The 139,904-nt window shown below is 42.8% G+C and overlaps 2 protein-coding genes and 1 long non-coding RNA gene across 7 annotated transcripts; all 3 read left to right on the forward strand.

The window, feature by feature from the left end:
* Positions 1–38,197: 38,197 nt before the first annotated feature.
* LOC129811350 (heme-binding protein 1-like) lies at positions 38,198–73,506 on the forward strand. The gene is made up of 5 exons (XM_055862583.1): positions 38,198–38,864; positions 54,867–54,961; positions 67,394–67,535; positions 69,131–69,314; positions 69,902–73,506. Exons 1-5 carry the CDS (start codon positions 38,615–38,617, stop codon positions 70,071–70,073), a joined length of 843 nt encoding a protein of 280 aa, XP_055718558.1. The 5' UTR covers positions 38,198–38,614; the 3' UTR covers positions 70,074–73,506.
* On the forward strand, positions 54,968–57,794 carry LOC129811353 (uncharacterized). The gene is made up of 2 exons (XR_008752868.1): positions 54,968–56,062; positions 56,446–57,794. It is a non-coding gene; the product is annotated as an uncharacterized LOC129811353 (long non-coding RNA).
* Positions 73,507–77,739: 4,233 nt separating the features above from the next.
* Positions 77,740–108,118, forward strand: LOC129811349 (doublecortin domain-containing protein 2B-like). 5 transcript variants are annotated; one of them, XR_008752867.1, is made up of 18 exons: positions 77,740–78,881; positions 80,021–80,130; positions 80,551–83,580; positions 85,822–85,876; positions 91,439–91,509; positions 91,592–91,723; positions 93,878–94,012; positions 95,620–95,659; positions 95,794–95,859; positions 95,984–96,152; positions 96,827–96,933; positions 97,729–97,800; positions 97,943–97,996; positions 98,489–98,599; positions 100,257–100,364; positions 100,550–100,690; positions 103,824–103,867; positions 104,094–108,114. XR_008752867.1 is itself a non-coding variant. In XM_055862581.1 (18 exons), the coding sequence occupies exons 4-17, from the start codon at positions 83,297–83,299 to the stop codon at positions 100,670–100,672; spliced, it is 1,527 nt and encodes a 508-aa protein (XP_055718556.1). In that variant the 5' UTR covers positions 77,741–78,881; positions 80,021–80,130; positions 80,551–80,906; positions 81,256–83,296; the 3' UTR covers positions 100,673–100,690; positions 101,287–103,349. The 5 variants fall into 5 exon arrangements, 4 of the variants coding, with proteins under 4 accessions (XP_055718557.1, XP_055718556.1, XP_055718554.1 ...); XM_055862581.1 differs by lacking the exons at positions 103,824–103,867; positions 104,094–108,114 and adding an exon at positions 101,287–103,349 and having other exon boundaries at positions 77,741–78,881; positions 80,551–80,906; positions 81,256–83,580; XM_055862582.1 differs by having other exon boundaries at positions 103,824–108,118.
* Positions 108,119–139,904: the final 31,786 nt, after the last annotated feature.

Consider the following 139,904-nt stretch of genomic DNA (forward strand, 5'->3'; position numbering starts at 1 on the left):
GTGGACAATTGGTTTCGGCACGCTGAGGAAACCTGGGAGGCAGCCCACGTCCACCTTCAGCGTGCCATAAGGCGCCAGAAAATTGGCGCAGACCGTCGCCGCAGTGAGGCCCCGGTGTTCTCACCAGGGGACAGGGTCTGGCTCTCGACCCGAAACCTGCCCCTCCGCCTGCTCTGCCGGAAGCTGGGTCCGCGGTTTGTGGGGCCGTTTAAAGTCCTGAGGAGAGTGAACGAGGTATGTTATAGGTTACAACTGCCCACTAATTACCGTATTAACCCCTCGTTCCATGTGTCTCTCCTCAGGCCGGTGGTGGCTGGCCCGCTCCAGGAGGCTGAAGTGCGTGAAGTTCCTCCGCCTCCTCTAGACATCGAGGGGGTCCCGGCGTACTCTGTTCGATCCATTTTGGATTCGAGACGTCGGGCGAGGGGCCTTCAGTACCTCGTGGACTGGGAGGGGTACGGGCCGGAGGAGAGATGCTGGGTTCCGGTGGAGGACGTTTTAGATCCTTCTATGTTAAAAGAATTCCACCGCCTCCATCCGGATCGCCCTGCACCTCGCCCTCCGGGTCGTCCCCGAGGTCGGTGTCGACGCGCTGCTGGAGCCGCGCGTCAGGGGGGGGTAATGTCACGACTTCTACCGAAGTCGTTGCCTCGGGCGGTGTGACACTATATAACATAAGTACATGACGTAATGACGCCATGTCAAATGTTGAGCTGTATGTGCAAAACAGCATTCCTAAACTAGTGTGTGTGGATTGAGCAGTCAACAAGACAAGCAGTCATTTGAAAGAATAACAACATTTTAACGAGACAACTCAAAGGCGAAACCCATTAAAGCCAAGATAATGGAATTCATTGCCCTTGACAATCAACGGTCCTCTGTCGTGGGTGATGTTGGCTTTCGCTGACTGGTTGAGCACCGGTACACACAATCAAGTGTGCTATTTTTCAGATGTTGCCCTACTGGAGTTGCACAGTAATAGCGTCACTGCTATTAGCTTCACGACATACATACTATGGAACGCCGTTTGGGTCTTTGCGTGTCAAAGAAAATACAGTAGCACTGTCAAAGCTGTACAAATAAGTATGCAATCAAGCAAACACCGGCCACGAACGATGTGTTTAGAATACCGTGTTGGTAATAAAGCATCATTTGTTCGACCGCAACTTCTGGGGTAGCTAGCTTTAGCTTGGTACCTAGCTAGCACCAATACAACCAGCCTGAAAACAATGACCAGTAGAAACTGCTGTCATTTTCATTATTCTTAGCAATGATTTAGGAATCCTTGTGAGTAAGTATTAGCTAGGTTGCCACTTGTTGTTCACCTATTGAAATTGAACTTCAGTTCATGAAAATAAATAGCTAGCCAGCTACTTAACCCTGTTGCCCAAAGCTAACGTTATAAGCAGCCAGCTAGTTTCATCTGGCTAGTGAGGCTCGACCGGACCGGGTTATGTGTTGTGAAACTAGCCACAATAAGGATTAGGCACAATAGTGGAATTTGCGGTTTGCCTTCAATATAAAAGTATGTCATTGACAGTGATGCAAATGAATACAAATAGTAGAATTATGCCATACTTGTATTTTGAAGGCTAACTGCAAAGTCCACTATTGTGGCTAATTCTGGCTAATCCTGTGGCTAACTTCACATAAATGGATCCGACCATTTATCAAATAAGAACTGTCTTATAATTTAGGGTTATTTTAGATGATGACACCTAGCTATGTAGCTAACTATAGCAACTGAAACAGATCGTTTAGCTATGTTTTTGGGGAAGAACATTGTTTCCATCCATGAGCTAGCTAGCTTTTTTTATGACCAGCAATGTAGATACGCGAGACAACTTTACCAGCATCATAGCATGTGTATTGATGAATCGTTGTGGCATATGAAATACGAGGGATAGTGTAATCAATGTGTAATAACTATGCAAAAAATGTATGAACGCGTTAAATTATTATGTGATGTGCAGTCATATTCAGGTCCTGATTGGTCAACAAGCTTATTTGACACATCAAATAGTGTTATTTTAAACAGTGTTCCATAGAAATCCTGGTTGAGAATGAAACGACTTAACAAATGAACAACGAAACAGCACAGCAAGTAAGTGAAAGAAATAGGTTTTGAATATATTTTACTGTTAATGGGGACATACGTAAATGCCAGCAAAATAACTTTTTGGTCAGTGTGGTGTGGTGTGGTGTGTATGTGTGTGTAACCTTTATTTAACTAGGCAAGTCAGTTAAGAACAAATTCTTATTTACGGCCTACCCTGGCCAAACCCGGATGATGCTGGGCTAATTGTGCGCCGCACTATGGGACTCCCAATCATGACCAGATGTGATACAGCCTGGATTTGAACCAGGGACTGTAGTGACGCCTCTTGCACTGAGATGTAGTCCCATAGACTGCTGTGTTTACTAGAATGCTTAAAAGGCCGCTAAAACTTCAAGTATTGGTTATCTGTATCGTTTTTTGGAAAAAATTAAATATTGGAAATAAGTATCAGCCAAAGATGTAATATCGGTGCATCACTAATGAGTATATCCTCCTAATTCCTGCTTACAAGCAAAAATTTAAGTAGGAAACACCAGTGACTCGATCAATAAAAAGTGCGTCAGATGAACCAGATGCTAAGCTACAGGACTGTTTTGCTAGCACAGACTGGAATACGTTCCGGGATTCCTCATAAAGCATTGAGGAATACGCCACATCAGTCATTAGCTTCATCAAAGTGTATCGATGATATCGTCCCTACAGTGACCATACGTACATACCCCAACCAGAAGCCATGGATTACAGGCAACATCCACACTGAGCTAAAGGCTAGAGCTGCCGCTTTCAAGGAGAGGGACTCCAACCCGGAAGCTTATAAGAAATCCCACTAGGCAAAGCATCAATACAGGACTAAGATCGAATCGCACTACACCGGCTCTGACACTCGTCGGATGTGGCAGGGCTTGCAAACCATTACACACTACAAAAGGGAAGCACAGCCGAGAGCTGCCCAGTGACACAAGCCTAGCAGACGAGCTAAACTACTTCTATGATCGCTTCGAGGCAAATAACACTGAAACATGCACGAGAGCACCAGCTGCTCCGGAAGACTGTGTGATCACGCTCTCGCAGCTGATGTGAGTAAGACTTTTAAACAGATCAACATGCAAAAGGCCGCAGGGCCAGACGGATTACAAGAACGTGTACTGCGAGCATGCGCTGACCAACTGGCAAATGTCTTCACTTACATTTTCAACCTCTTCCTGTCCGAGTCAGCCTCTTCCTGTCCGAATACCAACATGTTTCAAGCAGACCACCATAGTCCCTGTGCCCAAGAACACTACCGACCCGTAGCACTCACGTCTGTAGCCATGAATTGCTTTGAAAGGCTGGTCATGGCTCACATCAACACCATTATCCCAGGAAGCCTAGACCCACTCCAATTTGCATTCCGCCCTAACAGATCCACAGATGATGCAATCTCTATTGCCCTCCACACTGCCCTTTCCCACCTGGACAAAAGGAACACCTATGTGAGAATGCTATTCATTGACTAAAGCTCAGACCCTGGGACTAAGCACCTCCCTCTGCAACTGGATCCTGGACTTCCTGACGGGCTGCTCCCAGGTGGTAAGGGTAGGTAACAACACATCCGCCACGCTGATCTTCAATACAGAGGCCCCTCAGGGGTGCGTGCTCAGTACCCTCCTGTACTCCCTGTTCACTCATGACTGCCCAGCCAGGCATGACTCCAACACCATCATTAAGTTTGTCGATGACAACAGTGGTAGGCCTGATCAATGACAACAAATAGAAAGCCTATGGGGAGGTCAGAGTCCTGGCCATGTGGTGCCAGGACAACAACCTCTCCCTCAACTTGATCAAGACAAAGGAGATGTTTGTGGACTACAGGAAAAAGAGGACCGAGCACGCCCCCGTTCTCAACGACGGGGCTGTAGTGGAGCAGGTTGAGAGCTTCAAGTTCCTTGGTGTCCACATCACCAACAAACTAACATGGCCCAAGCAAACCAAGACAGCAGTGAAGAGGGCACAACAAAACCTATTCCCTCTCAGGAGACTGAAAATATTTGGCATGGGTCCTCAGATCCTCAAAAGGTTTTACAGCTGCACCATCGAGAGCATCCTGACTGGTTGCATCACTGCCTGGCATGGCAACTGCTCGGCGTCCAACCGCAAGGTACTACAGAGGGTAGTGCGTATGGCCAAGCTTCCTGCCATCCAAGACCTCTATACCAGGCGGTGTCAGATGAAGGCCCTAGAAATTGGCAAAGACTCCAGCCACCCTATTCATAGAGTGTTCTCTCTGCTCCCACACGGCAAGTGGTACTGGAGCGCCAAGTCTAGGTCCAAGAGGCTTCTAAGCAGCTGCTACCCACAAGCCATAAGATGCCTGAACTTCTAATCAAATGACTACCCAGACTATTTGCATTGCCCCACCCACCCCTTTACACCGCTGCTACTCTTTGTTGTTATCATCTACGCATAGTCACTTTAAGAACTCTACCGACATGTACATACTACCTCAAATACCTTGACTAACCGGTGCTCCTGCACATTGACTCTGTACCGGTACCCCCCTGTATATAGTCTCGCTATTGTTATTTTACAGCTGCTCTTGAAATACTTGCTACTTTTATTTCTTATTCTTTTCTTTTTTTTTACTGCATTGTTGGTTAGGGGCTAAGCATTTCACTGTAAGGTTGTATTCGGCGCATGTGACTAATAAAATTTGATTTGATTTGATTTGGCCCCTTAGTTCCAGTGAAGGGAAATCTTAACACTACATCATACAATGACATTCCAGACGATTCTGTGGGGGGGGGTGGGGGGGCGGGGGCAACTCCATATTAATGCCCAAGATTTTGGAATGAGATGCTCGACGAGCAGGTGTCCACATACTTTTGGTCATGTGATGTATACAGGGCCTTCGGAAAGTATTCAGACCGCTTGACTTTTCCCACATTTTGTTACGTTACCTATTCTAAAATGGATTAAAAGAAAAAAATCCTCAGCAATCTACACACAATAACCAATAATGTGAAAGCGAAAACAGGTTAAGAAATGTTTGCTAATTAATAAAACATTTAAAACAGAAATACCTTATTTAAACAAGTATTCAGATCCTTTGCTGTGAGACTCGAAATTGAGCTCAGGTGCATCCTGTTCCATTGATCATCATTGAGATGTTTCTGCAACTTGTTAGGAGTCCACCTGTGGTAAATTCAATTGATTGGACATGATTTCGAAAGGCACACACATGTCTATATAAGGTCCCACAGTTGACAGTGCATGTCAGAGCAAAAACCAAGCCATGAGGTCGAAGGAATTGTCCGTAGAGCTCCGAGACAGGATTGTGTCAAGGCACCGATCTGGGGAAGGGTACCAAAATATTTATGTAGCATTGAAGGTCCCCAAGAACACAGTGGCCTCCATCATTCTTAAATGGAAGAAGTTTGGAACCACCAAGACTCTTCCTAGAGCTGGCCGCCTGGCCAAACTGAGCAATCGGGGGAGAAGGGCCTTGGTCAGTGAGGTGACCAAGTACCTGATGGTCACTCTGACAGAGCTCTAGAGCTCCTCTGTGGAGATGGGAGAACCTTCCAGAAGGACAACCATCTCTGCAGCACTCCACCAATCAGACCTTTATGGTAGAGTGGCCAGATGGAAGCCGCTCCTCAGTAAAAGGTTCATGACAGCCCGCTTAGAGTTTGCCAAAAGGCACCTAAAGACCCTCAGACCATGAGAAGCAAGATTCTATGGTCTTATGAAACCAAGATTCAACTCGTTGGCCTGAAAAGATGCTTCAACAAAGTACTGAGTAAAGGGTCTGAGTACTTATGTAAATGCGATAATTCTGTTTTTCTCTACCTGTTTTTGCTTTTTTAAATCAAATGTAATACATTTTAGAATAAGGCTGTAACCTAACAAAATGTGGAAAAAGTTAAGGGGTCTGAATACTTTCCGAAAGCACTGTATATTAAAACCCCAGAGTACTGTATAAGTTCTCCAGTCAATCATTAGAACATCAGTAGAACATCAGCTCAATTGACTACTGTTTCTTAGTAAACGCTATTAGGTTTGCTGGAGAACATTTACATATGTGTATTATTTGAGGAAAATAGTGAAAGTTAACTTTTGAAACTGATGCAGAACTGTCAACTAAAGTTAAATGTAATTCGATTGTATATTGTTCGATAAACTGTTCATATTTTCTAAGAAAACAGTGACATGAGCTGGCTACAGACTACTACATGGATGGTTGGATGAATGAACCGATATGAGTAGCTAGATGGATGGGTAGATGGCTGAATGGATGAATTATTGAATCAATCAATGAATAGATTAGTAAAGGGATGTCAAAGGTGTGCGTATTGGGAGCGGAGTCAGGTGCAGGAGAGCAGGGAGTTGTGAACAGGCGCACACTTTATTGAGGCAGGAGAAACCAACAGACGGATGCCACTGCTTCAAAACCTCCAGCCAATAGGCAAAAGTGCAAAACGCGCAGTCACAATAATTATGTTCAAACAAAATAAACATACCTCGTGACAAAACACGGAATAAACTAACACCAGTCTAGCACGTCAAAATTGACATGTAACACAAAACAATTTCACACAAAGACATGAGGGGGAACAGAGAAATAAATACATGTAGTGTGATTGGGGAATGAAAACCGGTGTGCAGGGAACAAGACAAAACAAATGGATAAATGAAAAATGGAGCGGCAATGGCTAGAAAGCCGGTGACGTCGACCGCCGAACGCCGTCCGAACAAGGAGAGGAGCTGACTTCGGCGGAAGTCGTGACAATGGATGGGTAGATGGATGAATGGATGAGCCCCTTCTGGTGCCCCCTGGAACACAAGGGGGAAGCCACCGTCATACTTAGATGATGTGCCTCTCTCAGGTTCAGTCTGTCAACTGCTACAAAAACTTACAACACAGATACATGGAGAGTCAATACACGTCAAAAGAGAACTATCTAGGTCAAACCAAATATCGCTCTGCTCTAGACAAGATGCCCAAATACTTGAAGCACGGTGATAACAACACCCAGACTGTCAGGTTATCTACGAGTCTTTGTTGTCGTACAGTACATCTTCCAGAGACCAGTCTCTCTTGCCTTGGCCATGAGAATGGATAAGGGCCTCGCGGTGGCCCTCCAAGGAGTGGGACCTGCTTCCCCTCATGCCCCCGGAGCCCCGCACGTCGTTTTCCCGGTGGTCAAACTGGCCGCAGGTTACGTGGATCTTGTTCAGGGCGCGGCGCACCCGCACAGGCAGCATGCAGTGGCTGTGAGGGAACATGTGGAAGCTGTGGCTATCCCCCACGATGGACTTGTACACACTGTACTTGTTGCTCTGGCTCCTTATTGTAGGTCTGAGCAGAAAACAAAGATAGCCGACAAAAAGAGTTGGTGGTTGCAGAGACAACAAATGTAGAGAAAAATGTTTCATCAGGAAACCTATAGAAGTGATAGGTAACACAAAGTGCACTTGTCAATGTTTGGCCTTTCTTCGCATAACAAAATAAATTAATATAAACAGTGAGATCCATTAGTGCCTGGGAAAGAGCCAGACAGTGAACCCAGAGCATAAAGCCATGAGACACAACCAGTCTGGATCCGGTCTGAGGGGTTGTGGGGTCTGTCAAGTGGCAACAAAACTGCCAACTCTGGAATGCAGTGTACCTCATCAGTCTCCCAATCTCCTCCCATCTGTCTAAATATATATTCTCAAAATATTGTATATATATATATATAAGAAGGATAGTGGGATTCCACTGGCATGGTCCCAGATCTGTTTGTGCCGTCTTGCTAACTCCTACGCAATGTTAATTGTCATAAGAATGGCCATATTAGTTGGCCATACAGCACAGATGGGACCATTCCTATGATTCCAGACAGGAGTTGTTGCTCACCCTCTCCTCTCGTCGCTCTCGACTGTGTCTGTATGTGAAGTCAATCAGAAACATGGCTGTCCTTTGCTGTGCATGTCATGTGGTTATAATAGGTTTTGTGGGTTAGAGGACGGTGCTAGCAACATCAGCGTTGTCTCATTTGATTCCAGCAATAGGCCCACATCTACTGAATGTGAGTCACTGAATGGTGCTGAATGAACACAATTGTATTTTTATTTAAATTTTTTATTATAACCTACACACAGTAATATACACACTATGATTATGTACCGAACTGTGTTCCTCTTATACAGCACCAGCAGCTGTCATGAACTTCGAGTCCATGCGCAGTGCTACTGTACTCTGTGACATCACTGACATCATGGCAGTGCTACTGTACTCTGTGACATCATGGCAGTGCTACTGTACTCTGTGACATCACTGACATCATGGCAGTGCTACTGTACTCTGTGACATCACTGACATCATGGCAGTGCTACTGTACTCTGTGACATCATGGCAGTGCTACTGTACTCTGTGACATCATGGCAGTGCTACTGTACTCTGTGACATCACTGACATCATGGCAGTGCTACTGTACTCTGTGACATCATGGTAGTGCTACTGTACTCTGACATCACTGACATCATGGCAGTGCTATTGTACTCTGTGACATCACTGACATCATGGCAGTGCTACTGTACTCTGTGACATCACTGACATCATGGCAGTGCTACTGTACTCTGTGACATCATGGTAGTGCTACTGTACTCTGACATCACTGACATCATGGCAGTGCTACTGTACTCTGTGACATCACTGACATCATGGCAGTGCTACTGTACTCTGTGACATCATGGTAGTGCTACTGTACTCTGACATCACTAACATCATGGCATTGCTATTGTACTCTGTGACATCACTGACATTAGGGTAGTGCTACTGTACTCTGTGACATCACTGACATCATGGCAGTGCTACTGTCCTCTGTGACATCATGGCAGTGCTACTGTACTCTGTGACATCACTGACATCATGGCAGTGCTACTGTACTCTGTGACATCATGGTAGTGCTACTGTACTCTGACATCACTGACATCATGGCAGTGCTATTGTACTCTGTGACATCACTGACATTAGGGTAGTGCTACTGTACTCTGTGACATCACTGACATCATGGCAGTGCTACTGTCCTCTGTGACATCATGGCAGTGCTACTGTACTCTGTGACATCACAGACATCATGGCAGTGCATCCCAAGTGGCACCCTATTCACTGTTTAGTGCACTACTACCATAGGGCTCTGTTCAAATTAAATGCGTTATATAGGGAATAGGGTGCCATTTAGGACGCAAGCCCATGTCCTCAGTGCCTCGAAAGAGTTGGAGAGAACCAGAACAGCCCTCTGCATTAACTGCAGTACTCTGGACAAGCAGAAACCTCTAAATTATTCAGTACAAATGCATTTTATAGGCGGTCTGTAGATGATTGATTCTCATGAGCAGCTAACCAACAAAAAAACAGGGTGCCAAGTTACAATGGGAAAACCGACCAGCTGATTCTTCAAAGTAAGTTATATGTTCCTTTGAGTTAAAGGTAGGTGCTACATTTAGCCTAGGGCTTAGGCTAACATTTGACCCATTACATTTATTTGCTGGGGTTTTTGAAGAACATGGCTCATAAAATCACTAATTTATACTTGAATTGGCTCAGTACTGCCTTCTTACTGAATCATAATTACCTTATATTTTCCATGTCATACAGGCCTACCTACAGTATGGAATACCTAATATTATCCATATCATACAGGCCTACCTGGGTGTGTGTGGTGAGTATCTATATCCACCAGCATGCCAACCTTGAGCCTGTCTATCTCCCTTAGCAACAACCTACAGTAACTATGGGTAGCCCACAGCAACAGACAGCAACACAAGACAGTGCAGGCATATGGGGGAGCAGTCTGTTAGACCTAACATGGTCGATGTTGTAGCCATCTCCAGGACACAAAACAACACCTTAGCTTCGGTAAGAGCCGCTAAGCAGCCAAATCTTCAGATAACATTGAATGTTTGTGCCGCTTAGCTTTGCTCAATACAGGTATTAGGGAGGTGCTTTCCAGTATGTTCTATTTGAGTGTAAATCAAAGCTGTACCAATCAAATACGACCCTTTTTAATGACGTTATCCTGACGTTAACTTGAGCTTGTGTTATCCGTGTTGTCTCCTGGTGTAACAGTCGTCATTTTTTTTTATTGAAAAGAGGAGGGAAGTGAAGAGAGGGTCCGTGACAAAGTATTGGTGGGTCTGGGATTCAAACCCACGTAGTCACAAGCATAGGCCCCCTTAAAAAATTTATTTGTGGCTTTAAACGTCCCTCAACGTCCCTCCTGCAAACGTTTGCCAATAGTGGTGAATTTGTGGCAAACCTTTGGGAACAATAATATTTATTGCCACTAGTGGCAAACAGTTCACCAGAGGTTTTTGTCTGGCAAACAATTCTCTCAAGATTTTATTTGAATCTGTGGAAGACCTTTGGCAACAATACTTATTGCCACTAGTGGCAAACAGTTTACCAGAAGCCTTTCTGGTGAACACATGGATTCCAAGACCAGTAACCATTGTGACCGATCAAGAGGATTTAAAAAATCTGATGGAAAATGGAAACCAAACTATCTAGCTAGCTACCAACCAACAGCTAAGGTAGTAGAAACAATATGAGATGACTTGACATCAAAGTGCACTAAACAAAAATAAACACAACATGTAAAGCTGAAATAAAAGATCCCAGAAATGTTCCATATGCACAAAAAGCATATTTCTCTCAAATGTTGAGAGCATACTTGTTTAGATCCCTGTTAGTGAGCATTTCTCCTTTGCCAAGATAATCCATCCACCTGACAGGTGTGGCATATCAAGCTGATGATTAAACAGCATGATCATTACACAGATGCACCTTGTGCTGGGGACAATAGAAGGACACCGTAAAATGTGGAGTTTTGTCACACAACATAATGCCACAGATGTCTCAAGTTTTCAGTGAGCGTGCAATTGGCATGCTGTGACTGCAGGAATGTTCACCAAAGCGGTTGCCAGAGAATTGAATGTTAATTTCTCTCCATTAGCGGTCTCCAACGTAATTTTAGAAAATTTGGCAGTACGTCCAACCGGCCTCACAACCGCAGATCACGTGTAACCACTCCAGCCCAGGACCTCCACATCCGGCTTCTTCACCTGCTGGATCGTCTGAGACCTGCCACCCGGACATGAAACTGCGGGTTTGCACAACCTAAGGATTTCTGCACAAACTGTAAGAAACCGTTTCAGGGAAGCTCCTCTGCATGATCATCGTCCTCACCAGAGACTTGACCTGACTGCAGTTTGGCGTCGTAACCGACTTCAGTGGGCAAATGCTCACCTTCAATGGTTCAAGGGTGAATCCCAGGTTTCAACAGATGGCACATTGTGTCATGTGGGCGAGCGGTTTGCTGATGTCAACATTGTGAACAAAGTGCCCCATGTAGGGTTATGGTATGGGCTGGCATAAGTTACGGACAATGAACACATTTGCATTTTATTGATGGCAATTTGAATGCACAGAGAAACTGTGACAAGATCCTAATGCCCATTTTCGTGTCATTCTTCCGCCGCCATCACCTCATATTTCAGCATGATAATTCACGGCCCCATGTTGCAAGGATCTGCACACAATTCCTGAAAGCTAAAAATGTCCCAGTTGTCCCAAAAACATCCCATGGCGTTCATACTCACTAGATATCTGAATATGCAGGCTCTTCAGGTCTGTTGCATGTAGAATATCCACATCTCAGGAAATTGTTTGTGAGCTATTGATGTTTGATTGATTTTTTTGCACGTTAACACGAGAAGCTTATTACCTAAAATGGATCAATTGAAAGTGTGGGTTCACAGCTCCAATCCAGATGTGTTGATCATTACTGAGACGTGGTTAAGAAAGAGTGTTTTGAACACTGATGTTAATATTTCTTGTTAATACCTTTTTCTGCAAGACAGATCTTCCAAAGGTAGTGGAGCGGCAATCTTTACCAAGGAACATCTTCAGTGCTCTGTTGTCTCTCTCAAGTCTGTCCCCAAACAATTTGATTTGCTGGTTTTGAGCATTACATTTTTAAATAGCTCTTTGTTGACTGCTCTGGGTGTTATCGTCCTCCATCAGCACCGGCCTGTACCCTACCTGCCCTAAACTCTCTCCTGGCCCCTTACGCTAAGTCTGAATTTGTCCTGCTAGGTGACCTAACCTGGGACATGCTTAAACCACCTGACCAAGTCCTAAAGCAATGGGACTCCCTAAATCTTTCTCAGCTTATAACCAATCCCACAAGGCATGACTCCAAACACGCAGAAAAGGCAACTCTCCTTGATGTTATCCTCACAAATAATCCTGATAGGTCACTACAGAAAACACCAGACTACCTTAGTGATCACTGTTTTACAGCCTGTGTTCGTAATGGCAGCTCAGTTAAATGACCTGTCATGATTTGTCATAGACGCTTGCTAAAAAACTTTAATGAGCAAGCCTTCCTTCATGACCTGGCCTCTGTAAAACGGTATAGAATCAGCTTGATCCCCTCTGTCGAAGATGCTTGGACCTTCTTTTTTGATATTTTCAGTGGTATTGTTAACAAACAAATAAAGAAAATGACAAATAAAAACAGGTTCAGGCCTTGGTTCAACCATTATCTGGCAGAGTTAATCCACCTCAAGAATTCTATTTTGTGAAAGGCTCGGCACACGCAAACTCAGGCTGACTTGTTCTCGTTCAGGCAAATGAGAAATAAGTGCCCTCAGGCTAAAGAGCTCCTTAAACGTGACCCCAAACTAGGTTTAGATCCTTTCTTCTCTAAGGTTGCATCCCCTATCATCGGCAAGCCTATCTCCAACCTTTTTAACATGTCTATCCTCCCTGGGGAGGTTGCCATTGCTTGGAAGGCAGCCACGTGCGTACTTTATTTAAATGGGGAGATCAAATTTACCTCATTTGCACACACTGTATATAGACTTTTCTATTGTGTTATTGACTGTATGTTTGTTTATTCCATGTGTAACTCTGTGTTGTTGTTTGTGTCGCACTGCTTTGCTTTATCTTGGCCAGGCCGCAGTTGTAAATGAGAACATGTTCTCAACAGGCCTACCTGGTTAAATAAAGGTGAAATAAAAAATAAAAAAGCTGATCCTAACTGTTATAGGCCAATTTCTATTTTGCCCTGTTTAACAAAAGTGTTGGAAAAACTTGTCAATAATCAACTGACTGGCTTAATTGATGTCTATAGTCTTCTCTCTGGTATGTAATCTGGTTTCCACTCAGATTATAGATGTGTCACTGCAACTTCTTCGGGACTGGTGTCCCATCCACGGGACGGTTGAGGTAACGTAGGCGAATGCGATTAGCATGAGGTTGTAAGTAACAAGAACATTTCCCAGGACATAGACATATCTGATATTGGCAGAAAGCACTGTCCAATTTACAGTAGCTATTCCAGTGAAAGAATACCATGCTATTGAGAGTGCACAATTTTGAACATGAAAAGTTATTTATAAACAAATTAGGCACATTTGGGCAGTCATGATACAAAATTTTGGACCGAAATGCAATGGTTCATTGGATCAGTCTACAACTTTGCACATACACTGCTGCCATCTATTGACCAAAATCTAAATTGCATCTGGGCTGGAATAACACATTATGGCCTTTCTCTTGCATTTCAAAGATGGTACAAAAACAAATACAAAAAGAACGGTTGTTTTTTTCTTTGTATTATCTTTTACCAGATCTATTGTGTTACATTCTCCTACATTACTTTCACATTTCCACAAACTTCAAAGTGTTTCATTTCAAATGATACCAAGAATATGCTTATCCTTGCTTCAGGGCCTGAGCTACAAACAGCTTTAGATTTGGGGTATGTCATTTTAGATGAAAATTGAAAAAAAAGGGGCAGATCTTAAGAGGTCCTAAATTATGTCACCGTTGCCCTTGATTCTAAGCAATGTTGTGCTGCTATTTTTATTGACTTGGCCAAAGCTTTTGATACGGTAGACCATTCCATTCTTGTGGGCCAGCTAAGGAGTATTGGTGACTCTGAGGGGTCTTTGGCCTGGTTTGCTAACTACCTCTCTCAAAGAGTGCAGTGTATAAAGTCAGAACATCTGCTGTCTCAGTCACTGCCTGTCACCAAGGGAGTATCCCAAGGCTCGATCCTAGGCCCCACGCTCTTAATTTACATCAACACCATAGCTCAGGCAGTAGGAAGCTCTCTCATCCATTTATATGCAGATGATAGTCTCTCCCCACTGGCGTGATTACTACCTCTGAGGATTTAGAGCTTGAGTACTTGGGAGTATGGCTAGACGGTACACTGTCCTTCTCTCAGCACATATCCAAGCTACAGGCTAAGGTCAAATGTAGACTTGGTTTACTCTATCGTAATCGCCACCCCAGCTGCCAAACTAACCCTGATTCAGATGACCATCCTACCCATGCTAGTTTAGGGAGATGTAATTTATAGATCGGCAGGTAAGGGTGCTCTCGAGCAGCTAGATGTTCTTTTCCATTCGGCCATCAGATTTGCCACCAATGCTCCTTATAGGACACATCACTGCACTCTATACTCCTCTGTAAACTGGTCATCTCTGTATACCCGCCGTAAGACCCACTGGTTGATGCTTATTTATAAAACCCTCTTAGGCCTCACTCCCCCCTAGCTAAGATACCTACATCAGGCCTCATCCTCCACATACAACATCCGTTCTGCCAGCCACATTCTGTTAAAGGTCCTGTCGTGTCTTTGGCTTCATTAAAACTGAAGACTTATTTATCAAATAACTCTGTAATTATTATTACGCGATTAAACTGATTAATCATGTAACAGTAATTAACTAGGAAGTCGGGGCACCAAGGAAAATATTCAGATTACAAAGTTATAATTTTCCTAATATAACTTTCAGATATTTTAATATCTGCTTAATTAGTCTTTGAATTAATGAATTATTATTTACCTCACGTTAGTCTCATTCCAAACATCGTAAATTGTTGGTTATCTGCACGAACCCAGTCTTCACTATGAGTCATCCATACATCAATTGTCTTAAAATAATGTATTTACTAACTAAGTAATTCACAGAAATGCATAACACAAGCAAACAAAGTAGATGGTTACAAAGAAATGATAGCGGATGTGCCCTAGTGGGCTAAACCGGCATGGCGGCTTGTTAGACAAAAGGGGAGTGGGGGTCAGCTGAGAAGTCACTACAGAGTTGATAATTATAACAATTGAAATGCTAATTCTTTGCACATGAACGCTCACTCATTCGGGAACAATTGCAATCAATATATATATTTACGCTCAGTGTGTTGTCGGGATCGCTGTTGAAAAGTTTGTTTTTGTTGGAGAGCTTGTCTGCTCTCTCTCTTTCTGTCATGGTTAGAATGGATAATTCAGAGTGACATTCATTCATGTTGTTATAGAATAGATGTTTCGGCGGTTGTTGGTCTTCGCGTTCAATGATACTGAATTCCTAGCTGCAGACTATTAATTCATATCAGAGACTTGTTCTTATTATGTCGGTATCGATAGTCTAAGAGTTTAACCACGTGGCATGGTTAAAAGATTCAGCCATCTACTCAAACCTTAGGTTTATGGTCTCTACTCAAACCTTGGCCCTCTCGTGGTAAGCTGGTCTGCAACCTTTAGCCATCTCGTAATTGAGGTAAGCTCGGTCTCCTCTCAAACCTTTTTTTAATTTTTTTTTAAAATTTTACCGTTATTTTACCAGGTAAGTTGACTGAGAACACGTTCTCATTTGCAGCAACGACCTGGGGAATAGTTACAGGGGAGAGGAGGGGGATGAATGAGACAATTGTAAACTGGGGATTATTAGGTGACCATGATGGTTTGAGGGCCAGATTGGGAATTTAGCCAGGACACCGGGGTTAACACCCCTACTCTTACGATAAGTGCCATGGGATCTTTAATGACCTCAGAGAGTCAGGACACCCGTTTAACGTCCCATCCGAAAGACGGCACCCTATTCAGGACAGTGTCCCCAATCACTGCCCTGGGGCATTGGGATATTTTTTAGACCAGAGGAAAGAGTGCCTCCTACTGGCCCACCAACACCACTTCCAGCAGCATCTGGTCTCCCATCCAGGGACTGACCAGGACCAACCCTGCTTAGCTTCAGAAGCAAGCCAGCAGTGGTATGCAGGGTGGTATGCTGCTTGGCCCTCTCGTTATCGAGGTAAGCTGGTCTGGTGATAGAAAACCCGGGTGGGGGTTTTATTCGGAAGAGCAGAAAAGGGCCTGACGCAAGACCATAACTGTGCTCATGGCCGGTCCTCTGATTTAGTTAAACTCCAAAGGGAATTGGAGTTTCCTTCATTAAACAGTCCAAAATCACATTACACAATTTCACAAACAGTATCATCCTCACTCATTCATCTTATACAATTAGATGTAAGCATCATATCTAAGGCTATTGTATAAACAGCGTTATGGTAATGTGGCCGTATTGTCTCCCATGAGTTTCACAAAATTGTACCAAACGAACCAGTTTGTAGCTGGATTCTTCACCGAACTTTTATAAATGTTGTTCGGACCTCAAGTTCTGTGAGGTGGAAGAAATTCCTTTGCTCTCTCTAGGAAAACTCACTCTCTCTCTCTACACTGTGGCCATGAGGAGATAATCTACTCCAGGAATTTACGACCTCTCTGACCACAGCAGCCTGGTTGTAGGAGACAGAGAGAGGGGGATGGTGCTCACTGTACCCAAAGAGGGCAACGTCATGACAGTCCCCAAAGCACACACATTCCTGGGTCCCTCGTTTCTTCAGTTCGCTGCAGCTAGCAACTGGAACAAGCTGCAAAAAACACTCAAACTGTACAGTTTTATCTCCATCTCTTCATTCAAAGACTCAATCATGTACATTGTTACTGACACTTGTGGCTGCTTCGTGTGATGTATTGTTGTCTCTACCTTCTTGCCCTTTGTGCTGTTGTCTGTGCCCAATAATGTTTGTACCATGTTCTGTGCTGCTGCCATGATGTGTTGCTACCATGTTGTGTTGTCATGTGTTGCTGCCATGCTGTGTTGTTGTCTTAGGCCTCTCTTTATGTAGTGTTGTGGTGTCTCTCTTGTAGTGATGTGTGATTTGTCCTGTATTTTTATTTTTAATCCCAGCCCCCATCCCCGCAGGAGGCCTTTTGCATTTTTGGTAGGCCGTCATTGTAAATGAGAATTTGTTCTTAACTGACTTGCCTAGTTAAATAAAGGTTAAATAACAATAAAATAAAACATGTCACTCATTGAGAATGTTTGGGATGCTCTGGATCGACATGCATGACAGCGGGTTCCAGTTTCTCGCCAATATCCAGCAACTTCACACAGCCATTGAAGAGGAGTATGACAACATTCCACAGCCCAATCAACAGCCTGATCAACTATATGTGAAGGAGATGTGTCGCGCTGCATGAGACAAATGGTCGTCACACCAGACACGGACTATTTTTCTCATCCACGTCCCTACTTTGTTTTTAAGGTATATGTGACAAACAGAAGCATATTTGTATTCCCAGTTATGTGAAATCCATGAATTCATTTATTTATTTGAATTGACTGATTTCCTTATATGAACTGTAACAAAAATCTTTGAAATTGTTGCATGTTGCGTTTCTGTTTTTGTTCAGTGTAAAACCTTGACAGATGAATACCCTTTCCCTACCAGTGGTGTTGGAAGAGACTGTATTGGGAGGAGGAGGCATCAACACCCTGGAAAGATGTTGTGGTGACCTCACTCCTAACACTTTTTTTGGGAGTGAATCGTCTTGACAAGCTTGATAAGGTAAGTAAATGCATGTATTATTCATCCCATTCTTTGTAACCATTAGATCTTTCATTGATTTAGCTAGGTCATCCTGATCATGTGTTGTTCCTCCTATCTTTCTGGAAGCAATCAGTTACAAGGCAAAAAGACAGAATGAGGCCTTCGATTGAGGTCTTCAATCAAACTGAGGACAGAGAAATATGTGTACACCAGGCCAAGGCTTCTTGCATGCATGAATCTGAGATGTAATTTAGCAATAATTTATTTTGGAAAAAGAATGGGAATTGCCATATTAGGCATTACTCCATTTAATGTAGCTTTTATTCTACCCAAGACTTATACACCTGGGTCAGGAAGAAGAGACCACTAGTAGACAACTGTCTCAATGATGAAGTCCCCAGTCTAGACTGAATATCGTAATTAGTTGATTAGTTAGGAAAAGTTGGCCACACATTTAAAGTCCCCGTTTATGCTAGATATATTGTTTGTTTATATAGTATTTATACAAGGCCTTCAGAAAATATTCAGACCCCTTGACTTTTTCCACATTTTGTTACATTACAGCCCTATTCTAAAATGGATTAAATAAAAATATTTCCTCAGCAATCTACTCACAATACCCCATAAAGACAAAGCGAAAACAGATTCTTCGAAATTTCAGCAAGTTCAAAAAACAAAACAAAAATAGAAGTATTCAGACCCTTTACTATGAGACTCAAAATTGAGCTCGGGTGCATCCTGTGTCCATTGATCATTCTTTAGTTGTTTCTACAACTTGAATGGAGTCCACCTATGGTAGTTCAATTGATTGGACATGATTTGGAAAGGTACACACTTGTCTATATAAAGGTCAAACAGTTGACAGTGCATGACAGAGCAAAAACCAAGCCATGAGGTCGAAGGAATTGTCCGTAGAGCTCCAAGACAGGATTGTGTCGAGGCACAGATCTGGGGAAGGGTACCAACACATTTATGCAGTATTGAAGGTCCCCAAGAACACAGTGGCCTCCATCATTCTTAAATGGAAAAAGTTTAGAACCATCAAGATTCTTCCTAGAGCTGGCCGCCCGGCCAAATTGAGCAATCGGGGGAGAAAGGACTTGGTCAGGAAGGTGACCAAGAATCCGATGGTCACTCTGACAGAGCTCCAGAGCTCCTCTGTAGAGATGGGAGAACCTTCCAGATGGACAACATTCTCTGCAGCACTCCACCAATCAGGCCTTTATGGTAGAGTGGCCAGACAGAAGCCGCTCCTCAGTAAAAGGCACATGACAGCCCGCTTGGAGTTTGCCGAAAGGGATCTAAAGACTCTCAGACCATGAGAAACAAGATGCTCTGGTCTGATGAAACAAAGATTGAACTCTTTGGCCTGAATGCCAAGCATCACGTCTGGAGGAAACCTGGCACCATCCCTACGGTGAAGCATGGTGGTGGCAGCATCATGCTGTGGGGATGTTTTTCAGCCGCAGGGACAGGGAGCCTAGTCAGGATTGAGGGAAAGATGAATGGAGCAATGTTCAGAGAGATCCTTGATGAAAACCTGCTCCAGAGCACTCAGGACCTCAGACTGAGGTGAAGGTTCACCTTCCAACAGGAAGTTCTGAACTGGGTTTGATTTAGTTTTTGTTGTTTTAATTATTAAAATGTTGTTAATTATCTTTTACACTTCCATTGGTTGAAAGCTCATTGCTCAGTTATCACTTATCACTTGGTCCATGTAAATTCTGTAGTTGCCCCTTTAAACATCCTGAGGTCAACATCTCCATAGTGTTCACATTTCTCTCATGTAAATGTTGTAGGAAGATAAAAATATATAATAAACTATTTATTTGGGAAAAATTCAGTCTTTGCTCTTTTCTTCATTTGCATGCTGATGATTTTAAGGTTAATATTGTGGGACTCTGCATAATGTTTTCATTTTGAGATGGATCAGAACATTGTATTGGATTTATTTTGATCTGTTAAGTCATTGAATACGTTGTTTAGTAAATGTAATACATTTAGTATGATTAGTTCTCTGTGAGAAGCAAGTTATTTAAAGTTATATGTGATTTGATTTATGTATATACAACATTTCAATGTTAACCGGGTATCCAAAAACCTGATCTAATTTGCATATTCATATTGAGTTTGCAGCAAACAGTAGAATGTTTGCCACAAGTTTCCCAGAATTGTTTGCCAGAAGTACAGAAGTCGCCGTAAATTTACCGCAATAGTTTGTCACAAAACTAATTTGCATGTGAAAATATTACCTGCAAATTGGCCAAAGGTTTACCACAACTGTGGCAGTAGACCACCCCAGAACCATAGATGTTGTATTTTTACCTCCAGCTGCTCCTTCTGGGTGTATCCTGCCAAGGCCCATAAAGGTCATGAACTTGACCAGGGCAGATGGTGGTTCAACATGGCGGCAATCTCCTGCATGCTCTCGTGGAATGACAAAAATATCATCACATGCATGCTCACTTCCAGGGACCCAGAACCTGGACCAATCAAAGAAGAGCAAGAGAGAGGAGGTACTTCTTTTTTTTTTTTTTTTTTTTTTTCTTTTTTTTTGGGGGGGTGGATCAGCTTAATATTGCGGAAAGAATGTTGCTTCCAATGTAATTGTCTGCATCATTTCCAATCCCCCATATTTTTGGGGTAAATATATATATCCATTCACGTATGCATACATATACACATATATACATACACATACCTACATAGACATACATACTTTTTTAAAGAGTATACCTTTATTATTATTCCCCGCAAACCCTACCACAGATCCCCCAATTGGAGTAAACTGATAAACATTTCTGTTTTTACCTTCAATTTATACATCTTATACACATTTTACAGACACTGTCTACTTTATAATAGTTATCTCTTGTTTGTTCTTAGTCCTTCCTCTATTTCTGTTGTCCATCCAGTTTGATTTCCACTTGTAACTGTGCTATTTCACAATAGCTCCACACCTATACACATTTCACAGATCCCGTATGCCCTACATTGTTTATCTTGTTATTAGTCCCACCCTTCAGCTCCACTCAACCTTTCCCATCTATCTTCCAACATCATCCATTTCGGATTTTTATTTGCCATATATTTTTCAACTGTGCTGTGATGCTTCACAAAAGATTTGAATCTTCCTATTCTCATAGCTTCCACGGATTGTAAATTAAAAATAAACATTTTTGCTAAAATAATTATTATATTATTGATTGATTGACTATGGCTTTTCAAATCCCCCAGTATTGCTATCTGTAGCGTTAGTTCTACGCAAATGTTGCAATTCTTCAACCATTCCTGGACCTGTGACCAAAAACGAGCTACATGCGGACAATACCAAAATAAATGGTCTAATGACTCTGCCTCCTCACAGCAGAATCTACAGAGCTGGGAAGATTGTATCCCCCATATATATAACATTCTATTAGTTGCAAGAATTTTGTACAATAATTTAAATTGAAAAATTCGAAGTTTTGAATCCGGCGTTGTTTTGCTGTGCCATATAAATTGCAAAATAGTTGGGAAGAGATTGTCGATGGGTACATCGAAAATCTCTTCCCAACTATTTTGCAATTTATATGGCACAGCTGTAAGTTTTTTGGTCCTTAAATGAAATTGGTATATGTTTTTATTTATCACACTTTTCTTTAACCATTTATGTTCTTTAATATAAGGCCGACATACAAGTTCCTTACTTTTATCCCCTTCCACCTGCCTCTTCCATTTTTGTGGTAATGCCGCAATTAATTGGTTGTAATTTTGGGTAGAGCAGACATTTCCATATGTCTGTGTTAGCTGCATGTGTGACATTACTCCACCAGTCCTATTTATGATATCATTCACAAAAATTATACCTTTTTTAAACATTTCTTCGATAAATACAGTTTTTTTATCAATTACTATATTTGAATTTAACCACAAGATTTGTTGTACTATTTGTTCCGTCCTTTCAGGTGGATTAAACTGAAATTGCAACCAACTTTCTAAGGCTTGTTTAAAAAATAAAGATATTTTGGAAATTATTTCCTTTTCAAGCAACCGAAAGTGAGCAGGTGTAATCTGAATAAAGGGAAAAAGGCCCTTCTTGAACATAGGATGAGACATTCGTACCAATCTACTAGAGAACCAGTTTGGATTTAAGTATAACTTTTGTATGACTGATGCCTTTAGTGAGAGGTCTAATGCTTTAATATTTAATAATTTCTGCCCTCCGAATTCATATTCGTTATATAAATAGGCCCTTTTAATTTTATCTGGCTTGCCGTTCCAAATAAAATTGAATATTTTTTGTTCATATAATTTAAAAAGCAGGTCACTAGGTGTAGGCAAAACCATAAGCAAATAGGTAAACTGTGATATGATTAAAGAGTTAATCAGGGTGATTTTCCCACAAATAGACAGGTATTTTCCTTTCCATGGTAGCAAGATCTTATCTATTTTTGCTAACTTTCTATAAAAATTTATTGGAGTGAGATCATTTCTTTCTTTTGGGATTTGTATACCGAGTATGTCCACATCACCGTCAGACCATTTAATTGGTAAACTACATGGCAATGTAAAATGTGTATTTTTTAGTGATCCAATACGTAATATGGTACATTTATCATAATTTGGTTTTAATCCAGAGAGGATAGCAAATGTATCTAGATCCTCTAAGAGGCCGTGGAGAGTTTCTAGTTGTGGTTTTAAAAGAAAACATGAATCATCAGCGTACAATGACACCTTAGTTTTTAGGCCCTGGATTTCTAATCCCTTAATATTAATGTTTGATCTAATTTTAACAGCTAACATTTCGATGGCAATAATAAATAGATATGCCGATAGTGGACAACCTTGTGTTACTCCTCTAGATAGTTTAAAACTTTCTGAGATGTAGCCATTATTTATTATTTTACACCTAGGGTTACTATACATAATTTTTACTCATTTTATAAGAGATTCCCCAAAATTGAAATATTCTAGGCATTTATATATAAACTCCAGTCGTACTTTATCAAAAGCCTTTTCAAAATCAGCTATGAAAACCAGGCCTGGTGTCCCCGATATTTCATAGTGTTCCATTGTTTCCAGTACTTGCCTTATATTATCTCCAATGTATCGTCCATGTAAAAAAACCTGTCTGATTAGGATGAATAATATCTGACAAAACTTTTTTTATTCTATGCGCCAAGCATTTTGCTAGGATTTTTGCATCACAACACTGAAGTGTAAGAGGTCTCCAATTTTTTAAATGGACTGGATCTTTATATATACCACTTGGGTCCTGTTTCAGTAATAATGATATCACACCTTCTTGTTGCGTGTCTGATAATCTATCATTTATATAGGAGTGGTTAAAACAAGCTAATAATGGTCCTTTGAGTATATCAAAAAAATGTTTGTATACTTCCACTGGTATGCCATCCAGTCCTGGAGTTTTCCCATCCTTAAAGGCCCCAATTGCATCAAGTAGTTCCTCCTCTGTAATTAGGCCTTCACATGAGTCTTTCTGTACAGATGTTAATTTTACAATATTTTTAGGGAAAAAATCCATACAATTAGTTTCAGTTAGTGGAGATGGAGGAGCCTGAAACGAAAATATATTCTTAAAGTATTTTACTTCCTCTTTCAAAATATCATTTGGTGAATCATGCGTGACTCCATCATTTGTAACAAGTTTTAATACGTTTTTTTTGGTAGCATTTCTATATTGACGATTGAAAAAGAATTTGGTGCATTTTTCCCCATATTCCATCCAGTTCGCTTTATTTTTGTAATGTATTACACTGGATCTTTCTTGAATAAGTTCCTCCATTTCTTTTTGTTTTTCCTCTAACTTATTCTGTGCCTCTATGGTACCGTTTTTATTGTTGTCTAACTGTACTGTTAGTCCTTCAATTTCCTTTGTTAACATGGACTCTTTTGATCGAAATTGCTTTTGTTTTATAGATGAGTACTGAATTGCATGGCCTCTAAAGGCACATTTAAAAGTGTCCCATACAATATGGGGATCTGCTGTACCTATGTTATGTCTAAAAAAGTCAGTTATAAATTCTTCTGTCCTAGTTCTAAACAATTTATCATCTAGTAGGCTTTGATTAAATTTCCAATATCCTCGCCCACGTGGAAATTCTGTAAGAGTAATATATATGCCAATTATGTGATGGTCCGACCGCATTCTGTCCCCTATCAAACACTTTTTAACTTTTGGTGCCAGAGAGAATGATATAAGAAAGTCAAGGCGACTAGCTTGATTAAGCCTCCGCCATGTATATCTCACTAGGTCAGGGTATTTAAGTCTCCATATATCCACTAATTCCAATACATCCATGACATTCCTGATTTCCTTAAGTGCCTGAGGGTGATAGTTTGTAGTGTGATTTCCTTTCCGGTCCATAGAGGTATTTAAGACCGTATTAAAATCTCCCACTATAATAATAGAGTCTAGTGTTGCTTGTAGAGTTGATACATTCTTATATATATTGTCAAAGAAGCTTGGATCATCATTATTCGGACCGTATAGGTTGATAAGCCATATATGTTTATTGTCCAATAACATATTTAAAATAATCCATCTACCTTGAGGATCTGTTTGGACAAGTTGCACATTTGGATCAAAGTTATTATTAATTAAAACCATCACCCCTTTTGAATTTCTTTGCCCATGGGAGAAATATATTTTGCCCCCCCAGTTCTTTTTCCACAAAACTTCATCTAAAACTGTCGAATGGGTTTCCTGTAAACAGTAGATATTATAATCCTTCTCTTTTAGCCAGGTAAATACTGATCGTCTTTTCTTATTATCTGCTAAGCCATTACAATTGTAACTGGCTATACTTATTTCACCACTTACCATAATGAGACACACCTTTCAATTATTTTTATCAAAATATATGTTTGTAAACGTCCTATTAAAAAGTAACATAATGATTGAGTGTCTATATAGTTGTACCATGACATTTGCATCTCCACTAAGCAAACCTCCAATTGGTCCCCACTATTCCACCCGCCAAAAGCCCCTATCTCGAGTTGGGTTGTCATCCCAATGCCCGGCAGACCACCCCCGACCCCCCGCATCGCACAGCCCCGGACCGACTGGGATCCATCCTTAGAAAAGTGCACACAGCACCATCCACCGAACCGAAGCAGATCCATTGCCAAATGCATTTCCATCGCCCTCACCTCGATTTTTATTACATATTGCTGTGAATCATCCTCTATAGTCCCTAACATCTTTTACTTCTTCCTTCGCAACAGTTGTGGGATACACACATACACCCACACACATTCAGCCCTTACCCCCACACAACCATAAGCTCACCCTCTCAACAATTGCACCATCCCAGAGCCCAACTCAAGATGGGTCATGATTTACAAATGTACTTGCAGTTGCAGCTGCATGAGAAGGCCTGCAAGACTGCGCAAAAAATGAGCATAAATGTAGAGATTTATTTACCATTGTCACATCCTAGATGATGGAGGTCAAATGTACACCCTCTTCCTGAAACACCCACAATACGGTCATCCATTTTGACCATGTTCCCAAGCATCTCCATGCAGTCCGATTGGTTTCGTGCCACCAGGGCCACAATAATATACCCCCTCTCTGAATGTCCGAGTGTGACCCCCTCCCCATGGGTTACTGCAGCTAGTGTTGCCAGCACTGCCACTGCCTGGGTGGGGGCACCCCACCGGAATCCCCACCGGCTAGGTACAAGGTCGTCAAGGTTCTCATTAGCAGCTTTGAGAATTTCCTTGTTTATTATGCTCTCCTTTTAGGGGGCTTTGGCTTTGCAGGACCAACCCTGCCAAGCAGGCTCAGAATCTTGAGGGGGCAGCGCTGCTCATGGTCCCTGTCCTCATTTTGGCTGCATACAGACCGTTTACAGCATGCACATAAAACAGTTAGGGACTTCTCCTTAGTATCTGGGCCATTCATGTGGGTGTCTAGGGTATAGGGCCATGGACCGTACCATTAAAATAGGATAATAAATAATTAGATATAATTTATTTTAAAAATGTAGTTCCCCATGATAGGACAATAAATAAATAAGACGTATAATTCATTATAAAAGTATATCCATCATTTGAACAACATTGAAAGCCCTCTCATACCCGGCCCACAGCAATACACTGGCTCTGGGATATGCAACTATCCTTACTCACTCACTCAACTTTCCAAACATAACAAATAAAAATAAACACACACCACACCATCCACACATACTGTGCCTTCTGTTTACTTAGTTTTTATCTTCACTATGTAGAAATAGTGCTTGTGTTCAATTAGTTATATGTGAAGATTTATAGAAAAGCTATATTTTGTATTGTATTGTTACAATCAGTAACCGGGCTTGAATTGTGTTTATTTTCCTCATCTATGAGAACTTTGTAATTTTTAAAATAACCATGGAGTAATCTTTGTGTCTCTGAACAACTGGTTATCAATATATAGTTTATCCACGACGAGAGCTACTCGTTTCGCTTTTAATCTATTTTCTTTGAAAATTGGATACAGAACTTTGCGCCGTTCTGCAATTTCTTTCGGAAACTGATCATTCATGCCAATTTTGGTCCCAGCAAGTCTTTTACCCAGGCTTTTAACCATTATTTTATCTTTAAATGAAGCAAATTTGGCAACGATTGGGCGTTCGTACCTCTGCCCTCTCTGTCCGAGGTGGTGTACACGTTCAAGTTGGATCTTATCGATAACTTCGCGTGGAATCTGAAGCGCTGCAAAAAGGAACTCTCTAACTACAGATTCAGGAACCTCTCCTTCTTTCTCTTGGATACCTGTAAGTACCAAATTCTCTCTCATGGATCTAGTTTGTGTGTCCAGTAAGCATTCTTTCAGAACGTTGTTCTCCTTTTTAAATTCATTCATTTCGGTTTCAATCTTATTGACCGTCACTTTTAGCGCGTGTGTTTCCTTCTCCAATGTCGCAGCTTTTTCATCACTCATCTCTAGGCTTGCCTTCAAGTCTTTTATATCTTTACTAACTAATTCAAGTATACCCAGTTTGTCATTTATTGATTGAGAGAGGAGGTACTTACAACTAATGAAAAAAGGCAACAAGCAGCACTCACTTCATATAGTTGCAATTAAGTCAGTTTTCACTTTTGGCAACATGTCCTACTAAAAAAGACACTGCATACGTTTCTGTTTGCGCCTTCCTTGGTACATGTGTGTACTTACAACCAATCAACTGCTTAAATTAAATGCATACACCCTACTCAAACAAATATGGAAAAACAAGATCTGGAGCAAGCTGTGGCTTCAACTGTGCCATTCGCTGTTGCTGTTGTCCTCGGCTTTAGTTAAATATCTTAAAAGGATGATTCATGGCTAAAGGACCTAGGACCTTAGCTGCTACTAATAAGAAAGTGAATTACTGGTGCCAGAGCTCTCAGACCACATTTTAAAATGTCCTAGCACCTCCTCCTCCAGCTTCTGTAGTTTGGAGTGGCTGTAGATGAAGGGCTCCCCTGGGCCTGGAAGCAAAGGGCAATCAGGTCAATACAGGCCAATCAGGGCCCAAGACACCCTTCATAATAAGCAGCATTCACAATTAGGAGAAGCGTCTGAAGATTTATGTTACTGCAGTTGAACAGGTAGTTTGGAAATGACTTGTTACAACGGTAATTACCGTAGGTATCTTTGAGATTCATTGACACAAGCATCACTTTGCACTATTTGGTACGAGGTAGTTACCAATCGTGGGAAATTCTTTGAGGTACCCTCTTCGTTTTCCTGGAGCGTTTTTTTGTGAGAATCCTACAGAATACGCTTTGCTATCTCAAGACCTGAAAATAACCGTTTAAGGGTGCGATTAGCAAGACACACATTCTACATGACGTTAGCGAGCTAACTTGTTTACAATGGGCAAAGAAGTTCCACTCGACTCGCGCTGCCGCAGCACAATACCTGGTACTCTTGTCCTGGATCTTCGACCCACCACTCACATAGGTCCAGGATTGGTTTCAGCCAGGGTTTGTTTGTGTTTCACACATGCTTTATAGCGCGGATAAGGGTACCAAACGCTCCTGGATCCGGATAATAAGGATATGTGAAAGCGCTCTTATTACATAATAACATGTAAATACCAGGAAGGTACCAGCCTTAACCGGTCTGTAAAATAAGGTGTTACTATGTGGCTTCAAAGACACGGGGCTGTAGTATTGGAACTGTCTCCTACCCGTGGGCTTCATAAACATGGCCTCCATCGTCAGCTCGTTCCATTTGAGTTAATAGAGACTGGACAATTACCTGAGCAGCATGCTAGCTAGCACTTATAGAGTGTGTGTGTGTGTGTGTGTGTGTGTGTGTGTGTGTGTGTGTGTGTGTGTGTGTGTGTGTGTGTGTGTGTGTGTGTGTGTGTGTGTGTGTGTGTGTGTGTGTGTGTGTGTGTGTGTGTGTAGGAAGGTGCCTCCTGCCTTTGGTGCCCTGGAGGAAGAGGAAGTGAAGGCCCACCTGAAGCAGCAGCTTGTAGTCATGGTACAGGCTGGTACACAGGAAAATGTCCTGTGCTGAGACCCCTGTCAACACCAAGGATCACCAAGACGTGCTCCTTGACATAATTTGACAGCATGACACAACATTATATAATTTGACATTATATTTCCATGCAACGTAGTAATGTGTTGATTGATCACAGATAAAAATGAATAGTGGTTTTCCTGAGGACATTTCTGCTCCGAAAAAGAGCATTAATTGACTAAAGTACAAAATGGTCACATAGATATGAAATATATAGTGTAACAAGGCATACTTTTCGATCTGTGTGTGCTGGCAGTGTGTATGTGCGTGTACGTGCATGCGTGGTGGCAGTGTGTGTGTGTGTGTGTACATGCATGCGTGGTGGCAGTGTGTGTATGTGTATGTGTGTGTGTGTGTGTGTGTGTGTGTGTGTGTGTGTGTGTGTGTATGTGCATGTGTGGTGCCAGTGCGTGCGTGTCTGTGTGTGTCTGTGTATATATGTGTGTCTGTGTGTATATATGTGTGTGTCTGTGTATATATGTGTGTCTGTGTATATATGTGTGTCTGTGTGTATATATGTGTGTCTGTGTGTATATGTGTGTCTGTGTGTATATGTGTGTCTGTGTGTATATATGTGTGTCTGTGTGTATATGTGTGTCTGTGTGTATATGTGTGTCTGTGTGTATATATGTGTGTCTGTGTGTATATGTGTGTCTGTGTGTATATATGTGTGTCTGTGTGTATATGTGTGTCTGTGTGTATATATGTGTGTCTGTGTGTATATATGTGTGTCTGTGTGTATATATGTGTGTCTGTGTATATATGTGTGTCTGTGTGTATATGTGTGTCTGTGTGTATATGTGTGTCTGTGTGTATATATGTGTGTCTGTGTGTATATGTGCATGTGTGTGTCTGTGTGTGTCTGTGTGTATATGCACTGTGACTTGGGGGCAGAGGGTTGTTACTGAACTGTTCTCGGGCCAGGATGACCTGGTACTTGATGAGGGAGCACAGGTCATGTTGAGACATGGCCCAGTTCTGGATCAGACGACACGTGAACCGCTCCAGCACCTGGAACAACAATGGCCGACAAACAACAGGCCAACCCAGACAGGATAAGTGGAGCACTCTTCTATTTTCAGTTCCTCATTTCAGAGCGAGGCGGAAGACTAAATTCGAGTGGCCACAATATTCATATACAGTGAGCTCCAAAAGTATTGGGACAGCGACACATGTGTTGTTGTTTTGTCTCTGTACTCGGGCACTTTGGATTTGAAATGATACAACGACTGAGGTTAAAGTGCAGACTATGGGGAATAATCACTGAATTATGCTTTTGTTTTGAGAGGCATCTTAAGTGTCAGAATCCTGAAGAAACTCATGGGTTGTACAGAGCTGTCTTCTGCTATAGACAATAGGAGAGGGTTCAATGAGAGAACAGCTAATCTCAGTGAATTTTTACTCGGCAAAAACATACTAGCTGGAATCATATAGATGTCCTCGCAATTATGTGTCAGGGTGTTATTAGTGTCAGCCAATCACATCCTACCACTCATAAGGCACTACGGCTAGGGGGAGGGGCTCCCGATATCAGTGATGAAGACATGGATGTCTTATGGTATGGGTATGCAAAATAGGTAAACTTTGAGTACATCTAGACCTATCTCCTGAATGTGTTGGTATTCAGGTCGAAAAAGTAATTTTCTGACCACTTCTACCAATGGCAAACATGGATGTAAGGATTTGTTTAAATCAAAAGGGGTGCAATCAGAAAGTCATGGAATTCATATAGAATGACCCAAAAGAGACTAGACCCACTTGTTCTTCCCAAATCCCAAAAGCAAAAAACTATTCTAAAGTGGACTGGTTGGATTTAGCCAAGCTGAATTCTCTGTAATGTAACCTTAAATCAAACAATCATTTGGATGCTTATGAATTATTTATGTAAGAAATATCACAGGTGTCAGAATTCACATTCAAAAGGCTTAATAATTTGACTAGAATGACTATTTAATGAGATGTAGCAGGGGTGGTTGGGGTCCATTCGAATTGAAGGCATTCAAATTCAGGAAATGTACAACTTTGGAAATAAATATCTTCTACTTTTCAGTTGATGGAGAAGTCATTGAAAATAGATGCCCTTTTTTCAATTGCTGAATTGGAATGACAATTTACTTCCTGAATTGACCCCAACCTTGACAGGAACTAAATGGCACACTAATGTACGGATGAGGTCTTATTTCTGAGTGTGCCTAATTTAGCACTGGGCACTGTGGAGACGTGCGCCAGCTGCGACTGAAGCCTATTTGAATGCATCAAATAGGCTTTTCCACAAATCATTACATAAAAGGATTAGGGGGTCAAATCAACCCTCCTGTAACAAACTCTCCCCTCGACCTTTCCAACAGGGCCAGGGTTAGATTTAGGGGGTGGGTAAAATCGTCTACTAGGCCTAACCCCCCATGGCTCTCATCTCTGACTCACACGCTAGCTGTTAGCACACTACACTACTCTGTTGATGTCTGACTAATCGGTGACTAATACTGAAGGCTAGCCTGTGTCATCCTGTTTGTAGTCTATTTTATCATGTTTATAGGCTATTTTATCCTGTTTGTAGTCTGTGTTATCCTGTTTATAAGCTGTTTAATCCTGTTTGTTGTCTGTTTAATCCTGTTTATAGGCTATTTCATCCTGTTTGTAGTCTGTTTATAAGCTGTTTAATCCTGTTTGTTGTCTGTTTTATCCTGTTTAATCCTGTTTGTAGTCTGTTATATTCTGTTTACAGGCTGTTTAATCCTGTTTGAAGCCGGTTTTATCCTGTTAGTAGCCTGTTTCATCCTGTTTGTAGTCGGTTTTATCCTGTTTAATCCTGTTTGAAGCTGGTTTTATCCTGTTTAATCCTGTTTAATTTTGTTTGTAGTCTGTTTTATCCTGTTTATAGGCTGTTTAATCCTGTTTGAAGCCGGTTTTATCCTGTTTATAGGCTGTTTAATCCTGTTTGTTGTCTGTTTTATCCTGTTAGTAGCCTGTTTCATCCTGTTTGTTGTCTGTTTTATCCTGTTTACAGGCTGTTTGATCCTATTTGTTGTCTGTTTAATCCTGTTTAATTTTGTTTGAAGTCTGTTTTATCCTGTTTATAGGCTGTTTTATCCTGTTTAATCCTGTTTGTTGTCTGTTTCATCCTGTTTGTAGTCTGTTTTTTCCTGTTTGTAGTCTGTTTTATCCTGTTTGTAGTCTGTTTTATCCTGTTTGTAGTCTGTTTTATCCTGTTTGTAGCCGGTTTTATCCTGTTGGTAGACTGTTTAATCCTGTTTAATTTTGTTTGTTGTCTGTTTTATCCTGTTTATAGGCTGTTTTATCCTGTGACATCCTGTTTGTAGTCTGTTTAATCCTGTGACATCCTGTTTGTAGTCTGTTTTATCCTGTTTATAGGCTGTTTAATCCTGTTTGAAGTCGGTTTTATCCTGTTTATAGGCTGTTTAATCCTGTTTGAAGCGGGTTTTATCCTGTTTGTAGCCTGTCTTATCTGCATGGTTGGGAAGGGCCCATAATTAAGCATTTCACTGTTAGTCTACACCTGTTGTTTACAAAGCATGTGACAAATACATTTTTGTATTTGATCCATACCATCTGCCTTACTGGCAACATGCTAACATCAACATGTTAACAATGATGAAAAACTGACCTGGGGAAGATGAATCAAATGATGGGTTAAGAAAGTCCTTTATTGACAAAGATAGAGAGCCTAGTCACGTTAATATTATTTTATCTCTTCACAATACAAGATAGGGCCTATTGTTATGCAGGTAAAAAACATGTAATTAGTTCTTTGACATCGACTCTGGACACGGTCACATGTTCCTGCTTTGATAAGCCAATAGCTAGATGACGTGCAAGAGCCTTTTGTCTGTGCTCCTCCTTGAGATGCTACAAATAACTTGTGTCAAGACTACTCCAAGTGAAAAGTAACATCCGCATGCTGTTGCTCTTCCCTCCATTTGTATTGTGTATACAATATACATACAATATTTGTAGACAATAAAGTTTATAATATTGAGTTGCACTTGCACTCACTAAGTTGCCCCCCCCCCCCCCCCCTCCCCACAGATTTCAGCTGGTCAGTCCATGTCATGGAAGGAGCAGGTATTCTTAATGTTTTGTCCACTCAGTACAATGATACACAGTGGGGAAGGTCAAGAGACACATATCTCTTTATGTGAATCTGCCGGCGAAGGTGTTTTATAGGGCTGCGGCCACGTTGTCCAGCAACGGAACAATATAGATCGTCTGAATCTAAACCTGCTTCGTATTTAATCTGAGCATTTACTCCTCCCACGATGATGTCAGAACCAAACAGCCTATGTTTTTGTTTACATTTGTATTTTCTTCCAAACAGTCTGTGTTTATTTACAGCCAGCTTCGTCTCACCAGCTTCTCCACCAAAGTTTTGCACACAGCAGATGTCAGGACGGTTGGAGCAGAGTAACGGACACAACAAACACGACAGACAGGCAATGCATGTTTACATTCCAAAGTCCATACGCTCTTACTACTGCAATCTAAGAAGCACGCTAGTAACCTGAAGAAAGCAGTATGGTCAGGTCACTGAGGCCTGCTGCTCGGGCATACTAGATTACGTGTCTGAGGCTTCTAATGGCCTGAAAGACAGGTATATAATCTAATGCGCCTTGATTAAGTAGGACATGCTTTGAAAGGAAGGAGCTCGCTGTTCGCTATGACAACGTACTTAACAACAAGACCCAGCAGAATCTAATGTTGAAATAAATTGATGAACTGATCATTTTAAGACTGAAATTCGAAAAATAAGATTCTCCAAAAACCATATGGTGTCAGTTTCTCTTTCGTAGCTAATAAAAATGACATAAGCCTGCCTATGTGTTGGGAGAAAATAGCCTAAATCTAAAACTAGTCGCAATAGCACACGACTCGACAGCATCCCCTTAATGAGGCGTAGTGCTGGACAGACGCAGAGCCACCAAGCCAAATGTGCCAGTCTAATGACAAGTGAATAAAGGGCTAAGCAACAGGGTACGGTGAAATCAGACTACTACTGGGAATACAGGGGAAATGATTGGATGGGTTGTGGGTGGCTGGCTGGACGGAGCCTATATTAAAGCTGACGGGGGACTTGTTGTGTCTGTCAGTGTCCAGTTTTTAACTAAACAGCTGTAATACAATAATTGAGGAAAAATGGGTTTTCGGATCTGGGGGGATAGAAAATGGGAGGCGGGGGGGGAGAGGTTACAAGCAACCTTAGGTGAGTGGGTAAGGGTGGAAAATAAATAAAAACTTAAGTCACAAAAAAAAGACAGGAATAAAGAAAATAAGTTATTTCATGTGCCGTAAGACAACAATAGTGCAAGCTTTCTCATTGGTCCAGTACTGATACTGGACTTTTGGATGTGCATAGCCTAGCCTATCTATCCAACTCAGTGATTATTGACATGCTATGTACCACGAAGAACACAAGGAACATATTCCTGAGCGGTTAATGATTGGAAATCTAAAATAAGATGAATACCTTAAAACGTAAGAAGCTGAATGACTCACCCTGTCAAAGGAATCTGATTGTTTTCACACTTGCAGTTTGCACTCATACAAAGACAAGCAGTGGAGATTAGTAAATCATTCATTGATCTAGGGAAGCGTTGTGATACAAAAACAGCCATATAGAAAGGAGAAGAAATTAAGTCATTTATATTTGTCTGTCAGCTAGTATCATGTGGGTCTTGGATAAAGAGACACCTCATAAGGGGGATGCGTAGAGAAATAAATCACAACTAGATCTCCTTATTCCCTGCAACAATCACCTTCCCTTTTACTGAAACACATTGCAAATATATATAAGTTATCCTAATTATAGCCTATGTTATCCTTATAGCCTAACAAGCAGCTTTCCCATGAGTTCCATTTCAGATGACCACCGGTTAGCAGACGAAAGTCATGAGGTGCATGAACGGGAGGACGGTGAGCACTGCAACCCACAGCACCGAGGCTTACAGAGCAGGCTCAGTGAAGGAGCTCTTTACTCATTGGCTGAACAAGCATGGAGTTAGGTGACGTGGGAGCCAATCGAGTGGCCCGTGGCTTCTTCTTCATAGCTATTAATAATACAGGGGAGTCAGAGAGCCTACACACTCTGCCGGATGTCTACAATGGAGGCAGATGCACAGGATCTGTGCCATGGCCTGGGGTAAAGGAGATGATCCCCGACGGTGACATCATTGCAGATTCTGTGAAAAGCAGAAACGAGGTCAATGGGCTTCACTTGACAATAATAAATCAACTGTTTCAGGATAGCAGCCCTACTTGGGGCCAAGTTACCCCAGATGACCACTGACTAACCAGCTGGTTGACATACTGTAATTATTGTCTTTACGGAGAATCCCAAACAAAAGACAATTCAATGTCAATGTGTCTTTATATCTAGGATAAACAAACCGTTGCTTCATAAACAAAGATGGCATTTGAGGATTTTGGCCGATTTGACCGATTTCGAAACTACCACGAATCACAACAGGCAAATTGCTAGTGCTAAAACCAATGAGACGACCGTCACGTCTTGGCAACTGCAAGTCTGTTTTCAACCATAATGTTATCCCGCCTCTGTGTTGAAGCATTGGCCCAGTTCTCTCTCATGCTCTGTGCACTGGGCTGAAGGGTGGACTCCAGCAAGGTGGCCGGCATGGGCCCTATTGAGTGTTCTCTATGTGTCACACTACAGAGCAGATGATTATATAATCACGCCCTCCTCCGTACGTTCCCCTACGTGCCTAATGGGGTCTGCAGCGTGTTGGCAGGCAAAGCCGCGACGGGTGCTAACCCTGCATTTTTTTCTGTGCTCTCTCGCTCATGACAGTGGCACGAATGAGCGATAGCACACAACACCCAAACACTGTCCTCCATTACAGTGACGTTCTATCGCATGTCAGCATATTCTTCATCACTCTATAATAACTATATTGTTATTGTTATTTATCTTCTTGCTCTTTTGCACCCCAGTATCTCTACTTGCACATCATCATCTGCACATCTATCACTCCAGTGTTAATGCTAAATTGTAATTATTTCGCCTCTATGGCCTATTTATTGCCTTACCTTCCTACTCTTCTACATTTGCACACACTGTACATAGATTTTTTCTATTGTGTTATTGACTGTACGTTAGTTTATGTGTAACTCTGTGTTCTTGTTTTTGTCGCACTGCTTTGCTTTATCTTGGCCAGGTCGCAGTTGTAAATGAGTACTTGTTCTCAACTGGCCTACCTGGTTAAATAAAGGTGAAATAAAAAACATCTGTCAGAAGATGTGCAAGATAATTTGGAGTGAAACTCTGCCTTTTATCTATGTTGAAAGTATATAATAAAATTAAGAGTTAATTTTGAAACGGAAGTTATCCTTATATTACCATGAGAACATGGATAATTTAATGATATTATCCACTATTAACAGTAACAATCACCTGCAACAAAACAAGTAGGCCTACTCTTTTACGAATCAGGCCCTACTGGGTTGGAAAATCTGATATACACTATGGGCTGCACTTCTCCCAGATAGCGGAAACGAACACCAACCGGCTCTGATTTATGTGCAAAACATTTGTACCTCATTTACTGTCTACCGGATTTAAAACAATAGAAATTGTTATTGACAAAGGGAACGCAGGACGTTTGAATTCAAGCAAATATGTTCAGGTGAATTAACTTCCGCATTAATTAACTTTTATCCCATCTGCGAAATGTCCTTTCGTGGGATAGCCAGAGGCAAAGTAATTCATATTCACGAGTTACGTCCGTGATTGATCAGGCTTCTTGGTGATGATGTCAAACAGATGGGCTTTATACCTTTCCACAAACTTTCTGTTGCTTGAAATGAGCAAATTGTCCAAAATGTATAAAATATATGATATTAAATCTACGATAAACTAGCTAGATTCATTTCAGTAATTTAGCTAGCCTCCTTAATGTAGTTGTCAGTGAATAAATAAAACATTTGTGTCTGAAAACGAACTAGTTGCCAGATTGTTGCCCATGGTGTTATCATGTCTAACCAGTTGGCTATTGAAGCTCATGAGCTCCCGACTCTAGCTAGCTGTGTAGTTTGGCAACCACGATCAGCTAACTGTTAGCTAGCTAGTTGGCTACTGCCTGGCCAGTGTGAGCCAACGTGATACATTTCAGTCAGTAGCTATCCTTCTAAATGCGTTGATCACTGGATAAACTAGCTACGAGTTGAACATATTTAAGTGAAAACGAACTAGTAGTCAATGGAATCATATCTAACCAGCTGGCTCCTGAAGTCTATGTGACATGTCTAGTATGTGCCCATGAGCTCCCGAGCAGACGCCGTCTAGCAAACGTTAGTTTTATAAGAAAACGGTTGAGGTGACAAAACCATGTGTAGTTGGCTAACAAACCCCTCATCGGCGACAATGTTATTGGGGTGCGGGAATATTAGATAGCTATGTATTTAAATGTTAAGATAACTGTCATTGAAGTCAGTGGTTATACTGATTTTAAGGTTGTCACTAGTTACCACAGCCACAAGGTCAGGTTTTCACATCGGCGGGCATAACGTTATCGAGACAATTAAGGAATATCGACGTAACTTGTAACATTAGAAGCTAAATTCGGTTTTCATCAAAATAATTATTGCGATGTATGACATTATGTAATAAACTCGATTGACTGCTATGATTAAGCAGTAAGGCACGAGATGGTATGGTATATGGCCAATATACAACGGCTAAGGGCTGTTCTTAGTATGACGCAATGCAGAGTGCCTGGATGAAGCAGTTAGCTGTGGTATATTGGCCATATACCACAAACTCCTGGGGTGGGCCTTATTTGTATTAGAAACTGGGTACCAATGTAATTATAACAGTAAAAACTTTTTTTTTGTCATACCATTGGTATGCAGTTGGATATACTGCATACTGGCGGCAGGTAGCCTAGTGGTTAGAGCGTTGGACTAGTAACCCAATGGTTGCAAGATCGAATGTAAGCGTATGTGACCAATAAGATTTGATTTGTTCAGCGATTTCGAGATCCTCTGTCCAACTTTCATCACTCAAACTCTGTTGGATTTATCTATAGTCATTCACATGAGCAAATGGGAATTATTTTAAATGATAAACAAGGTTTGAGCACTGAATGCTGAAAGCTGTGGTCTTTTATTTTTTTTAACCTTTATTTAACTAGGCAAGTCAGTTAAAAACAAATACTTATTTACAATGACTGCCTAGGAACAGTGGGTTAACTGTCTTGTTCAGGGACAGAACAAAAGATTTGTACCTTGTCAGCTTGGGGATTTGATCTAACAACCTTTCAGTTACTAGTCCAACACTCTAACCACTAGGCTACCTGCTGTCATTTGCAATGACTCCAGTGATAGTCATTTCAACATATTTATTGTATAAAATGGTAACATACAATGGCATAGAAATTAATAGGCTACTCGATGGCCAACAGAGGAAAATGCATAATTCTCTACATTTAATGTCAGTTTCATTGAACACTTTTCCCCATAACAGAGGCACGCAAGTGAGTTCCACACCTTCGGTTTCAAATGTCCACTCGCGCGTAATGAGAAGTGAATTATCCTACCTACAACTGGTAAAAAGTTCACGGTGTGTGCTGCACTGTCTCCTCTCACTCATGTGAGTCAGCCAATAGTGGACTAACCTGCATGCTGCAGCGCTCGCTCAACACACACATAACCCTCCCCACCGCTTACCCACCGTGACCAATAAATACATTTTCACCCGCGGCATAGTTTTCAAAATAGGCAAATTGTAAGAAAATACGAAAATGGCAACCCTGTCCCAGGAATAGAAATTGTACCCCAATGTTTTGTTTTGGTAAACGCTAGTAGTGATATCACGCCCCCAATAAGGCTCAACCAATCATCCGACGGATAATAGTGACTTTCCCTCCGCTATCCTACGAAAGGAAAGTTCGCATCCCGTATTGCGGTGGGAGGAGTGGCCCGGTGTCCGTCATGTCTTATAAACATCAAGTTCATTACAGTCCATGGAACGCGTCGCGTATGGACATGCTAGGTATTTGTTTTGCAGTCTTCGACGAGTTAACAGTTATATAACAGGTTTGAAATGGTTTCTGTAAATATAATATAGTTTGCACAGTTGTATAAAGAAAAGAACATGGCTTAATGCGTCGGAATAAACGTCAAGATTAGAGCAGAAATGGCCTTAAAGTTTTCCTAATTCGAATTTTTACCCGAGTCAGAATTTACCGCAACGCTCCCTGAACTACCACCAGCAGCGGTCTTTATTTAGACACAACAGTAGTCCTACTGTACACGTTTGCTTTGGAGTACTTTTATATCTAGATAACTGTTCCAAGAGTGGAGAATGGAGACAGGTAATTGTCGTATGAATGGCGGTGGTGGACTCGACGGTATCGGTGGAGGCGGCGACGATTCCTCAAATGGTATGATCACGCTAGAGGACCTGGAATCTTTTTCGGAAGACCAGCTGTCAGATTCGGGCACTGGGAGTCTGGAAGAGGCGGGTGAGACGATCGAGGACGAAGAGCAACAAGACAGATTGCTGCGCTACTGGCAGGACGCCGCACGGGGACACCAAGTGGAAGTGCCTCGAGGTAATGCATTTGGTATTAAGCGCACACACTCACTGTACATTTCGAATTGAGAAAGTAATACGGGGTTTGAATGGGCAATTCGCTTGTGACTTTGTATGGACAGTATAAACAAAACGGTCCACACTGGTTGTGACAACAAAGTGCAATCTTGGCTACTTTGTTTTTTATTTTCCGTTTCATCGATTGTTCTATTTTTTTTGCGAAGGAGATCAGATCAGCCAACCAGGTCGAACTAGAACTATTCAGGTAGTCGGGGTCTTCAGGGTGCCAGACATTGTCATTCGCTCACACAAATAAAGTATACTTGTTTCACAAGTAGGCATCCTGTGACAATATTAAATCATTGTCGACACCACTGTTTTGACAGCCGTCAACATTGACCGACAAACGGTTACAGTGCATTGTAGGTAATTGCTGTACACCAGCCAAGAAACTGGATACATCGTATCACACAGAGCGCAAATATTAGACACTTTCACACAGAGCGCAAATATTAGACACTTTCACACAGAGCGCAAATATTAGACACTTTCACACCAGGAGCGCAAATATTAGACACTTTCACACCAGGAGCGCAAATATTAGACACTTTCACACCAGGAACGCAAATATTAGACACTTTCACACCAGGAACGCAAATATTAGACACTTTCACACCAGGAACGCAAATATTAGACACTTTCACACCAGGAACGCAAATATTAGACACTTTCACACCAGGAACGCAAATATTAGACACTTTCACACCAGGAACGCAAATATTAGACACTTTCACACAGAGCGCAAATATTAGACACTTTCACACAGAGCGCAAATATTAGACACTTTCACACAGAGCGCAAATATTAGACACTTTCACACAGAGCGCAAATATTAGACACTTTCACACCAGGAGCGCAAATATTAGACACTTTCACACCAGGAGCGCAAATATTAGACACTTTCACACCAGGAATGCAAATATTAGACACTTTCACACCAGGAACGCAAATATTAGACACTTTCACACCAGGAACGCAAATATTAGACACTTTCACACCAGGAACGCAAATATTAGACACTTTCACACCAGGAGCGCAAATATTAGACACTTTCACACCAGGAGCGCAAATATTAGACACTTTCACACCAGGAGCGCAAATATTAGACACTTTCACACCAGGAGCGCAAATATTAGACACTTTCACACCAGGAGCGCAAATATTGGACACTTTCACATCAAGAGTGCAAACATGCACGAGTGCAAACATGCAGTGACTCAGATACGGTACTATTGTAACTTGGTCACAATGTGTACTGCAATTGATTTAACAGAATGTACTTAATTTAATGGAAATCCTAGGCTGTGAATAATGGTCTTAGTGAGAATGTGGGGCTCCGTGTATTCGTAGCCTCCTAAGATACAAGTGCTGCTTGTAGCAGTAACATGACCTTGAGGTCACTTTTTGGGGTGACCCGACCAAATTCACGTAGAAATGTGAGTTAGATTAGTCATGTTCATTGAGACAGTCAAAGAAGCAGTATATCTGTTCTATGTGCACTATTCTATTCGATGCTTCCCGTTAAGTTTAGTTTTTGTGTCTTTTACTTTCGGTTTTGTACACCAGCTGAAAATACAATATTTTTGGTTATTGGAAACATTTCACAGTGGTTTAGATTGTACAATGACTGCTTGTTTTGTCACTTATGAAATTAGGTGAACTATTACAATTTTAGTAACTGGGAAATGGCAGAGCGATTTCTTCATATTGCACCTTTTAAAGCCCCGTTGAAACCTCTGTTTTATTTTTCTCCCTGTGGCTAGTAAAGGTAGCCTGGGTACCAGTCTGTTTAGCTAACATTCCACTCTGTCAAAAAAGAAAAGAAAAAAGAAAAGAAAAAGGAGTACAAAGACTGGATGCTAACACCTGGGAAATCGTGACTTGTCAAAATGATCAATGAGGAAAAATCTGCACATCGGAATCAAAGTTGTCATTCGCATCCCAGTCTGTTGACCGATGCCAGTTACGTTAGGTAGGGGCTCCCGAGTGGCGCAGCGATCTAAGGCTGTAACGGGTGACGCTCTCCTCATCCTCGGAAGAGGTGAGGAGAGAAGGATCTTCAGACCAAAACGCAGGCTTAGGGAAATAAGCCATCTTTATTATAAAATATGATGGCAACACGAAACGAAACAAACACTTGCAAAACTACAAAATAACAAAACGACGTTGACGCAACCTGAACATAAACTTACATAACTAAACATAAACTTACGTACAGGAAACAGACGACATCGAAACGAAACGAAACAAACAAACGCTACAGTCCTATGTGGTACGAACATACATACAGACACAGGAGACAATCACCCACAAACAAACAGTGAGAATGCCCTACCTAAATATGACTCTTAATTAGAGGCAAACGCAAACCACCTGCCTCTAATCAAGAGCCATACCAGGCAAACCGAAACCAACATAGAAACAGATAACATAGAATGCCCACCCAACCTCACGTCCTGACCAACTAACACACAAAAACTAACATAAATAGGTCAGGAACGTGACAGTACCCCCCCCCACAAGGTGCGAACTCCGGACGCACCAGCACAAAGTCTAGGGGAGGGTCTGGGTGGGCATCTAACCACGGTGGTGGCTCAGGCTCCGGGCGCGGTTCCCACCCCACCTTAATCCATCCTAGCCCCCTCCCTTCAAGAATGTCCACCCTCTTACTTCCCCCACAACATCCTCCTAATAACAAATCTAATAATGACAATACCGGGACAGAGAGATAAACCAAGACAGTGGGATAGATAAGACTATAGAGGTAGATAAAGATAGAGAGGGAGATCAGGATAGAGGGGCAACTCCGGACTGAAAGGCAGCTCCGGACAGAGAGACAGCTCTGGACTGATGGGCAGTTCTGGGTATCTAGCCTTTTCAGGCTGAAGGGCAGCTCATGGCTGACTGACGACTCTCGATGCTCATGGCTGGCTGACGGCTCTCGACGCTCATGGCAGGCTGACGGCTCTCGACGCTCATGGCAGGCTGACGGCTCTCGACGCTCATGGCAGGCTGACGGCTCTCGACGCTCATGGCAGGCTGACGGCTCTCGACGCTCATGGCAGGCTGACGGCTCTCGACGCTCATGGCGCTCTGACGGCTCTGGCTGCTCATGGCGCTCTGACGGCTCTGGCTGCTCATGGCGCTCTGACGGCTCTGGCTGCTCATGGCTCGCTGGCGGCTCTGGCAGATCCTGTCTGGTTGGCGGCTCTGGCAGATCCTGTCTGGTTGGCGGCTCTGGCAGATCCTGTCTGGTTGGCGGCTCTGGCAGATCCTGTCTGGTTGGCGGCTCTGGCAGATCCTGTCTGGCTGACGGCTCTAGCGGCTCCTGTCTGGCTGACGGCTCTAGCGGCTCCTGTCTGGCTGACGGCTTTGCAGGCTCATGGCAGACGGGCGGCTTTGCAGGCTCATGGCAGACGGGCGGCTTTGCAGGCTCCTGGCAGACGGATGGCTCAGACGGCGCTGGGGAGACGGATGGCTCAGATGGCGCTGGGGAGACGGATGGCTCAGATGGCGCTGGGGAGACGGATGGCTCAGATGGCGCTGGGGAGACGGATGGCTCAGATGGCGCTGGTGAGACGGATGGCTCTGGCCGGATATGGCGCACTGTAGACCTGGTGCGTGGTGCCGGAACTGGAGGCACCGTGCTAATGATAAGCACCTTCCTACTAGTGCGGGGAGCAGGGACAGGGCACACTGTATTCTCAAAGCCTACTCTATCCCTGATGCGTGGTACCGGCACTGGTGACACCGGGCTGAGGACAAGCACATCAGGATTAGTAGGGGGAGAAGATACAGTGGGTTCAGGGCTCTGGAGACGCACTGGTAGCTTAGTGCGTGGGGCCGGAACTGGAGGCACCGGGCTAGATACACGCACTACAGGGAGAGTGCGTGGAGGAGGAACAGGGCTCAGGATACGCACTGGTAGCCTAGTGCGTAGTGTATACACTGTAGGTACTAGGCTGGGGCGGGGAGGTGGTGCCGGAAATACCGGACCGTGGAGGCGTACTGGCTCTCTTGAGCATTGAGCCTGCCCGACCTTACCTGGTTGAATGCTCCCGGTTGCCCGACCAGTGCGGGGAGGTGGAATAACCCGCACCGGCCTATGTAGGCGAACCGGAGAAACCATGCGTAAGGCCGGTGCCATGTATGCCGGCCCGAGGAGACGCACTGGAGACCAGACGCGTTGAGCCGGCCTCATGACACCTGGCTCAATACCCAATCTAGCCCTACCAGTGCGGGGAGGTGGAATAACCCGCACCGGGCTATGCACTCGTACAGGAGACACCGTGCGCTCTACTGCGTAACACGGCGCCTGCCCGTACTCCCGCTCTCCACGGTAAGCCTGGGAAGTGGGCGCAGGTCTCCTACCTGCCCTTGGCCCACTATCTCCTAGCCCCCCCCCCAAGAAATTTTTGGGAATTACTTACGGGCTTTTTCGGCTTCCGTGCCAGACGCGTTCCCTCATAGCTCCGGTTCCTCTCCCAGGTAGCCTCTGCTCTCCTCCGTGCCTCCAGCTCAGCTTTGGGACGGCGATATTCTCCCTGCTGTGCCCATGGACCTCTCCCGTCCAATATTTCCTCCCAAGTCCAGAAATCCTTGTTGCCCTGTCGAGCTTTCCCTTGCCGCTTGGTCCTAATTTGTTGGTGGGTGATTCTGTAACGGGTGACGCTCTCCTCATCCTCGGAAGAGGTGAGGAGAGAAGGATCTTCAGACCAAAACGCAGGCTTAGGGAAATAAGCCATCTTTATTATAAAATATGATGGCAACACGAAACGAAACAAACACTTGCAAAACTACAAAATAACAAAACGACGTTGACGCAACCTGAACATAAACTTACATAACTAAACATAAACTTACGTACAGGAAACAGACGACAACGAAACGAAACAAACAAACGCTACAGTCCTATGTGGTACGAACATACATACAGACACAGGAGACAATCACCCACAAACAAACAGTGAGAATGCCCTACCTAAATATGACTCTTAATTAGAGGCAAACGCAAACCACCTGCCTCTAATCAAGAGCCATACCAGGCAAACCGAAACCAACATAGAAACAGATAACATAGAATGCCCACCCAACCTCACGTCCTGACCAACTAACACACAAAAACTAACATAAATAGGTCAGGAACGTGACAAAGGCACTGCATCTCATTGCTAGAGGCGTCACTACAGACCCTGGTTCGATCCTGTGCTGTATCACAATCGTCACATAGGGCGGCGAACAATTAGCCCAGCGTCCCCTGGGTTATGGAGGGTTTTTCCAGGGTAGGGAGTCATTCTAAAATGAGAATTTCTTCTTAACTGACTTGCCTAGATAAAAAAAAAAAAAAATGTCCACGAGAGATTAAACCAATTAAACTACAATGCAAGGGTACTTTTGGACCTGTTTCCCATTACATGAGGAGCCTTGGTTACTATAAATGAACAGTGGTTATTTTAGAATGTAAATCTTGGTGGGGCAAAAAATATAAAAGTGGGATGAATGCCAGAAAAGTTACTACACAACACTAAACAATACATGAATTGCTCTATAACGGTGACAAACGGTGCCCACAAACAGTTAGGGCCTACATAAAGCTGTCCCAATATCTTACCACTACTACACCTGGCTATCACCGGAGATTTGTCTGGCAGCGAAACAGTTCAATCAGCCTTATTTACTGCCTTTAAAAAAAACACAGCTGATATGGCTGACTTGCTTAAACAAATGTGGTTTCTGACAATTGAGATGTACAAACTATGGCATAAGGCGCCGACAAGTGGATAATTGGCAATCTGTAATTTTGATTAAGACATTAATGAGCGAGCCAGGATGGATGTAGTCAATATAACTATTTGTTCAGCTCTTTTGAAATGAACAGCGACAAAATTCAGAACATGGGCCGTTCTTAGTGTTTTTTTTACCTGTACACCAAGTCAGAACTGTAGGATAAATTACAGGGGGCATATAAGCAGACAATGAAAGCTCTTACAATATTCAATGATTACATTTCTCAAAAAGAGGTTAAAGGCTACATGTGCACCACAGAGTCAGAACAGTAACATGAGGTGAAAATAGACAAAACTATTAGGGTGAGGCACATGGGCTACTAACAGCTTACTACACAACATACACTTAGTATTACTTTCTTAGCTACAGTATGCATATCTCCCTGGCATGTTACATTATTTATGCAGCAGCATACAAGACATTTTTGGACTCACCTTGTTGTGATGTGCTCAGTTGAACAGGAAGGTGCTGCCGCGGTCCTTCGTGGGCAAATTTTGTCATTAAAGAAAGAGGCCGGATTTATAATTCTGATTTGGATGACCGTTCAAAATGTTTTTTTCTCAGTCTGAGCTCGTTTATTCCCGACTTCCCAGTTGCAATGCTTGCAGTTAGCCACCGTCACCGATTCCTTTCCAACTGGTTGTGTAATGTTTATGTATAATGGCCGATGAGCACCGATACGTTTTATCTATAATTTCTCTTCATATGACGAGGATTAAAAAGGATTTGCCAGTAGATTGTCGAATTGATTCATGATGATGACTCCTAGCTAAGATTTTGAAAGTAAAATCTTGATGTGATCTGTCCAATCAAAGCTACTGTACATATAATGTGATTTGATGTCATTTTATCTGTGGCCAATGACCTTGAGCCTTCTTGGAAGGGCACTACTAATGTAATTCTGTGGCAGGAGCCAAAGGGCTTGAATTTGATGTCTACCCTTACTACTTGGCCGTGACGTAGTGTCACCAGGAGTGACAGAACACTGAGCAACGCTCCTATTTTTTGCTGGCTTGCCCCACAAACACTGAGCTAGGCTGAAACATCTGCATTTTGGAGCTGCCTTACAAACATGGTATCTTTTGTTTTCTTGTGTATGTGGCTTTATTAACTCCATTATATATATTTTTTTACTTTGTTTGCAAACTGATATGTGACTTGTTTTAATGCCAAAATAACATGCAAAACAGGCAAGCCCCACCTGCCCTGAATAACTGTACGCCAATGTAAATGAATGAATGGATTATGGTACTTACAACTAGGGCCAGAATGATACTCGTTAGTATTGTTGCAAAATAACCAAACTCGCAGATTTCACTTCTTTAGGAAAACAGCCATAATGTTGGGAAAAAACAATTGTTGTCATCCAGAGTCACATGTATTTATTTTCCAAGCTGTGGCAGGAGCTCTATCACTTGACTGTACGTACAGCATGTATAGGTTATTTTCCCCCAGAGGTAGGGTAGGAAACAGTGAAGCTATTTACAGAGCCTGAAACATTGCTTTCAATATTTTTTTTCTTTAAGGAGGGAGTAAGTTCAACATTTCAATTGTTTATGCTTTCAGTTAGTGTTTGGAGTAGGGCTGTGGCAATACCAGTATCGAGAGAAAAAAAGAAAGAAAAAACTACCTCTGGGGAAAAATTATAATCTATACATTCCAGAATACAGGAATGGCTGAAAAATGACACATTCACAAACCCCAGGTTAAAATAAGACACTTATGTTTACAATTTTACCATGGCCTGAATGTAAAGCCCCTGCCCGAGGTTAACATGAGGCAACACTGAGTGACCCAATTAATCCTAAAGCTAGAATGCAGATTGCAGCGGACTAAATGTACGTACAGTCAAGTGATAGAGCTCCTGTTGCTCACAGTCAGGCTGGTTGAACTGTGACCAGATTTGCACCCAGATTGCCTCTGCCCGGTGCAGAGTGGAAACGGAGGCAAGTTGTACCTGACCTACTTCTAGGGCCTCTGGAATGCAGACTGGGTGTGCATCAGGCGGCCAGCCGCAGCAGAGGACTGAAAAAGGTACACCCAGACTGTGTTGTCTATGCAGCTGTCCCCAGAGTAAAGTCCCAACCTCTGAGCCTGACTAGTACTAATGGTGTTCAAGATAAACTGAACATAGTACTAATGGTGTTCAAGATAAACTGAACAAAAATATAAAACGCAACATGTAAAGTGTTGGTTCCATGTTTCATGAGCTGAAATAAAAGATCCCTACATTTTCCAAATGCACAAAAAGCTTATTTCTCTCAAATGTTGGCCAAAATAATCCATCCACCTGACAGGTGTTGCATATCAAAAAGCTGATTAAACAGCATGATCATTACACAGATGCACCTTGTGCTGGGGACAATAGGACTCTCTAAAATGTGCAGTTTTGTCACACAACACAATGCCATAGATGTCTGAAGTTGAGGCAGCATGCAATTGGCATGCTGACTGCAGGAATGTCCACCAGAGCTGTTGCCAGATAATTAATGTTAATTTCTCTACCTTAAGCCGCCTCCGTTGTTTTAGAGAATTTGGCAGTACGTCCAACCGGCCTCACAACCGCAGACCACTTATAACTGCACCAGCCCAGTACCTTGACATCCAGCATCTTCACCTGTGGGATCGTCTGAGGCCAGCCACCCAGACAGCTGATGAAACTGCAGGTTTGCAAAACTTAAAAATTTCTGCACAAACTGTCAGAAACCATCACTGGGAAGATCATCTGCGTGTTCGTCGTCCTCACTAGGGTCTTGACCTGACTGCAGTTCGGTGTCGTAACCGACTTCAGTGGGCAAATGCTCACCTTCGATGGCCACTGGAGAAGTGTGCTCTTCACGGATTAATCCTGGTTTCAACTGTACCTGGCAGACGGCGTATATGGCATTGTGTGGGTGAAGGGTTTGATGATCACAACTTTGACATCAGAGTGCCCAATTGTGGTGGTGGGATTTTGGTATGGGTAGGCATAAGCTACGGACAACTAACAATTAGCATTTTATCTATGGCAATTTCAATGCACAGAGATACCGTGATGAGATCCTGAGGCCCATTGTCGTGTCAATCATCTGCTTCATCACCTCATGTTTTAGCATGATAATGCACAGACCTATGTCACAAGGATCTGTACACAATTCCTGGAAGCTGAAAATGTCCCAACGAGTATCGCGATACTGGTTTTGTCCCGGCCCTAGTTCTAAGCACCATAATTAATTTATTTACAGTAACCCATGTAATGGGAAATTAATGTCACCCATTGAGCATGTTTGGAATGCTCTGGATTGAGTTCCCACCAATATTCAGTAACTTTACACAGCTATTGAAGAGGAGTGGGACAACAATTCACAGGCCACAATGAACAGTCAGATCAACTCTATGCGACGGAGATGTGTATGAGGCAAATGGTCACAACAGATACTGACAGGTTTCTGATCCACACCCCGTACCTGTTACTATTTTTTAAAGTATGTGACCAACAGATGCATGTCTGTATTCCCAGTGATGTGAAATTCATAGATTAGGGCCTCATTTATTTCAATTGACTGATTTCCTAATGAACTGTAACTCAGTGAAATATTTGAAATTGTTGCGTTTGTATTTTTGTTCAGTGTAGATATGAGGTTTTCACTGGAGTCCAGTATGTTCAGCAGGACACACTAGTAAAACATATGGTTGTTATTGGACAAATCCACAGACCCTCCCAAGTTGAGTTGAAGTAGGCTAGTGTCAGAGCCACAGGGTAGAAATGAATGCTATTTTGGTTGGTGTAGGCTGCTGAACATTGAGTGATGAGGACTGATAAATGATGTTCTAGGGTATGCTGCTTAATGAGTTCTGGGTAGACTGGGTCTGGGGCTCCTGCCTGTTCCCCCTCTCTTCTCAGACTAACTAATTGGAGACTTAGCATGGAGCCATCGTTGGGACATTCTGACTCAACGGATTAGCTATAGTTTAACCTGCTCTGTTTGAGGGAAAGCTTGGGCTAATAAATCCTGTTCTAAAACACTGTGTGGGTTAACCTCTTTGCTCAACCTCCCCCTCCCTTCTCGTGGGCTGTGAACCACATTCAAGGTTTAGTTAATTTAGTACCATCGCCTTGTGTCCGTTGTCACTACCGCCCTAGCGAAACACTGACAGCATTTTGATTTGCTCAACTTTATACCAACAAAGTGAAATATTAAGCTTATTGACCTTTCTGATTAAAGGTTAGGCTATATACTGTTATAGGCTATAGCCTAGCACTAGTATGTGATCAATCCCTCTTCATACATTTCCATGTATTTCCATGGTAAGAGTGACAATGACTTTTTCGCTTTAAAATATACACTACCGGCCAAAAGTTTTACAACACTTACTCATTCAAGGGTTTTTCTTTATTTTTACTATTTTCTACATTGTAGAAAAATAGTGAAGACATCAAAACTATGAAATAACATATATGGAATCATGTAGTAACCAAAAAAGTGTTAACCTCTCTAGGGGTGCTACCGTCCCACCTGGCCAACATCCAGTGAAATTGCAGAGCGCCAAATTCAAAAACAGAAATACTCATTATAAAAATTCATAAAACATACAAGTGTTATACATCGGTTTAAAGATGAACTTCTTGTTAATCCAACCACGGTGTCAGATTTCAAAAAGGCTTTACGGCAAAAACATACCATGCGATTATCTGAGAACAGCGCCCAGTAGACAAATCATTACAAACAGTTACCAGCCAAGTAGAGGAGTTACACAAGTCAGAAATAGTGATAAAATGAATCACTTACCTTTGATCTTCATATGGTTGCACTCACAAGACTCCCATTTACTCAATAAATGTTTGTTTTGTTTGATAAAGTCCCTCTTTATATCAAAAAACCTCTGTTTTGTTCAGTAATCCAGAGGCTCAAAGGCAGTCACAACAGACAGACGAAAAATCCGAAAAGTATCAGTAAAGTTCTTAGAAACATGTCAAATTATGTTTATAATCAATCCTCAGGTTGATTTTAGTCATAATCAATAACATTTCAACCGGACAAAAGCTTCGTCAATATAAAAGGAAAACAAGAAAGGCGTGCTCTCGGTCGTGCGCATGAAAACCTCTGGGACACTGCAGTGTCCACTCATTCAAAGTGGTCTTACTCCCTCATTTTTCAGAATACAAGCCTGAAACAATTTCTAAAGACTGTTGACATCTAGTGGAAGCCATAGGAAGTGCAATTTGAGTCCCAAGTTAATGGCATTCAATAGAAAACTACAAACATTCTTTTTTAAACACTTCCTGGATGGATTGTTCTCAGGTTTTCACCTGCCATATCAGTTCTGTTATACTCACAGTCATTATTTTAACAGTTTTGGAAACTTTTGAGTTTTCTATCCAAATCTACCAATTATATGCATATCCTAGCTTCTGGGCCTGAGTAGCAGGCAGTTAACTTTGGGCACGCTTTTCATCCTGAGGTAAAAATAGTGCCCCCTACCCTAGTGAGGGTAAACAAATCAAAATACACTGCTCAAAAAAATAAAGGGAACACTTAAACAACACAATGTAACTCCAAGTCAATCACACTTCTGTGAAATCAAACTGTCCACATAGGAAGCAACACTGATTGACAATAAATTTCACATGCTGTTGTGCAAATGGAATAGACAAAAGGTGGAAATTATAGGCAATTAGCAAGACACCACCAATAAAGGAGTGGTTCTGCAGGTGGTGACCACAGACCACTTCTCAGTTCCTATGCTTCCTGGTTGATGTTTTGGTCACTTTTGAATGCTGGTGATGCTTTCACTCTAGCGTGAGACGGAGTCTACAACCCACACAAGTGGCTCAGGTAGTGTAGCTCATCCAGGATGGCACATCAATGCGAGCTGTGGCAAGAAGGTTTGCTTTGTCTGCCAGCGTAGTGTCCAGAGCATGGAGGCGCTACCAGGAGACAGGCCTTTACATCATGAGACAGGGAGGAGGACGTAGGAGGGCTACAACCCAGCAGCAGGACCGCTACCTCCGCCTTTGTGCAAGGAGGAGCACTGCCAGAGCCCTGCAAAATGAACTCCCAGCAGACCACAAATGTGCATGTGTCTGCTCAAACGGTCAGAAACAGACTCTATGAGGGCCCGACGTCCACAGATGGGTGTTGTGCTTACAGCCCATATCCTAGCTTCTGCTTACAGCCCAACACCGTGCAGGACGTTTGGCATTTGCCAGAGAACACCAAGATTGGCAAATTCGCCACTGGCGCCCTGTGCTCTTCACAGATGAAAGCAGGTTCACACGCACATGTGACAGACGTGACAGAGTCTGGAGACGCCGTGGAGAACGTTCTGCTGCCTGCAATATCCTCCAGCATGACCGGTTTGGGTCAGTCATGGTATGGGGTGGCATTTCTTTGGGGGGCCGCACAGCCCTCCATGTAGCTCGCCAGAGGTAGCCTGACTTCCACTAGGTACCGAGATGAGATCCTCAGACCCCTTGTGAGACCATATGCTGGTGCGGTTGGCCCTGGGTTCCTCCTAATGTAAGACAATGCTAGACCTCATGTGACTGGAGTGTGTCAGCAGTTCCTGCAAGAGGAAGGCATTGATGCTATGGACTGGCCCGCCAGTTCCCCAGACCTGAATCCAATTGAGCACATCTGGGACATCATGTCTCGCTCTAGTCCAGGTCTGGGAGGAGATCCCTCAGGAGACCATCCGCCACCTCATCAGGAGCATGCCCAGGTGTTGTAGGGAGGTCATACAGGCACGTGGAGGCCACACACACTACTGAGCCTCATTTTGACTTGTTCTAAGGACATTACATCAAAGTTGGATCAGCCTGTAGTGTGGTTTTCCACTTTAATTTTGAGTGTTACTCCAAATCCAGACCTCCATGGGTTGATAAATTTGATTTCCATTGATCATTTTAGTGTGATTTTGTTGTCAGCACATTCAACTATGTAACGAAAAAAGTATTTAATAAGAATATTTCATTCATTCTGATCTAGGATGTGTTATTTTAGTGTTCCCTTTATTTTTTTGAGCAGTGTATATTTGAGGTTCTTCAAATAGCCACCATTTGCCTTGTTGAAAGCTTTGCTCTCTTGGCATTTTCTCAACCAGCTTCATGAGGAATGCTTTCCCAACAGTCTTGAAGGAGTTCCCACATATGCTGAGCACTTGTTGGGAGCTTTTCCTTCACTCTGCGGTCCGACTCATCCTAAACCATCTCAATTTGGTTGAGGTTGGGGGATTGTGGAGGCCAGTTCATCTGATGCAGCACTCCATCACTCTCCTTCTTGGTCAAATAGCCCTTACACAGCCTGGAGGTGTGTTGGGTCATTGTCCTGTTGAAAAACAAATGAGATGGCGTATCGCTGCAGAATGCTGGGGTAGCCATGCTGGTTAAGTGTCCCTTGAATTCTAAATAAATCCCAGACAGTGTCACCAGCAAAGCACCCCCACACCATAACACCACCTCCTCTGTACTTCGCAGTGGGAAAGACCAATGCAGAGATCATCCGTTCACCCAAATCACATCTCAAAGACACGGCGGGTTGGAACCAAAAATCTCAAATTTGGACTCCAGACCAAAGGACAATTTTCTACCAGTGTAATGTTCATTGGTGTCCTTTTAGTAGTGGTTTCTTTGCAGCAATATGACCATGAAGGCCTCTGAACAGTTGATGTTGAGATGTGTTTGTTACTTGAACTCTGAAGCATTTATTTGGCCTGAAATTTTGGAGGCTGGATGAACATATCCTCTGGTCTTCCATTCCTGTGGCTGTCCTCATGAAAGCCAGTTTCGTCATGGCGCTTGATGGTTTTTACAACTGCACTTGAAGAATTTTTCAAAGTTCTTAATTTTCCGTATTTACTGACCTTCATGTCTTAAGGTAATGATGGATTGTCAGTTCTCTTTGCTTATTTGATCTGTTCTTGCTATCATATGGACTTGGTATTTTACCAAAAAGGGCTATATTCTGTATACCACCCCTAACTTGTCACAACACAACTGATTTGCTCAAATGCATTAAGGAAAGAAATTTCACAAATTAACTTAAGGCACACCTGTTAATTGAAATGCATTCCAGGTGACTACCTCATGAAGCTGGTTGAGAGAATACCAAGAGTCTGCAAAGCTATCATCAAGGCAAAGAGTGGCTATTGGAAGAATCTCAAATGTAACATTTTGATTTGTTTAACACCTTTTTTTTTTTTTTTGCTTAGTACATGTTTCCATATGTGTTATTTCATGGTTGTCTTCACCATTATTCTACAATGTAGAACATAGTAAAAATAAAGAAATTCTTGAAAGAGTAGGTTTCCAAACTTTTGATCAAAAACCAATGATTGCAAAGTCAAACAAACCATACAAATCTATGCACAAGGACTACTTGTAACAATTTCCACTGAAAAGGTTACAAGACAACATTTACTTGAACCGTAACGGCAAAAAAACAAATTCTCTTACCGCAACTTTGTATCGGAGTCTGTCACTCTGGAATTGCCCTAATCTGATAGGGTGAATGATCCCTCTAAGTCCCTATTGTGCTGCTTTCAATTAGGCTGGTTACAATTCTTACAGTAAATAAAAAGCATTTTAAAATAGCCCTGATAGAATATTCATGTGTCGATGGCACCGTCAGCTCCGAGAGCCAATACAAGGGTGCATGTAGCAAACCTCAACTTCAGGCTCCATAAACAGACAAAAGTCAGCCATAATAAAAATGGGCCATCTAGATGTGGATTTCTCTAGAGCCATTGTTCCAGTTGCTATGTTGACATTCCGATCTGATCCCAAGAGCTTAGTACGACTCAGCAACTGGACAAACAATGCATAAACAAATACACAAAACAGCACTTGAATCATTTGTCCAGACATTTAGCAATGGCGCTAATCCCCAGATATATCTGGTATGCTATTCTTCTGTTTTGCAAGAATGTTCTGAATGCCCTAAGACATGTAAATAATCATCTCAGAATTTTAGTTCAACATTTAGTCTCTTACCCCCTCACGGGCTGGAGGTTTGACACCCTGTGGGCCGTATGTTCAACACCCCTGCCCTAGATTCAGGCTAGTGAGACTGTCAGATACTGATGGTAGTATAGTGCAGGAATACTCCAGTACTATTTGAGAAGGTCCGGTCACATAAATTTCCTAGGTGGCAAAGGTCCAGATGGATAATGTAATTTATCGGCCTAGTAACAAACCCCCCACCTTGCAACCCATGTTGCTGTTTTAAAGTAAATTTCCTGCAATTCTATGCATTGTTCTGTGTCTTATGTGTGTTTATATGATACCAGGGGTTGAAACTTGACAGAGTAAATAAGATTAAAAAAATAAATTCCAGGGTATTTTTAATAACTATTATTCATACATTCAAGATAGCTGTTTGGTATCAGTGTGGGTAATGCCTGCTGCAGCCAGACACGGACATGGTGTGACCGACTAAATAGCAGGGCCAGAGAACCGATACTTGTCCAGCCACGGTTGGTATTCAATGCCAAGGAAGGATAGCCTACATTCATTAGTAGTCCTGCTGAATGGGAGAGGTGGGCAGCTAGAGAACACAGCCCCTTGACGACAGATATAACGGGGAGGAAAGTCGATGGAATTTGTCGTTATTAATGTCGAAGAGGTGAAGTTGTTGCTTGCTGTGTTTACAGAGAAATAGTGCAGTAGAGTAATTTCATGGCATACTGTTGGCTGTGTGTGTCTACCTTGGGCAGCTTGGCATCCCTCCCCTCTACCAGAGTGACATTTATGAGCACTGACAAACTGGCACTGTTCCCTGGCTGACATGACAAAGCCTTTGTCACGCCATCACCAGGAGAAGCTGGCTAGTCATGAGTTATTGGAGAAGCTGTAACACTATGTATGGTCTTTAGATTGAACACTATCGTCTATAGACTGCAAGAGGAAACCGAGACGTCTTGTACTTCAGTCATGCCACAGGGGTCTACATTTGCCTTGACTCGTTTGACCTCTATTAGGCAGGTTGGCAGATAATACCAGTTTTTCTGAATCTATAGAGCCCAAGTCAGGAAATGTAAGAACATATTGTCTAGTTAGTAGGACTATAGCATTGTCAACAAGCATACAGCCCCTGACAAAACTTGTGAAGTTTCCAGACTGTCGACCCTACTTGAACCTCTTGATTTTAACTCAATAGAAATTAACCAAGTCTTTTTGTTTCTCTCACCAAAACAGATATGGCTGAGCCCATCCAGCAGATTACCAGCAACAACAACGGCCAACACGACCGGGAGCAGGTGCCCTTCACCCTCATCACGCGTAAGGAGAAGGCAAGTCTATGATTGACTCATTCACCAACGAACCAATGTGTACTCTGCTGGCCAAGCAACAAGACTACGTTTGGGCGGAATACCGTATACCGGGGTATTTTGAAATACCAACATAATGATTTTTAATATCTAGGATGTGCCAAGAAAATGCTCTGCATTTGGTTTACTAACTTGCTAGCTTGCAAGATAAAGCTTCTTGGTTACAGCAGAGACAGATCAATCCTCTCCTGTATCAAGATTCCTACTGTCTAATATTTGTTTTGTGCGTGCAGCAAACTGAGTAACCTTTTGAGAAAGTTGTCAAACTTTATGAGCTGGGTTGTCTGGCCTTGCAATTTGTTTGTTCGCTTGTGCTTGTTAGCATTTAGCTAGCATCTGCTATGAGAATTCCTTAGTACTTTCTTAGCATAATTGTTCGTTTTTAGATTGGAACAAAATGGCACCCCTTGTGTTATACCATATAAAACATTTGCATAGCACCCAACCCTTACTAAGACTCATTGTAAAATGTGTGGTCCTATTCGCTTAATTCACACACCACAACACGTCACTTCCGGCTGCACTAAAATGAGGCTAGAGTGGGAAACCGAGACCAGAAACCTAGGCAACGCAGTCAAACATGTCATACTGCTGCGTCCCTGGATGTAACTCCTACAAAGGAGGGAGTCAAGTTGAATGAACTTTTCACTGTTTCCCCAAAGACCCTGCACTACGACGCCAATGGGTGGTCAAAAATAAAATTGATGTCGGGACACATTTTGAAGGTAAGATTGTTCACGTTAACGTTGCTGCTTAGCTAGCTAGCCAGCTAGGCTAACACTGCCACCAGTTAGCTGAGAATGGCTAACGATGGCCAACTTAGTAGCTAGCTTTGTATCTTACCAACATAGCTAGTTCTGAAGCTTGACAACTACAGTGGATGAATATTTCCCTACACAGATAACTGATAACACTAAAGTGTGTTCAAAACACTTTGTGGACTAATTTTAAAATACAATAATGTGGGAAACTGATTCCAAGCGAGCAGGTTGTGCAGACTGTGTTAACCTGGACGTCCACTCCAAAGCCTGGTAGGAGGACCATCATCAGAACAGCTGCAGGGTAGGCCTATCTAGCGTATGTTTACCCCGAAACTAGGTAGACTCCTTAATCAACCGTAATGTATTTTTCTGTGTTGTCTGTCATCTTTTCTGTAATTTTCAATAGTTCATTGTCGATTTATGTAACCTAACCTTTATATATATATATATATATGAGGTATTTGGTTTAACCTGTCAATAGTTCCCAATTATAATCTTTCACAATGAATACTCAGTTTCTGCCCCATCTACTCTAACTTGCATGGCCTGTATGTAGAGTTTCTGTCAGTTTCACTAACAGAAAAGGAACTCCCAAGTATTAATTTGCATGGCCTGTATTTGGAATAGAAGCTGTAGAGCTGGTAGTATTCATTTTAAACGCATTTTCACATTTTCACCTTGCAGTTCTGGCGATGAGGTGGAGACAAGCGTACCCTGACCATCCGTTACGATCAGAATCCTCTGCCTGAGGCGGAGCCGCTTGAAGAGGCGCGCAAACGAGGCAAACCAGTTCCTCCTGCAACTCGTCTTGTGTGACAACAACAAAGTAATGTGTTACACTGGATTTAGGGTCTACCGTACTCTAAAAGCAGAAACAGATTAACACACACTTAAACTCGACTTTAGCGCTTAACCTTAATGGATCAGTGCTTCCTCTTTCTGTGCTGTGTTAAACTGGGCTTCCTTAAACTGGAGTTAGCTGTTTCAATGCATCACAGTCCACGGTCAGCAGGATATGTACTGAAATGCATGTGCAAAGGCCTAGCTCAGAAACACTAACTATACTGAACAAAAATATAATCGCAACATGCAACAATTTCATTGATTTTTACTGAGTTACAGTTCATATAAGGAAATCAGTCAATTAAGATAAAATCATTAGGCCCGAATCTATGAATTTCCAATGACATCTATGCAGCTGTTGGTCACATACCAAAAAAAATGGGCCTCAGGATCTCGTCACGGTATTTTTGTGCATTCAAATTGCCATCGATAAAATGCATTTGTGTTCGTTGTCTGTAGTTTATGCCTTCCCATGCCATAACCCTCGCCCACACAACGCCATACACGTGGTCTGCGGTTGTGAAGCCGGTTGGACATGCTGGCAAATTCTCTAAAACGCTTATGGTAGAGAAATTTCACATTCAATTCTCTGGCAACAGCTCTGGTGGACATTCCTGCAGTCAGCATGCCAATTGCACGCTCCCTCAACTTGACATCTGTGGCATTGTGTTGTGACAAAAATGCACATTTTAGAGTGGCCTTTTTATTCTCTACAGCACAATATGCACCTGTGTAAAGATCATGCTGTTTAGCTTGTTAGCAACCTGTAAACAGGTTCAAAATCAGACAAGGACATCACTAGACAGTCAGGGATTCTTCCTCTTCTGGAGGAGGGAGATGATGGCCAATAAACACTTCCTTATTAAGGACCTTCTGTCGTATTAAGGCATCTTTGTTAATTTCACCATTTTAGCCAAGGTGATAATCTAGCCCTGGATCATGACTCCCGATCCATTACATTACACATACATCATTGGATGACGGCGTCTTCTGTACAGGGGTGTTTTGTATATATTGTAATGGTAGGCTCCTTGAGAGTACGTCTTGGGCTAGGGATAATCTAGAAAATGTACATTTTATAAAATGTTTACATAAAATAATGTACTTTGTTTAGTTGTATAACCTATTCATTAACCCATACAAAAAAATCATACATGTTTGTACTCTAACAATAAACTATGATAAATTCATCCTGCGTAGCTGTTATTTTTACTTGCATATAGCTAGTATGAAATGCTGGGGGGAAAAATAAAATAATAAATCGCCCAACTCGCGCTTCATCTTTCCCCACTTGTCTGCATTTGAAAGTTTCTCTCCAGCTGATAGTTGTTGTTGCACATCACAAAAAAGTCACACAATTTGGTTCCTGTGGTAATTGTGATTCTGTTTCAAGGAGAAAGCACCATCTGCATTTGAAGTGAGGTATGGACAACCCTTGTAGCTGTTCTGATCTGGCCATTAAAAAAAAAAAGAAGACATGAGAAGGAGTCTCAGAGTCTGATAAGTCAATACAGAGTCCAAGAACAAGAATGATGCTTTTCCCCCACCGCCTATACACAAAGGTTGATGGGGATGAATGGCAACTTAATTTTGTCGTCTGAGAACTGATTACGCTCCATATGTTCCCCAAGGACTGGTTTAAAATCCTGGTCGCAGCGCCAGCGCATTTCTACTATTACTGTCAATGACAACCACATGTTTCTGTTGAGACGTGACACCAAGGCTGACTAGGTGTGTTTACAATATGATGAAAGCTGATATGTGACTGGGATTGCCATTTTATTTTGGATGGGGAAGAGGCAATCCCCTCAGCCAATTCAATAAGCCTCCTAGTCACTTGGGGAAAAAAAATCTAATTTCTCTAGATAGCCCTTCTTACATCAGCAGATGTCTCAAAGTGCTGTACAGAAGCCCAGCCTAAAACCCCAAACAGCAAGCAATGCAGGTGTAGAAGCACGGCGGCTAGGGAAAACTCCCTAGCAAGGCCAAAACCTAGGAAGAAACCAGGCTATGAGGGGTGGCCAGTCCTCTTCTGGCTGTGCCGGGTGGAGATTATAACAGAAAATGGACAAGATGTTCAAATGTTCATAAATGACCAGCATGGCCAAATAATAATAATCACAGTAGTTGTCGAGGGTGCAACAAGTCAGCACCTCAGGAGTAAATGTCAGTTGGCTTTTCATAGCCAATCATTAAGAGTATGTCTACCGCTCCTGCTGTCTCTAGAGAGTTGAAAACAGCAGGTCTGAGACACGTAGCACGTCCGGAAAACAGGTCAGGGTTCCATAGCCGCAGGCAGAACAGTTGAAACTGGAGCAGCAGCACAGACAGGTGGACTGGGGACAGCAAGGAGTCATCATGCCAGGTAGTCCTGAGGCATGGTCCTAGGGCTCAGGTCCTCCGAGAGAGAGAAAGAAAGAGAGAATTAGAGAGCATACTTAAATTCACACAGGACAAGACAGGAGAAGTACTCCAGATATAACAGACTGAACCTAGCCTCCCGACACAAACTACTGCAGCATAAATACTGGAGGCTGAGACAGGAGGGGTCAGGAGACACTGTGGCCCCATCGGATGATACCCCCAGACAGGGCCAAACAGGCAGGATATAACTCCACCCACTTTGCCAAAGCACAGCCCCCACACCACTAGAGGGATATCTTCAACCACCAACTTACCATCCTGAGACAAGGCCAAGTATAGCCCACAAAGATCTCCACCACGGCACAACCCAAGGGGGGAGGGGGGGGGGGGGGGGGGGGGGGGGGGGGGGGGCAACCCAGACAGGAAGATCATGTCAGTGACTCAACCCACTCAAGTGACGCACCCCTCCTAGGGACTGCATGGAAGAGCACCAGTAAGCCAGTGACTCAGCCCCTGTAATAGGGTTGGAGGCAGAGAATCCCAGTGGAGAGAGGGGAACCGGCCAGGCAGAGACGGCAAGGGCTGTTCGTTGCTCCAGAGCCTTTCCGTTCACCTTCACACTCCTGGGCCAGACTACACTCAATCATATGACCTACTGAAGAGATGAGTCTTCAATAAAGACTTAAAGGTTGAGACTGAGTCTGCGTCTCTCACATGGGTAGGCAGACCATTCCATAAAAATTTAACTCTATAGGAGAAAGCCCTGCCTCCAGCTGTTTGCCTAGAAATTCTAGGGACAATTAGGAGGCCTGCGTCTTGTGACCGGAGTGTACGTGTAGGTATGTACGGCAGGACCAAATCGGAAAGATGGGTAGGAGCAAGCCCATTTAATGCTTTGTAGGTTAGCAGTAAAACCTTTAAATCAGCCCTTGCCTTAAAAGGAAGCCAGTGTAGGGAGGCTAGCACTGGAGAAATATGATCAAATTTTGGGGTTCTAGTCAGGATTCTAGCAGCCGTATTTAGCACTAACTGAAGTTTATTTAGTGATTTATCCGGGTAGCCGGAAAGTAGAGCATTGCAGTAGTCTAACCTAGAAGTAACAAAAGCATGGATTAATTTTTCTGCATCATTTTTGGACAAAGTTTCAGATTTTTGCAATGTTACGTAGATGAAAAAACCTGTCCTTGAAACAGTCTTGATATGTTCGTCAAAAGAGAGATCAGGGTCCAGAGTAACGCCGAGGTCCTTCACAGTTTTATTTGAGACGACTATACAACCATCAAGACTAATTGTCAGATTAAACATAAGATCTCTTTGTTTCTTGGGACATAGAACAAGCATCTCTGTTTTGTCCGAGTTTAAAAGTAGAACGTTTGCAGCCATCCACTTCCTTATGTCTGAAACAGGCTTCTAGCAAGGGCAATTTTGGGGCTTCTCCATGTTTCATTGAAATGTACAGCTGTGTGTCATCCGCACAGCAGTGAAAGTTAACATTATGTTTTCAAATGACATCCCCAAGAGGTAAAATATATAGTGAAAACGATAGTGGTCCTAAAACAGAACCTTGAGGAACACTGAAATTTACAGCTGATTTGTCAGCGGACAAACCATTCAGAGACAAACTGATATCTTTCCGACCGATAAGATCTAAACCAGGCCAGAACTTGTCCGTGTAGACCAATTTGGGTTTCCAATCTCTCCAAAAGAATGTGGTGATCGATGGTATCAAGTGTCTCTTAAGCAGCTCTTTCAGTAGTTTAGTTGGTATAGGATCCAGTATGCAGCTTGAAGGTTTAGAGGCCATGATTATTTTCATCATTGTGTCAAGAGATATAGTACTAAAACACTTAAGTGTCTCTCTTGATCCTAGGTCCTTGCAGAGTTGTGCAGACTCAGGACAGCTGAGCTTTGGAGGAATACGCAGATTTAAAGAGTCTGTAATTTGCTTTAATGATCATGATCTTTTCCTCAAAGTTCATGAATTTATTACTGCTGAAGTGAAAGCCATCCTCTCTTGGGGAATGCTGCTTTTCAGTTAGCTTTGCGACAGTATCAAATATAAATTGCTGATTTGTTCTTATTTTCCTCAATTAAGTTGGAAAAATAGGATGATCGAGCAGCAGTGAGGGCTCTTCGATACTGCACGGTACTGTCTGTCCAAGCTAGTCGGTAGACTTCCAGTTTGGTGTGGCGCCATTTCCGTTCCAATTTTCTGGAAGCTTGCTTCAGAGCTCTGGTATTTTCTGTATACCAGGGAGCTAGTTTCTTATGACAAATGTTTTTAGGGGTGCAACTGCATCTAGGGTATTGCGCAAGGTTAAATTGAGTTCCTCAGTTAGGTGGTTAACTGATTTTTGTCCTCTGACGTCCTTGGGTAGGCAGAGGGAGTCTGGAAGGGCATCAAGGAATCTTTGGGTTGTCTGAGAATTTATAGCACGACTTTGTGCTCCTTGGTTGGTCTGAGCAGATTATTTGTTGCCATTGCAAACATAATAAAATGGTGGTCCAATAGTCCAGGATTATGAGGAAAAACATTAATATCCACAACATTTATTCCATGGGACAAAACTAGGTCCAGAGTATGACTGTGACAGTGAGTAGGTCCAGAGACATGTTGGACAAAACCCACTGAGTCAATGATGGCTCCGAAAGCCTTTTGGAGTGGGTCTGTGGACTTTTCCATGTGAATATTAAAATCACCAAAAATTAGATTATTATCTGCTTTGACTAGAAGGTCCGATAGGAATTCAGGGAACTCAGTGAGGAACGTTGTATACGGCCCAGGAGGCCTGTAAACAGTAGCTATAAAAAGTGATTGAGTAGGCTGCATAGATTATGACTAGAAGCTCAAAAGATGAAAACGTTTTTTTTGTTTTTGTAAATTGAAATTTGCTATCGTAAATGTTAGCAACACCTCCGCCTTTGCGGGATGCACAGGGGATATGGTCACTAGTGTAACCAGGAGGTGAGGCCTCATTTAACACAGTAAATTCATCAGGTTTAAGCCATGTTTCAGTCAGGCCAATCACATCAAGATTATGATCAGTGATTAGTTCATTGACTATAACTGCCTTTGAAGTGAGGGATCTAACATTAAGTAGCTCTATTTTGAGATGTGAGGTAGCACGATCTCTTTCAATAATGGCAGGAATGGAGGAGGTCTTTATTCTAGTGAGATTGCTAAGGCGAACACCGCCATGTTTAGTTTTGCCCAACCTAGGTCGAGGCACAGACACGGTCTCAATGGAGATAGCTGAGCTGACTACACTGACTGCTAGTGGCAGACTCCACTAAGCTGGCAGGCTGGCTAACAGCATGCTGCCTGGCCTGCACCCTATTTCATTGTGGAGTTAGAGCCCTGTCTATGTTGGTAGATAAGATGAGAGCACCCCTCCAGCTAGGATGGAGTCTGTTACTCCTCAACAGGCCAGGCTTGGTCCTGTTTGTGGGTAAGTCCCAGAAAGAGGGCCAATTATCTACAAATTCTATCTTTTGGGAGGGGCAGAAAACAGTTTTCAACCAGCGATTGAGTTGTGAGACTCTGCTGTAGAGCTCATCACTCCCCCTAACTGGGAGGAGGCCAAAGACAATTACTCGATGCCGACATCTTTCTAGCTGATTTACACGCTGAAGCTATGTTGCGCTTGGTGACCTCTTGACTGTTTCATCCTAACATCGTTGGTGATCATACACCCCCGGTAAACAGTGTATGATCGCTGGATGATTCCTTTTAAGTCTAATACTGCGGGTAATGGAGTCGCCAATGACTAGGGTTTTCAATTTGTCAGCGCAAATGGTGGGAAGCTTCGGCGTCTCAGACCCCGTAATGCAGGGGTGTCAAACTCATTCCACGGAGGGCCTAGTGTCTGCAGGTTTTTGGTTTTTCCTTTCAATAAGCCCTAGACAACCAGGTGTGGGGAGTTCCTAACTAATTAGTGATGTTAATTCATCAATCAAGTATAAGGGAGGAGCGAAAACCCGCAGACACTCGGCCCCCCGTGGAATGAGTTTGACACCTGTGCCGTAATGGGAGGAGTAGAGACCAGAGAAGGCTCGGCCTCTGACTCCCGACTCTCTGCTTAATAGGGAGAACCGGTTGAAAGTTTCTGTCGGCTGATTGAGCGACACCGGTTGAGCATTCCTACAGCATTTCCCTCCAGAAGCCATGAGAAAGTTGTCCGGCTGCGGGGACCATGCGAGGAGATTTATACTAACGTTACTATCTGTACTCACTGGTGGCACAGACACTGTTTCATCCTTTCCTACACTGAAATTACCCTTGCCTAACGTTTGCGTCTGAAGCTGGGCTTGCAGCACAGCTATCCTCGCCGTAAGGCGATCGTTCTCCTGTATATTATGAGTACAGCGACTGCAATTAGAAGGCATCATGTTAATGTTACTTAGCTTCGGCTGTTGGAAGTCCTGATCCATGTCCAGATAAAGCGTCCGGAGTGAAAAAGTTGAATGAAAAAAAAAGTTGAGTGAGTGAAAAACTAAAAATATAAACGGTAATTAAAAACTAAAAAACGTAAAGATGTCAGGTAGCAAAGTAAGGTTGGCAACAAAACGCACAGCAACACGTAAACAAGTCTGCAAGTTGTGACCCGAAAGTATAAATAAAATGGTCTGATTGGCTTTCCTCAAGTTAGTGTTTGGCTGGAGTGTAGGTTTAAATAAAGGAGACATGCGTTATCTTTTAATGCCTGTGTCAATTAACACTGTGTAGTCTTGTGTCAATCAACACATCCCATACTAAGAGGATGATCTCCATGCTGGCTCCTAACGGTACATCTGTTGGTATACAGTTACCAAATCTTGTCAGTGGCCACTTTTCTATCCACAGTACTCATGTGAGTAAAGTCACTGTAAAAAAAATGAAACTCACAACAGCTGTGATGGAAACAGGAAGTTTCGGTACAATTGCATATATTCAGACATAATTTGTTCATTTGACATGGTGGGATATTTTTGTCTGTAAAATGTATTATGCGAGAAATGGCGGCGGGAAACGCCTTTTATGCGCAAATACTGATAAAGTCGAAAGTCAACATGGAGTCACGCGATGATATGGTGTGTGTGTGGTCCTCCCACTATGACTCGGAAGCATGCAGTTTATTAGGCTACAGATTAAATAAATGATGAACTTCACAGTTCATCATGGTGAACGTGCAAGGTGATGAGCTTGATGCTCCTTTCCAATAAATATTGAGGGTCTTATTCTGGTGACATGATGATCGATGCTTGTCTGCTGTTTTGACAAATATAAGATCAATCAAATTTGATTTATAAAACCCTTTTAACATCAGCCGATGTCACAAAGTGCTATACAGAAACCCAGCCTACAACCCCAAACGGCAAGCAATGCAGAAGCATGGTGGCTAGGAAAAACTCCCTAGAAAGACTGGAAACTAGGGAGGAACCAGGCTCTGAGGGGTGGCCAGTCCTCTTCTGGCTGTGCCCGGTTGAGATTATAACAGTACATGGCCAAGATGTTCATAGATGACCAGCAGGGTCAAATAATAATCAGTGGTTGTAGAGAGAGAGGGAGAGAGAGACCCATCAGTAGAGTTAAATGTGATGGAAACCCATTTAACTTGTTGGTTTTTTAAACTCGGTACATGGGAATTTAACAGTCTTTTTTTTTTTGTGTGTGTGTGTTTTTATGTGCACTGTCATCACACACAGCCTTTTATCTGCAAAAAAATGATGTTTGATGGAAAAATCTCTTTTATTTCACCTTTATTTAACCAGGTAAGCTAGTTGAGAACAAGTTCTCATTTACAACTGCGACCTGGCCAAGATAAAGCAAAGCAGTGCGACAGAAACAACAACACAGAGTTACACATGGAATAAACAAGCGTACAGTCAATAACGCAATAGAAAAAAAAGAAATTCTATATACAGTGTGTTCAAATGGCATGAGGTGGTAAGGCAATAAATAGGACATTGTAGCGGAGTAATTACAATTTAGCAGATTAACACTGGAATGATAGATGAGCAGATGATGGTGTGTAAGTAGTGATACTGGTGTGCAAAAGGGCAGCAAAGTAAATAAAAACAATATGGGGGATGAGGTAGGTAGATTGGGTGGGCTATTTACAGATGGACTATGTACAGCTGCAGCGATCGGTTAGCTGCTGAGATAGCTTAATAGCTTTAAAGTTAGTGAGGGAAATGCAAGTCTCCAGCTTCAGCAATTTTTGCAATTTGTTCCAGTCACTGGCAGCAGAGGAAAGGCGGCCATAGGAGGTGTTGGCTTTGGGGATGACCAGTGAGATATACCTGCTAGAGCGCGTGCTACGGGTGGATGTTGTTATCGTGACCAGTGAGATGAGATAAGGTGGAGCATTACCTAGCATAGACTTGTAGATGACCTGGAGCCAGTGAGTCTGGCGACGAATATGTAGCGAGGGCCAGCCGACTAGAGTATACAGGTCGCAGTGGTGGGTGGTATAAGGTGATTTGGTAACAAAACGGATGGCACTGTGATAGACTACATCCAATTTGCTGAGTAGAGTATTGGAAGCTATTTTGTAGATGACATCGCCGAAGTCAAGGATCGGTAGGATAGACAGTTTTACTAGGGTAAGTTTGGCGGCGTGAGTGAAGGAGGCTTTGTTGCGAAATAGGAAGCCAATTCTAGATTTGTTTTTGGATTGGAGATGTTTGATATGAGTCTTGAAGGAGAGTTTAGTCTAGTCAGACACCTAGGTATTTGTAGTTGTCCACGTATTCTAGGTCAGAACCATCTAGCGTAGTGATGCTAGTCGGGCGGGCGGGTGCGGGCAGCGAACGGTTGAAAAGCATGCATTTGGTTTTACTAGCGTTTAAGAGCAGTTGGAGGCCACAGAAGGTGTGTTCTATGGCATTGAAGCTAATTTGGAGGTTAGTTAAGACCGTGTCCAAAGAAGGGCCAGATTTATACAGAATGGTGTCGCCTGCGTAGACGTGGATCAGGGAATCACCCGCAGCAAGAGCGACATCGTTGATATATACAGAGAAAAGAGTCGGCCTGAGAATTGAACCCTGTGGTACCCCCATAGAAACTGCCAGAGGTCCGGGCAACAGGCCCTCCGATTTGACACACTGAACTCTGAGAAGTAGTTGGTGAACCAGGCGAGGCAGTCATTTGAGAAAGCAAGGCTATTGAGTCTGCCAATAAGAATATGGTGATTGACAGAGTCGAAAGCCTTGGCCAGGTCGAAGACGGCTGCACAGTACTGTCTTTTATCGATGGCGGTTATGATATCGTTTAGAAAGAGAAGGTCCAGATTGTCTAGCCCAGCTGATTTTTACAGATCCAGGTTTTGCAGCTCTTTCAGAACATCTGCTATCTGGATGAAGGAGAAGCTGGGGAGGCTCGGGCAAGTAGCTGCGGGGGGTGCGGCGCTGTTGGCCGGGGTTGGGGTAGCCAGGAGGAAAGCATGGCCAGCCGTAGAGAAATGCTTATTGAAATTCTCGATTATCATGGATTTATCGGTGGTGACCGTGTTACCTAGCCTCAGTTCAGTGGGCAGCTGGGAGGAGGTGATCTTGTTCCCCATGTACTCGAGTGTCCCAAAATTTTTGGGAGTATATCGCAGGGACTATTCGATGCTATTGCAGTCCGCCACAGGATGTTTTTGTGCTGGTAGTCAGGTCTGGAGTGAACCAAGGGCTATATCTGTTCTTAGTTAAAAAAAAATTGAAAGGGGCATGCTTATTTAAGATGGTTAGGAAATTACTTTTAAAGAACAACCAGGCATCCTCGACTGACGGGTTGAGGTCAATATCCTTCCAGGATTCCCAGGCCAGGTCGATTAGAAAGGCCTGCTCGCAGAAGTGTTTTAGGGAGCGTTTGACAGTGATGAGGGGTGGTCGTTTGACCGCGGACCCATAGTGGATGCAGGCAAAGAGGCAGTGATCGCTGAGATCCTGATTGAAAACAGCAGAGGTGTATTTGGAGGGCAAGTTGGTCAGGATAATATCTATGAGGGTGCCCATGTTTACGGATTTAGGGTTGTACCCTGGTGGTTTCCTCGATAATTTGTGTGAGATTGAGGGCATCTATCTTAGATTGTAGGACTTCTGGGGTGTTAAGCATATCCCAATTTAGGTCACCTAACAGAACAAACTCTGAAGATAGATTGGGGGAAATCAATTCACATATGGTGTCCAGGGCACAGCTGGGAGCTGAGGGGGGGTCTATAACAGGCGGCAACAGTGAGAGACTTATTTCTGGAGAGATTCATTTTTAAAATTAGAAGCTCGAACTGTTTGGGCATAGACCTGGATTCTGTCGCAAATTGAATGGAAACCTAGCTACTGACGACTGACTCTATTAACATGCTGAAACAAAGTGTTGCTGTTACACTGCATTAGACTTTATTAAATGCATAGGTAGTGACCCAGTGCTCTCTCTCTGTGTGTGTGTGTGTGTACACAGTGTGGAGACGTGCTCTATGAGAAGAGACACTATGAGAAGGCCCACTGGGCGTGTATCACGGTTCATGAGGACACCTACGAGCAGAGCATCTGTTACGGCTTCATGAAGCTCATGAGATACATCTGCCAGCAGAACTCCTCAGGTGAGTCCAAAACCGCCTTCATAGGAGTCATTGGGCCTATATTCTTCTAACCTTACCCTTGTTTAGCCAAGTCTAGTTCATTTTACATTACATTTACATTTAAGTCATTTAGCAGACGCTCTTGTCCAGAGCGACTTACAAATTGGTGCATTCACCTTATGATATGCAGTGGAACAACCACTTTACAATGGTGCATCTGAATCTTTTAAGGGGGGGGGGGGGTTAGAAGGATTACTTTATCCTATCCTAGGTATTCCTTAAAGAGGTGGGGTTTCAGGTGTCTCCGGAAGGTGGTGATTGACTTCGCTGACCTGGCGTCGTGAGGGAGTTTGTTCCACCATTGGGGTGCTAGAGCAGCGAACAGTTTTGACTGGGCTGAGCGGGAACTGTACTTCCTCAGAGGTAGGGAGGCGAGCAGGCCAGAGGTGGATGAACGCAGTGCCCTTGTTTGGGTGTAGGGCCTGATCAGAGCCTGAAGGTACGGAGGTGCCGTTCCCCTCACAGCTCCGTAGGCAAGCACCATGGTCTTGTAGCGGATGCGAGCTTCAACTGGAAGCCAGTGGAGAGAGCGGAGGAGCGGGGTGACGTGAGAGAACTTGGGAAGGTTGAACACCAGACGGGCTGCGGCGTTCTGGATGAGTTGTAGGGGTTTAATGGCACAGGCAGGGAGCCCAGCCAACAGCGAGTTGCAGTAATCCAGACGGGAGATGACAAGTGCCTGGATTAGGACCTGCGCCGCTTCCTGTGTGAGGCAGGGTCGTACTCTGTGAATGTTGTAGAGCATGAACCTACAGGAACGGGTCACCGCCTTGATGTTAGTTGAGAACGACAGGGTGTTGTCCAGGATCACGCCAAGGTTTTTAGCACTCTGGGAGGAGGACACAATAGAGTTGTCAACCGTGATGGCGAGATCATGGAACGGGCAGTCCTTCCCCGGGAGGAAGAGCAGCTCCGTCTTGCCGAGGTTCAGCTTGAGGTGGTGATCCGTCATCCACACTGATATGTCTGCCAGACATGCAGAGATGCGATTCGCCACCTGGTTATCAGAAGGGGGAAAGGAGAAGATTAATTGTGTGTCGTCTGCATAGCAATGATAGGAGAGACCATGTGAGGATATGACAGAGCCAAGTGACTTGGTGTATAGCGAGAATAGGAGAGGGCCTAGAACAGAGCCCTGGGGGACACCAGTGGTGAGAGCACGTGGTGTGGAGACAGATTCTCGCCACGCCACCTGGTAGGAGCGACCTGTCAGGTAGGACGCAATCCAAGCGTGGGCCGCGCCGGAGATGCCCAACTCGGAGAGGGTGGAGAGGAGGATCTGATGGTTCACAGTATCGAAGGCAGCCGATAGGTCTAGAAGGATGAGAGCAGAGGAGAGAGAGTTAGCTTTAGCAGTGCGGAGCGCCTCCGTGACACAGAGAAGAGCCGTCTCAGTTGAATGACTAGTCGCAGGAGAGCTGGCCAAGGACGGCACGTTCAAGAGTTTTGGAGAGAAAAGAAAGAAGGGATACTGGTCTGTAGTTGTTGACATCGGAGGGATCGAGTGTAGGCTAGTTCAGACTCCTGACTCTTGGTTGTCCATGTCCTGTCCTTAGGTAGCTATCTGGGTATGACCATCCCTATCCTGACTGTGATCCGTACGGACCAGAACCACTCTGTCTTGTCCAGGGACGTCACTGTGGCCTACTACCTGCCCACAGAATACCAAGTCCAGCCACCCCTGCCTTCTGACACTGAAATAAGCATTGAGGAATGGCCTGCCACCATTGTATACACAAGGTAGGAGTTTGGAATTATTTTGCTCTGCTTGGTCAATTTTATGGCAATACAATATGAAAGTAGATGAATTATAAACGTTTTAAATTGTAATCATTACTGGAACCATTGTCAGTTTGAGGCATAAACAAGTTCACAGTTTCTAGCAAAACGAGTGAATTTCAAAAAATTTCGGCCTACAGTTAGTCAACAAGTTAGCTTGCTGGTTTTCGGGAACCCAAAACCAAATCTCATGTACGTAACTAGCTAGCTCCTCGATTGGTCACAAACATTAAGTTAGTCACATGAAGCTATTTAGCTAAAGTTAATGACATTATTTCAGTCAGTTAGCCACCAATACTTTTATGCTAGCCACCATGTTGTTGCATCCTTCCAAAAATGACAGTGGCTGCAGTTTTGTTTTAATTTAGCATATTGTTTTGGACAATCTCAAAGCAGAGTCTATTCAAAAGCCTCGTGAATTTACACAGCAGAATGAGAGTAAGGAAGTTATAATGACTCCAGTGTTAGACCTGCACCTGCAAACGCACACCTCCCTGACTTGAATCAAATCTCATTCGATTCCTATGTGCCCCTTTTCTAACCTCCAGGTCCTTCACTGGCGCCACAAACGAGGTGACCATCATTAATGAGATCAGCACCATGGCGGAAATGCTCGACTCCCCCGCCACGCATGTGAATGACTCGTTCATCGTGGCTGGCTATACCAACCCTGCGGTGGCGAACCGACAGAACGAGATTTGGTTCCTGGAGCGGCCTTGAGGGTCAGCCTAACCTTGGCCCATCCTCCTAAACTTGACCCACCCAACACCCCCTTATCCCAATCCTACTGATTCACCCCTTCCTGTTCTAGTGTGAAGAGACTTACTGATTCACCCCTTCCTGTTCTAGTGTGAAGAGACTTAGGGACTTTGCTACAAGGGCCCTTATTACTAGTCCTCTGCGAGGCTGCATCCTTTGGGTCCATGAACACCTTTACGATAGGGCATCTAGTCTAGATATTTTACTCTGCTGTTATCCTCACATAGTCAGGGCTTGACATCCACTTTTTTAGTCACTTGTCATTCGGACAAGTAGGACAGATGTTTTTTTTTGTTTTTTTACTTGTCGAAAAATGGCCTGCAACACCAATTTTTTACATTATTGTATGATGCAAGGAACCACTTTACAAAATAAAATAGAGAATCAGACAAAAATGTAGGATACCATCTGCCTATTGGCTTCTTTGCCTGTCTCAAAATACAACACTGCCCCTTTAAGGCTCTCCTGGAAGATGGTTGGCCACCCTTAGCCTATAAAATATTGCAACGTTACAACTACAACCAAATACTTTGTCTTCATTAAAATAACTTCCTTATTCAATTAATCAGGGAACAAATGGCTAAGGTAGACTACTTCAAAGCAAGGTAACTAACAAATACACGTTTATCTAATATATTCAGATTTCATGGAATATCTTTTGACCGCATGCGAGTTATTTGTCAATGAGGCTATTCTAATAATATTTTGAACGTTGTCAGAATGACATGGCCAATGTTTAAAAGGGGAATCCCAGCTCACCAACTGTCAGATGTATTTCTCAACTCCCAATGTTGAGCGCTTGATAGGTTTTACAACATGGCTATGTAGCATTGCTTTAATAATGCACCCGTTAATCAATGTCGTACTGGAGTGCCCGGTGACATGAAAATGACATTAATGCATGCTAAAAGCTGAATAGTTAGCTACAGAGAACTAGCCAGGCTAAACAAGATGTTTTTAATTGGCTATATAGTTAGTCTGTTGTCTGTCATTATTACAGGTTACCTCACTGCTACGACGTCTGTCTGTCCATGGGCCTGCTCACCCACGCAGGTGATTCACACACCATGACTTTTCCAGGATTTTAATGACCGTACTCTGTTTGCTGACCAAAAATGAGCTATAACTGGGTAAAAAAAAAAAAAAAAATAGAAAGGAATATCAACAAATGTGCACACGCCTGTCAATGCAATACAATTCTACTCCGATGCGAACAGTGTCCAAAACATCGCATACGGAAGACACTTGTGATTGATTTTTTACTTGTCCATTCGGATAACTTAAATCTATATTCTTCTTGTCCAACTTTTGTCTTTTTACTTGTCCCGGACAAGCGTTAATGTTGAGCCCTGATAGTCTTGACGACCTCCGAAGGGTGAGGAGTCGTGACGTTTACTTGATGTTTTGTGAAAAGTGGATGGATATTAGAGCCATGCCTTTAGAGAGTTGGGCCAAATTTAGGTTGTAAAATATCGTTCTAATTCTAGACATTCAGTGACATAGCATTGTTTAAATATTCCCCATGTCATGTTAATGGACGGCTAACATGGCTGCCATAGAATGTTGTAGTGTCATGTAAATGCATCATAACGCAGAAAACCTCAATGTCCCATCTCTCTAAATACATGGTTCTGGTGGATCCTAATTATTGCGCCAGTCACACTGTAAACCTTGAACTGGAATTCTTACCAGGTAATTAACAATCCTGAACGATGACTGCTATTTCAGTCTGCTTTAGGGGGGGAGAAGTGCAGTCTTCACCATGGTAACTACCACCTTTTAGACAATTTAATGCTATAGGAGGGTGGATTCTATTAGTTGTGAAGTGTAAGTAAATCGTGTCATTCTCTTTCTGTCAATGAAACACTGAGCATGACACATAGACAAACACCGGATAAATTTTACAGCCAACAGTCTGAATGTATAAGCACGGCGAGACAGAAAATACGTATTACTACAAACCAAAATCACTGAGCTTTGTTATATGACAATCGAGCATGCCATCTGCTGCATACTACACTTTTCTATGCTCTTTCTGAGAGTCAATGCATTCCTCATTCTTAAAGCCATGATGTTCACAAACAACCTATTTCTGTCTCTCTCTCTATTTAACTAAGGTTCCAATCCAGACATTGCTTTGTGTGTGTGCACTATTTGCAAGTTACCTGACACCAGTAACATTGAAAACAGAGTAAATGCATGGAGCCTATCATATACACGGTTATATTTGTTTATGTTATCTGAGTAAGAAAAGTGATTTGTTTTTAGTCCACAGCATTAGGGTTCTATACCCCATTTTAACGAAAATCCCTTAAAGCTCAAAATAACAATTCAAGAGGTATTTTCTAGCTTCCAAATATTTTGTAATGAAACCAATTACTAAGAGGATGAATTTAACATAAGAAAAGTGATGTATCATAATATCTATTTTGTTGACTCAACAATACATAGGAAAGTTCTAGATCTATCAGTTGTTTTAAAGGAGAATAGGCCATTATTGCTTAACACCGGGCTGTATATTGAAGTGTAGCTGTGACAACACTAGTCACAGTATGTCAGGTAACTGTACTTTGCCAAATCATCACTGTGTAAAGTCTTGTTCAGGAGATCATCTTTCTCATTGCGGGTTAATGACCAGTCATAAACATTATTTTACCATGTACCGCATTCAGCAGCATGTAAACAAACAGCATCTCAATCACTTCAATCGCCAAGTCCAGTCTGAAAGTAGTTCAAAGAAACGGTCGTCCCCATGACTTCAGTGTAGTGATATTATAATGCACGCCTTTAACCAAGTTGTTTCAGTGGTGGTTAGTCTTACCTGTTTGGCCTCTGCAGCTTTTTACACTTTAGGTTAGTTGTTTTCCTGCCCGTAATCAGAGCTGATGTAGAATGTAACGGTAAAGTTCTAAATGTGATGTAGACACCACGTAGGATGTAACGGTAAAGTTCTAAATGTGATGTAGACACCACGTAGGATGTAACGGTAAAGTTCTAAATGTGATGTAGACACCATGTAGGATGTAACGTTAAAGTCCTAAATGTGATGTAGACACCACGTAGGATGTAACGTTAAAGTTCTAAATGTGATGTAGACACCACGTAGGATGTAACGTTAAAGTTCGCAATGTGTACGGAATTGGAGCATGCAGAATGATTTGAACTGGGTGTCCGCCATGACTCCAACACATCTAACTAACAGACTGGTCCTTTGGGAACAGTTGGCGCGAAGGCAGTTTGGTGGATTTTTGCAAACATTTTTCAGTGTTCTTCGTAAAAGTGTGCTGTACAGAAAAACATTTGAAATGCAATGACGAAAGCTACTATGGATTTCTTGATTGTTTTTGTTAAAATGTTTTATTTCCTTTAAGAAATAAAAATGATATTAAATCTGTGGGCCTTCGTGTGATTCTAGCAAAGATGGTGGGGATAGATATTTCCCTATAAAATATACAATCCTAATAATAACCTAGACTACCTTTTTAAACCCCAAAAAGTTTAATTAGTCAAGTCCAAACATACGAAAACAGATCAGCATCTGTAAAGTTCGGCTTCAAACCGATCTGGTGCCAGTGAGCACAGAAATGGCAACATACTAGAAATGAGGCTATTGAAACCTGGAAGTTTGATGAAGGCATGAGGTTACTAGGCCCCAGCTCAGTGCCGTGCCTGAGGGAGCAGGAATCACCAGAGGGAACATCTGACACGGTATTGAAAAATGACCTGATTCACACCCACACAAGTGTGTACATTTCTTTTATGGAGATCAAAATGCATAGTCTACAAAAGATGGAAAGGGGCAGACCCTTTTTCTTCTTCTTGGGAACAAATTCTTCCCCCATGACAAGGGAACAATTGGGGGCTCAGCAACACAATCAGTTACACAAACCCTAACAAAAAGGAACCATGCACCATTTATCACCATACCATATCAGGCTGCCACATGGATATTATGCAATGCCCAGGGAGAGGCACACCTATGTAAGTTAGACCAGTTGCCCTCAACATTTAGTAAGACAATGAAGGAGATGCTTGCTGAGGCAAACCTGTTGTGGCCATGGCATCTTGTCTAGACCACAATCCAAGAGACTTCCTTACAGGGAAACTAAACCGGCCACGCTGAAATAGATCTTGCATCTATTTGAGAAGCTAGACGCGCTGCAAGTCCTGCCTATCCCATCTCATTGGTTTTCACGAGCATACAAACCCAGGAGAGATTCATCAAAGATAACTAGATTTCCCCTTTTATCTCTGGATTAATCGTTGGAGTAGAGAAACACAATTTTGTATGACTTCGGGTCAACATTCTGCAAAGAACCAGGTAAAATATATAAGACCATAGCAGTGGAGGCTGGTGGGAGGAGCTATATGAGGACAGGCTCATTGTAATGGCTGGAATGGAATAAATGTAACGGTATCAAACATATGGAAACAACATGTTTGACTCTGTTCCATATATTCCATTTCAGCCATTACAATGAGGCCGTCGTATAATACCTCCCACCAGCCTCCACTGGACCATAGGCGTGTCAGGTTAAATAACAACCCAATGTTCATCTCCCAAGTCAAACTTAGCTAGCTAGCTAAATGTCCATTGAAGGTTTCATGTGTGTTTCGAAGATAAAGCAAAGCAGTGTGACACAGACAACAACACAGAGTTACACATGGAATAAACAAGCCAATAACACAATAAACAAGTCAATGACACAGTAGAAAATAAAGAAAGTCTATATACAGTGTGTGCAAAAGGCATGAGGAGGTAGGCAATACATAGGCCATAGGAGCGAATAATTACAATTTAGCAGATTTACACTGGAGTGATAAATGAGCAGATGATGATGTGCAAGTAGAGATAGTGGTGTGCAAAAGAGCAGAAAAGTAAATAAAATAAAAACAGTATGGGGATGAGGTAGGTAGATTGGGTGGGCTATTTACAGATGGACTATGTACAGCTGCAGCGACCAGTTAGCTGCTCAGATAGATGATGTTTAAAGTTGGTGAGAGAAATAAAAGTCTCCAACTTCAGCGATTTTTGCAATTCGTTCCAGTCACTGGCAGCAGAGAACTGGAAGGAAAGGCGGCCAAATTAGGTGTTGGCTTTGGGGATGATCAGTGAGATATACCTGCTGGAACGTGTGCTACAGGTGGGTGTTGTTATCGTGACCAGTGAACTGAGATAAAGCAGAGCTTACCTAGCGTAGACTTATAGATGACCTGGTGCCAGTGGGTCTGGCGACGAATATGTGGAGAGGGCCAGCCGACTAGAGCATACAGGTAGCAGTGGTGGGTGGTATAATGTGATTTGGTAACAAAACGGATGGCACTGTGATAGACTGCATCCAGTTTGCTGAGTATTGGAAGCTATTTTGTAGATGACATCGTCGAGGATCGGTAGGATAGTCAGTTTTACTATGGTAAGTTTGGCGGCGTGAGTGAAGGAGGCTTTGTTGCGAAATAGAAAGCCGATTCTAGATTTGATTTTGGATTGGAGATGTTTAATATGAGTCTGGAAGGAGAGTTTACAGTCTAGCCAAACACCTAAGTATTTAATTGAATGAATATAATTGATTCATAGTTGGTTTTGGTATTTCAACCTGCGTGTCATGATCACATCTGGTGTAGATGGACTTGTAAGTCGCTCCAATTTGTAAGTCGCTCTGGATAAGAGCGTCTGCTAAATGACTTAAATGTAAATGTAAATGGACAAAATCAACATGCGCATGATGGCGCATGCACTTGCGTGGCCGGTTTGGTCAGGGTGTTAAGAAATTCAGCACATCAGACTAGAGTTGGTGCACTAACTAGGGCATGTTGTTCAGCAGCACCACAAGGGTCCAGTGTCCTCCTGGCTATCTGAGAATTAATTTATCTGATTCCCCTAGCAACCAGTCACTTCAGCTCCAGTGGCTTGACGGCTGTTGACAGTGGTTGAGGAGTAGTTTATAGCCCTATAGCATTTTCTCCATTTTAGTTTAAGGTTTCACTCGAAATCCCACTATTTTTTTTTTTACTGAAAAAACAACCAAATTGGACATTCTAAGTCCACAATGCTTGAACCACATCGGGAGACCACTTTTGAGGTCTGTGAAAAATCAAACATTGTAATTTTTGGTTGTAGATACCCTTTAATTAAACTGTGCACCAGTCAAACACTTGTTTGGTTAGTGGCATTTCTGAAGCAAACGTGATTGCAGAGCTAGCTAAACAAATCGCCACTGAATTTATGCAAATAATCATGATATCATTGATTGATGTATTGATTGTTGCAAATAATCATGATATCATTCTGCCAGGTAGGCTACGCTTGTAGTTAGCATTTAACCGAGAAAAACCTCCATCTACCAGAAGACGATTAGCATTATTAGTATAATCGCTAACTGCTACACAAAACGCACAAGCACCGGCAATACGAACCACTGATGCATTTTGTTAATGTCTTATGATAATCTTGGACAAATTAATACATTTGAATAAATTCAATACATTTAGTTGATTTCAATACAACATTGTTTTAATATTGTTGAATTATGTTTTAATGTCTGGATTCCGTGAATCCAGCCAAGTTCTCCACATCGCGGATTTTATAAGACACTTGTAGTTGCTGGATTGGGCCTTTGCTCTAGAGCCACAGCATTCCACTACTCCAGCCAGTTGAGACAGAATAGTGAGATGGGTGCTACAGTACAGAGGCCTCCAGTCCTGGGATTAGTCTCTAATGAGTGAGCACTCAGTGCACCATGAACTCATTTGCACTGACAAGCAATTATTTTAATTTATTTAACTAGGCAAGTCAGTGAAGAACAAATTCTTATTTACAATGATGGCCTACCAAAAGGCCTCTTGCAGGGACGGGGGCTGGGATAAAAAATATATGACAAAACACATCACGACAAGAGGGACACCACAATACTACATAAAGAGAGACCTAAGACAACAACATAGCATGGCAGCAACACATGACATCACAGCATGCTAGCAACACCAAATGACAACATGGTAGCAACACAACATGGCAGCAGCACAAAGGCGAAGCAGCCACAACTTTCAGTAAGAGTGTCCAGTGCACCCTGGGATGCATATGTTATATCTTTAGAATTAATTAATTATAATGAAGTAAGTCATATGTATCACATAGAGGGAAAACGTACTTCCAAGTAGCGAAGATATATTTTTTAAACACCCTGCAATGACAAATCTCAGCCACAAGATGGAGGCATACCAAAACAAATGTCACATGTCCCAGGGTCAAAAGGGAGGCCACTCCTTTTAATGCAGGGTTCCTTTAATACAAGCGTACCAACCCAGGAGAAATTCATCAAAGATAACTAAAAACTAACTAGGTTTCACCTTTTATCTGTGGGTTAATCGTTGGAGTTAGAGAAACACACAATTTTGTATGACTTCGGGTCAACATTCTGCAAAGAAGCAGGAAAAATATATAAGACCATAGCAGTGGAGGCTGGTGGGAGGAGCTATACGGGTATGGGCTCATTGTAAAGGCAGAATTGGAATTCATGGAAACAACATGTTTGACTTCGTTCCATTAATTCCATTCCAGCCATTACAATGAGCCCGTCCTCCTATAGCTCCTCCCATCAGGCTCCACTGGTGCTAGGACAGATACCTGGCAATAGGCGTGATTCCCTAGCCTCGTCAATCTCCACACACTTGACCAGCAGCGTGGGGCAGGTGTCTCGAGACAGGTCGTTCACCAACACCTGAGGAGTGAGGAAGAAGATGTGCCTGGACCTCCATAGTGCCCACCTCTGCAGTGACTGAGCACTCCGTGGTGGACAAGGAATGGAAATGTCAGAGAAGACCCTGTTCAAACATGTCTTATATCCTTACCTCGGCCCTGTTCAAACATGTCTTATATCCTTACCTTGGCCCTGTTCAAACACTTAAGATACATGTGTTGCAATTTACCTGTCAACTCAGCCTAGTTTTATAGACTAGACATAACATAGTAAACGTAAATTCGGGACACTCAAATTAGTATATGTTACCTTTGCTGAGGAGCTGTCAAGGCTTGGGAAGTCATTGTAATATGTTGTTCTACTTGAGGTTGTCCCTGTGATGCTATTAGTGTTCTCAATATTTGGTATATGTTGTTGTCCATAGCTTACTTATCAGCCTCATAAACAGGAACTACCATTACAACATAATGATCTTCATCAGCAGCAGCTTCCTCAATATGTCTCAGCTCACTGTCAGCTGTGGAGCCCTGACCAAATTCACCCCGCAGTGAGTTACGGTGCATAGGGGGTGGCAAAGTTATGTAATTCACCCTCTGACTCTTGCCTGTGAATGCTGCGCTGCGGTTTGAGGTTGTTTTTCGCCAGCCCAACAAACTTACATTATTCGTTTTTGACTAACCTTTTGCGGTACTAATGCACCCCAAGTCATTTGGTTTGTACCACTCATTTTCACTTGTGGTATTGATTTCTAGCAAGAAGACGTGCGGTGGCATTACGAAAATTGTAAACGATTAAATATATAAATAAGTACTTCCGTGGTCGCAGGTAGGCCTGATAATGGCTTTAAATAGTTTATGAAAAACATTTAGGTTTTCATGTCTTGCTAATACAGACGCATTTCCAACTTTTAATAGTTTTTACAAATTTCACTAGGGACTTTTGTTTTTCAGTAAATGTGGGCTGGGACAATAGAAAAGAAAGAAAAAGTTGGTTCATTTCCCGCAAATGTTGCTATGTTACCATGGCAATGAAGGGACTCAAATGGCAAACGTTGACGTTCACACGTTTTCAGGTAAAAGCAGCTAGCTAAGCTAGATGTTTAACCAGATAGCTAGATAAATCACAACGTTTCCAAAAATGTTGTTCCTCTGCTTATCGTATGTGTTGTCTTGCTGTGCTGTGCTGTGCATATTGCTGTAAAGCAGCTTCAAAACTACTGTTGTTAGTTAGCGTTGCCAGCAGGGACTGTGTGGGGAGGGGGTGGTGTCAGTGGTGTCCACCCACTGCTCAATGGGTGAAAACGCGCATTGATGATGAAATGTAACTTCCTTGTGTTATAAAATACATTTTACCAAGACAAATATGATTATTCATCAAGTTTCAAGTTTATTTTTTATATAGCCCTTCGTACATCAGCTAATATCTCGAAGTGCTGTACAGAAACCCAGCCTAAAACCCCAAACAGCAAGCAATGCAGGTGTAGAAGCACGGTGGCTAGGAAAAACTCCCTAGAAAGGCCAAAACCTAGGAAGAAACCTAGAGAGGAACCAGGCTATGAGGGGTGGCCAGTCCTCTTCTGGCTCTGCCGGGTGGAGATTATAACAGAACATGGCCAAAATGTTCATAAATGACCAGCATGGTCAAATAATAGTAATCACAGTGAACAGGTCAGGGTTCCATAGCCGCAGGCAGAACAGTTGAAACTGGAGCAGCAGCACGGCCAGGTGGACTGGGGACAGCAAGGAGTCATCATGCCAGGTAGTCCTGAGGCATGGTCCTAGGGCTCAGGTCCTCTGAGAGAGAGAGAAAGAAAGAGAGAATTAGAGAGAGCATACTTAAATTCACAAAGGACACCGGATAAGACAGGAGAAGTACTCCAGATATAACAGACTGACCCTAGCCCCCCGACACATAAACTACTGCAGCATAAATACTGGAGGCTGAGACAGGAGGGGTCAGGAGATACTTGATCCCACAGGCACACACTCGTGAATATTTAGTGAGATAAGAGATCAACTGTTTGAAGTTTGAAGACAGTGTGAGAGATATCGACGAAGACGTGAACCATTTAGATTGGAAGGGGAATATTATTCCCATACCTCATTTCAAAGACTTTGTAAGTAGGGTTTGCCCTTCTCCCGAAGACCATGAGTTCCGCTAGTCATTTCTGCTCAGTTGGTGTCTCTAACCAATGTTATTGTACTCTACCAGCAGGATGGCACATCTTCACCAAAAAAAACAAGTGAAAGAGGCACCAGACAGGAGAAGCCAGGAGCAGTCTGGGTTTAGATGTGAGCTATAATACAGCCATTTTCAGAAAGGTAAAGTTTGTGTGTGTGTGTGTGTGTGTGTGTGTGTGTGTGTGTGTGTGTGTGTGTGTGTGTGTGTGTGTGTGTGTGTGTGTGTGTGTGTGTGTGTGTGTGTGTGTGTGTGGGGGGGGGGGGGGGGACCCAAATGTTTGAGAGATGTCTCTCTCTTTCTCTCTCTCTCTCTGATCCTTGTTTTTATTGAATTTATGCTCATTGTTTTTAAGTTATGTAAGTTAATGAGTTGCTTCTCAATGTATCTGCCTTCTCCCATGTTCCCAGCAGTGGTGTAGTCTGGCCATGGAGATGCTGTGGCTTCAGCATCATTTTCATTCAGGAAGGAGAAGATAAATATTGAATACAAAGGAAACAATGACATACTTTCTTTCTCTCTCTCTCTCTTCCTCTCTTGTTTTCTCTCTCTCTCTTCTACAGTACCTGTCACTGAAAGAGAGACTGAATATTTCCTAATTGCAGAAGACCAAGGAGAGGCTTTTGCTCTAAACTGGACATTCATTTCTCATACTGACTTTTTCCCTGTTTGGATAAATCCCTTTACTTTGTTTGAAATTATGTAATTGAGTTAAGAACGTACCATAAGTGTAGTCCACAGCTAGTTTGAAATGGAGCTGATGAAGCTATCCAATTAGTAGGGGAGAGTGGGGTAAGTTGAACCAAAGCCACCCCTGTTTCTAGGAAACCATACACAGTATTAATCATGTAACCAAATATTTAGAAAGAGGTCATAATTTCATGGAGTCTGTGAAGGAAGAAACCACATGGAAAAAGTGGTAAGTAATTTAGACCGATTTTCACCAGATTTTCACCAAGTCAAATTAATTGATTGAATTATAGGTTTCATGATGCATTCATCGAAACCAAAGTAGATAATTTAAAAATAGTTTTGTACATCAGTTGGGTTCTCTATAAGCTACAATAAAAGGTCCTAAAACTAGAATGAACGAGCATCCTTGTAGCTGTGTGGGCTAATATAGTCAAAATGTTTGTCCTTGAGTAAGTTGAGACAATGGCCACCATACCCCATACAAATTATGATTTCATTTTGTCAGTTTATGCATAACATGTATAGTATTTTTGCAATGTGTCATGCATATGAACTACAGATTTTTATTGTTACAGAGCAGACATCATCGTGTCCCATGTATACAAACATAAAACAAGCCGGGTTCTAGCCCTTCTTGAGGTTCTTGAGAGAGAAGCCAAGGAAGTGAGAGAAGGGAAGAAGTCCATTCGAGCAGCAGCAAGGGATGTATAAATTGACAGAATGACACTGAAGAGGGACATTAACGAAAAAGAAAACAAAAATGTATCTGTGTGGAAGAGTGGCTATGACAGAGTAGCAGAGGAACACAAGGTCTCATCTGATGAAATGGAGTCTGAGCTTGATAAACATATAAAGAATCTCGCGGACCAGTTGCTTACGAATTAGCACAGCGAAACAACATCCCTGTCCCGAACAACTGGTTAAGAGCTGGAAGGGTAAGTGATATTGAACAGAGAGATCTATATCTGAATGTAAGCATGCATTTAAGATATACAATACACCACACCCCATTTCATGAATTAAACTTTGACCCACCTTCAGCATCACCCACTGTCACAGGACACCATCACCCATTTACCACAAGGCATATCAACTTACCCTGTCCCTTTGCTCAATTTACCCCGTAGATTATACCAAGAGACCACATTTTTTGCACAAGCTATGTTTTCAAAACTGTTATGTTTACATATTTCCAGGGATACACAACATCCTGAAATGTATGTAGATATCTTTGGTACATATTTCCCTTGAGGTAGTGATGCTGAATGTAAAAAAAAAAACGTCTCAACATACCCCACTCTCCCCTACCTTTTGTATATCTCAAACAGTCAGTATGTTGTCCAGGAGGGCAGCCACATGTGTTTCGAAGCAGAGAATCACTGATTTGAGGCTGGTATGGGGCAGTTGGGGAGTAGAGGAAATGAATCTGTTAGCAGCACACTGAACCCCGTTACAGTGGTGCCTGTGGCCCGGATCGGCAGCTGGGCTCAGCTCAACGGCCGGGGTAGCGAGTTTAGAAGGGGTGAGTGTAATAGAGTTAATATGAACTTACCGTAAGCTCACTCCACATCTAGTTTGAAATGTTGCCGATGTAGCTATGCAATTGGTACCTTTTGTTTAGCTCAAACGGTTGGTACGTTGTCAAATACACTTGTCAAATACACACTGTCAAATTAAATATCAATTTAATAATGTTTATTTTTGTAAGTATCCATTGACTAAATTTGCTGGTTTTACTACTAATACTGTTGTTACTACCGTTGCTACAGTACATGTGATGTTCCTTTACGTCACTACAATTGTTGTCTGCATAACTGCATTTAACCATGATAATCTTGTTTTCAAAGAAGTTATGGGAAAGATTCAAGGGAACTCCCTGCCATAGCCAGTTTATCTCAGGTGATTCACACAAATGTTTCACATTGAGAGCACACACTCAACACAATCATTAAAACAAGTTCATATTATAGTATGCAACATACTGGTCCTGTCTATGTGGGTATCAAAATAAACACAAAAGCTTCATGTGCTTTCCTGACAGCCCATACAAGGTCAAGGGAGACTGTTTGAAATGGATGTATGGAAATGGTATTCCTAGACCTTCTTGTCCCCTCCCAGAGCATTAACTTCTATCGTAGAAGGGTTATCCCTGAGATTTTACTGTAAATACTACAGAACTAGCAGCCATTAGGCTACACATGTTGTGAATTCAACAGGTTTTCGAATAGTTTTTAAAAAATATATAAAGATGAGTTTTATGGTTTGTCTTATTTATTCAGCGTACTACACTTGCATCCTCTGTCTCTCTTTTGTTGTCGTTCGTTGCTGCTAATGGTTTAGCCCACAAAGCCAGTCATTGCTGGCTCTGCTGCCATGGCTACCAGGAAATACTCTCGGCCGCCAGAGAGTAGTGTGTGTGTGTGAGAGAGAGGGAGAGAGAGAGAACGTGACAGTCCAGAGCTGTGAGAGACCACCAAACAGAACACAACAACAGATTAATTAGAACAGGTTTGAGTGGTAGTGGTAGTACCCAGAGCAGACAGGGACTGGAGACGGCAGACAGGGACCAGAGACGGCAGACAGGGACCAGAGACGGCAGACAGAGTATCTGGAAAAATGGCTTCCTGTGGGTCAGCAACCCTCCTCCTGCCTCCGGTCAAGAGTGTGATGGTCTACAGGAACGGGGACCCCTTCTACTCCGGCAGGAGGTTTGTAGTCAACCATCGACAGGTGTCCACCATGGAGGCATTTCTCAATGACGTGACCCACTGCATTCAGGCGCCGCTGGCCGTGAGGACCCTGTACACCCCCCGGCAGGGTCACCGGGTCAGGGAGCTGCATGACCTCCAGACCGGGGCCCAGTACGTGGCTGCAGGCTTCGAGAGGTTCAAGAAGCTTGAGTGAGTAGACTATCAGGCAGAATTGTCTAGATTAGAAAGGGCAATTAAAGGGCAATTCCACCAATTTTTCGACATTTTCATTATCTCCAGCACAATGCCAGTGTCTACATAAGTGAAAACGTGATGACATCATCAACATGTAAAACATTTTTAAAACAGTGATTTTCTAACACTATGAGATTCGCGGTGATGTGAGTAGCAAGAAAATACCCTCCCTCTGGTTAGAAACGGGCAAAAAAAATCACAGTTTTTCTACTTTTAATCCTACCCTATCATATCACAGATCACTATTTTTTAGGACCTTCTCATCTTTTTAACCATATATCATAGAAACACACCATTTTCACATAGACACTGGTACAGTGATGGAGTTAATGAATATGAGGTTGAAAAGTGGCGGAATTTCCCTTTAAGGTACTTTTAAGTTGTTCTCTGGCTTTGCTCCCAGGCAGTTGGTCCAGATAAGGTCCTATGTATACAGGTCTACCATGTACTGTACGTTTGTGTAAATGTCTAGATATGATGTTATTCAAATGTTTTCTTTAACGTTTATCGCTGTGTGCAGTAGATAAATGTAGATAGTAACCATTATATAAATACATACAGTAATACAGTCAGTAATGCATACAATAATACAGTCAGTAATGTATAAAATAATACAGTCAGTAAAACAGGCAGTAAAACATACAGTAATACAGTCAGTAATACATACAGTAATACAGGCAGTAATACAGTCAGTAAAACATACAATAATACAGTCAGTAAAACAGGCAGTAAAACATACAGTAATACAGGCAGTAATACAGTCAGTAAAACATACAATAATACATTCAGTAAAACAGGCAGTAATACAGTCAGTAAAACATACAGTAAAACAGTCAGTAATACAGGCATTAAAACATACAGTAATACAGGCAGTAATACAGACAGTAAAACATACAGTAATACAGGCAGTAATGCATACAAAAATACAGGCAGTAAAACATACAGTAATGCAGGGAGTAATACAGTCAGTAATACATACAATAATACAGTCAGTAATAGTCAGTAATACAGCCGGTTATACAGTCAGTAATACAGGCAGTAATGCATACAATAATACAGTCAGTAAAACATACAATAATACAGTCAGTAATACATACAGTAAAACAGACAGTACTACAGACAGTAATGCATACAATAATACAGGCAGTAATGCATACAATAATACAGTCAGTAAAACATACAGTAATGCAGGGAGTAATACAGTCAGTAATACATACAATAATACAGTCAGTAATAGTCAGTAATACAGCCGGTTATACAGTCAGTAATACAGACAGTAATACATACAATAATACAGCCAGTAAAACATACAGTAAAACAGGCAGTACTACAGACAGTAAAACATACAGTAATACAGGCAGTAATGCATACAATAATACAGTCAGTAATACATACAGTAAAACAGGCAGTACTACAGACAGTAAAACAGACAGTAATACAGACAGTAATACAGTCAGTAAAACTTACAGTAATACAGTCAGTAATTTATACAATAATACAGTCAGTAATACGGTCAGTAATACAGACAGTAAAACATACAGTAATACAGTCAGTAATACAGTCAGTAATACATACAGTAATACAGGCAGTAATACAGTCAGTAAAACATACAATAATACAGTCAGTAAAACAGGCAGTAAAACAGTCAGTAAAACAGACAGTAAAACATACAGTAATACAGGCAGTAATGCATACAATACAGTCAGTAATACAGTCAGTAATACAGTCAGTAAAACATGCAGTAATACAGTCAGTAATACATACAATAATACAGCCGGTTATACAGTCAGTAAAACATACAGTAATACAGGCAGTAATGCATACAATAATACAGTCAGTAATACAGTCAGTAAAACATACAGTAATACAGACAGTAAAACATACAGTAATACAGGCAGTAATGCATACAATACAGTCAGTAATACAGTCAGTAATACAGTCAGTAATACAGCCGGTTATACAGTCAGTAATACATACAATACTACAGTCAGTAATACTGCCGGTTATACAGTCAGTAATACATACAATACTACAGTCAGTAATACAGCCGGTTATACAGTCAGTAATACATACAATACTACAGTCAGTAATACTGCCGGTTATACAGTCAGTAATACAGTCATGTGTTAAGCTGTGTCTCACTGAGGATGTCATGTGAACCTTTATCATGTCTATTGTTTTTTTTCTGTCATGCAGTTATTTGAAGTCAGGGCTGAAGAAGCAGCCTGTACCCATGGGAGAAGGAGCTCGGGTAAGCTTCAATATGGTTTTCTGTCTCTGTCAGCGCTACAGTCCGTTACTCATTAATCTAACCTAGCCTATCTGGGGTAGGTCATGCTGACACACGCACACCCTCAAAATCAGGTAGATCTGAACTGGTACCAGTTGTAACAGAGAACAGATTTTCTTCCACTGAGCAATGGTCATAATTTATTATTTATTTGACCACACTTCATATTCATTGTGTTTAAATTTGGTTTTGAATGTGCTTTGCATGTCATAATACCGGACACTGTGGTAGACCAAAGCATGATAGACCAAAGCAATAGCATAGTATTGATTTTTGGATACATGTCATCTGTAAATAATGGTCCTCAGCACCAACACAAACTCACAGCATGTAGACCACACATCAATAACAAATCAATGTTCTGTACCGTATTCAGTCTTCCAGTGTCTCGGATCATTCTTGGCCCATTTCAATAGATCTCTTGTTCATCATCGGATACATTCATATAAGGAAGATAGATCTTGTGTTAATGAGATCATGGACACATATAAACCCATTTCAAGCGCAGCATCTCAATAGCCGTTCGCACAATGGAAAGTGCTTGCTTTGTATTCAGCCCAAATGGCTGGCTGGATGGATAGAGATTCATGTATTTCATTTTCAGCTGTGGAGCGTGTAGTGATTCAGAGCAATATCATAGTCCTACCTTTTACAGCGGTGGGCTAAATCAGGGTCAGGGAAGTCTTAAAACAAATCTACTTTGAAAAGAAAGTATACACCTCACACACATGGTTATGAGCTTAGAAAAAAGAAGACATCTGCACTATGTCAGATATAGATTTGAAATGTATAACATTTTGAGTTCGCATACCAATATTACACTATACATCACAGTTGACTGAAAGATAACAAAACCGTTTGACATAGAAACACAGGATTTTCAGCGGGAAAAATAAGGTGTTCATTTGGAAATTATGAAAAACATGAATAATATTCCACCCATGAGGCCACTACATGGTGATTTCGTCGTTTGACTGCAGGAAAGCTGTGAACAATCATTCTCCATTGTCTGACTGGGACCAGAAGGGCCACCACAACTAACCCATCAACATTAATATGAAACAGTAGAAAGGCAATTGTGTGGCACTTGGATTGGCACAGATATTGTTTTGCCATTGTGTGAGTGCCCTGCCTGTACTGTAGGTGTGCGCTTATATGGTGTTGTATATTAGCAGAGACAGAGTGATTTTACAGCTAACAACAAACATTCTCACAACGTTTCCTTAAAAACTCAGACACCCCGGTAGGATTGTTAAACGTTCGACTGCAGACAGTACTTAGCACCTCTGTACAGTGTCAAAACTCTGTCTCTTTAAAAAAATATATAGATTTTTTAAAACTAGGCGAGACAGTTAAGAACAAATTCTTACTTACAATGACGGCCTACCTGGGAACAGTGGGTTAACTGCCTTGTTCAGGGGCAGAATGACAGATTTTTACCTTGTCAGCTCAGGGATTCGATCCAGCAACCTTTTGATTACTGGCCCAACGCTCTAACCACTAGGCTACCTGCCGCTCTTACCACTAGGCTACTTGCTGTGTTCACACAGCAAAGACCTTGGAAGTCGTCAGCCTTGTTAAAATACTCCAAACTACAAGGTGGCAGTAGCGCTGTTTGGCAATGAATATTTGTGTGTATTGCTTATGGTCTAGATTTCAAGCTATCTGCTCTAATGTTGCTATTTTGTAGAACACCCTTGTTGATACTAGCCAGATGCCCCCAGCTAGATAACTACCTAGCAAGATGATGAAGAAACAATTTAATTCACTCTCCATAATCCCATACTGCCAGCCCATAGCCAAATGTTTAGCTAGTTAGCTAACGTTAGCATATTCGCTAGCTAGCACAACATCAGACTGGCGTTTTATGAAAACTAGCTAATCCATTGTTATTTAATTAGAACAGTGATTAGCTAGCTTGGAGGAAGTATTTAGTGTTGTGTGCATTGCGTCTCTGCACATACAGTAGCTAGCTACCATCCCATATAGCCAACATTCAATATGTAGTGTGACTGGCTCATCTGTGAATGTACCGAGAAACAACCCTATTTATTACTTTTTGTCGTTGGCTCTTCCATGTCGGGATTCGTGCTGTCTGATTGGCTCAAAATCAAGTTGTTGGCCACTGACGAGCATTGGGATTCTACAAGTTACGACGCTACCTAGTCAGCACCAATGACGTATGCAAACCCAGAATTTCTGAAGCTGTGTAATCGCCATTGAGAGGCTTTGAAGCCACCGGTTGGCCATATTGGCACTCCCTAGTAGGAGCAGTCCTCCATAGGAATGAATGTAATTCTACAGTATTTTAATTAAATGTTTCAAGGACAAAATTACAGATAGATTACAAATGTCAAAAATGAATGTTGACATGAATAAATGCATTTCTATATCTTCCAAACAATTATTATTATTCACCCCAAAAATGTGCTCCTTTTCTCCCAAATTTCATGATATCCAATTGGTAGTTACAGTCTTGTCCCATCGCTGCAACTCCCGTACCGACTCAGGAGAGGCAAAGGTCGAGAGCTATGCGTCCTCCCGAAACACGACCCCTCCAAGCCGCACTGCTTCTTGACTCACTGCTTGCTTAACCCGGAGGCCAGCCGCACCAATGTGTCAGAGGAAACACCGTCCAGCTGGCGACCGAAGTCAGTGTGCATGCGCCCGGCCCGCCACAAGGAGTCGCTAGAGTGCAATGGGACATGTCCCAGCCGGCCAAACCCTCCCTTAACCCGGATGACGCTCTGCCAATTGTGTGCCGCCTCATGGGTCTCCCGGTCGTGGCCAGCCTGGGATCGAACCAGGGTCTTTAGTGACCAAAATCTTTTTTACAATTGAAGAGGAGTACCTAGATGTCTGTGAGGTGGCTTCAATACAGCGTCCCCCTGTCAGTCATCGAGGCTTTATACACATCATTGGTCAGCACACAGCAGGTACCACTTTTGTTCTAGCAAGAGAAGGAGCAGCCTCCCACGGTGATAACGATCTATCGGTAGACTATCGGCAGTGAGGTTCTTGGGGTGTTTCATGCTTGAGAGTCTCATTGGGTCATTACCTAAAGTTTTCATAGGAATGTGTTAGTGAGGTGCAAGGAATAAATAAGAATTTGTTCTTAACTGACTTGCCTAGTTAAATAAAGGTTAAATTAAAAAATGTAAAAAATAAATAAAAAAAAGGACTGTTTCCAGAAGACCATTTCCTCAAACAGAACTTTGCAACACTCGCATTAACATCTGCTAACCATGTGTATGTGACCAATAAAATTTGATTTGAACTTACCCAGAACGTGGGGGGGGTCTCTATCCAGTACACACACTTGCTTGTGCAAAAAAAAATATTATAATAAAGACGTCATATAAACAGGAAAAATGTATTACCTTTTAACGTGGCATAAACAGAACCAGTCATGATATTTTCATCCGATTATCAAACAAATCACAAAAAGTGGGCTACCTGTGCATGTTCACCCCCCACCCCACTCAGTCGTCAGGACGTTGCCTGATGGTTCCAAAGAAACGTTCTCCAAAAATGGTTTAATCAATACACATCTCCCCTTATACTGTGGCCGAGTCCATCGTGACTCTGATTGGTGAACCACTGATCCATTCACAGCTCTTTGTTGGCAAGGTTAGGGACACTCACACAAACAATTATTTTAACGTACAGTGTTTTCAACTTAGATATTTGACACACTTCGACATAACATGATTATACTGTGCATGTTCATTTCTACAGTCGTTATTATTCAACATGTCCGCCGCTTGGATTTGAAATCACAACCTCTTGGTTCACAGTATTACAATCTTCCTGCTGCGCCACGTCTGTGTCAGTTGTCAGTTATTTAATCAGACTATTCTCTCATCATTGATGTGACTGACTTATTTCAGACATTTTAGGGATTTTTGTATAGTTGTCTAATGTTGGTGGGGCATATAACCCTGTTTTAATGTTAACTCCAGAATCACTCTGATCAATAAAATTGTTTTTCTTGAGTGTACTTTTAACAGAGGTGAGATTTATCTAATGTCAAAACATGCTAAATTGGTTCTCAGGAGGTTTTTGTTAACATACATAAAATGTTCCCTTAATAACTAACCCGAAAACTGGACACTCAAACATCTGGGGAACACTACAGGTAACAAGTCAAAAACATTCTCTCTCACTAGAATTGTTAGCTTGGTGACTCTGTTTAGAGAACTAAGCCACACAGTGGCCTCCTCCTGTGTTATCAGGGCTCTGAACAAGCCTGGGCAGGCCTGATTCCCAGCCTACCCAGCCCTTTGCTGGCAGCCCCATGCCTACCACTCTGTTTAAATACAAAAACAAAGTTGAATAGTGCCACTTCAAAGTGGAAACATTATAGAAACATGTATTTTCTAGCTGTGGTTGGGTTTTGTTTGAAGTATTGATTTATTGTTATATTATGTGGTCAGACACAATAAGTGATTCATAGGGCCTGACTTCATAGGGCCTGACTTCATAGGACTTTAGTTTTTTTTATAGGGCTTGACTTAATAGGGCTTGTCTTAAAAGGGCTTGACTTCATAGGGCTTGACTTCATAGGGCTTGACTTCATAGGGCTTGATTTCATAGGGCTTGACTTCATAGGGCTTGACTTCATAGGGCTTGACTTAATAGGGCTTGACTTAATAGGGCTTGACTTCATAGGGCTTGACTTCATAGGGCTTGACTTAATAGGGCTTGACTTAATAGGGCTTGACTTCATAGGGCTTGACTTCATAGGGCTTGACTTCATAGGGCTTGACTTCATAGGGCTTGACTTTATAGGGCTTGACTTCATAGGGCTTGACTTTATAGGGCTTGACTTTATAGGGCTTGACTTCATAGGGCTTGACTTCATAGGGCTTGACTTAATAGGGCTTGTTTTTTTTTTATAGGGCTTGACGTAATAGGGCTTGACTTAATAGGGCTTGACTTAATAGGGCCTGAGTTTTTTTTAATAGGGCTTGACATAATAGCGCTTTGACGTAATAGGGCTTGACTTCATAGGGCTTGACTTAATAGGGCTTTACGTAATAGGGCTTGATTTAATAGGGCTTGACTTAATAGACTCTGGACATAATAGAAAGGTCAGGGGAAGTTTTGTGGACGGAGTGGCTATATATGGTTTAGGTGTTCAATGAAGTGGAGCACTCAGTCTGTCTTTGTAGATGTGTTATGTTTTTAGCCAAGATGATGATGTGTGTTGCTATGGACACAGCCCTCTGACTGACAAGCTATAATAATAATAGTAATAATAATAATAATAGTAATAATAATAGATCATAACCGCTTATTGTGAAATGTCTGTGGATGTTCTGTTCCGAAATTAATACAATTGGAATTTACTTTGTTTTAGTATATTATATCAAATGGCACACTTGATATCAATGTTTCATCACATGGTTTAATTTGGCATTCACTGATCAGAGGAAGTGGTATTTCTTTCTTGTATTTGATTCTGACCGACAAATCTATCTAAAACTACAGTGCAGTATTCTTTTGTAATGTCTTTTCTAGGCAAGATTACTTCACAGACCGAATGTGTCAGCAAAATGGAGAAAGTATATTCCACTACCCTGTATCATACAGTAAGTTTCCCTGTTAACACACTCCCATTCTCAAATACTACACACATAGAAACACACTACTTATTTGCGTGTTCCTTTACAGTGTTTTCCGCAACGAAGATCTTCGCTGCTCGCCATTCCGTTTCATAATTCCCAGGACCTGGCAGCACGACCTGGATCAGATCCTCGGTCTAGTCACAGAGAAGGCCAGTTTACGCACTGGAGCAGTGCGCAGGTCAGACACACACACACACACACACACGCTCACACATGCATATATACTGTACATACGCACACACTGACACAGACACACACACACACACACGCTCACACATGCAAATATACTGTACATACGCACACACTGACACAGACACACACACACACCTTCACACAGCATGTGTGTAAAATATTTAAACGTGTTAACCCTCGCAAGGCTGCAGGCCGAGACGGCATTCCCAGCCGCGTCCTCAAAGCATGCGCAGACCAGCTGGCTGGTGTGTTTAAGAACATATTCAATCAATCCTTATCCCAGTCTGCTGTTCCCACATGCTTCAAGAGGGCCACCATTGTTCCTGTTCCCAAGAAAGCTAAGGTAACTGAGCTAAACGACTACCGCCCCGTAGCACTCACTTCCGTCATCATGAAGTGCTTTGAGAGACTAGTCAAGGACCATATCACCTCCACCCTACCTGACACCCTAGACCCACTCCAATTTGCTTACCGACCCAATAGGTCCACAGACGACACAATCGCAACCACACTGCACACTGCCCTAACCCATCTGGACAAGAGGAATACCTATGTGAGAATGCTGTTAATCGACTACAGCTCAGCATTTAACACCATAGTACCCTCCAAACTCGTCATCAAGCTCGAGACCCTGGGTCTCGACCCCGCCCTGTGCAACTGGGTCCTGGACTTCCTGACGGGCCGCCCCCAGGTGGTGAGGGTAGGTAACAACATCTCCACCCCGCTGATCCTCAACACCGGGGCCCCACAAGGGTGTGTTCTGAGCCCTCTCCTGTACTCCCTGTTCACCCACGACTGCGTGGCCATGCACGCCTCCAACTCAATCATCAAGTTTGCGGACGACACTACAGTGGTAGGCTTGATTACCAACAACAACGAGATGGCCTACAGGGAGGAGGTGAGGGCCCTCGGAGTGTGGTGTCAGGAAAATAACCTCACACTCAACGTCAACAAAACAAAGGAGATGATTGTGGACTTCAGGAAACAGCAGAGGGAGCACCCCCCTATCCACATCGACGGGACAGTAGTGGAGAAGGTGGAAAGTTTTAAGTTCCTCGGTGTACACATCACGGACAAACTGAATTGGTCCACCCACACAGACAGCGTTGTGAAGAAGGCGTCTCTTCAACCTCAGGAGGCTGAAGAAATTCGGCTTGTCACCAAAAGCACTCACAAACTTCTACAGATGCACAATCGAGAGCATCCTGTCAGGCTGTATCACCGCCTGGTACGGCAACTACTCCGCCCACAACCCGTAAGGCTCTCCAGAGGGTAGTGAGGTCTGCACAACGCATCACCGGGGGCAAACTACCTGCCCTCCAGGACACCTACACCACCCGATGTCACAGGAAGGCCATAAAGATCATCAAGGACAACAATCACCCAAGCCACTACCTGTTCACCCCGCTATCATCCAGAAGGCGAGGTCAGTACAGGTGCATCCAAGCAGGGACCGAGAGACTGAAAAACAGCTTCTATCTCAAGGCCATCAGACTGTTAAACAGCCACCACTAACATTTAGCGGCCGCTGCCAACAAACTGACTCAGCTCCAGCCACCTTAAAAAATGGGAATTGATGGAAATTATGTAAAAATGTACCACCAGCCACTTTAAACATGCCACTTAATATAATGTTTACATACCCTACATTACTCATCTCATATGTATATGTATATATTGTACTCTATATCATCTACTGCATCTTGCCATCTTTATGTAATACATGTATCACTAGCCACTTTAAACTATGCCACTTTATGTTTACATACCCTACATTACCCATCTCATATGTATATACTGTACTCTATACCATCTACTGCATCTTGCCTATGCCGTTCTGTACCATCACTCATTCATATATCTTTATGTACATATTCTTTATCCCTTTACACTTGTGTGTATAAGGTAGTAGTTGTGGAATTGTTAGGCTAGATTACTTGTTGGTTATTACTGCATTGTCGGAACTAGAAGCACAAGCATTTCGCTACACTCGCATTAACATCTGCTAACCATGTGTATGTGACAAATAAGATTTGATTTGATTTGTTTGACCTATTAATGGCAGCCCAACGACCCCTCAGGTACACAGATGACAGTCTCTCTGACCCCATTAGTGACCCCTGACCCTGTGACCCCTCAGATTGTGCACTCTAGAGGGTGTAACTGTGTCCAGTGCAGACGAGCTGGTGAGTGGCCAGTTCTACGTGGCAGTGGGAGCAGAGAGGTTCAAGAAGCTTCCCTACGTGGAGCTGTTGGTTCCTAAAGCCTCTGAGAGGTATGGATGGAATTATCATAGTACAGAGATTGTTAGATAATATGAAAATAGAGCAAGCAGCTTTTAGGCAGCCAAGACAAAAAATACTTTTGTGAACTCACTTGACTTTTTCTCCCCCCTTACAAACTCTGACTTTGCTGATAACTACTTTAGTGAAGAACAATTTTTCTTACTATGACTGAGATATGTGGTTGTCCCACCTAGCTATATTAAGATCAATGCACTAACTGTAATTCGCTCTGGATAAGAGTGTCTGCTAAATGACTAAAAGGTCAAATGTAAGACTGTGTGGGTATTCTATTCTAAAGATGTATTGGTCTCAATGGGACTCGCTACTAAAATAAAGGTAAAATAAATATATTAAATAATATTTTATAATATCATAAATATAATATGATATAATAAATATAATATGATATGATAAATACAATATGATATAATAAATATAATATCATATATTTTAAAATACGTGATATAATATGATAAAATAAATATAATATGATATAATGTAATATAATAAATCTATCATAATATAATATAATAAATATATTATAATATAATATTAAATAAAATAAGCATACCACCTTGCATACCACTGCTGGCTTGCTTCTGAAGCTAAGCAGGGTTGACCCTGGTCAGTCCCTGGATGGGAGACCAGATGCTGCTGGAAGTGGTGTTGGAGGGCCAGTAGGAGGCACTCTTTCCTCTGGTCTAAAAAATATCCCAATGCCCCAGGGCAGTGATTGGGGACACTGCCCTGTGTAGGGTGCCGTCTTTTGGATGGGACGTTAAACGGGTGTCCTGACTCTCTGAGGTCATTAAAGATCCCATGGCACTTATCGTAAGAGTAGGGGTGTTAACCCTGGTGTCCTGGCTAAATTCCCATTCTGGCCCTCAAACCATCACGGTCACCTAATCATCCCCAGCTTACAATTGGCTCATTCATCCCCCTCCTCTCCCCTGTAACTATTCCCCAGGTCGTTGCTGTAAATGACAACGTGTTCTCAGTCAATTTACCTGGTAAAATAATGGATGAATATAATATGATATATATTTTAATGTAATATGATATAATATGATATAATAAATATTATATGATATAATATATTAGAAAATAATACAATATGATATAATAAAATAAATATGATATAATATAATATCATATATTTTAATATAATATCATATTATATCATATAATATAATAAATATGATATAATATAATATATTGGAATATAGTATGATATGATATAACATATGATATAATATATGATATATTTTAATATAATATAATACATCTGATATGATATAATATGTTATAGTATAATATTATATAATAAATATGATATGAAATTATATAATATGATATCATATCATATAATATAGTATGATATAATATATTATTATATAATGAATTGAATATGATATGAAATTATATAATATAATAAATATATAATATGATATCATATATTTTAATATGATATAATATAATAAATATGATATAATATATTATAATATGATATAATATAATAATATTATACATATAATATATAATATGATATAATATAATATGGATTTCTATATCATATGAGTTTCACATTATTTTCCAGAAATTACCCTGGAAATAGAAGGCTGTCAAGGAGATATAAGGTAAGCTACTGTCTGTCTAACACCTACTGTATGTCTAACACTTCATAGTCTAATATTTTGTATATTTATTTTGGTCTGTAGGACAATTGAGCTTGGTTATAAAGGTACACCGTGTCTCCCTTTGTCTTGCTCAGGGCAGGAAGGCAGCCAGTGGCCCTGAGGACAGCTTCAGTGACTCTGCTCTCCTGGACTCTCCAGAGGTACTGTCAAAAAACTGTAGTGGAAAATAAAAAATTCGAATTGTATAAAGTAGTCCAGCCTGGTTTCAGTCTGTTTTCTTCCATTTGGTGCCTAATGAACACGACCCTGGTGTTGTGGTCCCAGTCGGATGGGCGGAGGGTGAAGTCCACTGGGGATGAGGTGGGGGAGACGGCTCTCCCATCCATCCAGAGGAGGCCAGTGAAGGAGGAGAGCTCTATCTTCTACGCCAAACCAGTGAAAGTCCGAGTGAGGAACAGAGGCCACCCCAGGCCTCCACCAAGGACTGGACCAGGTAGGAGCACACAGACACACACTCCAATTACCTGGGGGCCAGTGTCAGGCTTGCTGTTCTCACTGAGGACCTGATTTTAATAGGAATTAGATACCAGAAGGGGAGCCACAAGAAAGCAGCTTGTGGGTCTGGTGTGGCCCCTGGCATATGGTCTGGTGTGGCCCCTGGCATATGGTCGTGTGTGGCCCCTGGCATATTGTCTGGTGTGGCCCTTGGCATATGGTCTGGCATATGGTCGTGTGTGGCCCTTGGCATATTGTCTAGTGTGGCCCTTGGCATATGGTCTGGCATATGGTCGTGTGTGGCCCTTGGCATATGGGCTGGTGTTGCCCCTGGCATATGGTCTGGTGTGGCCCTTGGCATATGGTCTGGCATATGGTCGTGTGTGGCCCCTGGCATATGGTCTGGTGTGGCCCCTGGCATATTGTCTGGTGTGGCCCTTGGCATATGGGCTGGTGTGGCCCCTGGCATATGGTCTGGTGTGGCCCCTGGCATATGGTCGTGTGTGGCCCCTGGCATATTGTCTGGTGTGGCCCTTGGCATAGGGTCGTGTGTGGCCCCTGGCAAATGGTCTGGAGTGGCCCCTGGCATAGTGTGATATATTGTATTCATGATTGTGTCAATGCCCATTTACAATGATTGATCATTCATGTTCATGTTGGTGTGTGTTGTAGCCCAGGCCAGTGTGTTCAGAGCTGTACGGAGGAAGAGAGAGGAGGTGCAGGGGGCTGAGGAGGTGCTGGAGGATGAGAACACAGTAGTAGATGTTCCCGTTGACCAGGTAGGCCGACACCTCATTCTTTTCTCTCTCATCCACTCTTTTATTGTCCTCTTACCCAAAGCTCTCCGTTCCATGACAGTGACCAAGCCCTCCCGTCTGAGATCCAGCTCCTACCCTCAGGTTCCAGATACAACTCCCCCGGACTAAAAAGCAACAGATACGAGCACTCCTTTGTACCCACCACCATGAACATGTTAAACACAGGGCCCTGGTATGGAAAGGGAATCAAATGATCCTGATTTGGACATGCACTCTATTGCCTGAAATTGCATATAACCAGGGGTACAACTTTCACTGGGGACGGGCGGGACATGTCCCACCCACATTCTGAAATAGCATTTTTGTCCCACCCCCCAGTTTTATCATTGGAATGTGATACAAAACGAGGCAACGGTGTGCTTTAGGACCATGCGGACGCCTCCAAGCAGTCGGTTGGGCTGTTTAGAGTGTTTATCTCCAGGATAAAACATAAATATAATAATAATAATTATGCCCCCACCACCCCTTCATATAATGATGTTTCTGTGTACTTTGTGGGGTATTGTTGTTTTTTAACTATTTTGTATGTGCTCTTAAGTTTTTTCATCATATTACCCCTGTCTATAACCAGATGTCCTTCTGTGTTACAATCAAGTTTAAACTGTTCTTTCCTCCCTAGTCCCTTACCAGTGCAATGGGACCATTTTCCATTTCTCTCCTTGAAATAATGTATATGAGGGTTATATGTAATGTGTTGAGGTGTGGATTATAGTTAAGCAAACTGTAGTATTGTGGTGTTGTGTCTTTATCTTTTAGAGAGTGGCAGAGACAGTAGAAGACGAGGACCTTATTGGGAGAAATCCTCCTCATTCCAACAGCCAAGATCAGGTGTGTATCTGTCTGGGATAGTCTCATTCCTTGAGTGACATGAGGTTTTGAAGAAGTTGCAGATTGTTTATCATACATGTTTATCCAGGTTGTATGGTTGGTAGTGTGAAGCTGAGAGCTTCTTTGTATTGTTCTCCTCTAGATTTTGACCAAGGCTACAAAAGATCCCCTTCCTCACCCAGAACACCCAGACAAGGTTTGTCTGGTCGAGGATCATCGCTCATGATTTGCCAAATCATTCTCAACATTTTTACCCTTATGTACATTTCAGTCTGCTGTTAGATGTACATTTCAGTCTGCTGTTGGATGTACATTTCAGTCTGCTGTTAGATGTACATTTCAGTCTGCTGTTAGATGTACATTTCAGTCTGCTGTTAGATGTACATTTCAGTCTGCTGTTAGATGTACATTTCAGTCTGCTGTTGGATGTACATTTCAGTCTGCTGTTAGATGTACATTTCAGTCTGCTGTTGGATGTACATTACAGTCTGCTGTTAGATGTACATTTCAGTCTGCTGTTAGATGTACATTTCAGTCTGCTGTTAGATGTACATTTCAGTCTGCTGTTAGATGTACATTTCAGTCTGCTGTTAGATGTACATTTCAGTCTGCTGTTAGATGTACATTTTAGTCTGCTGTTACATGATAGAACCACTCAGATAATTGTGAATTTCATCCAATCACAAAGTTGGAATCATTGACTGAGAAAGACAGGAACTCACCTGAAAATATCAGCTCTTCAATCTGCAAAGAGGATGACATCGATGGGAGCCCTACGCTTGATACAGAAATGCCACAGGTACAGAAGGCTTTCATTCATTAAGTACAGTGCAATTATGAAAATATCTCATACCTTTCACTACTTTGGGGCTCACCTGTCTGTCTGTAGTTAGAGACTGAGGAAAAGGTTTGTGTGCTTGCTTGCATGAGAGAGAGAGAGAGAGAGAGAGAGAGAGATAGAGAGAGAGAGAGAGAGAACACAGACAACAGTGATCATACTGTATACACTGAGTGTACAAAACATGAAGAACATCTTCCTAATATTAAGTTGCACCCCCTTTTGCCCTCAGAACAGCCTAAATTCGTCAGGGCATGGACTCTACAAGGTGTCAAAAGCATTCCACAGGGATGCTGGCCCATGTTGATTCCAATGTTGTGTCAAATTGGCTGGCTGTCCTTTTGGTGGTGGACCATTCTTGATATTCACGGGAAACTGTTGAGCGTGAAAAAGCCAGCAGCGTTGCAGTTCTTGACACAAACCGGTGCGCCTGGCACCTACTACCACACCCCGTTCAAAGGCACTTAAATATTTTGTCTTGCCCATTCACCCTCTGAATGGCACACATACACAATCCATGTCTCAAGGCATAAAAAATATTTAACCTGTCTCCTCCCCTTCATCTACACTGATTGAAGTGGATCAATAAGGGATCATAGCTTTCACCTGGATAGTCTAAAACCTTGTTCACACCGCAGGCCTTAATGTTAAAATTAGTTTTGTTTTGTTCCAAATCTGTTTTGAACTACTGACTGTCTAAACGGCAAGTCACAAGTGACCAAATCAGATGTGTGTTCAGACAGCAGTCATTTGCTGACAAGGCTACGCTAGTTGTCATAGTAACAACGGGTATGTGTGCAGTGGTGTAGGCTGATTGGCCGTGGTGCTCGTGCTTCCTATCACTCAGAAGTTATGTAGCAAGTTAAGGTGACAACAACATTGTCATGGACATTTCCCAGTTGCTTTGAATGTTTAAAATCATAGTGTAAGAACACTTGTAACGCCTCAAACGATTAGATCCAACTTTCAAAACAAGTCCTTTTTGGCTAGCCACAGCAGTCACCTAGCTAGCCACAGCAGTCACCTAGCTAGCCACAGCAGTCACCTAGCTAGCCACGGCAGTCACCTTGCTAGCCACGGCAGTCACCTAGCTAGCCACGGCAGTCACCTAGCTAGCCACAGCAGTCACCTAGCTAGCCACGGCAGTCACCTAGCTAGCCACAGCAGTCACCTAGCTAGCCACGGCAGTCACCTAGCTAGCCACAGCAGTCACCTAGCTAGCCACAGCAGTCACCTAGCTAGCTAGTTAGCTGGTTAGCTGTCTAGCAAATACATCAGATATGACGTTCAGACACAAGTCACATGACCAGGAATCAGATTTGTATCTGACTTCAAACCACCTACAAATGTGGCATGAAATATCCGATTCCATGTGCTTTTCGGCTGTTCCGAATGCAGGAAAAAGAACAGATTCGAATCGGATATGCCAATAAATAGAATTTGAAACTGCCAATGTGAACACGGCTTATGTCATGGAAAGAGCAGGTGTTCATAATGTTTTGTACACTCATGGTATGTGTTCTTGTGCGATATACTCATTCACTGATATAGTCATTCACTACCACACTGAATATGTTGGATACATTTTCATGGTTTACATGTTCTTCATCTAACAAAGGCAAACACATCCCTGGAGCATGAGATAAACTCCACCGCAGATCCATCTGTCCACAAACAAGAAGGCGCTGCCTTAGAGAGTTGTGTGTCTGCTACTGATGCACCAGAGGTACACACACACACACACACACACACACACACACACACACACACACACACACACACACACACACACACACACACACACACACACACACACACTGCTATTCAGTACAGCATGAATACATAAATACAGAGACGAACACTCTCAATCTCTAGAAATGAATTCTGTCTCTACACTCATCCCTATTCAAGGAGCCGAAGACGGAGCCAAAGCCAACCACTCCACACTCAAGGGCTTCTTCGTCATCGACATCCTCCGCATCTCAAAGTTCTCCGAAAAGCGGGGGTATCCAAGGAAACAGTTCAAGTATTTGATCAGGCTCGATTGAATAGGTGAATTTAAACAGGGGCGCAACTTTGGTTTTAGAAGTGGGGGAGGGGGGGAGAAATTATTATTATTTTCTTTATCCAGTCGGATAAACACTCTAAACAGCCTACCCGACCGCTCGGAGGCATCCGCATGGTCCTAAAGCACACCCTAGAGTGGTTTAAAGACTCTCTGGTACTTTGACTACTAATAAGCATTTTTTAAACCTCCAACTTTGGTCTGGATGTGTCAATTTTAGTTCATTCATGCATATTCTATGAGCAGAATTACTCTCAATGTGCCACAAAATCCCTAGTTTGAAAGCGACAGTTTTCTGGAAGCTGTGCAGCACCATTTTACCTACATTTACCCCTGTGTGGGCCAGCACCCTAGCAATTAGGTTTCAACCAATGAGCTTCAGCCCATCCCCATTTGAGTGACAGCTAGCAAGACGCACACACACAGCATCTGCAGGTGACGTAGTACGCAATTTTCGGGGACCACTTTTTGACTTGTGGTTGCAACTTTCAGAACTACTGGCTAAAAAGTGTACAAAAGTACCAGAGAATATCCTTATAATAAAATATATTTTGGCCCTGTCTGATTGTTTTTTTTCTTTAAGGGAGTCCTCATACCCTCCACCAGACACCGTAATGAAGCAGTCTGGTCCCTCCACCAAACACGTAATGAAGCAGTCCGGTCCCTCCACCAGACACCGTAATGAAGCAGTCCGGCCCCTCCACCAGACACCGTATGGTCCCCTCACCAGACACTGTAATGGAGTAGTCCGGTTCTCAGAATGGGCCCGTGGTTGATGAGGAGAGTGGAGGAGAGTAACAAGATCATTGTTTCTATAATCTACCATCTATTGTTTTCATTAGTAAACTGAGAATCCAAAATGCGAATGTATTCTTTATTATATTGACATATTTTGCAGGAAATACTGTGGTACAGTAATCAGGTAATCTATGTAACGTTTAAAATAAATAATAATATTAATGACGCACAATGCTTTTACTTTGATGGAAGGCGGCAAACGTATTGTAAACAGGAAAAATTATTTTTGAGACAATAAGAGAACAAGTAGGACAGGGTTCTGCATTATTATTCAGTTATAGAACATATACAATGAATGTAAAGTATTCTGTTTTATCAAAATATACTTTAATATCTAATGGAAATATACAATATAAAATATTTCATATCTTACAAAAAACAACTGCAATGTCCTCTGTGGTTGTACAGTACAAGCGTTTTGGCTGACTCAAACAATTCATATGCTATTATTTCTGAATAAAACGTGCAATACAACAGTAAACAGAATTCAGTTTTTCCCCCACAAAATATACACTACCAACATATCACTTTGCACCTAACACTTTGCAGTTTCATATCAAAATAAGCTCTTTACATACATTAAAAAAATTGCCGATGTAATGTTTGTGATCTAGATGCACAGTAGAAGCATTGATTAAAACAACTGAACTCTGGTTGGTCCGTTTTCCAAACCAACACATTGACTGTGGTCTTCTGCAGTTCTATAGTGGTTCTATGGGCATTCACACAGCATGGCATCAGAATGACTAGAGTAGCTGGCTGGAATGAACCCTAATTGAACAGTAGTTATAAGGTATGGGATTAGCCACAGCCCTGTGCATGCTGAGTTCCCGCTAAGTTAATTTACATACTCATTCACACAATGTCCAATCCCTACTGCCTGGCTGGCAGAGGTCAGGGTTGGGGCAGAGGTCATGGTTGGGGCAGAGGTCATGGTCGGGGCAGAGGTCAGGGTCGGGGCAGAGGTCAGGGTCGGGGCAGAGGTCAGGGTCGGGGCAGAGGTCAGGGTCGGGGAAGAGGTCAGGGTCGGGGCAGAGGTCAGGGTCGGGGCAGAGGTCAGGGTTGGGGCAGAGGTCAGGGTTGTATCTACAGCAGGAATAGGACCTTTTGAAATGGGGAGGGAGCCTAGTATCCGAACAGTTTAACAAGAAGAGTTTGTTTTCATTCTCCGTTACAAATTGTGGTGAAACCTAAATACTACGGTAGTTGAAGAAGTATGTTGTGTAGTACGAAGCCACATCTATTGATGACATAACAACGCCTATGGAAAGTACCTAAGTGTCACGTTCCTGACCTTATTTTCCTTTGTTTAGCTTTGTTTAGTTGGTCAGGACGTGAGCTGGGTGGGCAGTCTATGTTATGTGTTTCTATGTTTAGGTTCATTGGTAATTAGCCTTATATGGTTCTCGATCAGGGGCAGGTGTTTGACCTTTCCTCTGGTTGAGAACCATATAAAGGTAGGCTGTTCACACCGTTTGTTTGTGGGTGATTGTCTTCCGTGTCTGTGTATGTACCACACGGGTGTAACGTCCTGATCAGAGTTCGTATGTGTTTTGCTTGTTTAGTGTTGGTCAGGACGTGAGCTGGGTGGGAATTCTATGTTGTGTGTCTAGTTCGTCTGTTTCTGTGTTCAGCCTAATATGGTTCTCAGAGACAGCTGTCAATCGTTGTCCCTGATTGAGAGTCATATATAGGTGGCTTGTTTTGTGTTGGGGATTGTGGGTGGTTGTTTCCTGTCTCTGTGTTTTGTCTGCACCAGATAGGGCTGTCTCGGTTTTTTCACATTTGTTATTTTGTATGTTGTTTGTAGTGTTCCACTTGTTCTTTAATTAAACATGTTGAACCTTAGCCGCGCTGCACTTTGGTCCTCTCCTTCACCCCTGGAAGAAAGCCGTTACAACGGGACTGTTTCGTTTGTTTAGTCTGTTCCTGTTCGTGCGTTCTTCGTATTATGTAAGTTCTCATGTTCAGGTCGGTCTACGTCGTTTTTTTTTTTTTTTGTAATTTATCAAGTGTGCTTCGTGTTCGTCATCTTTAAATAAATCATCATGTATTCCACACAAGCTGTGTTTTGGTCCGATCCCTGCTCCTCCTCAGACGAGGAGAACAACAAAATCGTTACACTTAGACTAGAAACAATACCTTGAACTAGGTTGTAGGAGATAAAACCTGTTAAAATGTGTCCAGTCCTTTAAAATGTTTATTTTTGTTGATGTTGTCGTGCAAGACACATAGAGATAGATGCAATAGAGTGCTGCTACATATACTGTTTCTATTTTTATGGTGAGACCTGTGTACCATTCTGCTGTACTGTGCTTTCAGGCTCAGTGATGGGGCTCACTATGCAGAGAGTGATGCCTACCATGGTGAGGACCATTCCTCCAACAGCTCCTGCATCAACAAACAAACACACACACACACGGCATGTGAAAAATATGATGACCAAAACAACAAAATAACCAATCATTCTCAATGCAATGTGTACTAAAGCTAAACAAACTGCCCAGAGAGCGACAGCAATGTTGTGTCATAATGTTTGGAAAGTGGTGACATTATAACAACATTTCCCTCCACCTCCTCCCCGCTTCCCAGTGAGCAGGATGAACAGGAAGGAGAGGGAGTTGGCCACAGACACAACCAGAGCCAGATCTGTATGAGGGGAGGAGGAGGAGGAGGAGGAGGAGGAGGAGAAAGAAAAGGGTGAGGAAGAGGAGAGATGAACACTGAACCATTACAGCAGAGCTAGAACACGCCCCTGGGCGAAGTTTCCCCAGATCTAGGATCAGCTTCCCTCCCCCAATCCTAACCGTTAGTGGGGGAAAGGCAATAGCGACCCAAGATCAGCATCTAAGGGCAACTTCACCCTACACCCCAGAACACAGGGTAAATGACATCAATAGGGCTGTCTCATGACGTGGCCCTCTGGGTATAGCGAGTGCCTTCCCCCACTCTCTCCCTCTTACACCCAGGCTCTGTTATCTCAGGTCGTAAATTCCTAGAGGAGACTCTCAGGGCCAGGCAGTAAAGCAAGCAGAAAGAGACACATAGAGAGAACAAGGGAACTTCTTCTACGTCACTCAGTCCCTTTGTCTACCAAGCCGCTATTTGGGTTTAGCCCACTAGGGCACATCCCCTATCATTTCCTTGTAATCATATCTACTGTTTGTTTGTTATGCATTTCTGTGATTATTTAGTTAGTTAGTAAATGAATCATTAAGACAATTGATGTATGGATGATTCATAGTGAAGGCTGGGTTCGTGCAGATAACCAACAACTTACGACATTTGGAATGAGACTAACGTGAGGTAAAGAACAATTAATTAATTAGAAGACTAATGGATCAGATTTAAAAATATCTGAAAAGTTATATTAGGAAAATTATAACTTTGTAATCTGAAGATTTTCCTTGGTGCCCCGACTTCCTAGTTAATTACATTTACATGATTAGTTTAATCACGTAATAATAATTACAGAGAATTGATTTGATAAAATAACAGTCTTCAATTTAATGATGCCAAATACCCGACAGCTGTCAATCATGTGATTTTGAGATCAAAGAAACCTAGAGGATGACATTATGAGCAGTCGATGTGTAAAACAGTCATACTGTAGTTCAACTTGTCATATTAGTTAGATGTAGCTCACCTGTGGTGGTAAGAGTGAAGTAGTACACTAAGGATCCACTCTGATTCAGTAGGAATGCAATCAGGTACAGCAAATGTAAAGGGACATGTTGTTATAGGCTGCATCTGCTACAAAGAACAGGATAAGCATGGAATATGAGATCTTCAATTAACAAGTACATACACTGCATTCGGAAAGTATTCAGACCCGTTCCTTTTTCCACATTTTGTTACCTTACAGCCTTATTCTTAAATGGATTAAATAAAATAATTTCCTCATCAATCTACACACAATACCCCCTAATGACAAAGCAAAAATAGTTTTTTAGACATTTTGGAAAATGTATACAAAATAAATAAACAGAAATATCTTATTTAAATAATTATTCAGACCCTTTGCTATGAGACTTTAGCTCAGGTGAATCCTGTTTCCATTGATCATCCTTGAGATGTTTCTACAACTTGATTGGAGTCCACCTGTGGTAAATTCAATTGATTGAACATGATTTGGAAAGGCACACACCTGTCTATATAAGGTCCCACAGTTGACAGTGCATGTCAGAGCAAAAACCAAGCCATGAGGTCGAAGGAATTGTCCGTAGAGCTCCGAGACAGGATTGTGTCGAGGCACAGCTCTGGGGAAGGGTAGTAAAACATTTCTGCAGCATTGAAGGTCCCCAAGAAGACAGTGGCTTCCTTCATTCTTAAATGGAAGAAGTTTGGAACCACCAAGACTCTTCCTAGCCGGCCAAACTGAGCAATCGCGGGAGAAGGGCCTTGGTCAGGGAGGTGACCAAGAACCCGATGGTCACTCTGACAGAGCTCCAGAGTTCCTCTGTGGAGATGTGAGAACCTTCCAGAAGGACAACCATCTCTGCAGCACTCCACCAATCAGGCCTTTATAGTAGTGGCCAGACGGAAGCCACTCCTCAGTAAAGGGCACATAACAGCCCGTTTGGAGTTAGCCAAAAGGCACCTAAAGGACTCTTAGACCTTGAGAAACAAGATTCTCTGGTCTGATGAAACCAGCATTGAACTCTTTGACCTGAATGCCAAGCATCACGTCTGGAGGAAACCTGGCACAATCCCTACGGTGAAGCATGATGGTGGCAGCATCATGCTGTGGGGGTGTATTTCAGCCGCAAGGACTGGGTTACTAGTCAGGATCCGGGGAAAGATGAATGGAGCAAAGTTTAGAGAGATCCTTGATGAGGGAGTGCTCCTTGCTGCAGAGTGCTCAAGACCTCAGACTAGGGCGAAGGTTCACCTTCCAACAGGACAACGACCCTAAGCACCCAGTCAAGACAACGCAGGAGTGGCTTCGGGACAAGTCTCTGAATTCTTGGGTGGCCCAGCTAGAGCCCGGACTTGTAGCCGGTCGAACATCTCTGGAGAGACCTGAAAATAGCTGTGCAGCAACGCTCCCCATCCAACCTGACAGAGCTTGAAAGGATCTGCAGAGAAGAATGGGAGAAAGTCCCCAAATACAGGTGTGCCAAGCTTGTAGCTCATACCCAATAAGACTCGAGGCTGTAATTGCTGCCAAAGGTGCTTCAACAAAGTACTGAGTAAAGGGTCTGAATACTTATGTAAATGTGATATTAGCTTTATTTTTTATATATAATCAAAAATTCCTGCAAATTTGTTTTTGCTTTGTCATAATTGGGTCTTGTGTGTAGACTGATGAGGGGGAAAAAAATATTTAATCAATTTTAGAACAAGGCTGTAATGTAACAAAATGTGGACAAAGTAAAGGGGTCTGAATACTTTCCGAATGCACTGTAGAAGAATAAATGAAACTGTTTTAGTCTCTCTCCAAATACAGGTGTAAATTTACCTTGATGTTTAAAAACAGGAACTTGACCTCAGCCAGGAACTGATTAAACTTATTCTCCTTTTTAACATGTTCAATCCCCTCTGTGCCTCTCTTCAGATATGGGTTGGTGCAGCCCCAACAGCACAGCTACTGTACCAGCAGGAGGCAAAGTACCTGTCTGTCAATAACCTGTCTGTTAACCATCTTTCTTAACTAGCCTAAATATGATTCAAACTGTTAAGTCTATGACAAACACAATTTCCGTTGAAATGGGTACTCATATTGGACAGACAACACTGCTGGTGGTGTAAAATGTAAAAAGAGGTGTTAAACATTGTTACGTTCACCAGTTTCTGTGTTCTGTTTTGTATTTGAGTGTGTGTTTCAGGAGATGGCTTCCTGAAGTACTCCCCAACCAGCTGATTGGTCAACCCCAGGCTAATTGGTGATTGGAGCTGACCTCGCCCCCTCGTCAAGAAGCAGCTGACTCTAATCACCATTGCCACCTGAAGATAAAAGCCAGTGTTCTGCCCAGGAGAGAGAGAGAGAGGAGAGAGATGAGATAAGGAGTAGAGATTTGGAGATTGAGAGAGAGAAAAATTAGATTGTGATATAGTGTGGGTTGTGTATCAGAGTGTGGGGGGAAGGAGAAGGCACTTTGGGAGTGCTTAGGCAAGAGGCCCGCGGGCATACATATACCCGTAGTATATTTACTGTCTAGGCACACTAGGTAAGACCTGGGCGGACCACCCCCTGTATTTTGGTTAGGGCACCAGGTGGTGCTAAGTTAAGTGGGTAGGCAGGTTAGATAGGAGAGGGGGGAACTTTGAGATTTACTTTCTTTGCTTTGGTTCCGTCCAGCCCCTTTTCCCCATATTACCGTGTAAGAAAATAAATCCTAGTAACGGTAAATTCTGCTTTTGTGTCATCCTTGCTCGCACCTACAGTCCATACCTCTTGCACTTCAGAGAGTTGAGTTGTAGCAGGGAGTTGCGTTCCCTCTTCTCAGAGGCGTGCATAACAAACATGTGTCCCCACATTCCACATGATAACACTAGCCTGCTTTACCTTACGTCTGTTGAACTGTTAAAAATGTCAAGAGTTGAACAATCATGTAAATATATCCAAAGTATTATAATTTGCTTGAAAGCTAGTGTCAATAAAATAAAAATTGAATACATTTTGACTTTCATTTGCTAGCTAAATTAATGATTAAATCCAGACTGCTCGGTTTCTTTGTGAGATATAAAATATTTGAGGATTGATAGAGAGCAATCAGGATATACGGTAGTCTACCAGACATGCTAGCTAGCTAGCTACTTACCCACGGATACCATTGTGTAAACAAAAGTACTGAGTAGCATTCACGTCATCTACAGTATGATAAACAGTTCTGCGACATTGGATGGAGACTCCTTCAAAGCTAGTAATTATATCTGATAGTTTCATTTCAGAAGCTAACTACGGCTTCATAGAGCATACAACTAAAATATGTATTTTGTTCAAGTGTGATGGTCTTAATCAATTTAATATAACATCGTAAACGACGCCCAAATGCATTGCAATTGCAGCTCATTAAGCTCTGTAATGCACTCAAAATTGCGTCAATGTCTACTTTCCATCAGATGAGGGCGCCAAATCTTTCAGTTGCCAGTCATACAGGAAAAAATATAACTCCTGTTGACATGTTGTGCCGTTTAAAGTAAATACATATTGTCTACTATTCTATTGTTTAATGTGTGCATCTTATCATTATGCAAGTGTTATCTTTGCTTGCTGTCTGGGGTTTTAGGCTGGGTTTCCTGTATAGCACTTTGTGACATCGGCTGATGTGAAAAGGGCTTTTTAAATACGTTTGAGTGATTGATCTTGTCATCATGTTTTCATCAAAACTGATGTTGTTCTCAGGCTTGACAGAGGCTCAAGCCATTTCGCAATTGTCGGATATAGATTTACTACATCCAAGTGAATCAGTTCATTTTCTCACAAATTTAGGCAGTGATATAAAAAGTGAATATGAAGTGAAAAAATGTCACCAACTCGCCTAGTTGTTCTATACAACTGTCCTCTAAATAATGAAATGCAGATTTAATCATGTTCAAGCTGAAACATGCAAACACTTTTAGAAATATCAACATTTATTTTCAGTATTAATTTCAATGAAAGAACAACAAACCAGACAATCACAGGACAGGGTAGGTGTAAAGTGCAAAATCCTTTGGTGTCAAACTAGTTAGGACTTCCTATTTTCATAATTTTCTGCTATCTAGAGCTCCACTGGGTTCAAACTATTATTGCATTTTCACAGAAACATTCTGATGATTTTCGCCTGACTGGTGACAACCATAACAACATTATTGTTACAAAAACACATCAGAGTAATGTGAATCAATTCAAAACCCCTGTCAACAACTCCCTCCCGTAGAACTTTACACACATAGAATAACTAGCCATGTCTTGAATCTTGTAGACATCTCTCCTCCAACGCTTATCCTCATGGTGGTTGGAAGCACAGCTGTAAATGCACAGACAGCAGGATAATTGCTTCCATGTTCTGAACACTATAGTCAAGAAAGCAGTCGTTTATGTCCACAGGAGTGTCCACAGATGTCCATTGCTTCCCTGTGGCAACACTTTGTTCATCATTTGTTTTCAAGCATGATATGCTGACTTTGTCACCTGTCCAATAAATTAGAGACCTGCTATGTATTTTCCAGTGATGGAGTATCATGTATGGTGACCACTGTCGAATTACTCCCCGTACTCTGCTGCTCAAAGTTGTTTTGGTCCAGGCTACTTAGTTCCACTCGGGGTAGCCGGAATCCATTTTCTGACATACTACCTGACAGAGTAAAGCTGCCAGACAGATAGCTGGCTCCTAGATTTCCCAAGGGTATGCTTGTCTGCACTGTAGAGGAAGACATCTTCTGACGAGGTGGACCTTTGGATCCCCTACCCAGCACTCTGGAAGCATGTGTCCGCCTTGTGAAAGGGAAAGACGTTTGAATATGTTATGCTTTTTTATCCAAATGCCTTAAAAATAATTGTCCTAAATTATTCTATTCTATTCTAAAAGTCAATTTTAGGACCCTGAGATTTCCCTGAACTTGTCACCTGACCAGGAAAAACTCTAGGCCCACATACTGTAGTTATAAATTGCATTTTTAAATATTAGTTCATTTCTAATGAATAATCAGGAAAAGTCAGCGACATCTGCATTAGGACAACATATACAGTCAATACCATCTGGATTAGAACAACATATAATCTGGATTAGGACAACATATACAGTCAATACCATCTGGATTAGAACAACATATAATCTGGATTAGGACAACATATACAGTCAATACCATCTGCATTAGGACAACATATACAGTCAATACCATCTGCATTAGGACAACATACACAGTCAATACCATCTGGATTAGGACAACATATCATCTGGATTAGGACAACATACACAGTCAATACCAGCTGGATTAGGACAACATATAATCTGGATTAGGACAACATATACAGTCAATACCATCTGGATTAGAACAACATATAATCTGGATTAGGACAACATATACAGTCAATACCATCTGGATTAGAACAACATATACAGTCAATACCATCTGGATTAGGACAACATATACTGTCAATACCATCTGGATTAGAACAACATATACAGTCAATACCATCTGGATTAGAACAACATATACAGTCAATACCATCTGCATTAGGACAACATATACAGTCAATACCATCTGGATTAGGACAACATACACAGTCAATACCATCTGGATTAGGACAACATATAATCTGGATTAGGACAACATATACAGTCAATACCATCTGCATTAGGACAACATACACAGTCAATACCATCTGCATTAGGACAACATATCATCTGGATTAGGACAACATATACAGTCAATACCATCTGCATTAGGACAACATATACAGTCAATACCATCTGCATTAGGACAACATACACAGTCAATACCATCTGCATTAGGACAACATACCATCTGCATTAGGACAACATATACAGTCAATACCATCTGGATTTAGGACAACATATATATATTTTTTATGTTTTTATTTCGCCTTTAATTAACCAGGTAAGGTAGTTCTCATTTACAACTGCGAACTGGACAAGTTAAAGCAAAGCAGTTCGGCACACACAACAACACAGAGTTACATGGAATAAACAAGCGTACAGTCAACAGTCATATAAGGTCAATACCATCTGGATTAGGACAATATATACAATTCAATAGTAAATGTGCTAAAATGTTATTTGTTATAGCACAGATATTTTCTGAGACCCATGAAATGTTCAGAAGCATCAACATCACCAGTGTGCTAGAGTTTTATGACAGGGGAAATAGTGTTACAGTAGTCTAGTGCGAGGGGTTATGACAGTAGTCTAGTGTGAGGGGTTATGTCAGTAGTCTAGTGTGAGGGGTTAGGGCAGTAGTCTAGTGTGAGGGGTTATGTCAGTAGTCTAGTGTGAGGGGTTATGACAGTAGTCTAGTGTGAGGGGTTATGACAGTAATCTAGTGTGAGGGGTTATGTCAGTAGTCTAGTGTGAGGGGTTATGATAGTAGTCTAGTGTGAGGGGTTATGTCAATAGTCTAGTGTGAGGGGTTATGACAGTAATCTAGTGTGAGGGGTTATGTCAGTAGTCTAGTGTGAGGGGTTATGACAGTAGTCTAGTGTGAGGGGTTATGTCAGTAGTCTAGTGTGAGGGGTTATGACAGTAGTCTAGTGTGATGGGGTTATGACAGTAGTCTAGTTTGAGGGGTTATGTCAGTAGTCTAGTGTGAGGGGTTATGGCAGTAGTCTAGTGTGAGGGGTTATGTCAGTAGTCTAGTGTGAGGGGTTATGTCAGTAGTCTAGTGTGAGGGGTTATGACAGTAATCTAGTGTGATGGGGTTATGGCAGTAGTCTAGTGTGAGGGGTTATGGCAGTAGTCTAGTGTGAGGGGTTATGACAGTAGTCTAGTGTGAGGGGTTATGTCAGTAGTCTAGTGTGAGGGGTTATGTCAGTAGTCTAGTGTGAGGGGTTATGACAGTAATCTAGTGTGAGGGGTTATGTCAGTAGTCTAGTGTGAGGGGTTATGACAGTAGTCTAGTCTGAGGGTTTATGACAGTAGTCTAGTCTGAGGGTTTATGACAGTAGTCTAGTGTGAGGGGTTATGGCAGTAGTCTAGTGTGAGGGGTTATGTCAGTATTCTAGTGTGAGGGGTTATGACAGGGGAAACAGTGTTACAGTAGTCTAGTGTGAGGGGTTATGACAGTAGTCTAGTGTGAGGGGTTATGACAGTAGTCTAGTGTGAGGGGTTATGTCAGTATTCTAGTGTGAGGGGGTATGACAGGGGAAACAGTGTTACAGTAGTCTAGTTTGAGGGGTTATGACAGTAGTCTAGTGTGAGGGTTTATGACAGTAGTCTAGTGTGAGGGGTTATGACAGTAGTCTAGTGTGAGGGGTTATGACAGTAGTCTAGTGTGAGGGGTTATGTCAGTAGTCTAGTGAGGGGTTATGACAGTAGTCTAGTGTGAGGGGTTATGTCAGTAGTCTAGTGTGAGGGGTTATGTCAGTAGTCTAGTGTGAGGGGTTATGTCAGTAGTCTAGTGTGAGGGGTTATGACAGTAGTCTAGTGTGAGGGGTTATGTCAGTAGTCTAGTGTGAGGGGTTATGTCAGTAGTCTAGTGTGTGAGGGGTTATGACAGTAGTCTAGTGTGAGGGGTTATGGCAGTAGTCTAGTGTGAGGGGTTATGACAGTAGTCTAGTGTGAGGGGTTATGTCAGTAGTCTAGTGTGTGAGGGGTTATGACAGTAGTATAGTGTGAAGGGTTATATCAGTAGTCTAGTGTGAGGGGTTATGACAGTAGTCTAGTGTGAGGGTTTATGACAGTAGTCTAGTGTGAGGGTTTATGACAGTAGTCTAGTGTGAGAGGTTATGGCAGTAGTCTAGTGTGAGGGGTTATGACAGTAGTCTAGTGTGAGGGGTTATGACAGTAGTCTAGTGTGAGGGGTTATGTCAGTAGTCTAGTGTGAGGGGTTATGACAGTAGTCTAGTGTGAGGGGTTATGTCAGTAGTCTAGTGTGAGGGGTTATGGCAGGGGAAACGGTGTTGCAGTAGTCTAGTGTGAGGTGCGGGAATAATGACAAGCGAACCTGGGGAGCTTTGTGTTCACATTGCCTTAAAAAAGGCACCCGGGTCGCGAAATTCAAGCGAACAGAACTCAGACCAACTCCAGAGATGGTTTCAGTTCAGTTCGCTTATTTATTTATTTTTGTTGACGGGTCTGAGTTCCTTTGGAATGTTCACGCTGAGCAAAAAAATGAAGAGAACCACACTGAGATCACAAAGATTGGCTGAAAGGAACTAAGTGTGAAAACTCCCTGAGAATGTCATGGAGGCCTATTTATATGGAATGCAGACTGACCTGTTGTACGTCTTCAGGATGACAAGCAGTATAGTTAAGACGATAATTATACCAATGACGATGACCGCAATCATAGCCCCTGAACCTGGAAGAAATGAGCAGAGAGGTAACATGTTATTTATTAGTGACAGTGAATGGTAATTTAGTATACTGTCATCAACATTCCTTCGTCAGCCATCTTGCATACTGTGTTGAGCCTCTCATTGTTGATAGGTAGCATAGTTAGGAGGGATTGTAGATGTATCCTTGAGTGAAATAGTTAACTACTGACTCTTTTTTAATTTGAACTCCAAATAAAATGACGTGGGAAAAACACACACACTAACTTACAGTACGCACGTCACACACACACACACACACACATGCACACGCACACGCACACACACACACACACACACACACACACACACACACACACACACACACACATACACACACACACACACACACACACACATACACCAATGGAGGCCGCCGAGGGGAGGACGGCTCATTATAATGGCTAGAACTGAACGAATGGAATGGCATCAAACCATGTGTTTGATGTATTTGACAGCATTCCACCGATTCCCCTCCAGCTATTATAATGAGCCATGTCCTCCCCAATGAAGGTGCCACCAACTTCCTGTGACACCCACTTACTCTGAGTGAGTATTTGTTCTTTGGACTTGGTATTTGAGACGACTGTAGTGAAGTTGGTCGCAGGTGAGACAGTTGAAGTCATCTTCAACAATATCCTGTGCCGAGAGAGAAAACACGCAGTTATATGATACGTTCAAGACCTGCAGTAAAACCTTCACATTGAGCATGATGTTTATTTCTTCTTTATTTAACTAGGCAAACCAGTTAAGTACAAATTATTGTTTACAATGACGGCCTACCAAAACGCTAAAGGCCTCCTGCGGGAACCGGGGCGGGGATTATAAAAAAATATATATATATATAGGACAAAACACACATCATGACAAGAGAGACACCACAACATTACACAAATAGAGACCTAAGACATCAACATAGCATGGCAGCGACACATGACAACACAGCACGGTAGCAACACAACATGACAACTATATGGTAGCAACACAACATGGCAGAAGCATCACATGATAGCAGCACAAAACATGGTACAAACATTATTGGGCACAGACAACAGCACAAAGGGCAAGAAGGTAAAGACAACAATACATCACGCAAAGCAGCCACAACTGTCAGTAAGTGTTCGTGATTTTGCCGCGGCAGGTAGCCTAGTGGTTAGAGCATTGCGCCTGTAACCGTAAAACTTGCTAGATCAAATCGTTGAGCTGACAAGGTAAAAATGTGTCATTCTACCCCTGAAAAAGACAGTTTATTTATTTATTTTATTTTACCGTTATTTTACCAGGTAAGTTGACTGAGAACACATTCTCAGTTGCAGCAACGACCTGGGGAATAGTTACAGGGGAGAGGAGGGGGATGAATGAGCCAATTGTAAACTGGGGATTATTAGGTGACCATGTTAACCACTGTTCCTAGGCTGTCATTCTAAGTAAGAATTTGTTCTTAACTGACTTGCCTAGTTAAATAAAAAATGATGTAATGAAAAAATGGAGATAAAACTGTCCAATTTGAGTGTTGTTTGCAGCTCTTCCAGTCGTGAGCTGCAGCGAACTGAAAGGAGGAGCGATCCAGGAATGTGTGTGCTTTGGGGACCTTAAACTAAATGTAACTGACAGAATGGGTGTTGTATGTGGAGGATGAAGGCTGCAGTAGGTATCTCAGATAGGGGGGAGTGAGGCCTAAGAGGGTTTTATAAATAAGCAGTATACAGAGATGAGTATACAGAGATGACCAGTTTACAGAGGAGAATAGAGTGCAGGGATGTGTCCTACAAGGAGCATTGGAGGCAAATCTGATGGCCGAATGGTAAAGAACATCTAGCCGCTCGAGAGCACCTTTACCTGCCAATCTATAAATTATGTCTCCGTAATCTAGCATGGGTAGGATGTCATCTGAATCAGGGTTAGTTTGGCAGCTGGGGTGAAAGAGGAGCGATTAGGAAACTAGATTTAAACTAGTGGTGTGGGGGCTGTGCTTTGGCAAAGTGGGTGGGGTTTTATCCTGCCTGTTTGGCCCTGTCCGGGGGTATCATCGGATGGGGCCACAGTGTCTCCTGACCCCTCCTGTCTCAGTATTTATGCTGCAGTAGTTTGTGTCGGGGGGCTAGGGTCAGTCTGTTATATCTGGAGTATTTCTCCTGTCTTATCTGATGTCCTCTGTGAATTTAAGTATGCTCTCGCTAATTCTTTCTTTCTCTCTTTCTTTCGCTCTCTCGGAGGACCTGAGCCCTAGGACCATGCCTCAGGACTACCTGGCATGATGACTCCTTGCTGTCCCCAGTCCACCTGGCCGTGCTGCTGCTCCAGTTTCAACTGTTCTTCCTGCGGCTATGGAACCCTGACCTGTTCACTGTGATTACTATTATTTGACCATGCTGGTCATTTATGAACATTTGAACATCTTGGCCATGTTCTGTTATAATATCCACCCGGCACAGCCAGAAGAGGACTGGCCACCCCTCATAGCCTGGTTCCTCTCTAGGTTTCTTCCTAGGTTTTGGCCTTTCTAGGGAATTTTTCCTAGCCATCGAGACTTGGGGTACTCCCTTGGTGACAGGCAGTGGCTGAGACAGCAGATATTCTGACTTTATACACTGCACTCTTTGAGAGAGGTGGTTAGCAAACCAGGCCAAAGACCCCTCAGAGACACTAATATTCCTTAGCCGGCCCACGAGAATGAAATGGTCTACTGTATCAAAAGCTTTGGCCAAGTCAATAAAAATAGCAACATTGCTTAGAATCAAGGGCAATGGTGATCAATAGGACCTTTAAGGTTGCAGTGACACATCCATGAGCTGAGAGGAAACCAGATTGCATACCAGAAAGAATACTATAGACATCAAGAAAGTCAGTCAGTTGATTATTGACATAACCCCTCACACTAACTTATTGAAGTTTTTCCAACACTTTTGATGAACAGGGCAAAATAGAAATTGGCCTATATCAGTTAGGATCAGCTTGATCTCACCTTTTAAATAAAGGACACACCCGTGGTCGTCTTCCAAGCACCTCAGACTCAGTGAGACACTTTGTAGCGGGACAGGGGAAAAAGAGGGAGGAGCATCGGGGCTAGTAGCATTAGAAGGGGTGGGAGGTGAGGACATGTTGGACGGGCAAGGAGGCATTGCTGAGTCAAATAGAAATCCTGACTTAATGAAGTGATGATTAAAGAGTTCCACCATGTGCTCCTTGTCAGTAACAACCACATCATCAACATTAAGTAACATGGGCAAGTGTGAAGAGGAGGGTTTCTTCTCCAGCTTTTCAACCGTTTTCCAAAGCTTCTTGGGGTTAGACCCACAAAGAGAGAACTGCTCCTTGAAGTAACTAACTTTGGCCTTCTGGATAGCCCGAGTGCACTTATTTCTAATTTGCCTGAATAAGAGACAGTTAGCCTGAGTGTGCATGTGCCAAGCCTTTCGCCAAATGAAATTCTTGAGGTGGAGTAACTTTGCCAGATCACGGTCGAACCAGGGGCTGAACCTGTTTTTAATTATCATTTTATTTATGGGGGCGTGTTTGTTAACAATTTCACTGAAAATATCAAAAAAGAAGGTCCAGGCATCGACAGAGGGGATCAAGCTGATTCTATACCAATTTACAGAGTCCAGGTCATGAAGGAAGGCTTGCTCATTAAAGTTTATTTAGCAAGCGTCTATGACAAATCAGGACAGGTTGTTTCACTGAGCAGCCATTACGAACACAGGCTGTAAAACAGTGATCACTAAGGACATTACAGAAAACACCAGACTGATATCTATCAGGATTATTTGTCATACTCTAATTAAATGTAGTGAGTCCCATTGCTTTAGGACTTGGTCAAGTGGTTTAAGCATGTCCCAGTTTAGGTCACTTAGCAGGACAAATTCAGACTTAGCGTAAGGGGCCAGGAGAGAGCTTAGGGCAGGTAGGGTACAGGCCGATGCTGATGGTTGACGATAACACCCAGCAACAGTCAACAAAGAGTTATTTGAAAGTTTAATGCTTAAAACTAACAGAAATGGAATAATGTGTCCCTGAACAAAGGGGGTGTCAAAATCAAAAGTACCAGTCAGTATCTGGTGTGGCCACCAGCTCCATTAAGTACTGCAGTGCATCTCCTCCTCATGGACTGCACCAGATTTGCCAGTTCTTGCTGTGAGACGTTACCCCACTCTTCCACCAAGGCACCTGCAAGATCCCAGACATTTCTGGGGGGAATGCCCCTAGCCCTCACCCTCCGATCCAACAGGTCCCAGACGTGCTCAATGGGATTGAGATCCGGACTCTTCACTGGCCATGGCAGAACACTGATATTCCTGTCTTTCAAGAAATCATGCACAGAACAAGCAGTATGGCTGGTGGCATTGTCATGCTGGAGGGTCATGTCAGCATAAGCCTGCAGGAAGGGTACCACATGAGGGAGGAGGATGTCTTCCCTTTAACGCACAGCGTTGAGATTGCCTGCAATGACAACAAGCTCAGTCCGATGATGCTGTGACACACCGCCTCAGACTATGACGGACCATCCACCTCCAAATCGATCCCACTCCAGAGTACAGGCCCCAATATAACGCTCATTCCTTCGACAATAAACGCGAATCCGACCATCACCCATGGTGAGACAAAACCGCGACTCGTCAGTGAAGAGAACTTTTTGCCAGTCCTTTCTGGTCAGCGACGATGGGTTTGTGCCCATAGGCGCTATTGCCGGTGATGTCTGGTGAGGACCTGCCTTACAACAGGCCTACAAGCCCTCAGTCCAGTCTCTCTCAGCCTATTGCCGAACAGTCTGAGCACTGATGGAGGGATTGTGCATTCCTGGTGTAACTCGGACAGTTGTTGTTGCCATCTTGTACCTGTACCGCAGGGGTGATGATTGGATGTACTGATCCTGTGCAGGTGTTGTTACACGTGGTCTGCCACTGCAAGGATGATCAGCTGTTCAACCTGTCTCCCTGTAGCTCTGTCTTAGGCGTCTCACAGTACGGACATTTCAATTTATTGCCCTGGCCACATCTGCAGTCCTCATGCCTCCTTGCAGCATGCCTAAGGCACATTCACACAGATGAGCAGGGACCTGTGGCAACATTCTTTGGGTGTTTTTCAGAGTCAGTAGAAAGGCCTCTTTAGTGTCCTAAGTTTTCATAACTGTGACCTTAATTGCCTACCGTCTGTAAGCTGTTAGTGTCTTAACGACCGTTCCACAGGTGCATGTTCATTAATTGTTTATGGGTCATTGAACAAGCATGGGAAACAGTGTTTAAACCCTTTACAATGAAGATCTGTGAAGTTATTTGGATTTTTACAATTTATCTTTGAACGACAGGGTCCTGAAAAAGGGACGTTTCTTTTTTTGCTGAGTTTAGCTTCAGACTAAACATTACTCACTCAGTTCCAGGTTGGATGGTGTTTACCGGTTTCTGTTGTGCTTATTATGCTGGTCGTTGCTGTACATTTGCTAGAGCATTTGCTGTATAGACCTTGGAAATAAGAATCATTGGTAGTAGGACTGCAGTTTGGCCCATTAAAAAGGTAAAAACATGTCCTACAAAGTGGCTATATGTTCATTTTTTTACCTAGGGTATTGTAAGATGATTGCTAATGAACTTGGTGCTTGGCGTCTCCCTGCGAGAGAGTCTGTCATATTAACGATGTACCTGCTGCACAGGTATTTTGAAATCTTAGCATGGAGGCTATTCAGTCATAGGAATGATATGAAACTTGACTTGAGTCAGAGTCATTCAATTGACATGAGTCAGAGTATGAGTCATGAATCATTTATGAGCCCAAGAGTCACCTGAGTCATGCCTGCCATATCCTCACCAACAGAATGGGCGTGGGAGAGCGGACAGAGGAAGACAAAATTCAAGTGGGCGGAATCAATGAACACATTCCAAAAGCCACAGGAATAAAGTTGGCCTACCTTGGGAAGTTGTTCTACCTTGGGAGGTTGGCATACCTTGGGAAGTTGGCCTACCTTGGGAGGTTGGCATACCTTGGGGAGTTGGCCTACCTTGGGAGGTTGGCATACCTTGGGGAGTTGGCGTACCTTGGGAGGTTGGCATACCTTGGGGAGTTAGCCTACCTTGGGACGTTGGCCTACCTTGGGGAGTTGGCCTGCCTTGGGAGGTTGCTCTACCTTGGGCAGTTGGCCTACCTTGGGCAGCCATTTAGACATTTTTGGGGGGAATGGCCCTAGCCCTCACCCTCCGATCCAACAGGTCCCAGACATGCTCAATGGGATTGAGATCCGGGCTCTTCGCTGGCCATGGCAGAACACTGACATTCCTGTCTTGCAGGAAATCATGCACAGAACGAGCAGTATGGCTGGTGGCATTGTCATGCTGGAGGGTCATGTCAACATGAGCCTGCAGGAAGGGTACCACATGAGGGAGGAGGATGTCTTCCCTGTAATGCCTGATCATGAACTATTAATAGGACCAAGACAATAAAGATGTGAGACGTTGTGTCTCTCCTTGTTCAACAATGTTGATTGTACAGTTTACAGAACAGCGTAAATGGCACAGTCAGCACTATCTATTTTGGCACGGAACCTTCCCTTTACAAAGGCCACATTTCCCTTCAAAATTCCCTTTCTAAATGCTGGTTTGAGGTGCTCGCTCTAAATTAGAAACTGTTGCGTAGTTTGAGGTCCTCGCTCCAAAAGCCTTACAACAAACTAAGGAAGGACTAAGTGAGCAAAGCAAGTAATAGGGGCATCTGTTAATCTGTTAATGTCCTAACTGACCTACTGTAATTAACCCTAACCCTAAGGGCTGTAATGTATATTTACTATACAGGGTGGAGAAATGCATAACGCTTGGAAAATGAGGATTCTTGACCAATCATGTTTATGTTGTCATGCTGCGTCATGCGGTTTCTAAGCCATTCGCTACACACTCCCTTCTAGAAAGTCAGGGTATGAGTCGAAAAACTGCTTATTTTCTTCGAAAGTTCATAATGTCACGATTTCAAATAAAATCAATAAAATGTAATTGTATTTGTTACATGCGCCAAATGTAGACTTTACAGTGAAATGCTTCCTCACAAGCCCTTTACCAACAATGCAGAGTTAAAAAGTAAGAACATTAACAAATAAAAATAGAAAATAGTAATACAATAAATACCAATAACGAGGCTTTATACAAGGAGTACCGGTACCCAGTCAATGTGCAGGAGTAAGAGGTAGTTTAGGTAATATACACATGTAGGTATGAGTAAAAGTGATGCAATCAGGATTTATAATAAACAGAGTAGCAGCAGCGTTTGTGAAAGTGTGTGTTTGTGTGTTTCTGTGTGTGTGTGTGTGTGTGTTTCTGTGTGTGTGTGCGTGTGTGTGTGTGTGTGTGTGTGTGTGTGTGTGTGTGTGTGTGTGTGTGTGTGTGTGTGTGTGTGTGTGTGTGTGTGTGTGTGTGTGTGTGTGTGTGTGGGGGGGGGGGGGGGGGGGGGGGGCATCATACAAGGGTGAAAGTAAGGCGGTGTGGTCCGAAAAGGCTTCCAGGCAAAATAAATACTTGGGAAAACATGAGCCTATCACAATATTTAAAACAAAATGTAAAAAAAAAAAAAAAAAAAAATGTAGGCTATTAAGCTACACCATTATTCATCATTAGGCAATGGACTTGAAAACAGGTTGTATAGCCTACGTTCCAAAATGCCATGTGGTTCGATGAGAACGCAGAAATTTAGCCAAGTCAGAGATGAATGGCCGACACCGAGACACGCGAGGACAGAGGTGGAGGCATTCATTCTGGCCTAATGATGATTGCCAAATGTCATGAGACTTTGTGGTGTTTTGTGTTACAGATGACTCTTTCCATTTGTTTAGAGGCTGGAAATATGATGCTAGTGGACGAACGTACGCAGACGCCTTGTAAAGGAGCCCTTTGAAGTGATGGTTTGACAATCAGATGAAAACATCATGACTGGTTGTGTTTATGCCACAATAAAAGGTAATACGTTTTTAAAAAAAAGTTAAATGACAAATCTTTACATTGAGGCCCACAGATCCTATTGAATTAATAGAGGTTCTATATGGAATTCTATGATTAAGCTTATGCATACATAGGAGGTCCCCAACCGGAAAGAAATGAAATCTACTTTCACCCCTTGAATATGCACGTGTGTCTTTTGGAGTGTCACTGTAAGTATGTGTGAGTGTGCATAGAGTCAGTGCATAGAGCCAGTGCATAGAGTCAGTGCAAAATAGATACTCAGAGTAGCCATTTGATTAACTGTTCAGGAGCCTTCTGGTCCCAGATTTGGCGCTCCGGTACCGCTTGCCATGCGGTAGCAGAGAGAACAGTCTATGGTTGGGGTGGCTGGGGTCTATGATAATTTTCCTGGACTTCCTCTGACACAGCCTGGAATAGAAGTCCTAGATGGCAGGAAGCTCAGCCCCAGTGATGTACTGTGCAGTCCGTACCACCCTCTATAGCGCCATGCGGTCGGATGCAAAGCAGTTGCCATACCAAGCAGTGATGGAGCCAGTCAAGATGCTCTCAATGGTGCAGCTGTAGAACCTTTTGAGGATCTGAGGGCCAATGCCAAATCTTTTCAGCCTCCTGAGGGGGAAGAGGTGTTGTCGTACCTTCTTCATGACTGTGTTGATTTCAAAGCTAGAATGCCGTCAGAAAGTATTCAGACCCCTTGACTTATTGCACATTTTGTTGTGTTACGGCCTGAATTCAAAATGGATTAAATATTATTTTTTTTCTCAACCATGTACACACAATACCCCATAATGACAAAGTGTAACTCGGCACTCTGGAACATTCACTGTTTTCTTGGTAAGCAACTCCAGTGTAGATTTGGCCTTATGTTTTAGGTTATTGTACTACTGAAAGCTAGGGGCGGCAGCGTAGCCTAGTGGTTAGAGCGTTGGACTAGTAACCGGAAGGTTGCAAGTTCAAATCCCAGAGCTGACAAGGTACAACTCTGTCGTTCTGCCCCTGAACAGGCAGTTAACCCACTGTTCCTAGGCTGTCATTGAAAATAAGAATTTGTTCTTAACTGACTTGCCTAATTAAATAAAGGTAAAAAAAAAATTAAAAAAAAAAAAAAAGCTGAATTCATCTCACAGTGTCTAGTGGAAATCAGACTGAACCAGGATTTACTCTACAATTTTGCCTGTGCTTAGCTCTATTCCGTTTCTTTTTTATCCTGAGAAGCTCCTCAGTCCTTGACAATTACATGCATACATGACATGATGCATAACATGATGCAGCCACCACTATGTTTGAAAATATGGAAATTGGTACTCATTAATGTATTGTATTGGATTTGGCCCAAACATAACACTTTGTATTCAGGATAAAAAGTGAATTGCTTTGCCACATTTTTTTAGGCATTAGTTTAGTGCCTTGTTGCAAACAGGATGCATGTTTTGGAACATTTGTATTCTGTACAGGATTCTTTCTTTTCACTCTGTATTGTGGAGGAACTACAATGTTGTTGATCCATCCTCAGTTGTTTTCTCCTACCACAGCCGTTAAACTCTGTAACTGTTTTAAAGTCACCATTGGCCTCATGATGAAATCCATGAAAAGTTTCCTTCCTCTTGGGCAACTGAGTTAGTAAGGATACCCATATCTTTGTAGTGACTTGGTGTATTGATGCACCATCTAAAGTGTAATTAATAACTTCACCATGCTCAAAGGGATATATAATGTCTGCTGTATGTATGGGGTACAGAGATGAGGTATCCATTAAAAAATTATGTTAAACACTATTATTGCACAAATAGTGAGTCCATGCAACCTTTTATGTGATTCGTTAGGCACATTTGTACTCCTCAACTTATTTAGGCTTGCAAAGGGGTTAAATACTCATTGACTCAAGACATTTCAGGTTTTAATTTTTAATTAATTTGTAAAAAATTTGAGAAACATAATTCCACTTTGACATTATGGGGTATTTTGGCATTATGGGATGTGTAGGCTAAATCTAAATTTAATCAATTTAAAATTCAGTCTGTAACATACCAAAATGTGGAAAAAGTCAAGGGGTGTGAATACTTTCAGAAGGCACTGTATACAATATTAGGGAGAACAAGTTAATAGTAAACATCTCATGCTTAAGTTGGGTGGTTGAGCTAGCGCTCAAATGACTCCTTAAAGGAGTGCGCTCCTTGACCCAGAATGCACTGCGCGGTCTATTGAAAATAAACGGTTTGTATTCTCACTGGCGTTATGGCTAATGCTAATAGGTTTAGCATCTCCCCCTTTCTTAGAATATTAGTAGATTACTGACTTACTCCTAGTGCTCAAAGGGATACCTTACCTTTGTTTGGAAGTTTTTGTATATTTTCAACATGCTCTAGAAAATGCTTGCCAGCTAAACACAAAAACGAAAAAAGACTTGGATGAAATTACAACACCCTAAGTTAAGCTAATACTTCTTAAACGTGAACTTAAAAGTGAACTTATCAAACAGTAAGTGTGTTTTGTGTAACAGCTTCCTCCAGTAACCTGGCTGCTGGGTTATTGTGTGGCGGCTACTAAGAGTTCAAACAATTCAATCTGAACGGGGTGCTTCAAAAGATAACAACATTTGCATCGGCTATAAAAAGCTGAAAACCCTGGAACACGGATGAGCAGCCTTTGTTCCATTATATTCAGCTAGTACTACACCCGCACTCTCTCTCGCACACACACACACGGAAGCTTGCACACACGTTAAGGGAGAGGTTATTTTCCTGGCACCATCCCGCCAGGGGCCCTCACCTCCACAACGACGAAACAGCCTACAAGGAGGAAGTGAGGGCCCTGGTGGAGTGGTGCCAGGAAAATAACCTCTCCTTCAACGTCAACAAAAGGAAGGAGCTGATCGTGGACTTCAGGAGACATTAGACGGAGCACGTCCCCATCCACATCGACAAGGCTACAGTGGAGAAGGTGAAAAGCTTCAAGTTCCTCAGCGTGCACATCACTGACAATCTGAAATGGTCCACCCTTACAGAAAGTGTGTTGAAGCAGGCGCAGCAGTGCCTCTTCAACCTCAGGAGGCTGAATACATGTGGTATGGCCCTTAAGATCCTCACAAACTTCTAGAGATGCACAATTAAGAGCATCCTGTCTGGCTGTATCACCACCTGGTATGGCAACTGCACCATCCGCAACCGCAGGGCTCTCCAGAGGGTGGTGCGATCAGCCCAACGCATCATCAGGGGCACGCTGCCTGCCCTCCAGGACATCTACAGCACCTGACATCACAGGAAGATCATCAAGGACCTCAGCCACCCGAGTCACGGCCTGTTCACCACGCTATCATCCAGAAGGCGAGGTCAGTACAGGTGCATCAAAGCTGGGACTGAGAGACTGAAAAACAGCTTCTATCTCAAGGCCATCAGACTGTTCAATAGTCACCACTAACTGGCCTCCGCCCAGTACCCTGCCCTGAACTTAGTCACTGTCACTAGACAGATACCACACGCTTACTTTACCATGCACCTTAGAGGCTGCTGCCATATGTACATTCATGCAACAATGGTCACTTTAATAATGGAACACTGGTCACTTTATGAGTGGTTGCTGCCCTATGTATAATGAACAAAAATCTAAACACAACATGTGAAGTGTTGGTCCCATGTTTCATGAGCTGAATTAAAATATGTTCATTATGCACAGACAGCTTATTTCTCTCAAATTTTGGCCACAAATTTGTTTACATACCTGTTAGTGAGCATTTCTCCTTTGCCAAGATAATCCATCCACCTGACAGGTGTGGCATTTCAAGAAGATTAAACAGCATGATCATTACACAGGTGCAGCTTGTGCTGGGGACAATAAAAGGCAACTCTAAAATGTGCAGTTTTGTCACACAACACAATGTCACAAGAGTATCACGTTTTGAGGGAGCATGCAATTGGCATGCTGACAACAGGAATGTCCACCAGAGCTGTTGCCAGATAATTTTATGTTAATTTCTATACCATAAACTGCCTCCAACGTGGTTTTAGAGATTTTGGCAGTACGCCCAACCCGGCCTCACAACCGCAGACCACATGTAACCACGCCAACCCAGGACCTCCACATCCGGCTTCTTCACCTGCGGCATGGTCTGAGACCAGTCACCCAGACATCTGATGTAACTGTGGGTTTACACAACCGAAGAATTTCAGCACAAACAGTCAGAAACCGTCTCAGGGAAGTTCATCTGCCTGCTTGTTGTTCACACCAGGGTCTTGAACTGACTGCAGTTCGGCATCGTAACCAACTTCAGTGGGCAAATGCTCACCTTCAAAGGCTACTGGCATGCTGGAGAAGTGTGCTCTTCACAGATTTCAACTGTACCGGGCAGATGGCAGACAGTGTGTATGGCGTCGTGTAGATTAGCGGTTTGCTGATGTCAACATTAGGAACAGAGTGCCCCGTGGTGGCGGTGGGGTTATGGTATGGGCAGGCATAAGCTACGGACAACAAACACAATTACATTTTAGCTATGGCAATTTGAATGCACAGAGATACCTTGACGAGATCCTGACGCCATTGACATGCCAATCATGCGCCGCCATCAACTCGTGTTTCAGCATGATAATGCACAGCTCCACGCCATAAGGATCTGCACACAATTCCTGGAAGCTGAATATGTCCCAGTTCTTCCATGGTCTGTAAACTAACCAGATCATTGAGCATGTTTGGGTATTCTGGATCGACGTGTACGACAGCGTGTTCCAGTTCCCGCCAATATCCAGCAACCTCGCACAGCCATTGAAGAGGAGAGGGTCAACATTCCACAGGCCACAATCAACAGCCTGATCAACTCTATGCAAAGGAGATGCGTCGCGCTGCATGAGGCAAATGGTGGTCACACCAGATACTGACTGGTTTTCTGATCCACACCCCAACATTTTTTAAAGGTATCTGTGACCAATAGACACATGTCTGTATTCCCAGTCATGTGAAATCCATAGATTAGGGCCAAATTAAAAAATTTAAATTGACTGATTTCCTTTTATGACCATAATTCCATTATATTACTTATAGATTTGTGTGTATTGTTGTGAATTGTTAGATACTACTGCACTGTTGGAGCTTGGAACACAAGCGTTTCTCTACACCCGCAATAACATCTGCTAAATATGTGTATGTGACCAATAACATTTTATTTTATTTGACACACACACACACACACACACACACACACACACACACACACACACACACACACACACACACACACACACACACACACACACACACACACACACACACACACACACACACACACACACACTCGGAGAGAGAAAAAAAAAGTCAGCCCCATTCCTAGCTGATTACATTCAAATGGCTTCACCACCACAAAACATGCAAAACACAATTTCATGACAGCAAGAATATTTTCCACGCTGGGGGCGTAGATAGCTACCTCCTCTCCTAATGCAAGGAACTGAGCAGGGCAGAACCCGGGAGGCCCCACATCTGTTTTCCATAAATCAAAACTTCTGTCCAAAGTGATCAACATGTTGGAAGTCAATGTACATGCAGACACTGTGTCTCTGCTCCACAGTTATCAGTACAACAACCTCATAGTAACTCCCTCCCAAAATAGTAACAGCCAATAAAGTACAGTATATAAATTCAGCATCCAATCAATTGGCCAGTTATAATAAGCCATCCATTGGTTTTAAAAGTCAATCACTACCTAAGGCCATAAAAATGTTATTAAATGTTTAACAGCTTACTTTTTTTAAGTGAGGGGAGGAATTAAAATGGTAATAAAAAAAAGTAGAACTTGTTAAAATTCCCTTGCAACCTTAGTTCAGCACCTATAAAAAAAAAGGTGCGATCTAGAACCTGAAAGGTTTCTTCAGCTGTCCCAATAGGAGAACCCTTTTGGAATCCTTTTTTCTAAGAGTGGTGACCTAATCAAGATATTTTAGCCTCTTGTGGAGGCTGAAAGGGGCATAGTTCATCCATAATCCGAGAGGAAGTTGTGTATCTCTTTACTGGAAGCCTGAAGACATGCTCTACTAGTACAACATTTCACATTTTCTGATTTTATTGTTGAGAAAAGTAAAGGATGGCATTCGTTAGATATTTTATTAAATTTGCAGTATTATAAACTCAGCAAAAAAATAAACGTCCTTTCACTGTCAACCGCGTTTATTTTCAGCAAACTTAACATGTGTAAATATTTGTATGAACATAACAAGATTCAACAACTGAGACATAAACTGAACAAGTTCCACAGATATGTGACTAACAGAAATGGAATAATGTGTCCCTGAACAAAGGGGGGTCAAAATCAAATATAACAGTCAGTATCTGGTGTGGCCACCAGCTGCATTAAGTACTGCAGTGCATCTCCTCCTCATGGACTGCACCAGACTTGCCAATTCTTGCTGTGAGATGTTACCCCACTCTTCCACCAAGGCACCTGCAAGTTCCCGGACATTTCTGGGGGGAATGGCCCTAGCCCTCACCCTCCGATCCAACAGGTCCCAGACGTGCTCAATGGGATTGAGATCCGGGCTCTTCGCTGGCCATGGCAGAACACTGACATTCCTGTCTTGCAGGACATCATGCACAGAACGAGCAGTTTGGCTGGTGGCATTGTCATGCTGGACGGTCATGTCAGGATGAGCCTGCAGGAAGGGTACCACATGAGGGAGGAGGATGTCTTCCCTTTAACGCACAGCGGTGAGATTGCCTGCAATGACAACCATCCGACCATCACCCCTGGTGAGACAAAACCGCAACTCATCAGTGAAGAGCACTTTTTGCCAGTCCTATCTGGTCCAGCGACGGTGGGTTTGTGCCCATAGGCGACGTTATTGCCGATGATGTCTGGTGAGGACCTGCCTTACAACAGGCCTACAAGCCTCAGTCCAGCCTCTCTCAGCCTATTGCGGACAGTCTGAGCACTGATGGAGGGATTGTTTGTTCCTGGTGTAACTCGGGCAGTTGTTGTTGCCATCCTGTACCTGTCCCGCAGGTGTGATGTTCGGATGTACCGATCCTGTGTAGGTGTTGTTACACGTGGTCTGCCACTGCGAGGACGATCAGCTGTCCGTCCTGTCTCCCTGTAGCGCTGTCTTAGGCGTCTCACAGTATGGACATTGCAATTTATTGCCCTGGCCACATCTGCAGTCCTCGTGCCTCCTTGCAGCATGCCTAAGGCAAGTTCACCCAGATGAGCAGGGACCATGAGCCTCTTTCTTTTGGTATTTTTCAGAGTCAATAGAAAGGCCTCTTTAGTGTCCTAAGTTTTCATAACTGTGACCTTAATTGTCTACTGTCTATAAGCTGTTAGTGTCTTAACGACCGTTCCACAGGTGCATGTTCGTTAATTGTTTACAGTTCATTGAACAAGCATGGGAAACAGTGTTTAAACCCTTTACAATGAAGATCTGTGATGTTACTTTGATTTTTACGAATTAGTTTTGAACGACAGGGTCCTGAAAAAAGGGACGTTTCTTTTTTTGCTGAGTAAAGATAGGCACTAAACCTGAGGGAAAAGTACACAGCACATATCCTAAAACACAAGCCAGTCGAGTATTTCCCCCATTTTTTCAGACCATGGCCTCCATGCAGTCTGTTCTCTAGCTCGTGAGATCATGTTAGATTTAACACACAGATCTTAAGTCTTTATAAAGTCAGTCACTATGGAGACTTTGACTGTAAAACAATCAGAAATGAATATTATCCGCGTCATCATGCCCTAATTACATAGATATTTACAGTTGGTAAGAAAGGAAGAACAACGATTCTATGACGCCAGATCCTACTCCATCTCAAGATCTTTAATTCTTGGTAATACACCCTTGTTCAAACAAAAACTCAATAACATAATAGAAAAGTTAGTCTAAGGATCAGTGCAGAACCTCCTTGGTCAACCATTCTCTGTATTGTTGTCATCTCATGCTAACTTAGTGGTCAGGGGTTAGCATTAACAGCAGCCAGATAAACAATACCAAAGCATGGATTGTGTCTCTCCTTGTCCGAAAACTAAGTCATTTTGTAGTTTGTAGTCTTTTAAATCAGCCATTTTCTGTGTTGCCCATGGTTATGACAGAATCAAGTCAGTATTGCTGTCTCAGGCAATATCTGAGTTTATTTAGAACCTCTCAGGTTAACAGAGTCCAATCACCACCACTATCCTCACTACCTTTGTGATAGCACATGCCATGTCCTAATAAGCAAGTTACCTATACTGATCTGATCCTGGACCTGCCTTACCAACCACAACACTAAACTAAAACCATCACAACAAGATTTAAAAAGATGGCTTCCGGGTACTTTTTGCCAGGCAACACCCACTGCCAGGCAACACACACTGCCAGGCAACACCCACTGCCAGGCAACACCCACTGCCAGGCAACACCCACTGCCAGGCAACACCCACTGCCAGGCAACACCCACTGCCAGGCAACACCCACTGCCAGGTTCACCCACAGGTCAGCCAGCTGGATTCCACTTCCAGGGCCACTTCCTATTGGATAAGATCCACTTTTGAGCTGGTCAATCAGGAAGCTAGGTGAGATGCGGTTTACGACCCCCACGCATGGCTTTCCCATGAAACCCAGCTGACGATGGAGACAGAGATGTGACCTTTCTCCGTGCTTTGGATGCACAGCTGGAATTAGCTAATATATTGGAAGACAGTTAGTTGGTGTATTCAAAGTGGATGAGGATGTGCCTTGTACTAAAACTATGAAGGACTCCAAAGAGGGTTCCCTCCATTGACACATTGATCAAGGTTTCGATCGAGCACGTGCAAGAGGTTTAAACAAAATTACAACAATTTGACTCTCAACTGTTTGAAACAATATCTCAGGCAATAATCAATTAGTCTTATTTTCAGACAGTCAAAAGAGAGAATAATAGACCTCAACTAACGCTTCCAATTCCAATTTCACCATTCTTTATCTGTCGGCTTTAGTCTGCAGGAAGTATTACAAAACTAGGTCTCTGTTGGTGACTCAACATTAAATCATGGGCGAAGCAGGGCGATTAGTAATTACATATTTATCAGCTTGGCTATTCACTGAAGTGACAGCCATTAATAACTAACGATCACATGTTGTATAGATGAGTCATGGACGTTGTATGGATGTTCCCTGGACGTTTGGAGATCAATAAACGAACAGATGACATCAAAATTGAAACATGTACTGTTTCAGTAGTACATTACACAATGAGCTCAGGAAAGGAAGTAGGCCGATACAATAATGCCCTACCAATCATCTGCATTTATTCAACAACCAATAGTCTACTGAACATAAAGCTGGCTATAAACTCTGACTTCAACTGTACCTTTTGTTCTATTTGCTGTTCTTCCTCTTTCTCCATCTAACCCCTCTCTAACCCTCTCTGACCCCTCTCCAACTCCACTGTGACCCCTTCTGACCCCTCTCTATCCACTCTCTGACCCCTTCTGACCCCTCCCTGACCCCTCTCTAACCCTCTCTGACCCCTCTCTAACCCCTCTCTAACCCATTTCTGACCCCTCTCTAACCCCTCTCTGACCCCTCTCTAACTCGCTAACCCATTTCTAACCCCTCTCTGACCCCTCTCTGACCCCTCTCTAACCCTCTCTGACCACTCTCTAACCCCTCTCTGACCCTTCTCTAACCCAGTTCTAACCCCTCTCTAACCCTCTCTGACCACTCTCTAACCCCTCTCTGACCCTTCTCTAACCCAGTTCTAACCCCTCTCTAACCCTCTCTGACCACTCTCTAACCCCTCTCTGACCCTTCTCTAACCCAGTTCTAACCCCTCTCTGACCCCTCTCTAACCCCTCCCTGACCCTTCTCTAACCCATTTCTAACCCCTCTCTGACCCCTCTCTGACCCCTCTCTAACCCCTCCCTGACCCTTCTCTAACCCATTTCTAACCCCTCTCTGACCCCTCTCTAACCCCTCCCTGACCCTTCTCTAACCCATTTCTAACCCCTCTCTGACGGTCTCTGACCCCTCTCTAACCCCTCTCTGACCCTTCTCTAACCCAGTTCTAACCCCTCTCTGACATGTATGGGGCTTATGTAATGTATGCTGTTCCACAAAGCTAATCTCCCCTCCATTTCCCTCAGCAAACAAATATGGTTGTATTGTTCTTTTCATACAATTTACTTCCAACAGACAATTTAGTTTCCTCAACAACAGAAAGCCCTAGCATTGTTAACTAGTTAGACATTCTCTACACAGTACAATGAGCTGAGCAACCTAACCCTTAATCAAATGCAGGTCTGAGTCAATATTGAACAAGTCAATCAAAGACAGTGAGCTCTGAGGCTGTAATATGGCACAGGTGCAGCTAATCGCTCTTCATATAATGTCACGCAGCTATAATATCAACGATGTCCGGGCTCTTCGGCACACGCTAAAACTACAGAAATGTTTGTTGACTCCTAGTTTTCCACTGCAGGTTTGATTAATTGTTTCCAAAGCAGTTCACCGTTCACCTACAGCCCATTTTTCAGGCCCAAGTGTCTGTGTCCTTGAAAGGGCTCCATCTAGTCCCCGGACACACAAGCCTTTCCTGAGAGGCTAAGAGATCACTCCTAGAAGTGACGAGAATGTATTGAATCCAAATCCAAAATGTCATTATGTAATATATTAACATTTGTAATGGTAAAATGTATTAAATGTATCAACAGGGATTTCTGGCAGTATAGATACACAGTATAGATATACAATTGACTATTGTTATATGTTATACGTATACTCTGAAACTGTACAACAACAAAACAACACCTGAGCATGTCTTGGTGTTGTGAAAAGGGTGTACCTGCGCAGTGACTTCATTCAGTTCAGAATGTATTGTTAGCAGCCTTTCTTATGTCGGGACAAAAATACATTTATAGTATTTCACATAAAGGAGACTGCCAACGATGAACTGTGCAACAAACAAGACATTCATCTAGTACTATCTAACACTGTTTATCGGATAGTAGACACATATTGAGTTTATCAAACCACTTATACATAAGGGAAGTGTGACAAAGGCTAGATTACATTTTCTTTAGCAGCTGGAAAGTAGAATGACAGGTCACGGATCTACTTTTAGAACAATACAGAGAGGAATCAGTCTTCATATATAAGAAAATGAACACATTTCATAAATCCAAGGCTATGGAAATAATTGTTAATGGTAAAAAAGAACAACAAGTAGTTAGTCAGAAATATAGAACGGCTTTGGTGTTCCACCTGACACTCACCTGCTGCCTGGCCGTCGTCACGTCGTCTGGGATCCCCCCCTCTCGGCTGCCCGGTTCTATCCCACTCCCAGATTAGCTTGTCTGAGAGCCAGTATTGTGACCAACTCACTCACAGATACAGCAGACGCTGGTAGAGATATAGTATATGGGAAATAAAGTGAGAGACAGTATCCTTTGTCACAACTTTTCCTCTTTTCAGATTGCTCAACTAACTGTCTCCGCTGTCTGTCAAGTTCTGTCCCAGACCATTCTTCCAGGAGCCTCAAAAGCAGCGCCTGGCACCCACTCCCTCAGCCGAGGGGGGCATAGTCCACTCAGAGACCGTTGCAGCTGGGGAAGGGGATTGGGGAGGGGGGGGGGATACAATGGCGGTCGAAGAAGAAGAAAATAAATCACAAAATCCCACGAGACGCAGAAACCACAGAAACTACACGCTATACACACAGGGGAGGAAGAAAAGAAAGCACAACAGAATGTCAGATGGATTCTGTTACTTCTCTGTGGAGTGTGTGTGTGTAGGCTGGTAATGCTGGTAAGTGTAATCCAGAGCAGCTGGTTTTTCAGGTCTGCTTGCTTGGCCCTAGGCATTGATGAAAACGACACACCTCCAACCTCAGGGTAACTGACTAGTTAGCCATACCTCCACTCCAGTCTGCCTACCTGTCTCAAATACCCATGATTTCTCAATGGCATCCCACACAGAGGGTGTGGCTGTGTGTGAGTATCTCGTGTGTGTGTGTGTGTGTGTGTGTGTGTGTGTGTGTGTGTGTGTGTGTGTGTGTGTGTGTGTGTGTGTGTGTGTGTGTGTGTGTGTGTGTGTGTGTGCGTGCGTGCGTGCGTGCGTGCGTGCGTGCGTGCGTGCGTGCGTGCGTGCGTGCGTGCGTGCGTGCGTGCGTGTGTGTGTGTGTGCCCCAACTCCTGAAGAGCAAAACCATTACAGTCCATGTAAGGATGGAAGCTATGCTGTAACTATGTAAATGCAGTGTGAAAAAGAAGAACAAATATTTGCTGGTAGTGATTTAAAACCACTCCAAATGGAGGGCAGCCTCCCCTACATCTAATAAGGAAGCAAATAAAGACTGTGGCTAAATGGAGGGCAGCCTCCCCTACATCTAATAAGGAAGCAAATAAAGACTGTGGCTAAATGGAGGGCAGCCTCCCCTACATCTAATAAGGAAGCAAATAAAGACTGTGGCTAAATGGAGGGCAGCCTCCCCTACATCTAATAAGGAAGCAAATAAAGACTGTGGCTAAATGGAGGGCAGCCTCCCCTACATCTAATAAGGAAGCAAATAAAGACTGTGGCTAAATGGAGGGCAGCCTCCCCTACATCTAATAAGGAAGCAAATAAAGACTGTGGCTAAATGGAGGGCAGCCTCCCCTACATCTAATAAGGAAGCAAATAAAGACTGTGGCTAAATGGAGGGCAGCCTCCCCTACATCTAATAAGGAAGCAAATAAAGACTGTGGCTAAATGGAGGGCAGCCTCCCCTACATCTAATAAGGAAGCAAATAAAGACTGTGGCTAAATGGAGGGCAGCCTCCCCTACATCTAATAAGGAAGCAAATAAAGACTGTGGCTAAATGGAGGGCAGCCTCCCCTACATCTAATAAGGAAGCAAATAAAGACTGTGGCTAAATGGAGGGCAGCCTCCCCTACATCTAATAAGGAAGCAAATAAAGACTGTGGCTAAATGGAGGGCAGCCTCCCCTACATCTAATAAGGAAGCAAATAAAGACTGTGGCTAAATGGAGGGCAGCCTCCCCTACATCTAATAAGGAAGCAAATAAAGACTGTGGCTAAATGGAGTGCAGCCTCCCCTACATCTAATAAGGAAGCAAATAAAGACTGTGGCTAAATGGAGGGCAGCCTCCCCTACATCTAATAAGGAAGCAAATAAAGACTGTGGCTAAATGGAGGGCAGCCTCCCCTACATCTAATAAGGAAGCAAATAAAGACTGTGGCTAAATGGAGGGCAGCCTCCCCTACATCTAATAAGGAAGCAAATAAAGACTGTGGCTAAATGGAGGGCAGCCTCCCCTACATCTAATAAGGAAGCAAATAAAGACTGTGGCTAAATGGAGGGCAGCCTCCCCTACATCTAATAAGGAAGCAAATAAAGACTGTGGCTAAATGGAGGGCAGCCTCCCCTACATCTAATAAGGAAGCAAATAAAGACTGTGGCTAAATGGAGGGCAGCCTCCCCTACATCTAATAAGGAAGCAAATAAAGACTGTGGCTAAATGGAGGGCAGCCTCCCCTACATCTAATAAGGAAGCAAATAAAGACTGTGGCTAAATGGAGGGCAGCCTCCCCTACATCTAATAAGGAAGCAAATAAAGACTGTGGCTAAATGGAGGGCAGCCTCCCCTACATCTAATAAGGAAGCAAATAAAGACTGTGGCTAAATGGAGGGCAGCCTCCCCTACATCTAATAAGGAAGCAAATAAAGACTGTGGCTAAATGGAGGGCAGCCTCCCCTACATCTAATAAGGAAGCAAATAAAGACTGTGGCTAAATGGAGGGCAGCCTCCCCTACATCTAATAAGGAAGCAAATAAAGACTGTGGCTAAATGGAGGGCAGCCTCCCCTACATCTAATAAGGAAGCAAATAAAGACTGTGGCTAAATGGAGGGCAGCCTCCCCTACATCTAATAAGGAAGCAAATAAAGACTGTGGCTAAATGGAGGGCAGCCTCCCCTACATCTAATAAGGAAGCAAATAAAGACTGTGGCTAAATGGAGGGCAGCCTCCCCTACATCTAATAAGGAAGCAAATAAAGACTGTGGCTAAATGGAGGGCAGCCTCCCCTACATCTAATAAGGAAGCAAATAAAGACTGTGGCTAAATGGAGGGCAGCCTCCCCTACATCTAATAAGGAAGCAAATAAAGACTGTGGCTAAATGGAGGGCAGCCTCCCCTACATCTAATAAGGAAGCAAATAAAGACTGTGGCTAAATGGAGGGCAGCCTCCCCTACATCTAATAAGGAAGCAAATAAAGACTGTGGCTAAATGGAGGGCAGCCTCCCCTACATCTAATAAGGAAGCAAATAAAGACTGTGGCTAAATGGAGGGCAGCCTCCCCTACATCTAATAAGGAAGCAAATAAAGACTGTGGCTAAATGGAGGGCAGCCTCCCCTACATCTAATAAGGAAGCAAATAAAGACTGTGGCTAAATGGAGGGCAGCCTCCCCTACATCTAATAAGGAAGCAAATAAAGACTGTGGCTAAATGGAGGGCAGCCTCCCCTACATCTAATAAGGAAGCAAATAAAGACTGTGGCTAAATGGAGGGCAGCCTCCCCTACATCTAATAAGGAAGCAAATAAAGACTGTGGCTAAATGGAGGGCAGCCTCCCCTACATCTAATAAGGAAGCAAATAAAGACTGTGGCTAAATGGAGGGCAGCCTCCCCTACATCTAATAAGGAAGCAAATAAAGACTGTGGCTAAATGGAGGGCAGCCTCCCCTACATCTAATAAGGAAGCAAATAAAGACTGTGGCTAAATGGAGGGCAGCCTCCCCTACATCTAATAAGGAAGCAAATAAAGACTGTGGCTAAATGGAGGGCAGCCTCCCCTACATCTAATAAGGAAGCAAATAAAGACTGTGGCTAAATGGAGGGCAGCCTCCCCTACATCTAATAAGGAAGCAAATAAAGACTGTGGCTAAATGGAGGGCAGCCTCCCCTACATCTAATAAGGAAGCAAATAAAGACTGTGGCTAAATGGAGGGCAGCCTCCCCTACATCTAATAAGGAAGCAAATAAAGACTGTGGCTAAATGGAGGGCAGCCTCCCCTACATCTAATAAGGAAGCAAATAAAGACTGTGGCTAAATGGAGGGCAGCCTCCCCTACATCTAATAAGGAAGCAAATAAAGACTGTGGCTAAATGGAGGGCAGCCTCCCCTACATCTAATAAGGAAGCAAATAAAGACTGTGGCTAAATGGAGGGCAGCCTCCCCTACATCTAATAAGGAAGCAAATAAAGACTGTGGCTAAATGGAGGGCAGCCTCCCCTACATCTAATAAGGAAGCAAATAAAGACTGTGGCTAAATGGAGTGCAGCCTCCCCTACATCTAATAAGGAAGCAAATAAAGACTGTGGCTAAATGGAGGGCAGCCTCCCCTACATCTAATAAGGAAGCAAATAAAGACTGTGGCTAAATGGAGGGCAGCCTCCCCTACATCTAATAAGGAAGCAAATAAAGACTGTGGCTAAATGGAGGGCAGCCTCCCCTACATCTAATAAGGAAGCAAATAAAGACTGTGGCTAAATGGAGGGCAGCCTCCCCTACATCTAATAAGGAAGCAAATAAAGACTGTGGCTAAATGGAGGGCAGCCTCCCCTACATCTAATAAGGAAGCAAATAAAGACTGTGGCTAAATGGAGGGCAGCCTCCCCTACATCTAATAAGGAAGCAAATAAAGACTGTGGCTAAATGGAGGGCAGCCTCCCCTACATCTAATAAGGAAGCAAATAAAGACTGTGGCTAAATGGAGGGCAGCCTCCCCTACATCTAATAAGGAAGCAAATAAAGACTGTGGCTAAATGGAGGGCAGCCTCCCCTACATCTAATAAGGAAGCAAATAAAGACTGTGGCTAAATGGAGGGCAGCCTCCCCTACATCTAATAAGGAAGCAAATAAAGACTGTGGCTAAATGGAGGGCAGCCTCCCCTACATCTAATAAGGAAGCAAATAAAGACTGTGGCTAAATGGAGGGCAGCCTCCCCTACATCTAATAAGGAAGCAAATAAAGACTGTGGCTAAATGGAGGGCAGCCTCCCCTACATCTAATAAGGAAGCAAATAAAGACTGTGGCTAAATGGAGGGCAGCCTCCCCTACATCTAATAAGGAAGCAAATAAAGACTGTGGCTAAATGGAGGGCAGCCTCCCCTACATCTAATAAGGAAGCAAATAAAGACTGTGGCTAAATGGAGGGCAGCCTCCCCTACATCTAATAAGGAAGCAAATAAAGACTGTGGCTAAATGGAGGGCAGCCTCCCCTACATCTAATAAGGAAGCAAATAAAGACTGTGGCTAAATGGAGGGCAGCCTCCCCTACATCTAATAAGGAAGCAAATAAAGACTGTGGCTAAATGGAGGGCAGCCTCCCCTACATCTAATAAGGAAGCAAATAAAGACTGTGGCTAAATGGAGGGCAGCCTCCCCTACATCTAATAAGGAAGCAAATAAAGACTGTGGCTAAATGGAGGGCAGCCTCCCCTACATCTAATAAGGAAGCAAATAAAGACTGTGGCTAAATGGAGGGCAGCCTCCCCTACATCTAATAAGGAAGCAAATAAAGACTGTGGCTAAATGGAGGGCAGCCTCCCCTACATCTAATAAGGAAGCAAATAAAGACTGTGGCTAAATGGAGGGCAGCCTCCCCTACATCTAATAAGGAAGCAAATAAAGACTGTGGCTAAATGGAGGGCAGCCTCCCCTACATCTAATAAGGAAGCAAATAAAGACTGTGGCTAAATGGAGGGCAGCCTCCCCTACATCTAATAAGGAAGCAAATAAAGACTGTGGCTAAATGGAGGGCAGCCTCCCCTACATCTAATAAGGAAGCAAATAAAGACTGTGGCTAAATGGAGGGCAGCCTCCCCTACATCTAATAAGGAAGCAAATAAAGACTGTGGCTAAATGGAGGGCAGCCTCCCCTACATCTAATAAGGAAGCAAATAAAGACTGTGGCTAAATGGAGGGCAGCCTCCCCTACATCTAATAAGGAAGCAAATAAAGACTGTGGCTAAATGGAGGGCAGCCTCCCCTACATCTAATAAGGAAGCAAATAAAGACTGTGGCTAAATGGAGGGCAGCCTCCCCTACATCTAATAAGGAAGCAAATAAAGACTGTGGCTAAATGGAGGGCAGCCTCCCCTACATCTAATAAGGAAGCAAATAAAGACTGTGGCTAAATGGAGGGCAGCCTCCCCTACATCTAATAAGGAAGCAAATAAAGACTGTGGCTAAATGGAGGGCAGCCTCCCCTACATCTAATAAGGAAGCAAATAAAGACTGTGGCTAAATGGAGGGCAGCCTCCCCTACATCTAATAAGGAAGCAAATAAAGACTGTGGCTAAATGGAGGGCAGCCTCCCCTACATCTAATAAGGAAGCAAATAAAGACTGTGGCTAAATGGAGGGCAGCCTCCCCTACATCTAATAAGGAAGCAAATAAAGACTGTGGCTAAATGGAGGGCAGCCTCCCCTACATCTAATAAGGAAGCAAATAAAGACTGTGGCTAAATGGAGGGCAGCCTCCCCTACATCTAATAAGGAAGCAAATAAAGACTGTGGCTAAATGGAGGGCAGCCTCCCCTACATCTAATAAGGAAGCAAATAAAGACTGTGGCTAAATGGAGGGCAGCCTCCCCTACATCTAATAAGGAAGCAAATAAAGACTGTGGCTAAATGGAGGGCAGCCTCCCCTACATCTAATAAGGAAGCAAATAAAGACTGTGGCTAAATGGAGGGCAGCCTCCCCTACATCTAATAAGGAAGCAAATAAAGACTGTGGCTAAATGGAGGGCAGCCTCCCCTACATCTAATAAGGAAGCAAATAAAGACTGTGGCTAAATGGAGGGCAGCCTCCCCTACATCTAATAAGGAAGCAAATAAAGACTGTGGCTAAATGGAGGGCAGCCTCCCCTACATCTAATAAGGAAGCAAATAAAGACTGTGGCTAAATGGAGGGCAGCCTCCCCTACATCTAATAAGGAAGCAAATAAAGACTGTGGCTAAATGGAGGGCAGCCTCCCCTACATCTAATAAGGAAGCAAATAAAGACTGTGGCTAAATGGAGGGCAGCCTCCCCTACATCTAATAAGGAAGCAAATAAAGACTGTGGCTAAATGGAGGGCAGCCTCCCCTACATCTAATAAGGAAGCAAATAAAGACTGTGGCTAAATGGAGGGCAGCCTCCCCTACATCTAATAAGGAAGCAAATAAAGACTGTGGCTAAATGGAGGGCAGCCTCCCCTACATCTAATAAGGAAGCAAATAAAGACTGTGGCTAAATGGAGGGCAGCCTCCCCTACATCTAATAAGGAAGCAAATAAAGACTGTGGCTAAATGGAGGGCAGCCTCCCCTACATCTAATAAGGAAGCAAATAAAGACTGTGGCTAAATGGAGGGCAGCCTCCCCTACATCTAATAAGGAAGCAAATAAAGACTGTGGCTAAATGGAGGGCAGCCTCCCCTACATCTAATAAGGAAGCAAATAAAGACTGTGGCTAAATGGAGGGCAGCCTCCCCTACATCTAATAAGGAA

This window comes from Salvelinus fontinalis, chromosome 15 (genome assembly GCF_029448725.1).
Source record: "Salvelinus fontinalis isolate EN_2023a chromosome 15, ASM2944872v1, whole genome shotgun sequence".
Lineage (NCBI taxonomy): Eukaryota > Metazoa > Chordata > Actinopteri > Salmoniformes > Salmonidae > Salvelinus > Salvelinus fontinalis.

Bases quoted from the DNA above. Each gene is read 5' to 3' on its own strand.
- LOC129811350 (XM_055862583.1), top strand. From the start codon at position 38,615: ATGGAGACAGGTAATTGTCGTATGAATGGCGGTGGTGGACTCGACGGT. The intron at 38,865-54,866 runs GTAATGCATTTG...TCACCAAAACAG, and splicing joins CCAAGTGGAAGTGCCTCGAG to ATATGGCTGAGCCCATCCAG. The intron at 67,536-69,130 runs GTGAGTCCAAAA...TCCTGTCCTTAG, and splicing joins CTGCCAGCAGAACTCCTCAG to GTAGCTATCTGGGTATGACC.
- LOC129811349 (XM_055862582.1), top strand. From the start codon at position 83,297: ATGGCTTCCTGTGGGTCAGCAACCCTCCTCCTGCCTCCGGTCAAGAGT. The intron at 96,153-96,826 runs GTAGGAGCACAC...TGTGTGTTGTAG, and splicing joins TCCACCAAGGACTGGACCAG to CCCAGGCCAGTGTGTTCAGA. The intron at 100,365-100,549 runs GTACACACACAC...TCCCTATTCAAG, and splicing joins CTGCTACTGATGCACCAGAG to GAGCCGAAGACGGAGCCAAA.